General features: G+C 45.8%; 3 protein-coding genes across 3 annotated transcripts; 2 read left to right on the forward strand and 1 right to left on the reverse strand.

The window, feature by feature from the left end:
* Positions 1-1,606: 1,606 nt before the first annotated feature.
* On the reverse strand, positions 1,607-11,020 carry LOC117040815 (zinc finger protein 397-like). Its single transcript, XM_033138841.1, is given in 5 exon segments — positions 1,607-4,281; positions 4,284-4,832; positions 5,963-6,089; positions 7,175-8,171; positions 10,732-11,020. Coding segments are annotated over 4 exon segments (1,818 nt in total). The 5' UTR covers positions 7,868-8,171; positions 10,732-11,020; the 3' UTR covers positions 1,607-3,832.
* Positions 11,021-16,098: 5,078 nt separating this feature from the next.
* On the forward strand, positions 16,099-19,841 carry RPS26 (ribosomal protein S26). Its single transcript, XM_033138842.1, has 4 exons — positions 16,099-16,222; positions 18,425-18,602; positions 18,966-19,096; positions 19,744-19,841. The coding sequence occupies exons 1-4, from the start codon at positions 16,220-16,222 to the stop codon at positions 19,777-19,779; spliced, it is 348 nt and encodes a 115-aa protein (XP_032994733.1). The 5' UTR covers positions 16,099-16,219; the 3' UTR covers positions 19,780-19,841.
* Positions 19,842-33,738: 13,897 nt separating this feature from the next.
* On the forward strand, positions 33,739-118,137 carry ERBB3 (erb-b2 receptor tyrosine kinase 3). Its single transcript, XM_033138843.1, has 28 exons — positions 33,739-34,166; positions 73,436-73,587; positions 78,398-78,593; positions 87,497-87,622; positions 88,890-88,955; positions 89,988-90,106; positions 90,855-90,996; positions 91,856-91,969; positions 93,160-93,280; positions 94,312-94,385; positions 96,657-96,747; positions 97,142-97,341; positions 98,218-98,350; positions 98,450-98,540; positions 99,796-99,950; positions 102,298-102,351; positions 104,485-104,626; positions 105,189-105,308; positions 105,690-105,788; positions 106,757-106,942; positions 108,706-108,861; positions 109,351-109,426; positions 110,686-110,832; positions 111,229-111,326; positions 112,247-112,396; positions 113,017-113,088; positions 113,824-114,091; positions 115,836-118,137. The coding sequence occupies exons 1-28, from the start codon at positions 33,992-33,994 to the stop codon at positions 116,375-116,377; spliced, it is 4,065 nt and encodes a 1,354-aa protein (XP_032994734.1). The 5' UTR covers positions 33,739-33,991; the 3' UTR covers positions 116,378-118,137.
* Positions 118,138-121,896: the final 3,759 nt, after the last annotated feature.

Genomic DNA, 121,896 nt, shown 5'->3' on the forward strand with positions numbered 1-121,896 from the left:
AAGGTGAATTCAAAGTGACCCTGAGATGCAATCTCATGCTCTCCGCAAACACGACTGTGGCTGCATCTACACAGCTATAAATAAAAATGTTCGGGGGGGGGGGGAACGTTTTAAAGCTCACAGTGGTAAATTTCATAAGAGTTCCGATTTCAGCTCTACAGCTTCAACTAGTGCCAAAGTGTTGTAACGCATTTATAATTTGTTTTTACTAATGTAGCTGAGTCCTGTAAGTATTTGCTCAGCATTGAATATTATTCAACATTATATTATTATTTTATTTATACCCTGCCCATCTGGCTGGGTTTCCAACTCAGGTGTCTGATACAGTAGGGCAGGGGCTGAAAACCCAAGTGCTGGGTGTGACTGACAGTCAAAATGGTACTACTCTAAACGTGGTCAGAAAAATGTGTGAGGCATTAAGTGTGTGGGATATTGAAATAGAGCCCATCTTAGAATTCACACATCTTAGACCAATTCATAGGGTGCAAGTCTATTTACACCCCCAACTTAGAGGAGTCTGACACAGGGAGCTTTCTTCCCAACTCCCTGTGGTAGTTGTGTATTATGGTGAGGATCAAGGTGCTAACTGCACCATGTCAGCTTCCCAATGACTTCATAGCCTAGATGGCATTTTCCTTAAGTGAAGAAAGATAAGCTGTGTTTTTTTCTGGAAAACAGATTTGAAAACGAACTAACGCTCAAAGCATCCAAATACCCTCCAACAGAGAAGTTATGTGCAATTCTGAGCTTATCCTAATACAGTGGTACCTCAGGTTAAGAACTTAATTCGTTCTGGAGGTCCGTTCTTAACCTGAAACTGTTCTTAACCTGAGGTACCACTTTAGCTAATGGGGCCTCCCGTTGCCGCCATGCCGCTGCCCCACAATTTCTGTTCGCATCCTGAAGCAAAGTTAGTAACCCGAGGTATTATTTCTGGGTTAGCGGAGTCTGTAACCTAAAGCGTCTGTAACCCGAGGTACCACTGTATACCAAATTCTTTAAATCAAGTATCCTGTTAAGACTGGGCAAAAAGCCTTTCAAGCTATCCCTTTCTGTGAACTCTCCATCTTATAGCTGGGGGGCGCTTCCATGGCTGCCCACCCTCTTGTGAGTCTGTTCTTGAATGCCCAAGACAGGGCAAACAATCAAATTCTCAGAACTGAGCAAACTTAACGTTTTAATAATAGAAACCAATGCATCAAAGGAAGAATCTCTCTCTCTCTCTCTGCTTCCCACCTTTTATCTTTTATTCCTTCTCTCCAGTCATGTTCAATTAGGTCAAGGCCACAGGTTCCCTATGTGATGCACTAGCGTTGAGGAAGAAGATCCCTGGAAGTAATCAGTTACATCCCTAACACTGACTTCTTATTCATGAAGAGCGCTACTATCTAATTAATGAAGAAAGAAGCTGTAAAAACATTCTTGACTGGAATGGTGGGTTTTTTTTTTTTAAATCCAAACACTTCAAACTATTTATATGTCAGTGCCTTGGGACACCGAAAAAAGGAGCAGAGGTTCCCAAGATGCCGAATATGAGTGAGACACACGATTTACAACTGCCATGCGTGAGCACAAACTCAATGTTTTAAAAATGGGTCGGAGTAATTTTTTAGGATTCTATTTATTAAAATCATCCGCATTTGAAAGTGTTTCTAAATATCAGAAGTTCCATAAAAGTAGGGCTGTGGGAACTGTACTGGGGAAACCCAACTCCCATGCCAAGAAAACATAAACTGGCATACATTTTCACTGTTCTGCTTGTTCAACCATGGGGAGAGTAGGTTGCAATCCTAAACCCACTTACCTAGGAGTAAGTCCAATTGAATTCAGTAGGATTTACTCCTGAGTAGACACGGTTCGGATTGTTCTCTTAAGGCACCAGTTATTTGTCTCCTGGTGACTACGCATTTGGCTCAGAGCTCTCCCTCCTATCTGCATACTTTTCAAGCTTATTTTCTCAACTACAAAAGTCAAAAACCTTTCAAATTAAAAGGTGAGGCCCACCACATGTTTATTCCCAAACCTCTGCAGAATCATAAAGTACACACAGTCCCTGCCTAAAGTTCTTTTAACATACATATTTTTGCCGATTCCATTCCGAGGTTTTGGGTGAATTCATTCTAAAAATACCTTGCAGCTTTGGAACAACAAACAGTTACTCTAACCTAATCTCTATCCTGCTCTCGGGAGAAACCCAAATAGTTCCATTCAAATGGTGATGCTAATAAGAATAGTTTTAAGAGGCCAACCACTTGAATAAAGCAGGTTGCTAACTTTTTCTCCTGGTGGGGCTCTGAGGCCTTCAATTTCTCAGGACACACTTTCCCCATCACCGAATCTCCAAATTTAAAGCTTCAGGGTGAATGAACAGAAGCCAAGCAAATCCTATTGCTCTGTTTGCTCCAGAATCTCAGTGTTCACAAGCCAAGTTCAGTTATTGCAGGCCCTGCCCCTCTCCTCCAGTGTACAGCCCCATGCATTCCTTCTCCTTCTATAACACTGAGATGGGGAGGTATATATTAATCTGTTGCCTACTTCAGATTTGCCGATCTGCTAATGAGCCGGGTAGCAGAGGGCAATGCGTATATTTTATTTGTATTTATTTAGAGCATTTGTACACCGCTCTACAGCCAAAGAGGCGCCCAAAGTGGCTTATACAAAATCAATTAAAACAATAGATTTTGGCAATTGATCTGGGACTGCTGCCTGTTTGCCACAGGGCATTTTTTTTTTTTAAGGGGGTCTCGGGTCTAATCTGTAGCCAGCAGAGCTCAGAGCCCATAAATCGGTGGCAGAGCCCCATGACTTGCGTGGAATAAAGTCCTGGGTTCAATCCCTACCATCTGCGATTTCAGGTAGCAAGTTTGAGAATGACTCCTGTCTGAGAGCTTGAGGAGCTGTGGCCAGCCAGACTGGGCATTACCAATGACCAAAGTTTTGTTTTTTTTAAGCAACTTATTATATCATTAACTGAGCAGGACCAGATCATATTGTCTGGGTGTGATCAGGGGGAGGGGTGTGTGGCAAGAGCAGGAATGAAAAGCAGGTGACTGTTGGCAGTCCTGTCTTATTTGACGGCCCATTGGGTTTTGCACAAATGCCTAGAGATGTGGAGAAGATGGAGCCACCATTGCTCCAATGCAAGGAAGCTTACCTGTCTGTGCCATTATTATTGCTGTGCACCTCACACATACACTTCCCGCCCCCCACAACCATTGGTCTTATGGTGTCCTGACTCCTTTCCCCAGCCCCTGGCTTCATTTTTTCCTTGGCAGCTGCATTCACTTCCAGTCCAGCCCTGCAACAATGTCTGGCGTTGAAGATGCCATTGTCCCATCTATGCTTTGGAGACGTGCAAAGTAGACAACTGCATCCAGCTTCTCCCTCGAGGTAACAGAGAGGAAATCCTATTTTCCTGTCGTTCCTTTCGCATCCAGCCAAAACACGGACAGGCCAGCGACTTTGGAGAGGTGTATCTCAACTGCTGTACGCACAGAGCGTGCCGCCTCGCCTCCGCTTCTTCCAAAGGCCACCATGACAGCAGGCAATTCAGCCGTGTGAAGCGGGAGAGGGTGAGCCGGAGTCCTTGTGTCCTTTCTCTCCATCCACAAAATGCACACACTCCACCCCGGTTTCCAACATCCGTTAACAGGCCAAGCGGCGGACGGCAATGCATAGCTGCTCTCGGGACCAGTTTTAGCCAGCACCAAAAGAAGGGGAACTATTTTAACTAAAAAAATAAAGAAAAGCACAGTGAAAACCCCTCTGGGTAGCCTACGAGATCTTTGCTCCCTCTGGTGCAGCGACAGCGTTGAGAGAGTGATGATGAACATCAGGAGCTGGGAGAGGGGATCAAACCGGACTCTGCCAGGCTCTCCAGTTCTTCTTTCTCTTGCTTGATCTCGCGGAGTCTGAATTCGCTGCCGGGTGGAGACTCCGCCAACTCGCCTCCTCTCGGGTTCTCTTTTGAATGGCACTTCTGGTGTTTCACCAGCACCCCCCTCTGCCTGAACCTCCGCCCGCACTCCAGGCAGCGGTAGGGCTTCTCCCCCGTGTGGATCCGCTGGTGCGTAATCAGGTCCGAGAGCCTGGTGAACCGCCTCTCGCACTCGTCGCACGGGTAGGGCTTCTCTCCCGTGTGGATCTTTTGGTGCCTGGTGAGGTCGGAAGGGTAGGCGAACCTCCGGCCGCACACTTTGCAAGAGAAGGGCTTCTCCCCCGAGTGCGTTCGCTGGTGGGAGACGAGGTTCGAGTGCTGGATGAACCTCTTCCCACACGCTGCAGGCGTGGGGCTTCTCCCCCGTGTGGATCCTCCTGTGGGTGGTGAGGGAGGAAGAGGAGACGAAGCGTTTTCCGCAGTCGGCGCAGGCGTAGGGCTTCTGCCCCATGTGGTTGCGCTCGTGGATCTTCAGGGCCGACTGGTGGCTGAAGCATTTCTGGCAGTAGGCAGCGGTAGGGCTGCTCTCCCGAATGGCTTCTCTGGTGGCTGACAAGGTACGCCCGCTGGCTGAAGGTGTCTCCGCACTCGGAGCAGATGTGGGGCTTCTCTCCCGAGTGGATTTTCTGGTGTCTCGTAAGGTGCGAGAGCTGGCTGAAGCTCTTCCCGCACTCGACGCACAGGTAGGGCTTTTCTCCTGTGTGGACGTTCAAGTGCTTGGCCAGGTCCGAGGGTCGGGTGAAGCTCTTGCCACATTCGATGCAGAGGTGCGATTTCTCTTTCCTTTGGGTTCCCTCGGGGGCTGCGGGCGCTGCCGCCTCTTCCTCTGCTTCCTCCCTCCTCGATCCCTGATGTTCAAATTGCTCCTCAGTTCTGCTGGCTGTGTTGGTGGTGCCTGGAGGGTGAGGAGGCAAATGACAATGTTGGGCCGTGGGCCATTACAAAGGTGGGAGGAAGATGGGGCCAAAAAAACTAGGGCTGGATCTATACCGACCTTTTCAACGTTATTAGAATGATATTAGATATATCGTCCTAAAACGTCACAGGGCATACTTGTAAATCAAAAACGTTCCTTTCCTTGTTTTCTCTGTAAAAATGCTGCTTCCCTACTGCTGGTTCCTCGTTGCTCTGCAGCACTCATTTTAATAACACATTATGAATGTTAAAAGTAGAATGTAATGTATCCTCCGAAGTTATGAAAACCATTCCTTAACTCTTCCGCCAAGACCACATAACACCGGTCCTGAAAGACCTACATTGGCTCCCAGTACGTTCCTGGGCACAATTCAAAGTGTTGGTGCTGACCTTTAAAGCCCTAAATGGCCTCGGCCCAGTATACCTGTAGGAGCGTCTCCACCCCCATCGTTCTGCCCGGACACTGAGGTCCAGCTCTGAGGGCCTTCTGGTGGTTCCCTCACTGCAAGAAATGAGGTTACAGGGAACCAGGCAGAGGGCCTTCTCGGTAGTGGCACCCGCCCTGTGGAACGCCCTCCCACCAGATGTCAAAGAAATAAACAACTATCTGACTTTTAGAAGACTTCTGAAGGCGCCCTGTTTAGGGAAGCTTTTAATATTTGTTGAATTATTGTATTTTAATATTTTGCTGGAAGCTGCCCAGGGTGGCTTGGGAAACCCAGCAGGGAATGAATGAATGAATGAATGATTCCTTAACATTATAAACCATGAGTGAAGATCCACCCTAGGAGTGGGATACATCTAACCAGCCCCATCAGCAGCAGGACTTGCGCCTGTGCCATGGTGTCGCCTAATCTCCTTTCCCCCATGCGCCCCCTCTCCAAATTGGCTTAGGGAGGGTCCAGAGAACCTGCAGAACAGCATGGGGGGGGGGGAGGAAAGGGGGTATTGTTCTGTCTGGAGAGTTGAAGTGATTATGCAGACAGAACGAATGGAAGAGAGGAACATGGAATTCCACCCTAGGCAAATAAGCACATTTTCCGTGGGCACCAAAAGCATGTAAGACTCAACACCAATTGTACCAGAGGGAGTTCTGGAGAATACACTTACCCACTAGGCAGGCGCCACCGTTATCTTGCTTCCTGACCTCCCTGCTAAGCTGCCTCTGCCTGGCATCCAGCGGAGCTCTCTGTGCTTCAGAAAAATCCACAGCCACCTCTCGGAACGGCTCGTGCCCCTGAAACAGCATTGAAAGTTCAATGGACCTGGGACAGCAGAGTTAAAAGCAAGCTGTGTATGAGATCATGAAGAATGGGGTAGGAAACTTCCTGCCAGTCCAGATGGACGGGACTGGGTTAAATGCAGTAGGGCAGCAGTGGATTTTGAAGTGCAGGAACGCATCATGACAGCAGCCACAACCCTAACCACATGACACCCCAACAGTGGCATTTGGTTTCATGCAGAAAGAGAAAAAGAGAGAGGGGGAGAGAGAAAGAAACAGTGGTTCTCAAAGGCTGTGGCAAGAGAGGCTGGCAAGTGTGGTGGGAAGATTCAAGGACAATCTAAGAAACTTTTAAACATTTCAGTGTAGTACATAGTATAGTATCAAAATATTTTTTCCAGTATATGCACAGATATCTTTCCAAAAGCATCAAGCGATAGTGCAAGCATATGCCTCTCTTTGAGTTTACCTACTTAAGGTACATATGTAACAGGCTCATTTATAATTATATTTTGGGAATGATCCATGTTCTTATGTGACTGCATTGTTTTATACTTTCTGGATGTCCCATCATCTTACAAAGATCATCATCTTCATGTGCCTTCTCCTCAAGAGGTCCAGAGGGTGGCAACACGAGAACAGGCCTTCTCTGCAGTGGCTCCCCATCTGTGGAATGCTCTCCCCAGGGAAGTTTGCCTGGCTCCTTCACTATACACCTTTAGACACCAGGCAAAAACGTTCCTTTTTAACCAGGCCTTTGGTTGATCTGATTGACATCCTATGCCTTTTTCAAATGTTTTTTTTTTTTTTTTGAGGAGAAGCTATCGGGTTGTTGTTTTTATATGTATTTTGTGGTTTTATATCTTGATTTTATTCAGTGAACCCCCCTGAGACCCCCAGGTATAGGATGGTATATAAATTCAATGAATAATAATAGCTGTGTTCTATGTTATATATTGAGCGCTGCTAGGAGATCCTTTCTGTTTTCCAATCTGTAAAAAATCTGGTGTGGCACGAGCAAGTTTTTATTCTAAAAGTGTGGCCAGAGGACCACTGGCATGCACTTTTTACCCTGTTTCTGCCCTTGCTGCTACCCTCACCTGTTCTTCCTGCTGCTCGCCTTCCTGCTGCCTCAGAATGAAGCCTTCCGCCAGGGCCACTGCTTGGGCGCAGGTCTCTGGGTTTCGTTCCCGGACTTGACTTTGGATTTCCTGAGGCAGGATGGTCAGGAACTGCTCGAGGATCAGCAGCTCCACGATCTGCTCCTTCGTACGGCTCTCCGGCTCCAGCCAGCAGTGGCAGAGCTCCCTCAGCCGGCCGCAAACCTCCCGAGGCCCCTCAGCCTCTTGGTAGCAGAACTGCCGGAAACGCTGGCGATGGATCTCCGTGCCGGTGGAGTTCCCTTGCAGGAAGGCGGCCTTCACCTTCCCGTAGTCTATCTTGTCTCTGCTCAGCGTCTGGTGGGCTTCTGCGCTGAAGGCCGGCACCAGCCGGGTCAGAGCATCCGCTCTGGGCCATTGGCAGGCGCCAAACACCCTCTCGAAAGCAACCAGGTCGTCCCAGGAGGTCAGCTCTGGCAATGGCGGGTTCCCCCATCTTGTGTGAGGGGACTGCATCGTCTTCAGGAAATCCTGCCACTGGGTTTGCAGGTGCTGAGGTATGCTGCCCTCCTGGCGTGGCACTGCCCAGCAAGGTAACTCCCGGATGGCTCCCGGCTGGATGGCAAAGCTCTCTCTTCCTGCTCCGTCCAAGCTCTCTGCTGGCCTTGGGCCTGCCGGGCCCTGTTTCTCCATTTTCGCTACTGGCCTCGTCTTCTTGTCAAACCTTTCCTGAACCTGGAGACCCACGGCTGCCGCATCCCCCGACTATTCAGCCATTTCACCTTTCCGGAGACAGATTTATCCCCACCCTCTCAGCCGCCCACCCCTTCGACTACTCTCACACTTGGAATCCTCTCCTACTCTTATTTATTTTTTCCTGTTTTCTGCATCTAGTGCTTACGGGTGTGTACAATACCCTCCTGACAGTGCTTGTCGGTTTGAACAGCAGGGTCGCGGACAAGGCCCGAGTTCTTGTTCAGATGCTTGGAGCTTGTTCCTGAGGGAAAAAGAGAGAAAAATAATAAGTAAAATTAATCTGGGGGTTCCCTCATTGCAAGAAGTGAGGCAGTGGGCCCTTTTAGATAGTGCAACACCCTCCCAGCAGATGTCAAACAGATAAACAGCTATGTGATTTTTAAGACACATGAAGGTCGTCCTGTTCAGGAAAGGTTTTTGTGTGTGATATTGTATTGTGCTTTTACTGTTTTTTGTTGGGAGCCGCCCAGAGTGGCTGGAGCAACTCAGTAAATGGGTGGCATATTATTATTATTATTATTATTATTAACAATTGTGTCTCACACCTGTCCTCCAAGTTGCTTAGGACAGTGTACCTAGTGCTGTTTGTATCTGTCCTTGCCCTAAAAGAATCCTGCAATATGAAGTTAGCCTGAAAAATAACAACCAGTGGTTTCTCTTGACAAACTGACTGGCAGTTGGGGAGGATATTTTGAGCATAGCAGAACCGACGGCCTAAATCAGGGGCCATCCAGGTGTTGTTGGACTGCAACTTCCATCATCCCTCACCATGCCTGAAAGCCCTGCTCTGTCACAGCTCAGTGACACAGAGCATTTTGCTTGCGGAAGATCCCAGATTCAGTTGCCCGATAAAAGGATGATGGAGCAAGGCCATGAGAACAACTTGCTTCTGCCTGAGACCCTGGAGAGCTGCTGCCAGTCAGAGCAGGCAACACTGGGCTAGGTGGACAAATAGGCAGCTTCCTGCATTCCCACAGGTATTATTTAATAATTCTTTCACAGGTTAAGCAGAATTCTGGCACTTAAAACACATTTCAAGGCTGAAGTTGTGGTGTGTACTGTTCCAGGTTCATATGAAGCCTAACTTGGGTGTGAGGTAGGACATCCTTATTTTTATCAGAGAAATGTTGGAGGGTACAAGCTTTACCCCTCACAGAGTGACAATTTCCAGCATCCTTAACAAACTACAGTTCCCAGAGTTTGGGGTGTTGTTGCTAATGAGCTTTAAGTGGATAGTGTGTCTGCAGCCTGCCTGAGTCTTTGAAGGGGAAACTTGGGTAAAAAATGATATGGTAGCAGAAATCTTTTGATAAGACTTGACGCTCCCCCCCTTCCTTTCAGAATTTGGTTCATTGATGTTGGGAAATCAATTCTTAAAGAGGCTTGAATGTGCTAACTAATTGTTATAAGACAATCTGTTGGATTTATTTTTATATACAAAAAATACATGTTATTCTCTGGGAGCAACACATGGCATCAAGTGTCTGCCAAATTCATGCGCAGATGGCCATCTCTGCTACCCAGTTTATTACAACTACACACATGTGGTGAAATCATTCTTAATGTTTTCACTCAGCCTCCAAGAGTCACATTAGATATACCCAATTCCCTGGATGGCTGCGCTGAGACAGTTTATCCCTCTCCCATCCATGGATCATGGGGTGCTGCTGCCTGAATTATTTCTGTCGCAGGGCGGCTGTTTTTAGTTCTTATGAGACGCAGAGAGCAGAAGGGGGAAAACAGAGGTGTTATTGTCTAAGGGACCAAAAGCAGGCTCAGCATGCAGATTCCTTAATCGGCTCAGGAGTTAAATACGTTTCTGCAGAGCTCGCCCTCCCCACCACCATCAGGCAGCCGGATCCACTGGGGCTCCCCCTCCCCAATTCAAAAACAAAACCCACTCTCCACCTCAAGTCTTGCAAGCAGCTTGCCCTACAAGTGCGTGAGAATGGGGTGTGCATGGATCCTATTATCCCTTCCTCGCCCACCCCAATTAAACTAGCAAAGTCTGATGGGACTCTTCTCCGATCTTCAATGAGTGGCTGGAAATGGGGAGTCTTAAAGAACGGGGTGTTCCGTAAGCAAAGCGCGCGGGGGGGGGGGCGGATCTGGTGGAAGAAACCCCAGTTTGGGGGAATCCTGCCTTTCCCGCTGGAGGGAGTTTCCCCTGAATGCAACCATTCAGCAGAAAGAAGGCTCCTTCCGTTCACTCCCACTCGGCGAACAAGCGAGCAAAACACAAAACTCCGGATTGTCTCCTTTTGTCTTTTTTTTTTTTTACGGAATTAAGTTAACCCCACCATGGCTCCCCTTCCCCCCCCCCCCGCCCGCCCCGCCTTCCCTCCCCACTTTTTTATTAGTAGTAGCAGCAGCAGCAGCAACATTGCATTTAAGGCATGGCATCCATGAAGCCTGGCTGCCTGGGACTCGGTGCAGCCCGGTGGGGGAAGGACGGCTCGACGCTGGACAAAGGGAGAGAGAAGAGAGAAGCAGCTCCATGGAGGCCCCACAGAAGCGGGCTCCCCCCCCCCCATGCTTGCACAGACCAAGGCCGTCGTTTCCCAACTCCACAAAGAAGAGGCGAGACGAGTGTGTGCGTGTGTCCCCTCCCTCCCCTAGCTCCTCCAAAGATTTCCACGCAGATCTGCAGAGATCCGTGGAAAGGAATCAGCCCTCCCTCTTCTTTCCCCCGCACCCGGATTTTGCTCTTCGGCTCCGCCTGATTCGCCCCCCCCTTTTTTCTCCCTCCCCTGCAGCCGCATCAGCTCTTCCCCCTTTGCCCAGATGCCCCTGAAACTCACCGCTCCCCACAGCTCTTTCCTCCGCGCGGACCCCTGAGGATCTCGAGCCCTGCAGACACAATCCCACCCCCCCTTGCACACCCCTTAATAAAATTCAAATCCCGAGGTTTTTAATCCAGGGCGGAGCAGGATGGCGCCTGGGCTATTGCATACCCCCCCCCGCCTCTCTGCTTCCTGGGCCTCTCCAGGGCTTAGCTCTCACTCAATAGGACTAAGCCGGCTTAAATCCAAGGGCTCCTGTTTAACTGGTTTGAGGATCGGGCTGCCAGTCAATTTAACTCTTGACGCGTCTCAGTGTTTGCGTATGGTGTTTGGAGCAGTTGAGCTTGACTTTTCTCTCATGGCAAGGCGAAGTTCCCTGGCACTGCAGAGAGCGAGAGCCTGGAGCTTGCAAGGTTTAAACTCGTTTGGTTCCAATTCCGCCCTCCCCCCCCCAAAAAAAATCCCACCCCACCAATGTTCTATTTTTTGGTGCTACCTTAACGGAAAGAGGCGCCGTGTTCCCTTCCTGCACTGCACAGCGTTTCAGCAACAATAAATCACACACCGTGCCGTGCCTGTTTCCACAACCATTCCAAAACTAGCAAGAGTCAGTTGAGATTTACCAGTTGCTCTTCCGAGGTTGTTGAGCAACGGATTTTCAACGCAGTCGCATCTTCTGACATCTGTGGCTGAGCGTGCAGCTCTCGAGACCTGCTTTTCATTTCTCCACGTGGAAATGGGGATAGAGTAGCTGGAATAGAGTGTGTTTTCAACCTCCCCAGGACATTCTGTAAGTGGCCACAATCTTAAAAGGGCTTGCAATCTTAAAAGGGGTTTCAATACTGTCGCTTGTTTGATTGACCCAAAACCATAAATTTTAATCACACCATAAATCCTAACTTGTTTACCGACAGTCTGTTATGAACAATTGATGCTGCTCTGGAAATAATGTTTTAGGGAGTGATCAAACTTTATAGTTTTAGAGAGGACAAGGATGGCAAAGTAACTGAGTTATTGTGTGTAGAGGATGGAAATCAGTCGTTTTAGGGACATATCAGCATTGACTTTCTGTACTTTAAGAGGGGAATTCAGGGTCTGAATTTTGACCTGAAAACGCTCAAAGCTGCTTGGAATCCCCTCTTGTATACCTTAGCTAATCTCTCTTCTTTTCTTATAACACTACCCCTCAAGCTAGGGTCAACTGAAAATGCCTACTTAATAATTCTGTGTTGATGTGCAAAATCATTATCACAGGCACGGTAAGCTGTTCCCACCACCTCTGTTTGGCTGCTCCACAACTGTAGGATTTCCTTTCCTGAGAGACTCAACAAAGTTTGAACCAGTATATTTTGAGGGCAAAGTTTAAAACCTTAACTGGATTATGTTAAATATGGAGCACTAAAAACCAGGGATATGTGTAATTTTACTTTTGCTGGCCTTGTTCTATTGATATTTTAGAACTAGGTCTCTCAAACACATGCAGATGGTTTGGTTTATCATCAGTGACAATGTAATCTTAAACATGTCTGCTCAGAAGTAAGCCCCACTGAGGTACTGTATGTGAGACTGACTCCCAGTGAAGCATTTTCACACACACACACACACAAACAAACACACAAACACGTACCTGGGAGTTGGTCCCGTTGAACTCAATGGTGCTAGCTTATGAGTGGATATGAGTGGTGGACACATATAGGACTGAGTTGTTAACGTATTGATAATTTATGACTTGGAGCCAAACAAAGACATGAAATGAGTCTATTGAAAGTGTTGTATCAGAGGTGATGTGAGGCGATGCAATAGTTCTTTTATGGTGTTGGGCCTGTGAGGATTTCGCTCATTCAGGTTATCAAGTGATGAATATACATTTGTCAACTAGCCCTTACTTGAGTTGCTCACCTGAAAGCAAGATGGAATAGGTCAGAAACATAAATCATTACACATGAAACTAAATAACTAGTCATCACCAAGTATGCCCATGTTCTAAGTAATGCATCCTTGCCCTATAAAACAAATATAAAATCATACCCTTTCATGCGTAAAGCTACCACCTAAAAACTCAAGTTTATAGGCCATATTCTCAAATGCCCGTTGTTTTACTATGGGTACAGATTGTGTATACTGAATTTGTCCCTGATGCTGAACTAGTTCTTGTTTTACACCGTGCCATCTTTGGGACCAGGCGTATTCTGACTTTCCTTGCATATTCCGTTTCTGACACTCTGTAAATGTTGACATTTTGGGGTCAATAAATTTTGCAAAATAAAAACAAGTAGATGTGATAGTTACACGTGAAAACAAAACAAAAATTGTATGTGATATGTATGCATATTTTATGGGGCAAAAGAAAATATTTTTAAGCTAATTTCAGAAATGATTTGAGACATGCCACTGAGCCACAAATAAATTTTATTTAAAATTATTTTATTTATTTTATTTGTTCAGATATTGCGATAACTCTGAACCCTTCAGATGATCTTCTTGTGCATGTGACACAGAGCTAGTGTAACTATCCTCGTCTGCTAAATGATTATACTGTACCTGTAACTGTGTCTGACACATCTGCAGTGTCATCTAATGTCAGGAAGGCACATCCCATGATGTCGTCTATGTTAAATCTTATTGTGGTAACTTACAATCATATATAATGCAACGTAGGTTGTTCTAGGGATGTAGGTGGCGCTGACTCTAAACCACTGAGCCTAGGGCTTGCCGATCAGAAGGTTGGCGGTTTGAATCCCTGTGACGGGGTGAGCTCCCGTTGTTTGTTCCCAGCTCCTGTCCACCAAAAGCACATAAAAGTGCAGGTAGATAAATAGGTACCAGTACCACTCCAGCATGAAGGTAAACTGTGTTTCTTTTTTTAAAAAATATTTTTATTTATTTTATTAGATATAAAACATAAAACACAAATACAAAAACAAGCAAAACACAGACAACTCTTATATCAACTTCACATTTTTCCTTTAACATCTTAGGGGGACTTCCCCCGACCTCCCCTTCCTGGGTTTCATTACAGCTCTTCTTTTAGCAGTTTCATAATCATAAATTCATTATCATATTTAAATACCTATTAATTTATTATCCATTATATTTTCCTTTAATCATTTTTTAAAATCATAATTACCCAATTTTGTACCAGAAACCTCTATTTGCTTCCCTAGAGTTTCAAAAGATTCAAACATTACAATATTTTTTCAAATAAATTTTAATTTTTTTCCAATCTTCTTGCACCGTTTCCTCCCTCTGATCATGTAGTCTCGCTGTCAGCTCGGCAAGTTCCATAAAGTCTATCGTTTTCATTTGCCATTCTTCCAGTGTTGTTATCTCCTTGTTCTTCCAGTTCTTTGCAATTAGTAGTCTTGCTGCTGTCGTGGCATACAAAAAGAAAGTAATGTCCTTTTTGGGGATTTCCTCCCCTATAATTCCCAAAAGAAAGGATTCTGGTTTCTTCAGGTAAACAGCGTTCCCGTGCACTGCTCTGGTTCGCCAGAAGCGGCTTAGTCATGCTGGCCACATGACCTGGAAGCTGTCTGCGGACAAACACCAGCTCCTTCGGCCTATAGAGCGAGATGAGTGCCGCAACCCCAGAGTTGTCTGCGACAGGACCTAACAGTCAGGGGTACCTTTACCTTAGGTTGTTCTAGTCTAGGAACCACACAGCCATTAAATCTCTGAGTTGTCTTGTCTGCACTCACTCCCGGCAACCACATAACGTTGGTGCTACCATATATTTGTCAGAGATAGATTTTGCCACTGCAATACTGTTCACATATACTGTACTGTTGTTACCAGTACATGCTTTGGTGTAGCCAACAAGACTATCCTGCATGCTTGTAAACTAATGTCACCACTGCAGTTTGTACACCTAGATCCTATGCACTGATTTACTGAAGTCTAGTAAGTTTTTGAACAGTTTTCCTAGGAGGATGGGAAGACAGCTTCCCATCTTGTTCTGAAAGACAGCCTGTCTGCAAGAGCCACGTGTTCAAGCCCTGGACTGCCAACCATTAACCTGGAGTGGTTAAATTGGGGGGGGGGGGGGCAAGGGTTGCACTGACAGGGGCTGCATATCAAAGTGGGCATGGCCGAAGTGTAAAAATGGGTGCAGCAATAACGGCAGTTCTCAAGGCTGCCTTTCAGAAGACTTTCTGGTCAGTTGTTCTACGCTATTTTCAATCGTTTAAGTTTTGAAAAGGTTTTGTTGTTGCTGTTAAAGGACAAATTTCCAGGGGGTCTTCCAGGCTCTTAAATATTTTTGGCACTACAGTGGAGTGCCTATAGGAGCAGTCAGCAATCCCCCACCCCCAGCAATGATCAAGGATGATGGAAGTTGTAATGCAACATCTGGAGGGCATCATGTTGGCTATCCTTGTTTTAGACATACACCCAACAGGTCTAGCCTAGTAGTCTATGCCCATGGCCAAGTTTTGGTTTTTCAAATTCCAGCAGTGCCGTGTGAGGGCAAAATTCTGCGCTCCCTGCCTCTCGCCTTTTCTGCATGTGCATGTCATAGTTTCAGTGTCCTGCGGTGCCCCTCTTGACTTGGTGCACGGTGTGGGGGGAAACAGTCGTGCTGCCCTAAATCTGTCTCTGCCATGGCACACGCCTTAGAACTGTCTCCAAAATGCATACTGAGTGAACCATTTTCCTCAGCATAATTCTGGAGGATTGCAGTCAGCCTGGAAGAAGCACAGCCAGAGTGCTTGGCTAACAGGTAGCACCTTTGATTACAAAATTAGGTGGCTTCAGTCATGGGCATAGCCAGGATTTATGTTGGAATGGGGGGGGGGGCAGAAACAAGCTGTGCGTGATGTGATTGGTCAGTTAAATATTTTTATTTATTTACTTGATTTAGGGGAGGCAGCTGCAGCCCCCTGGCTACGCCCATGGTTTCAGAAAAAAAGAATACTGTACAGTAATATTGTTGCAATAAAGCCAGACTCTTATAAAACTAATAAAATCACTAAAGTAGCAGAAAACAAAACAAAAAAATTGGCTAGGCCCAGTTTTTCGCATGACGACATCATGACCATGTGCTTCGCGGAAGAGAGAAAACTGCTGCGTCTTCCTGCATGCGCTACCTTGCAAAACGAGAAAGGGGAAAGAACTACAACTCCCAGCATGCATCTTTGCAGCTGAAACAACGTTCGCCCATACACCTTCCGATGCATCCTGGGAAACATCCGGTCTTTGAACAAACCACTTCTTCCTTTTTAAAAAAATCATTCCGCAGAGGAGGGAAAGGGAATATAATCCCATTTTTTAAAAAGTTCCAGAGTCGGTACTGAGCGAGGGGAAGCCCTATATCATTGCTTTCTCTGTCCCTAGGACGAAACACACTCTGGCGGGTTACTCCCCCCCCCCTCTTAACCCGTTCTTTGAAAACCTATATTTTAACCGTGGGCGGAAATGAGGTGAAGCGCTTCCGCATCGCGGAGGGATAGCTATATAAGGATCGCAGGGCAGCCGCCGGATCCTCTTTCGCCTCTTCTTGAGCGCCGAAATGGTGGGTAGTGTTGCGCTTGTGGCTCCGCGGGGCCGGAGAAAGGGGAATGGAGGCCAAATGCCTGAGTTAGAAAGGGCGGGAGCGGGAAGAGCAAGATAACTAGGAATTTGAATGGGTTTGGTGGTGGGGCTGCCATCCTGTTCCCCTTTAACGGTTTGGAGTTAACGGCTGCGGGTCACCGTCTCGGCCCTCAAACACCCCCCACCTCAACATGCCTCAAATATCTCCCCTTTCGGACTTCAGTGGTACAGGTCCCTTCCCCCACCCCCTTTTCCCGCTCCCTTGGCGCGGGCTTCCCTTTCGTGACCCCTCGGGGCCTCGTGACGGGCCCGTCCTTCGTGCGCACGATTGCCTGCAGGGCAGCACGCCTCCCTCTAGGTTGCAGGGGGGAGCAGCTTGAATGAAATATTGGGTGGAGTGGGGGGCAGGTAAGCCCCGCCCCAGTTAATCGATCACATTGACGCAATGCACGCACACCTTTTGAATGGCAATGGCCATCAACTTGGGGGGCCCGGCCCCCTCAAGCTATTTTATTGGGGGAGCTGAAAAGCCCCCTAGGAGTTGGGTCCTGTGCTCGCTAGGGAGCTTCTGGGTTTATCGTGTTTTTAATATTCTGTTGGGAGCCACCTAGAGTGGCTGGAGAAACCCAGCTAGATGGGCAGGGTATAAATGATAGATCATTGTTATTATTATTAACGTTCCCCCAGGAACATGAGGATTCCCCTCCTTGCCATGAAGTGCGAGAGACAGGATTGGTGCTTGAAAACATTCACATTCTGCCATGGCCGCCTCTTGTTCAGATTTCTCACAGTTGGGCTTGCAAACTGCAAGATTTATTACTGAACTGAAAAGGCATGATTTAAAGAACGTAGTAAAAGGGGGCAGGAAATGTCACTGGCGCCTGGGAGAGCTCAAAAGACCCAAACACCTTGCAGACATACTGCAGGGTGCCATTGGCCCTCACTTAGAATGGAGTGTGTACCGTTTAGGATCCTAACATCACTTAAAGCAGCTTTCCCCCAATTTGGATCTCTGGAAGTTTTTCGGGCTACAACTCCTAAAAGTGGTCAGGGAAAGCGAAAGTTGTACTCCCAAACACCTGGAGGACAAAAGGTTGAAAAAAGTTGGCTTAGAGCACAGGTCTTCCACTGGTGGGTCATGGCTTGATCCAGGGTGGGTCACAAGAGGAACATGACCACTATGCAGATATATGATAAAAGATTCAGATATAGGTCTCCAAATTCATGTTTCAGCCAGCTGGATCAGTCCTACAGCTGTCCACTGTAGCCCATTCTGTTATCAGAAGCAGTTGGGCAGATGCTTCTGGGAAGCTTGTGAATGGGACACAAAAGCAACGGTGCTTTCTTACTATCGGCACCTGATGTTCATGGGTATAATCTGTATTAACATGGAAATCCTATTTAACTGCCATGAATGTCTCAACTATTTCTTCCCAAAATCATTTAAGCCATAGACCTAGCCAAGATTTATGTTAAGGCGGGGCTGGGTGAGCTACCTGTGACACAATGGGTCACTTCACAGAAGCCACACCTATCACTCAGCTGGGTTGCCAATTGCATTGCTAGAACATGCCACAACATCCAAGTGATCTCAGAGCATTTCAATTTCAAATATTCTGATTATTTTTGCTTTTAGTTAAGCCATTTTTATTTTCATTTATTGGGGGGTCAGCTGCCCCCTCTCCTGGCTATGCCCATGATTTAAGCTAGTAGCTGTCACCATATATCGTAATGAACCAGAAGCCAGTGCTGTTGAAGCTCTCAGATGAGGACATTATGGTACTTAAAGCCATTAGCTTTGTTTGACTGAACGTTCAGACATACTTGTTAGTTACGGTGTGAATTTGGGTGATTTTAGGGATCTCTGCTTTTATTTCAGGCATAGGCAAACTGCCCTCCAGATGTTTTGGGACTACAACTCCCATCATCCCTAACTAACAGGACCAGTGGGATGATGGGAATTGTAGTCCCAAAACATTGGATGGCTGAGCTTGCCTATGCCTGTTTTATTTGCTGCAAAGTTTCCTTGTCTATCTCTGGAGCTGATGCTTGCCAGCGATGCCCAAGTGAGAAGTATTTTGAATATACTGTCCGATATTGAGCAGTGCTTTTCCTGTGTTCTATAGTGCTATGTTGGTTCTCCAATACCTTAATATTTGTAAATTTCTGTCCCTTTAAACAGACTAAGAAGAGAAGGAATAATGGCCGTGCCAAGAAGGGCCGGGGACATGTCCAGCCTATTCGCTGTACCAACTGTGCCCGCTGCGTCCCAAAGGACAAGGCAATTAAGAAGTTCGTCATCCGAAACATAGTAGAAGCAGCTGCAGTCCGAGATATCTCAGAAGCAAGTGTGTTTGACTGTAAGTATCTTCTGTCTCCATACGCTACTACTGATTTACCAGTATTCATAAAATTTGAGAAGGGTGGAATAAAGACTGATTTCTATGTGTAAAAACAAATCAAATTCCATTATGACTCTTAATTGAAGTGTGTTGTATGCTTAGTCTGCTTTGTTCTGTCAGAATAAACATGAGACTTGCATCTCGTTTTCCTTTGGAAAATTCAGAGCCCATTAATGAGCTTAACCGCCAGTCCTCCATCCATTGGAAGACTTCTGAAGCTTTGCATGGGTGCTATATAAGAACTGGATTTTGCCTTTCTATAATGCAGAAGTTGCATGCCTGTGTACTTCACTCTGTTGTTGCTTCTTCCTTTCTCTCCAGCATACGTGCTGCCCAAACTCTATGTGAAGCTTCACTATTGTGTTAGCTGTGCCATCCACAGCAAGGTGGTGAGGAACCGTTCCCGTGAGGCCCGGAAGGACCGTACCCCTCCACCCCGGTTCAGGCCTGCTGTAAGTGTATTGTCTTAAAGCTGTTCTTAAAGTCATGCACTTCAAAACCTCCTATGCACCATCAGCATTGAAATGTCCCTTTGTACTAAGATACTGCATTATGATGTAACGGAATGTCCCGAGCATAAAAATGGAGCACTTTCCTTCCTGTGATACCCTGTTCTAAAAAAAAGCATAGGGTTATTGTGTGTGTGCTTTTTCTGAGGTTCTTGATCTAAGCCCGTTTATACCAGCCAGCATCCTTTCCCAGTATTTTTGTAGGAAGTCCTGTGTGTGGCTTACAGTAGAGATTTGCACACTTTGTATTGAGCACCAATGAAAAGCTACATGGGGAAGAGGTTGGAAATAATATGGGATACAGGCACCAGAATGTTGCAGGAATAATTGCATCACTGGGTTCTTACTGAACCTTATAGAGCCACAGTCTGCCCCAGGAGGCAGCTGCACTGCAGCTCATACAGTGCTACCTGTGTACATGGTGATGTATAGTGACATAAGCCAGGATTCATTAAAATGCCTAATCTCAAAGTTGAAGATTATGCCAAAAGGGCAAGGCTAGCTCTCCAGATTGCTTCCCTTGCATTGTTCATTTGTTGCAACTCACCTGTGACTGTCCCCTAACACAACCTTTCTTTCTTTTTTTCCAGGGTGCTGCACCAAGACCACCCCCTAAGCCTATGTAAAGAGATGGTTTGAATGATGCCAGTTTCTACTATTGACACAATAAAATTACAGCTGGTCTTTATGTGTTATTGGGCTAAAGTGTTGTTTTTAAAGGGTTGGACTTTTAAGGAGTGGGTGTCTTGTAGTTACCGGTAGCTGTTATTTAGACATACTGACTGTGGAACTTAGAAATCTGTATGAGTGCAATTTGTATTGGTAGTCCTCACGTTTGTGGGCAGGACTGAAGTACTGTAATGGGAAATGTGCTCAATGTTTAGAAGCCAAGAGTGCTATGTGATGTGTTTTCACTGGTAAGAACATTCCTTGTTCCCCCCTCCCCATCCTTTGTGGGTGACCATCTTGGGGAGTGAAGAATGAACCCTCTCAAGCTGCAGTTTGCAGGAAGATTCCCTCACTGCAAATTAAGGTTCAGAAAAATATAAAAAGCTTTTTTTTTCCAAACCTAATTGCTGGTGAGTGGAGAGAGACTGACTGCATGGCAGTGGGGCAGGGTGTGCTTGCCTATGTGAACAACAGCTGAATAAACTGAATAGGTTTGGTAGAGGGAAACAAAGATGCGGTCAGCTGTACTGGAAAACAAGTTGTATGAGGTATGGAACCATGTATGTTTAAGGAGTGTGTGTGTTCATCAGAAGCAGATAGTACTCATCAAGTACTTGAAGGACTGTCATAGAAGCTAGCAAAGACTTGTTGCCTTGTGCTCCAGAGAGCAAGGCTAAATTAAGTGGTAAGGTTTTAGTTGAACTAAAGGATAAAACTGATTGAAGGTCAAGAGCTCAGCAGTGGAACAAGTACCTAGAGTAGTGGTGGGTTCTCCCACATTGTATATCTTTAAGCAGAGGCTGGCCAGATGTGTATTGTGGATGCTTTAGTTTCAGATTTCATTGATCAAGTGGTGGATTGGATCAGTTGATGCACAAAGCACCTCCAACTTTGTTTCTACTCAGTTCACACTGGAAATGAACTCTTGACATGTCTTCACACTGACCAGTAGCTACTTCTGGAACCTTGTTCCATTTTTTTATATACCTGTATTATAACAATTTTTGGAGGATTCAAACTTCCCCACCTCAGATACAAAAAGTTTACTTGAACACATTCATACTTGGGCTGAGTGGAATTCCATTCATGTAACACTCAACTGGAGTTAAGCAGGGTTTTTCCTTCTTTTGACAGTTCCTTAAAAAGCTGCTCTGGCTCTGGGGGGTTGAGGGACCCTTCTGAACAGCATGTGAGGTATAGAGGAAAGGAATACAGCAAAAAAACAACAACCCTATTGCTTCCTCCAGCAGAAGTCTCCCCTTGATCAAAGCTCTTTCAACAAATAGAATGAGCCCTTTTTAGCAGAAGGAAGAGTCTGAATCCAATCCAATATATATAAAAAAGAACATTTAGGATGCAAACCTAAACCCACCTACCCGGGAGTAAGCTTCATTGAACTTGAAGGCTTTCCTAGACATGAATTATTTTGCTAGTTTTTTATGTGCTTTACAAAGTCACCATAGTCCTTAAGTGGAAGAGCAAGTACTACTTCTAATTGGATGTTTGTCAAACTAATGCCTGGTGCAAATGTACTATATGTGAGTCATACCTGCCCATGGCAGTCTGGAGCAAGGCCTCTTACCTTGCACTTCAGCATCACTTGTTTACATCATGAATCTAATTGAAGATTTCCCTTGGAAGACCAATTTGCCTTGCAAAAATAGGGGTGGACACGGTCTGGGTTGCATTCTTTGTTTATGATGTGGCTTGTATATATTACATGACAACATGATGATTCAATCTGGGTCATAATTCTTGTGTTTGGCCTTAACCCCCTCTGTATTCATTGAGCATAGCAGAACCTTGGTTTAATCCACAACCACTAGAATGTGGATCTCTAGGTAAGAACTCTCACTATGACTGGTGAAAGTACTGCAAGGTAGTACTGTGTTTAAGATGGTTTAGAAACCATTCTCCAAGCCACACAGATGTACTTCCTGGTTTATGATAACTCGTTCAAAAGATTAACTCCCAACCCCTGGCACTGATGGGGGATGGGGCTGAAGGAGACAGGAGATGAAGAGGAAGAGCTGTTGCATGCATACAAGTCTGATGTGCCAGTGGAGCTTTGTTGGATGCAGCCCAAAAGAAAATGCCTCTATATAAAAGTAAGTAACCCCCATACACTTTGGTGAACTCTGGGGAGAGCCCCCAGTGGCACAATGAGTTGGTGTGTCTTGCTGTTAACCAGAAGGTTGGTGGTTCGAGCCCACTCCAGGATGGCTGTGCTTCAGGTACTGGGGTCCTTGGCTGTTCTGCAGCTTTATAGGTTAAAATGAGCGCGTTGAATGGGGCCTTTGGATGCACTGGCGAACAAGGCAAAAGAGCAAGGGCCAGCGTACTACGTTTGAAATGCCTGGTCCCTTTTAGCCACCTCACTGCAGAGTTCTACATCGTTCTACATCTACTGTTGGACGACGCCTTGTACACCGACTTCGGCAACTCCTGCAGCCAAGCTCTGCCTTCCTGTGGAGCATAACAACGCAAAGAAGTTGTTTGACCCACTTAAAATTACGGCAGCCACATTCTGGACTAGTTGTAATATCTGCTCAATAGCAGCCATTATAGAGTCTGTTGCAGTCATCAAATTGAATATGAAGAAGGTGCAAATTTCCTGGTTTGGGTGATTTATTTCTCGTGTTGTTCCTGCTAGTAGGCACCGGGTGGCAGCAGAGGGCAGCTCTAGGTGCTTACCTCACCGTGCATCGTTCCATCCAAATCCATAACAATATGAAAGGGTGGTGTTTTTATTAATGTATCTCTGGCTTTCTAACTGCTTCATATCAGAACACATGGAGGAAGATTGAAGAAATAGGGGGGGATATTAGAAAAAAGATTGCAAACAGTTTAGGGAGGACAGGATTAAAGTAAAGGTCCTCTGAAGCCTATGAGATCAAGGCCCGGCAGAGTAACCAGGTAACAATTAGATGTTTTGATGTCAAAATAGTCAAGGTATATTTAATTGAACTGTTGTTTTATTATGTTTACGTGCTTCTCACTTTGGGATTGTGGGAACAACGAAGAGTTTATAATCAAACTCTTTTAACATTACAGTCCAAGAAATGACCTGAGGCCCTAATTAGATCAACAGTAACTCCCCCCTCCCTTTGGTGTCACCTATTTCCTGTGTTATTCACCCTCTGAGTTGGGTGGAGGGAAATTTGGGGCTAAAGTCCAGCAATGCCTAAAGGCAGGCTGAGTAGCCACCATGTTGAATTTCTCACCTGTGGCTCATCTGGGCAGGACTTTGAGCTGACTTGGATTGGAACTCGGCTCCACTTGAGAGACGTTCTAATTTCAGGGTAGGATTTGGGCATTTAAGAACTCAAGTTTTGAGCAGGTTGAAAGTCACTTGCGTGGTTCCTGTATATTTCCTCAACAACTCTGTTGGGGCAGTTTGGACCAGAGCAAGAGTAGAGGAGTGGGATGTTTTTAACAAGTGATGATAAACCTGAAGCCTTCCAGTTGTTTCTGGATTCCCAACTCTTGCCAGCCTTAACAGAGTTACGTGACAGTGGGCGGAGATCACACGTCACAGCTATATGTCCTGATCCAAATTGGGTAGTAGGGCACTTAAAGGTCAAATCTGATTGGATCCCGTGGTGATTTATATCCTTGCTTAAAATGAAAGAGTTACGGTCTCTAAAAACTGCTATATTTGATATATTCAGTAACGTTGCAAACAGTCATTATTACTTCTTTGTCCCAACAATCTCACAGGACGGCACATTCGCAACCTTCCACCAGACAAGAGACTAACCCAATTACCTCATCTTAACACCTTGCATACTCTCATTTCAAGACTGTTGCAAGTTGCAGACTTTAGGCTCCAGCATCACGCTTCCTCTTCAATACACATGCGCATGTGCACACACACAGCTCGCTCACTTTTTTGTGATGTTCTAGTGAAGGTGCACACTGGCACCTGCGACTGAACACCAAAGGGGTTTTGTTGATTACGGAATACTGTTGCTTCAGAAGGGTAATATTTTGCCATTTTTAAAAAATTAACTTTGAAGATCACATGAAGCATAATGGGAATTCAATCAGCAAAAGGGCTGCATGGGGGAACTGCTGCTTGCTTGGTGCCCCTTCCGTGCCTCATATCCTTGGCCTATGGCCCATCCTTCCATAGGGCCTGCTTGACGCAGAAGCTGCCAAGAGACAAATCCTGCTCCAGGACTGCTGCCTTCAGCACATCAGCCCCCATCAGTTGTTGTTTTTAAAAAAACTGAGGCTGGGAGGCCCTGTTTGCAGCGAGCGCCCATGAATTCTGCTTTCTTCTGACACTTATCTCTGATCTCATTTCCTCCCACTCCTCTCCTGACTGCAACCATTGTTCTGAGCGCCCACTCCTGAATCTCTGCCATCCTCTCCCTCCCTCCATGCCATGCGCTGTGACAAGGTGACCTTGCCGGTGGCTGCCTGTGGTGATGCTCCTGCCATCCTTTACCACCAAAGGCCCAGGCAGGGAATAAGGATGATGCCACAACAGTAATAGCCCAGCACTTCCTTTCTCTGCCAGGCTCTTTCTCTCTCTCTCTCTCCACTTGGATTGGCAGCCATCTGAATGGATGGATATATAACAGAGGCCGCTTTTGTTTCCCATAGGCTCTTTCTATAATTTTGCAGCAGAGACAGCAGTGGGACTCAAAAATTATTGCAAAAGGGCGGCCGAAGAGGACGCCGTGGCAGAATGCAAAAGAGAAACGGATGCTCTCATGCTCAGCAGACCCTTGCTGGCTTGTCTTGAAACAAGTATTCCCCTTTATGTGGATCCAGTCTTAATTCTACATGCTTTGAGGGGAGAGAGAAGCACTGTGTGGCATTAAGGTGCTGGTGGTTCTGCATCCTACAGAGCATCCTAAATGGGAAATGTGTATACAGAGGGTGGGCCTGGGGAAAGGCTTTGGGCCTAAAAGCCCAAATGAGCCTCCCAGGCCTCTCTCAGCTCTCTTCCCTGAGCCACAACCCTGTTTTGTACTCTGCTCGGGTGTTTTTACCTGTCTGGAACCGTTGCTTAAAATTCTGCTCATGCTTCTTGCACGCCTGGAAAGAGAGGAACGTGTGAGGGTGTTGAAGCTAGCCTAGTGTACAAAGGTAACACACCCATTTGTTGCAAGGCCCACTTTTGCCCTCTGGCCTCACCCAGTTCCGGCATGCGGCCCCTCCAACGGAAAAAGTGGCCTTCAGGCTCAGTTTAAGGTTCCCCACCCATTGTTATTTTATTTGAGAGCCTGCCGAGGCCTCCCAGAAATGACACCTCTCTGTGGTAGTTGACAGAACTCCATTTACCAAGCACCACTAAGCCTTGGGCCTATGCCAGGGATGGAGAAAGCCCCATTGTAACAACTCTCCTTATCAGAGTATCTGCCAGTCTCAGCCCCCCACTTGATAATATGATAATCGTGACGATACAGGATAGCGGTAACAGACCCTCCAAATGTCCCTATTTTCCAGGGCCAGTCCCAGATTTATAGAAGCCATTCCAGTTTCCTGATTTCATCCCACTTTTCCATAGGACGTCCCCAGTACTTTTTTTTTTTTTTAATTGTTATGGGGTACTCTCATTTTGACTCAATAAAATCACCATTTTATAGTTCAAATTGGGGGAAATAAGTACAGTAAATGGACAAAAGTACAAAGATTCACAAAATGCTTAGGGGTATGCATACCCCCAGAAAAAAAGCACTGGACACCCCTATTTTCATCAAAGAAATGTTGGAGGGTACGGAGTTTTGCGACCCCTGAGCCAAGGAGATAAGCAACTATACAACCTTTAGAAGGCATCTGAAGGCACCCTGTATAGGGAAGTTTTTTATGTTTAATGTTTTACTATGTTTTTATATACGTTGGAAGCTACCCAGAGCTTCCAACGTATATAAAATTAAATTATTATTATTATTATTATTTATTTAGATAGGGCGTTCCTATTTTAACGGGAGAAAAGTGGAGGATATGCTGTAAACTCCTGCCCCCAACATCAAGTGTGGAGACAATAACACAGGTGTCCATGGCAGGACTGTTATAATCTGCACTTCCTCTCTGTTTCCAACCTGCAGTATTGAAATGATGATGATAGGTTATGTTTATTGCAATTGCAGTGTTGGTGCTTTTTAAAAAATGATAATGATGAAGCTGGCCATCTTCACTGCAATGTGAGCATCAGGATATACACTTCTGTGACCAGAAGTGAAGTTCATGGTCATAAAGCATTAAAAGCAGCACTGCTGATATATAGCCTACTGAACAAAGGTAAGAATCACATGCATCTGTTTCTCTGTCCATTTTCCCTCTGCCTCTGCCCACTGTTGGCATATGGCCCCCCCAAACAGGAATTGAGATGAAAAGTTTCCCTTGGCATATCAACATTATTGAGCTAGGTGGACCAATGGTTTCAGTGGTGCCAACTCAAATAAAATATTGGGGGGAGCAGGTAATCCCTGCCCCACATAATCACATATTGTGGTGCATGCACACCATTTGAATGGCAATACCTATTAACTTGGGTCAACTCCCTCAAATATTTTATTGGGGGGCCTGAAGGTACCTCGGCCCCTAGGAATTGGCTCCTATGGGTCTGACTCACTTCCTGTGTTCTCATGTTTACTAAATGTTCAGAAACAAAAAAAAAAGGGCCACATCATGGCGGTTTCCTTACTCATAAATATCAGATCTGTTTCTGAGCCCCAGCTAAAAATCCTTGTTCAGAAACCCAAATGTTGTTAGTAGGAAGTATTTACTATACAGTTACAGAATTTGAGCTGCGATTGCGGAATGCAGAATGACTCTGAGACTTAACTTTCTTGAATTGAGATGCTATGCTGTTCTCAGTTTTGCATGCTTGTGGATGTACATTGATACTGACTCAAGTTGAGCTTCCAGAAGTTAACTGGCACCAGGGAGGAGCATGTGCATATCCTGTTCCACTTTCTGATGCTAACAAGCCCTTGATATAAAGAAAAACCAGTTCTGTTAATCTTTTAAGCAATTTTCAATGTACTGAAACACTGGCCATAGTCCCTAAGTGGAAGAGCAAGTACTACTTCTAATTGGATGTTTGTCAAACTAATGCCTGGTGCAAATGTGCTATATGTGAGTCATGGCTGCCCATGGCAGTCTGGAGCAAGGCCTCTTACCTTGCACTTCAGCATCACTTGTTTACATCATGAATCCAATTGAAGATTTCCCTTGGAAGACTAATTTGCATTGCAAAAATAGGGGTGGACATGGTCTGGGTTGCATTCTTTGCTTATGATCTGGCTTGTAGAAACATGACAACTTGACATGTTGATCAAGTCCGGGTTATCATTTCTGTCCCTGGTTCTTACGTAAGCTGCTGCTACTGGGCCCTCTGTAAATACAGCAACTAGACGAACATCTGCTGTATTATTTGATCCCAGCAGAACATTGGGTTTTATATGTGATGACCAGCTGCAGAATATGGATGTCTGAACCAGAATTACCACTGGCAATATTTACTGTGTAATATTTCAGCTTTCAAAAGGTTTTACAGTTCAGTGTCCTTCTGACCAAAGTGCAGTCTCCTTTTGCAGAAAACATCCCTAATGGGATGTTGACTGTTTTTAGTCACAGAATCAGGTGGGGTCTATCTTCTTCCTTTTCACAGTTGAATAAAGAAGCACCCCTGCTGTCATGTTGTACATGTATTAATTTAATACATTCTTATTTTATATTCTGAGCTGATAGATCTGAAGGGCAAGTAATAAAAACCTGCAGTTAAAAACTACAAAAAAACCCCAACAAATCAAGCTGCACAAATATTAAAACAGTATGTGCAGCAAGGAAAATCAGGAGAGAAAATAATGTCAAGTTGAATCAGATAAAAGTGATCAATAAGCCCCAAAACCCTTCGCGGGGAGGGGGAACACACATCCTTATCAGTTCCCTAACAGCCAGAAAAGTGGAAGCATGGTCAATTTCCCTACAAAGAGAATGCCAAGGTCTCAATGCCCTGTTTGGCTAACCACCCACCCACCAAAGGCTTACAGTAAGGTTTCTCAGGAAGTTTTTATTAATGAATAGGTATGTTTTATAAGGGAGAAGTTGGTCCTTGAGCTATCCTAGCCGTACCCAATTAAACACCATAGAGGTTAAACATGTCCCTTTGAATTGGGCCTGGAAACCAACTGGGATCCAGTGAAGTTGTTTTGAAATCAACACTGTATGTTCCACTCTTGCCATCCCCAGTTAACATTCTGGAATTACCTTCTGGACCAGCGTAAGTGTCAACTCCCTGGGGCTCTGGGTGCCCAAGTACCCACAAATTTCAATGCCAGGGCCACGCTACTGCCCTGGGCACCCACAGTCGCGGAGCTAAGTTGGCATTCCTGTGGATCAGTGAACCTTTCAAAAGCAGCAAATGTGAAGTATGTTACAGTAATCCAGTAGTTTTCAGCCAGTGTGCCTTGAATGATGGTGCCTTGAATGATGGTCAAGGGTGCCGCAGGGCCTCTGTCCCTCTTTCCGTCCCTCCTTCCTCCGATACCCTCGTGTCTCTGTCTCCCGAAGGCTTGACCAGCTGTTTATTGCAGCAGCCCTGGCTATAAACTATAAGCTCCACAGGCGAATGGTGCCTCTGGCTGGCACCTCTCTTTGGGGCAGGGGGTAAAGCTCAGAGACCTGGGACAGTGGCTGCCCAGAGGACTCCCAAGGAGAGGGGAGAGGAGAGGAGGCTGAGGGGACACTCCACAAGGGAGGGTGTTCAAAAAAGGGAGAGAGGCTGCCAGCTCTGCAGACAATGGGTGACATAACTGGGCTCCTGAACCCCACAGGGGTGCTGCAAAAAGAATGTCGTTGGTTAAGGGAGCTGTGGACTCAAAAAGTTTGAAAACTTCTGCAGTAATCTGTTCACACTTATGCGTGTGGTCCCCCATGCACATCCAGCTAGGAGGCACAGGATGGCGCCAGAGGGCAGCGGCAGGTGCTTATTCCTGCTTTTGTACTTCATCTACATTCCAAGGCTGATTGGGGGGGGGGGAACCACCCAAAAAACAAAGAATGTCCCCTTTGTTTTCTGATTGCTCAGAACAAAGGGAAGTAAGAATGAAGAGAAAGGGGGGAGGAATAGTGAGACAGACTGCAAACTGTTTCTGGAGGACAGCATCAGAGTAGCGGTGGTGCCCTGAAGCATGTGAGATCAAGGCACTACAGAAATAGGGGGAAATAGGGGGGAAAGTAGATGCTCTCCTTCTCTCTCATGGCATGGTTTTAAGTTGAAACCTTGTCTCCATGTAATCTGCTATGAGGTTTGCAGAAGGCTAGTCTTGCATTCCAGGCCCGAGGTCCTATTTATGTCAGAAATCACCTTTTCCTCTTTGGTGTCACCTATTTTCTGTGTGACTCATCCTCTGAGCTGGGTGGAGGGAAATTTGGGGCTAAAGCTCAGCAATGCCTAAAGGACAGGCTGAGCAGCTACAGTGCTGAATGTCTCATCTGTGGCTCATCTGGACAGGATTTTGAGCTGACCTGAATTAGAACTCAGCTCCACCCGAGAGCTGCTTTAATCGAGGAGTAGGATCTGGACATTTAAGCAGATTTAAAGTCACTGGTATGGTGCCTGTATATTCCCCCGCCCCCCTCCACATGACTAATAAAAACTCTGGTTGGGGCTCTTTGGACCACAGCTGTGACTGAGAGGGGCATTAGACCAGGGACGATAATGTTATTGGGCTCCAACTCCTGCTAGCTTCAGTTAGCATGGTCAACGATCAGAGATTATGAGAAATGAGTAACTTCTGGAGAGTCATAGGATCCCCACTCCTGAGTTTGATGTTGCAGCAAATAATGATTTTTATATTGCTGTAAAGTGCTGTGATATATTTTTATGATACAGCAGTATATAAATATTTTTTATAAATAGATAAATAAAAGAACTAATATGCAAAATAAATAAATAAATAGTTGGGAGATCCGGTTACAGATTTCCTGCACTTTGTCCTTAGAGACTCTGCCACCTGCTAGGTGCAACTTCCACGCTTGGCCTGTGGTTAATCCTTCCATAGGGTCTGTTTGGTCCAGAAGCTGCCAATAGATAAATCCATCCCCAGGGCTGCTTCCTTCAGCACCTTGTCAGGTGAATCCTGCTACTTTCTGCAGAGGGTGGGAGGCCCCATCCCCAGTGCCCATGAACTCTGCTTTCTTCTGACACTTATCTCTGATCTCATTTCCTCCCACTCCTCTCCTGACTGCGGCCATTGTTCTGAGCACCCACTCCTGAATCTCTGCCATCCTCTCCCTCCCACCATGCCATGTGCTGTGACAGGGTGACCTTGCTGGTGGTGTGCTGCTCCTCATGTTGCTCTCTCCCGCCAAAGGCCCAGACAGAGAATAAGGATGATGACACGACAGTAACAGTCCATCCATCTCTCTCTCCTCTCTGCCAGGCTGTCTTCACTCTGAATGGCCAAAGAGAGCCATTGATATGGATGGATGGATATAGAGGCTGCTTTTGTTTCCCATTGGCTCTTTCCAGAAGATTGTGGCAGACACAGCAGCAGGACTCAAAAGGTATTAGAAAGGGCAGATGAGGAGGAAAGGGAACATTATAAGCAGAATGCAAGAGAGAAAGGAGGTTCTTATCAGTGCCAGATTTAAGGCAGTGTAGGCATGCAGAGCTGAGAGATAGCAAAATATTATAACAACAAACAACAACAACAACAACAACAACCTATAATTATATGAGTACCTACTGAGAAGATCCATAAAAAGTGACTGTACTGAAAGGAATTATAGTGAAAATAGGAAATATTTGGAGGGGGTTACAATATTTGTCCTCACTCAGGGTGCCACATTACCCCGTTCCGCCGTTGTTCTCATGTTCAGTAAACTCTCTTGCCGTCTTGAAACTATTTTTCTCTTTCCTGTTCTGTGACCCAGTCTAACTCTATGTACAACAGAACACAAACACAGCGTTGCATTAAGGTGCTGGTTCCTGGATCCTACTGACGATATTGAGAGGGAACTGTGATCTAGTGCTGTAGAGTAGAAGAACAAGGCTCTCGAGTCCAAACGTGGCTAGAATCCACACTTCTTTGCCCTTTAATAATTTCATCTAAACCCTAGAGGTGTTAGGTTGTTCTTAAACTTTACATATGCTCAAGGAGGTACTAGCCCCGTGTGCAAGGCTATGGTTCCAGGATATGGTCTGAAAGCAGCTGAGGCTACGACTTTGCCAAAGCCAAGGAGGTTCGGTCAGTGCCTGGATGGGAGACTGCAGATCCACACATATATTTAAAGCACATCTAGCACATATTTAAATCACATGACCTTCCCCCAAAGAATCTTGGGAATGACTATTCCCCACTCACAGAGATACTGTTCCAGGCAGCCTTAACAAACAAAGTTTCCAGGGATCTTTGGGGGAAGGTCATATGCTTTAAATGTGTGTTGGATGTGCTTTAAATGTGGACTTCTCTAAGACTGACATGTATGCTAACTTGGGTTTCATAGTGGAAGGAAGGAGGGGGATATAAATGTAAGGAAATACAATTAAAGAGGGTTGAACCCTGGCACAGCAAACATGTCAGGGGGCTTCTGAAATCAGGACCTGGGATTGAGTTGTTTTGCTAGATTTCTAAATACACGTAAACAAGGCTGGTGTGATGGAAGGATTCACTCAAATGTCCTTCCTTGGTTGAGTCATTATATTTGTTCTTAGGTTGTTAAGTCCTCCCATGTTACCTGGTAGTAGCCTTAAGGAAACATCCTCAAATTGTCTCTTCTTCAATCCAAATATTCCTATTTACCAGTACCTTTCTAGAAGCTTTTTCAGTGCTCTGCAGGTTGTATCTCATGTCTCCTTCCCAAGACCCGGCCTGAGGTTATGAACAAGATTCCCTCACTACCACCACTTCATTCCACATATAGAAGCCACATACAGAGAGCCAGTGTGGTGTAGTGGTTAGAGTATTGGACTAGATCCTGGGAGACCAGGGTTCAAATCCCCATTCGGCCATGAAGCTCACTGGGTGTCCTTGGGATAGCCACTACCTCTCAGCCTAACCTACCCCACAGGGTTGTTGTGAGGATTAAACGAGGAGGGAGAGAACCATACCCTGCTGCCTTTAACTCCTTGGAGAAAAAAGTGAGATATAAATGCAACAGAATAAAACTGGCAGGTGATTTTTTCTTCAGCAGTCGGGTCCTCCACCAGCTGGCTAATTTAGGGAGCCCAGGGGGCAGGCATCATGGCACTGTACAGTTCTGGCATCTTTCTACTGATCCTAGTCCCCCCAGCATTGGCTGTCTCAGATAGCCACCTCCCTCTGCCCAACAGTAGGGCTGGCTCTGCCTCCTTCTAGTAACATTGTGAGGTGGGTTGAATTAGGCTCAGACAAGGAACTGCAAACTATTTAGTGAACCCCGTGGCTAATCTGAGATTTGGACTCAGTTCTCCCAAAGCCAAATGTAGCTCTTCAGCCTCTACAACTAGCTGATTTAAGAAAAGGGAAACTTTACTGATTATTAGGTTTAGGAATTGTGACAGTATTAGAGGAAATATATCCTGCTTCCCAACCTGTGAAAAACCACATTCGTCTGTGAAGTGGCATGGCATGTTTAAAAATCTTACTTTAAGTGTTGTTTGTTTTTAAAGCATGTTCTGGACGGATGTGGCAAGAAGCTCCTTTGGGCACCTGACAGTGCATATATACTTGGAAGTAAGGCCCATTGAATGCAATGGGACTTACTCTCAGGTAAGCATGTATAGAATTACAACCTGAGAGTGAGCGGGATACAGCCTTTCTTCCCTGACACAGACCTTACATTAACCACATTTAAAACACTGTTATAATGCCCAAAGTTTCTAATGGACCACATTGGCCTCAGTGGAAGAGAGAGAATCCCCACCCCCACCCCACCCCACACAATGCTGTTCAGTCCTGATATTTTAGCTCCTCCCAAATATGCATGCAATCACAAGATGATAGATAAATGATGGATGGATAGATAGATAGATAGATAGATTCCAGCAACTGCAAAATGCACACACATTATCCCAAGGCAGACTTGTTTTACATGTTGTCAGTGCTTCATCTCAGGCAAATAAATAAATTCATCTATTCAGACACATTACACAGAATTAACATTACACAAGGAGAGAAAGTGGTGGACATCTCAACTTTTTCAATATCAGTTAAATCACAGCTAATTAAAAAAAAACTCAGCCCAGCTGCCCTTCTTCCTATAGCAGGATAGTCCTAAGGAATCAGGGTCTGCTTAATGGGAGAGAGAACCTTTTTAAGGATTTCTTAATTACTAAACCTGGAGGTGAAGGGGAAGCCTGGTCCAGCCAAGGGTATTTATGTATAGACACAGGAGTGAGATTGCAACGGGAGAAATGGCTCATCTACTTTTGATATAATCAGGGAAGTGGATTAAATCTGCGGAGCGTGGCTCGGTGGGATTTTTACTAACCAGAGTTGTATTTATTTATTTAATATAATTTATACATCGCTTGAGGGGGGGGGGAATCCCCACCCTCAAAGCAAAATGATCACTAACAAAAAAAAATCCACAATAGAGTCAGATAATGGATTATGCCGATATGGCATGGTTTCTCAAGTTTGTAGTTTCGTTGCTAGTTTGATCCATTGACTACGGCGGTGTGCGCGTTATTATGAACTCTATTTCATGAGAGTTTGAACAACAACAACAACAACAAACAAACAAACAAACAACAACAATGTGAAACACCCTTGCCTAGAACTCCTGGCTCCTGGCGATAAGGCTTTCTACCTCCACCCTTCTTTTTAAAAAAGTAATAATACAGTAATACAAATCTCCGCTTTTCACTCCTCTCTGCATGAGAGCTTCGACTGGCGTCCTCTGATTGGCCAGGCTAGAGCGCAGCCTCAACCAATGAGACGCGACTTAAGCTTCCCCTTGAATGAAGTGTGTGTAATTTGTGAGTTGTTGTGTGTAAGTGAAACTGATCAAAGGCGCCACGGCTGGTGTTCTTGGCTCTGGAGGAGAACTTGCCGCGTCGAGAGGCGGCGGGGACGGAGGCGACCAGCTCAATACACCCCCGCTGTGCCAGAGAACCGGAGAGCTTGGTGGGCATTTCGCTTGGGGATCAGGTGGCTCATCCTGTCGCCCTCTTCCTCATCCCAAATGCAGAATGCCATAGCCTGAAAAACGCGCCGCCGCATGCCAGGAGCAAGTGGTGGTGGGAGGAAGGGAGAGAAAGGAAGGAAGGAAAAAGTCCAAGCAAATACAAAAGTAACTCAAGATCTTTCAGCAATGAAGAGCAACTTGGTCAGAAGCTTCGTGCCTTGGCTGGTTCTTCTCCTGTGGAGCCTGAGGTCTGCAGCTTCTCAAGCAGGTAAGTGACCCCAAACAGCCTAAAAATGTGTTATCTGTCGTCTTTTATTTTTGGCTGCCTTGAGCGGAATCGCGAGGAAAAAACTGCCCTTTGCAATAACACAATTGAGTGTCTGTTTAGCCCTAAACAGGACCTTACACGGCGGCTGTGTTTATATCCAGCATGATAGTGGTGTGTAAACGCCCACCCCCCCGTTCCCCTGAAATCGGATCCGCGGCGTTTGATTATCTTTCTCTCGTTTTGTCAGCCGTAGGGAGGGGAACCGTGTACTAGTTTCACACCACGGAGCGACGCCTTTGAACCTGTGCCGCCGAGCTGTGGCAAAACCTATTTTTGTGTCTCGTCCTCCCCACACCCCAGCCTCTCAGCTCTTCCTCTCTCTAAAGGGAGAGGGACAACCCCCCTCCCCACTCAAACAATCACAACGATCTTTTATTTTCGCGATTTGTACGGGTCTGAGGAGCGCGATCCTGGCTCGCTGATTGTGGGGTTTGGAGGAAAGGCGTGTGTGTTTCTGCTAAAAGGGAGGGCAGAAACTTCAAGGCAAACTTTATGGAATCTGTAAAATGTTGTTTCGCTTGTTTGAAGGGTTGGGTCTTGGAATCAACTGTGGGGAAGACTTTTGTGTGTGTGGAGGGGTGCTTTAGGCTGAAATTACAGAACCAGGACTTGATCTTCAGCCCTCCGAACCTTTGAAATTGATTCCCTAGGTCTTGTTTAAACCTCAAAACCCTGGCGCACCTGAAGTAATGATAATAAACTAGTGACTGTGAGCATGTGCAAAGTGCATTTCCCTCTTCACTGAGTTTCCATAGCTCCTCCCCACTTACATACCTGGGATTTGGGGTTTACAGGATATATAGGTTAGAGAAGGTGTGGTTTTCAGGTAGGATTCAACTCTTTGTTTTTCCCCTTGAAGTTAAGTGCCATCTTGGAGGGAAAAATTATTATTGTGTTAGCCATTAGTGATGTATGAGACAAGTGGCTACTTCACACAACCCTTCCACAAAATTTTATTCAGTGCCATATAAGTTCTCCTCCTCCCTGAGGAGTCCCTCCACTCATGGTGTTCTTAAGGAGAAAGACTTACGTGTTTCTTTTTCCTTCTTTTTCTTTTGGTTGGGGTGGATACTTGGGTCAGAGTAACTTCCTCTTCATGGTTCCCTATCCAGGGCACATAAAACAACTGTAACCCTAACCCTACTTACCTGGGAGTAAGCTCAATTGAATACAGTAATGACTAACTTCTGTGTAGACATGGTTGTGACGTGCGGTTCATGTTGATCAGTTGCCCTCTAATAACCCTGCCTGTTGGTAGATTGAAATACTGTATGGCAGGCATGTCCAACAGGTAGATCGTGATCTACTGGTAGATCACTGGGTGTCTGTGGTAGATCACTGGTAGATCACTGGCTCCCCCCAAAGAAACTCAGCAACTTCGGCTCCCCTAAAAAAGCTCTACATCTTTGCCCTGAAGCTTTCCTTCCTGAACAAAGCTCAACTTTGACCCGAACCCCCCAAAACATGGATGGCTTTCCTTCCTAAAAAAAGCTCAACAACCCCTCAACCTGGAAACCCCCCCCCAAAAGGGGGTAGATCACTGCCAGTTTTTAACTCTGTGAGTAGATCGCAGTCTCTTGGAAGTTGGCCACCCCTGCTGTATGGCAAAGGAGTGGATTCATCCTGCCCTTTCAAAACAGGTTTATGGGGTTAAGTAGGGGATTCGGATCCATTGTAGTTACCGAGGCTGCGTGAGGGAGTGGCAGCTACTCCAGACTAATTAATGGAGTTTGGGGGCGTGAGCCTGTGTATCTGACATTCCAGTCACTAATATAGATTAGAATCCTGACTCCACCTATATTGAAAGAACATGTAAGGGGGGAGAGCTGGAAACAAGCTTGTCAACAGTTTAACTAATGGTGATCTTGAGTAGAAAAATCCAATGAAGTAACATATGCTCTTTCAACTCTTCTCTAGTGTGCTGTGCTTACACAAATTCTGAACCAACCATAATATTTCAAACTGCCAACTATTGGGAAAAGTTTGCCTTGCCCCAGTTATCCTGGGGGTGCAATGTAGGTGTTTTGATGTAGAGAATTCTGTGGGTTCTTGTTGCCCACTACCCAGAAAGAAGGGGGGCATTACATTGGTACTGATGCATTACTTTCTCCTGCTCTCGTATAATATTAGAACCCGGGTCCCGGGATCATTCAATGAGGCTGAATATTGGGGAGATTCAGGGCAGACAAAATCAAGTACGGCACATAACAACAGCTCCCACAAGAGGCAGGGATGACCACCTACTTGGATGCCGTTAAAAGGAGATTAGACAAGTTCGAGGAGGTTAAGGCTATATCAATGGCTACAAAGAGGGAAATGCACTCTGCACATGCAATAAGCCCCTGAATATTAGTTGCTGGGGAACACAAATGTAGGAAGGCTGCTGAAGTCATGTCCCTAGTTGGCCAGTGTAGCTAACAGGATGTTGGACATGTTTTGGGCTTGATCTTCTGCTCTGATTATGGAGAGGAGACTTCCACTATGTAGTTAAATTCTACTTAAGGAATGTCTGTGTATGTCTCTGTGTGGGACTTGCCATAGTCATTCCTGCCTTTCCATCTCCCATTGCTGAACTGTGTCATTGGGGGAGAAAGGGGAAAGGCCCTGTTGCCTTGCAGGTGGCATTCTTCCATTCCTGTCACATTCAACCCATACCTTGGGCAGGCAGGTTCCAAGTGCGAAGATTAAACACCACAAAGGGAGAAAAAGTTTTGATTTGAAAAGGCCCGTCCACTGTCCTATCGCGTTTTGTGGTTTCTTAAGCCAACAGACTGGTGGGGGGCGGGAATAAAAGGATTCCCTTAAATCGATGCTGTGTTTGAAAGGTTAACCTCTCCAGCTAGGCACTGTGGTGTGGAGGAATTTTTCTGCACAGTGTTTCCTTGGCTATCTGTTGTAAAAATAAAAAAATATTTGGGGAGGGGGTTGTGTGTGTGAAAGAACTATGGATGTCCTCCTCTCTTAGACTCTGGACACAGAGTCAAAACAAGTTAAGCATTCGTTCCGTTTTTCTGCCCGAAAATATGTTTGCAAATATTTTTGAGAACAAAGTCCTTTGGAATGCTTACCTTCCTCAGCAGGTTCCCTTTGCACCAGTGGGTTGGGGAACCACCTGCAACCTTTCAGGTGTTGTTGAGCTCCATCTCCTATCAGACCCACCGGCATGGCCAGTGGTCAAGGCTGATGGGAGATGTAACCCAACAACAGCGAGAGGGCCACAGGTTCCCCATCTTTGCTTTATTGTGTCCATGTTATCTGGAGTGCAGTTTTTTTTGGTGTATTCTAGGGAATGTTTAGGGGCTGGAGCATGCATGGGCAGGCTGCAAGGTGGTGGATGAAGGAGAAAGCCAGAGACATGGGAGTAACCTTTTAGCAAGGCTTTGTTGTCATAAGAACATAAGAAGATTCCATGCTGCTGGATTGGGCAAAAGTCCGCCCTGTCCAGGATCCTGATAGCAGCCAGCCAGGTGCCTCTGGGAAGCCAACAAGCAGGGCTAAGAGGCAATAGTTCTCTCTTGCTCTTGAACCCTGCAACTGGTACTTGGAGGCTAACTGCAACTGGCACTTGGAGGCTTCATTATGACTGTTCATGGATAGGCTATTTTTTTTCAATATGGGCGTTTAATCCTCCTTTAAAGCCAGAGGTCATTACTACATCTTGTGGCAGTGAATTCCACAAATAATTTATGCTGAAAATCAAGAAATTGTGCTCGAACTGCTAAGATGGGTTGTTGTTGTTTTAAAAACGATAGTAGCATGGAGGGCGTCCAAAAGCACAGGGCCCTCTGCAAAAAAAAAAAAAAAAAGGCGAATGTGTGGCCAAGCAGTGGCCCTCCAGATGCTGTTGGACAGCAAAGTCTAAAGTGCTGCAGGATTAATCTGATGGGCAATCTCCAACATTAGTAATAGCAGCAGACCTGTTTAAATGAATTGACCTAAACTCATTGACTTCAATACGCCTGCTCTGATGATTACTACCGGTAAATGTTGGGTCTACCCCTTAAACTAGACAGCATCTTAAAAAGCAGAGACATCACCTTGCCGGCAAAGGTCCGTATAGTTAAAGCTATGGTTTTCCCAGTAGTAATGTATGGAAGTGAGAGCTGGACCATAAAGAAGACTGATCGCCGAAGAATTGATGCTTTTGAATTATGGTGCTGGAGGAGACTCTTGAGAGTCCCATGGACTGCAAAAAGATCAAACCTATCCATTCTTAAGGAAATCAGCCCTGAGTGCTCACTAGAAGGACAGATCCTGAAGTTGAGGCTCCAGTATTTTGGCCACCTCATGAGAAGAGAAGACTCCCTGGAAAAGACCCTGATGTTGGGAAAGATGGAGGGCACAAGGAGAAGGGGACGACAGAGGACGAGGTGGTTGGACAGTGTTCTCGAAGCGACTGGCATGAGTTTGGCCAAACTGCGAGAGGCAGTGGAGGATAGGGGTGCCTGGCGTGCTCTGGTCCATGGGGTCACAAAGAGTCAGACATGACTGAACGACTGAACAACAACAACAACAACAAACCCCTTAAACATTGCACTAGAGGCTGCTTAAAAGAGCAGTAATGTCAGTTCATGCCAGTTAACATGGGAGCAATGTGCTTCGTTTTTGTAAGGCCTTATTTAACTGAAAAGCAACTAATCAATATGTTCAATTATAACAAGCAGATAGTCTTCCTCTGGAAAGGTGTTTATGTGAGGTGCCTGCAGCGATGTGTGGCCCTGGGTAGGGTTATGTACTTGCAGGGAAGTGTGGCCATGGCACACTTCCAGCCCGGTTACCCTACCAAGAACAACCCCTTCCCCTCTTTCCTAACTCTTGAGGCTGGTATATTTGCACTGGCACAAATGATGCACCTTTTCGCTTTATGTTGCATTTCTGCTGACAAGTATTCTGCCTTCTGTACTTTACACGGTGTTGCAAGGCACTTGTACTCTGCAGCTGTTCGCTAATGAACAACTCTTCTGTGGGGAGCTACCTCATGGGTGAAATCGCCCTCTGTGAAGTCAGATAGGTCATTGTCCTCTATGTTGTTGATGGGACTCTACAGAGAGATCACATCTCACAACCTTTTCTTGCTGCCAGCACCAAGGCAGCGCTAGCATGTTTCTAACCCTGGGGACTGCTACCTTATTGGAAGGTAGTGATCAGGCCAAATAGACACAATGAAACTGAAAAGGAAGGGAGACCTCCATAGGGAACCTTCGTGGGTTCCCCTACTGAAGCATTTCTGTGATTGCTTCATAGCTCAGCGGTAGAGCATCTGTTTTGCGTGTGGAAGATCCCAGGTTCAACCCCTTGTTTCTCCAGGTAGGGTTTGCAGAGGCTGCTGCCCTGGGACCCTGGCAAGCTTCTTCCTCTGTTCTCAGCCATCTTAATTTCCTCTGCCAAGAGGAGACAACCTTTATTTTTCTCCCTAGGTTGATGTGTTGGTACACAGCTGCTGGACAACCAAGTGCTGGGAACCTTGTTTACGTTTTTTTTATTTAATGAGCACTTGCTAATGAGCCCTCTCTTGCTCTCCTCCCTCAGTTAATAGAGGCCAGGTTTCCCCAGTTGCCCGAAACCAGTTTTGTGTCAACATTCTTGACCTCTGCTAATTGCTTTCCCCATGTATGCTGTAGCTTTTGTCAGTGGGAAGAAAATCAAACAGTGTCGGTCAGATAAACTAGAGGGAAAACCTTCCTTCTCTGCCCAGATCCCTAGTTCAAGACACACCTGCCTAAGCAATGCTGAGATTGGGAGGAAATCGTCTACTTCTTAAGAATCCATGGGTCAGAGGTCCTTTCCCACACATAAGCTGGCCTAAAAACAAGTCCTGATAGAAAAAAATTCAACCTTTTTTTGGTTGCATTTTTCTTCCATGTGAAAAGTATGTACAGTATGTATGTACCTGCACAGATTTTTCCTGGCCCTTTCCAATTGTGAAAAGACATGGGAAAGGACCCCTAGTAACTTCTAAATCAGGGGCCAGCAAACTTTTTCAGCAGGGGGCTGGTTCACTGTCCCTCAGACCTTGGGGGGGGGGGCGGACTATATCTTGGGGAAAAAATATGAACGAATTCCTATGCCCCACAAATAACCCAGAGATGCATTTTAAATAAAAGCACACATTCTACTCATGTAAAAACACCAGGCAGGCCCCACAAATAACCCAGAGATGCATTTTAAATAAAAGCACACATTCTACTCATTTAAAAACACGCTGATTGATTCCTGGACTGTCAGCGGGCTGGATTTAGAAGGTGATTGGGCTGGCCCTGGCCCCCAGGCCTTAGTTTGCCTTCCCCTATTCTAAATGGACCATATCTGTGAGATTACCGGTAGGTCTTTAATAATTCTAATGACAACGCTACGTCTGTAGAATCCTGATGTTACACAGAACTAGACTTGGCTTGGCTTGAAAAAAAATGAGATGGTAACATTTTGAGCAAGTATGGCAGGCCTCTTCCCCTTCCCCAAATTACTACAAACGTGCTACATGCATCTGGGACTGTGGGGAAGGTACCCCAGCCAGGCATGAGTTCCGTTCTCTCTCACCTTTAGGCATTAAACGCCAAGGGGAAGTTTGGCCTTACAGTCGTACCTCGGAAGTCAAACAGAATTTGTTCTGGAAGTCCCTTCGACTTCCGAAACGCTTGACTTCCAAAACGTGGCTTCCGAAGCTGCGGAAGCCCTGTCAGATGTTCAGCTTCCAAAATAGCATTTGAAAACCAGAACAGTCACTTCTGGTTTTCGATTGTTCGGGAGCCGGAACGTTCGACTCCCAAGGTATTTGGGAGCTGAGGTACAACTGTATATTGGACATACTGTATTGCTTAAGTGTATTGATTAGGTAGCCAGCATAGTGCCTTCCAGATGTTTTGGACTACAACTCCCATCATCCCTGGCTGCTGAGCATGCTGACTGGGGCTGCTGTGAGTTGTAACCCACAACAACTGGAGGGGTAGCACATTGGCTATACCTGGAATAGAGGAATTAATGCAATCGCCTGGTCTAGCCTTGGTCCAGGAATTCCTTTTGGTTGATGCCAGGATGAGCCCATTGTTATATTAGGTTTCAAGTGTAGTTTTTACAAGATCTGAAGGCGATGAGTTGATAAGAGGGAATCCATCTTGCTTACCCTAAGCATTGCCATAGTATCACCTCTCCCAACACCCCGGTCCTCACAATTCTGCTCTCATGTCAACAACACTGCAACACTGCCACACTGCTCATTGCCACAAATACTCTCCTCACTTTCTCCAGGCCTGCTCCCTTCCAGAAAGGGCCATTCAAATAATATGTACAAGAAATCTTCTAAAGGTTAAGAAGGCCTTGTCGACTTTCCAGTTCCTGGCCAATTCTCTGCTCTGTTGATAGATTTAGAACAACAACTACTACTTCTCTCTCTCTCTCTCTCTCTCTGTGTGTGTGTGTGTGTGTGTGTGTGTGTTTTCTAGGCTACAGACAAAATAATTGTATCTTAGGGTTGGGAGGGACTGGAACATCATCAGTCCAGGTCCACCCTTCCTTCATGTGGCATTAGCCACAAATTAGCCTCTCTGCAGATTAAGCTGGAATGAAAGTCAGACAGTAGGATGCCACAAAAAGGGTGCCAGAGCAAAGGAGGTGCCTTGTGCCAATGTGCCTGCAGAGTACCCAGCTCCTCCAGGAGACTGGATTAGTTGGGAGGGCACATGTCATAAAGGAAGGGAGGGCAAAAGTCTTAGAGCCACACCAGGGTTCGAAATTAGCCAGGTGCATTTTGCACCTAAAAGTTCTCCATTCTGCGAGCACCTCAAAAAGTCTGGTTGCCATTTTTTGTGCCTGACTGACACTCAAGGATTACTGAAATGTATGTGCTTTGAAGCCTCGAAGTATTTGTTAAGGATAGACAATATGTTAAGGAGTTTAACAGTAAAGAGTGTTTTGAAAACTGAAGTATGGTACCAATATTTTTATTGTGAATACAAAATTAAGCATGTATTAAATGTGATATGCAATTCACATAAGTGACACATTGTTAATATTAATTCATGCTTATCAAAATAATAAATAGTGTTGCTGACCCCACCCCCCGCCCCGTGGCGACTAGACATTATGTTTTGGCACCTACAACCCAGGTCCCAGAAGCCATTTGGCTCTTAGCTTTTCTATCCCAGTTTCTAACACTGAGCCACACCAAGACCATTATTTATTTGTCACATTTATCCACGATTGTAGGGTGGCTTACACTGAGCTATTTAATTTAAACTTTACAACAACCCTCCGAGGTAGGTTATGGCTAAGAGGCAGTGATGTCAGCAGCGAACTTCCTAGCTAAGCAGGGATTTGAGTCTCCGATTCTTGCATCTGCACTCGACAATCTACCCCTGTAGACTGTGATTGCTTTTATTGTCTACACCAGGGATGGGGAAACCCCCAACTCTCCAGTTGTTGAAGGTTTCCAACTCCCATCAGTCATAACCAGCATGGCAAATAGGTCAGGGATGTTGGGAATTGTAGTTCAGCATTATCTGGAGGGCTACAGGTTGCCCATCACTCACTGTACCTCAGATTGCATTTGCCTCACAAAAATCTGGGAGTTTGCTAAAAGGCCGTGTGAAAGAGAAACAAGTGTGTGAGTGTATCGTGACTATAGGGTTTCATGCATGCTATTTGTGTGTGTGCCTATGGATGGAAGAAGGACAGCCTTATTGTCAGGGGGATAAACATCAGTGGGGCTGAGATACAAATGATAACGGGGCAGTGACAAAACAATGGAGCCTATTTCTCTGATACATTTATTTCTGATTGGAATCCGTCCAGCCCTTGGTTCAGTCTCTGCCTCCCGCTCTTGAGATAAAAGAACTCTTTGTTGCTGGACCTTCGCTTCTGGTTTGACCAAACCCCTTAAGTCTCTTGCTCAATGATTATTAATTTGGAAAATGCGAAGTGCTAGGCAAATGGAGGGGATTCGGGAATCATGGCATTTCAGTCGGAACATGACTATGTAGGGAATCCATAGTAGATTAACTGTAATATAAGGTTTTGCCCCAGAACCAAGTTTTAGTGCCAAATTGGTTGTGGAGAGGGGAAGGTACTTTGTGCATGCTCAAAGACACTGAGTATCATGGCCGCGTCCATCTTGCAAATGCGTACGAAAATGGTCCCTGCTGACTGAAGCATGCTGTAGAATGAAGGTGGACAGAACGTGGATTGTGGTCTGCAAACTAATTCTGTTGGAGCACAGAGTGTTTTGCTGCTCGCTGGGGTTCTTGTGAAAAATGCTGGGCTTTTTCCAACAAGGCACTTCTTGTGCATACTCAGGGTCAGTCAACACAGGGTACTTACGTGCTCTTCAAAAAATCCCACGAGCTCTTGCTGGATGACCACAGAGTTTCTAGTTGTGAAAAAGAAAAAGGTGTCTGACTGGCACAAATCTAGAAGACTCTGGTTGCTGGCTTCATATGGAGCTCCTTGCGGGGGGGGGGGGAGGTGAAGTATCATTGTTATAAAAAGGGTACCCAAGAGAAGATTCAGAAAATGACTTATAGATGCTCCAGCTGGCTCGGGCGTTTGGGCCAAGCCACCTGATGCAGGGAAATGCAAATAAATCCTGCAAGGGTCCATAGCCAATTCAACCTGGTAGAAAAACGATCACTGTATTTAAGCAAGTGGTCCAAAATCGATGGGGGAGATTGTTCCACTTTAGCTAGAGATGCTCACAAAAAGGCACAGATGTTCTTCTGCGATGTTGAGGCCCACCTGGCACTGAAAATGTCATTCTGGATCTCCTCCTTGGAGGAGCTCCTCTTCACGCTCTCCTGTTTCCTAATGCAGGCAGCCATTTCCGTGTGGTGCAACTTTTAGGTCCAAGGGGCTGTGCCCTAATCTCTTCCATCTATGCACAGCTTATGCTTGCTGTCAGAGATTTGCATGGCCAGGGCTGGGCAAGATTGTCCCTCCCATCTGAATCACTCCAAAGGAGGGGGGGGGAAAGGACCTTTCGTAATAGGTAGTGCTTGCAGAGTAAATAGCCACAAGCGAAAAACCAGGTGTGCAGGGGAAGATCGGAAGGGTGGATGCCCAGCCATGAAGCAACTCTGAGCAGCAGCAAAGCAAGAGGGATGATGTATTGGAGGGGTGATCTACTTCAGGGATCATATCCAAACAAGGGGTGTTGAAAAACATCTTGGCCACAGCCTCCGCCCACACCTGGCGTGCATCCTCTCCTGCCAGATAGGCGCAGGGTGTCTTCACAAACAGAGCACTGAGTCAACTGAGAGAGAGAAAAACAATGTTGCTCATCCCCCGCAGTTTGAATGGGTGTTAGGGACAGACACCAGGATAGCTCTTGGAATCGCCACTTAAGCAATCCTATGGCAGATGTTGGTTTTAGGACAGGGAGCTTATCCACAGAAGAGGGTAATACCCCTCCCCACTCCCTCACTATATTTAAGGATCTGGTGACTTCTGTTTCAGTGTATCTGAAGAAGTGTGCATGCACACGAAAGCTCATACCAAGAACAAACTTAGTTGGTCTCTAAGGTGCTACTGTACTGGAAAGAAATTTTTATTTGGTTTGACAGAAGAGGGTTGTTGTTGTTGTTGTTTTTGAAGTGAGGGAAGGATACAGCTGCGTACATGCCATACATTTATGCTGGGAACTCTAGTTCACCCCTCACCATGGGTGTAGCCAGGATTTATGTTATGGGGTAGGGGGACAGGACACCCACTGTCGTCATCCTCTGTCTGGTTCTGTCTAGCACAGATTCGGAACAAAACGTCTCAACAGTTGTTTTAAATTACTTTCTTTTGGCCCCAAGTGCTCAGAAAAAAATCTGTCAAGATCTTTCTATGATTTCTACTTTTAGTTAAGTTTATTTTTAATCAACTGAAATGAGGAAGGCTCCTGGTGATAGGGAAACCCTGGAGGGACAGAATGATTGTTACTCCTCTCTTTCTTTAATACCAAGACCAGAGAGGAGGGAGGAGGAAGTGGGCAGAGAAGGAAAGCCACACAGAAGCACCTGTGGCTTCCAGTGCAGCTGCCTGCACTAATTTTAGGCTTTTCAACTTTGACATTGCCCCCCCTGTTTTAAAAAAAAAAAAAGCTTCTCAGAGTCTGCCTTCTTCTACATTCTTACGCCTCCTCCTGACAGAGGATACACTTTTGGAACAGTGGCTGTAGCAGCAGAGGCACAAATAAATCTCTGCTAGAGGCAGCTTCGTAGCATGCATTTTCCCTTGGAATCAGTCCAGTTCAGAAGTGCAGGGTCCCTTCAAGCCAAGCCCCCTTCTAAGATTATGCAAGATTATGCAGTCATGTTATAATTGTCGTCGCTGGCATCCGTCTGTCTCAAGAGACAATGGAGCGCGCCTCCGGGGGTGAACTCAAACTGCTGTATTAGATGCACCAAAAGTGACCTCTGTGGGGTGCAAGCCTGGGCAGTATGAATGGAGGTTTTGGGGATGCCCAGATAACAAGACCTCGCTGGTGTGGTCCAAAGGAAAGCAGAGCAATACGTTTGGCGCTAGCTTGACTGCTGGACTTGCTGGAGGGAGGTGTGCAAGGCGCCATCCAGCTGTCCTAGGGACTCCACTCCGGATTTGTGTAGAGTTTACTCCTTAGCCTTTTCTTCTCTCAAATATAATTTGATGATGATGATGTATGCATTGCGATGCTCAATGCAGATCTCTCTGTGTTGCCTTTCAGCTAGGTCTGCTATTTTGTCTGCATGTTTGTGGGCAAATGTTTTGGAATGCTCCAATAGCTTCTTTCTGAGTGACTTAAGTTGTGTTTACCTTGTTACACAACAGAACATGCACACCATTCTCTTGAAACTGAAACACCTTGTGTTTTAATTCTTCCTAAATGCTTAGCTATGGAGCATACAGAACAACTCCTTTCCCATGCCATGTGCCTCCTTCAGAGTGACCCTAGGAGCCAATCTTTACCCAACTTGCCTCCTTTCACTCTACTTGACTCCAATAAGCACAGAGGGTGCAAAGACTTCTTCTTAGTTGCTAAACAGCTTCCTTTTCATGTTGATTGGGTGGCTCTGGGATGCTGGATGTAGGGACCCTGCTAGGACTGTAGTAATGGGTCTTTGACCCCCTGCAACCCTGGACCACTGCACCTCTGCTTGGAATATGGTGGAAGTTCAGGAACGGCTTAGGACAAGACAGATTCCATCAGTCCACCGCCAGCACTATTATAGTTGCATCCTGCAGTTTTTCTGAGGAATAGGGTGACATAAGCCACTTTTTATAAAACAAACAAACCCTCACAACAACCCTGTGAGGTATAAATAGATTGTGGGATTTTGGCTGACCCAAGGTCATCTAGTAAGTTTTGTGGCTGAATTTGACCTCTGTTCTCCTGTCAATCACTGTGGCGCACTCTCTTGGAAGACAGTTTATGGGGACTCTTGTTTCAGACGCTTAAAGTCCATTCCAAAATAGTCTAATCAAAGCCCAACTTAACGTGAACAGCCTACAACGTTTTATGTTTATAACCCTCCTTGTGTGCAGGAAACAGGTGGATGAAAGGCACTTGCTGCCTCATCTCCCAGCTGAGTGGCCCGTTCAAAGGTACAGGAGGAAATACTGAGTTACCACCCAGCCACTCCTTTCTTTGTATTTTCTGTATGGGGAAAACCATAAAGCAGGAAGTGAGAGTCTACATCAGGCACCCCCAAACTCGGCCCTCCAGCTGTTTTGGGACTACAACTCCCAACATCCCTAGCTAACAGGACCAGTGGTCAGGGACGATGCGAATTGTAGTCCCAAAACAGCTGGAGGGCCGAGTTTGGGGATGCCTGGTCTACATCATAGAATCATGGAAGTGTAGAGTTGGAAGGGATCACAAGGCCCATCTAGTCCAACCCTCTGTTGTTGGACTACAGCTTCTATCAGTCCTAACCAATAAGGCCAATGACCAGGGATGATGGGTTTTGTAGTCCAGCGGCATCTGGAGGGCCCCAGATGTTGACCTTTCGCGTAAACCACAGCGACCCTAAAATGGAACCTTTCAATCTCCCCATGGTTGTGCCAGGGGAAGAGAGGAAGATAGGAGCATATGAGAGGGAGGTTCACTGGGCTTGTTCTCATAAAGCTAAACTGTGGCTTAGTATTACACCTGAATGCAGCCACTGTGAACTTTGAATTCTGTGTGGCAGGCAACCGTGTGCCAGGGTTGGTAGTATTACTGCTACTGTTTATGCAGCTCTTTTGAGTGTTCTTGATGCACATTATTCCGGTCATCTGTACAGCAGCCCTGTAATGTACCGGTAGCTCAGATGGAATATCCCTAAATTGCATGTAGGGAAGCGGTTATGGGAGCAAGATCTGAACTGTGAATTTCCAAGGTGCTGCATCTGAAACCCAGATCAGCCTCTTCTCCAGATATTTTTTTAAAGACTTCAACTCTTTATCAGCCCAAGCCAGCACAGCCAGTGATTAGGGAGGATGGAAGTTGTAGTCTAAAACATCTGGAGAGGACTAGGTTGGTGAAGGTTGAATTAATGGATCTGTGAAGCTCTGTTGAATGCATGTATGGCTCCCTCCACCACCATGGTTTCTCCATACACGGGACTAGTAGCATGCATACTGTCCGCACAGATAAGTGTGGCGATTGTCCTCCTTCCCCCTGATGTCATGATGGGCAAGGGCCCCAGTTGGCACCAGGAAGCAAAAGGGTGAATGGGGCTGACAAGGCTCCCCGGCAGTTGGAAATGGCTGGGGGCCAGGTATGAGAACACAATTGGCAGCCGATGATTTATAGAAACCTGAGCTTCAGCTTTTTAAGATGGGAAGTAGCTGGGCTTTAGTAAAAATCGGGGACTCTGTCCTCCCCTCTTTCTATAGAAGCCAACTTCCTCCTGGTTTTAATACACTCCTGATTGTTCTCGAGCTGTGAACTCAGCCTACACAAACCACAAGGACGCAGTGTGTAAGGAGGAGAATGGGTCATTTATGGTTGTGAATAATAATCTATATAAAAGTGCCTAAAACGAGGCAATCCCTGCACCCACAATCTAATAGGCACGGCACATGAGGAAAAAAGGGATGGGGAGGGAAGAGGAACACCCGCAGATGGTTGCGTGCTGAATGGTGAGCTTAAGGCGGCTAGGTTTTATTTTGTTTTCTGCCTGTCTTTCTAGGCTGGAAATGTGGAACTCAGGTTTATACTTGTTTAGGGCTCTGTGCTTTCGTTCCAGAAGAGCAGCAGTGAGAAGTATTTATAAACAGAAGAATGCAAAGAAGGATCAGAGGTCGGCCCTCTTTGTAGAGATGTGTTACTCTGCATGCTATCCTTCTCCCACGGCTGACTGCTGCTCCCAACTGCCACAGAGCTGTCAACCCTTCCTCTCTTTCCACCCATCCCTTTTGAAGGCATGTGATTCCTTTGAGCACTGCATCCGTACATTTCTTTCCACTCTCTGTCATAGTCACCCAAGTTCTGCCTATAGGAGAATAGTACGCTCCTAAGCAGTGGTCGAAACTCCCATTGTTCTAGGTGCATTTTGCGATAGGGAATTTCAGTAGCGCGAGCAGTTTCTGAGCACTGGGCGCAGTACTGCTCCTAAGATTTCAGATTAAAACTGCAGAGTGGAAGGAAAGGAGGACTTTTTAATGCCTCCCCACTTCAAGCTATTCTCTGAAGACTGGAGAAGAGACCCTCTTAAGAATATTAGGGGTGGGGGGTGGGCAGGGGGAGGACTAGACCATGTGAAAAATGAACATAAGATTTTAATTCCAGGTCGTTCATTTTCATCTTTGTATTCTTGTTATAAAAAAGCGCACCTAGACATTCTTGTTGTTGCACCCATATCCTAGGTTTAAGGTGCCATTTAGCTCCTAGCTTTCATATCTCAGTTTCTAACACTTCTCCTAAGAGTCCGCAGTGCAATGAGGGAATTTTGGACTCTGGACTTCATGGGCTGTAAAGCTGCGGGGAACATTCTGTCAAGGCAAGAATGCGCAATACTACATTCTCCCCCTCTGTTCTTCCTGTATACCCCCTAAATCTGGTGTGGGTTCCTCCTCAATGCTCCAGAGCAGATTTGGGTGTGGTATGGGGGGGGAAGGCTTATTCCCTAGATATGCCGCTGGACCTCTGTCCCCAAATCCTGCCTGATGGCAGCAGTGATGAAAGAGTTTGAATGGATTGGTTTGGTAGTGCTCTGCTGTGATGGCAACATTTTTCGATGAATTTTACAGAGCTGAACCTGAGCACCCCTTCATCGTTACGTAGCTGTTCGCACCCACCCCATGCCTTTAAAAGCACATGGAATTCCCCAGAGAATCCTGGGAACTGAAACTGCAGTTCCTGCCACCCTTAACAAACTACAGTTCCCAGGATTCTTTGTGCGGGGGGGGGGAAGCCACATGCTTTTAAATGTGAGTGAATCCCTTATCGGTTTCTAGTGCTGGTTGTGGACAGGAACGCCATTTCAGGCTTCAGCGGCAGGGTTGGCAGGTGGGGTTTGGTGGATGGGAGAACAAATGTAAGTGTGGGTGCATCAAGATTCATATAGCAAGGTTCAAAGGGCCTTCTTTTAGGTATATTCAAGCTCCGTTTGGAAGAAAAGAAAGCAATGCATTTAAGAGCATTTGTTGTTACAGTTTTATACATGATAATATTTTTTTTTCTGAGGGATAATTGCATGAGCTCTGAAACAAGGTGGGGTGAGTTGCTCACCCCTCCACTGAAGTGGCACCCCTGAGGTTGTTTTTTTTTGGGGGGGGGGTTCTGCAGCTTCATGGTTGAAGAAATCATTTTGCTAAGAAGTTCTTTGCAGTAGGGGGAAAGAAAACCCTACACACCTCCCTGTTAATTTGAATGAATTCAACTTCTTTACTTCCTTTACCCAGCAAATACTTTCTTTCTTTCTTTCTTTCTTTCTTTCTTTCTTTCTTTCTTTCTTTCTTTCTTCTGCCCTTTTTTTTTAGTCATGGCTTAGCCAAGCTTGACAGCTCATTTTGCTATCTCTGAGTCATGTTCTGTCTCACCTTTTTAGTTTTACAATAAGGTGGCCAGGGTGGTGGTGGTGGTCTGGGATGGGGGTGGGTGGGAGGGCTGAGGGACAAAGGCAAGGACATTTCCCAGAAGGAGAGAGATAAAAGGCTGGACAGCAAACCCCAAAATGGAAACAAGCCTGAGCAGCCGCCTGTAGCCAGCGGCAAGCATTGTTTATGCATGTTGTTGGGCGTGTAGGAATGTTGATGGTGGAGTGCTTGGTTTCACGGGGCAGATACCAGCTCTGCAAAGGAATGCATGCATATATATATATATATATCTTCTCGTGGGGGGACTTAGAATGGGGGGTGGGGGTTCATCCAGAAACTGCTAAGAGCAATTGGAATGTAGGAAATGTTTAACAGAGCTGCAGGTGTAGTTTGGAAAACATTACCAATACAAATATTTTTAAATGTGAAGTGGTTTCCAGTTTTTATATAACGTACAAAAACACATCAATGCTCTCTACTGATGTTATCAGGTAGCGTGTGCACTCTGGGCCATGTTTACTCAAGTTCTGGGCCATGACCTCTACTGCCTTTATAGATTACTGTAGACCGGCATATATTTGCATATTTTACTCTGCAAAATGTACTGTTTGCTTCTGCTAATCACGGGGAGGGGCGAGAGCTATGCAAGGTGCAGGTCCCCCGCTATCTTCCGAGATTTAGCCAGGAGTTACCTCTTCATTCTGAAGTCTGCCTTTACAGCCTTCAGAGGTTCAAATCTTGTTTTCCTTCATGAATTCCACAGGGTGCGATAGTGGCATAGATGCCGACTTGGCTGCTTATCCTTTCTAACATTTCCTTTGATGCTTGTCCCTTGTCCCTTGTCCCTTCCCTTCTTTAGGCAGGATCCTAAAGCGACTGGGTATGAAATGGATATTTTACCCAGGTTTTAAAACACACACACACACACACACACACAGAGAGAGAGAGAGAGAGAGAGAGAGAGAGAGAGAGAGAGAGAGTATTTGGCTATGTATTTATTGTGAGCTGCTTTTATGGAGCATCTTTTCAAAAAATGGGACGATAAATCCTTTGAAAGAAATAAGTGACACCGGGGGGGGGGAATATAGAGGCCTGTTTTGGTGCTGGAAACTGAATGAGTTTTCATATGTGCTGACCTCCAGGCAACAATTCACCTGGAAGATCTGCTGGTGTCCTCTGCCTGCCTGCCTTCTCGGCAGATTCTCAATCATAGGAGGGCTAAAAAGTAGGGGGGAGGCTGCCTTCCCTGCTGAGAACATGGATTTCTTTCTCTCTCTCCTTCCCCCCCCCCTTCTACTTTTTTTAAATCTTGGGACATGGTGCTTTCCGTCTCTGTAGCTCTTTTGTTTCAAGCTAGTCGCTGCTCTGACAAGCAAGCATTATAGTAAGGCCCCTAATGGGCTGCAGCCGAGGAATGAAAGCCAGCCCCAACGCCTTTTCCATGCAAGGGCATAAAGGCTCCCCATTGTGTAGCCATGACAGCCATTTAATTGGAGGGGGCTCTGGGTCGGGACCCTGGGGCAGCCTGTGACTCAAAAGCTCCTGCCCCCTTTGCTATGCACCCACCAGCAGCCTTCTCTAGCAGCGCAGGGGGAAGTCTGTGGGAATGGGAGGCAGCTCGCTTGAACACCTACCCATGGCGATGAGAGAAGTTGGATGCACCTCCTTTCTGTGGGAGGGGAGGCGGGGGTGTCCAGAAAGGATCAGAGGAAGGAGGGTTTTGTTCTGTGTCTGCCCATCATGGCGAGAAGCAAAGACCCAGGAATGTATTGCCCCTAAGGCAACCTGGTTTTACGCACTTTTCCATCTTCCAAGTCTCAGAATCGTACGATTTTACTTTCCATTCATCTTATTTATTGCATTAATAATGCAATGCCCCCGGGTGCATGGCAGGTAGCTACGCCACTGAGGTAGGTTACAGCATCCAGACGAGTGAAATGCTCTCTGGTGAGCATGCATATATCTCCTTGTGGCTCAAGCAAGGGAGGCAAGTTGCACAGGCTGCAGGGTTGCCAGCCAAGGGGCTGACCAGTCAAATTGTAATTTTGTCCAGTCGCCAGCATTTGGGTGTGAAAGGCTTTGAACGCATGGTTTTCTGGGTCGTGCCTGGCTCTGGCCTCAACTTGTTAAATCCTTCTGAGCTCTGCTGGCTCTCTGCCTTGAGTCCTCTAGGGTCCACAGGTGGGAGTCTTTTCCACAAATCAAAAACTGGCAATCTCAGGAAGAAACTGCTTATTGCCACCAACTGCCATATATAGCCCAGCTTGCAGTCACCATCAAATCTGATCTGGGTGTGCAAGAGAGGGCCAAACAAGGCAGTCAGTTGAGAAGAGACCCTGATGCAGCAAGGTTTCCCAGAGGAAAAACGTGTAGGGTGGAGGGGAGAGTGTGCAATTCCATCCCACTGATCTAATTGGAATTACAGCTGAAACGTTTGAATCGCAGACGTCTTGTAATGTTTCCTGTTGGTTTTTCTGCCCTCCCCTCCCCCAAGACATGTGCCCTTATCCACCTTTCAGAAAGGACACAAGCCTTCCTAGCCAGCTGCAATTCTCCTCCCCCCCCCCGCCCTCCGCCCGTTCTTCCTTGGTAAAATAAATCCTCCTCCTACCCCCGCCCAGGCAGGGCCTATCTGTGCGACATGCCTCAGATATCAGCTGTATTCCATACATGCCTTCGCTACCCCGTAGCAGAAGGATCCAATAGCTTCCATCTGATAATATGTGACAGCTTGAGCTACTGTTCCATCATTTGACACCAGGGGCTTTCAACAAACTTAGCCGACCACTGGGAAATTAAAACAGCTATAGACAGCTAGTGGGGAGCAGCAATATGGTAGAGTGCTGTTGGTTAAGAGCACCTGGGTGTTAACCAGAAGGTTGGTGGTTCGAGGCCACCCAGTGATGACTATAAGCAGGATTCCTGCATTGCAGAAGGTTGGACTTGATGACCTTCCAACCTTACAATTCTATCATTCTATGAAATGTGGCACCATGTACTCATGGAAGAACAAGCTACTCACAGCCCAACCTGATGAGGGACTGAACTGTTTCAAGGCTGGTTGAATTCCTGGTCTGTATTCCTATTCTTCTCCAGATTTGTCTCGGTTGTTTATTCATGAGAACTCAAGACAACTTTTATTCCTAACCATGACTTTATTATATTCTCACTGTTCTGCTTTTTAAAACATTGAATGAATCACTATTTTACTTTTTGGAAAAAGAACTTCTCCCATTGCAGCTCATTCCCTCTCCCCCCAAACTATGAGCAAACTATAGCACTACTGTCGGGTCTGGTGATTTCTGTTTCAGTGTATCTGAAGAAGTGTGCATGCACACGAAAGCTCATACCAAGAACAAACTTAGTTGGTCTTGAAGGTGCTACTGGAAGGAATTTTTTTATTTTATTTTGACTATGGCAGACCAACACGGCTACCTACCTGAAACTGGTGCAGAGGTGTGGTTTTTGAAGTGATTAGTGATGGTGGCATAACCCTGCCTTTCTGCTTTACTTACAGTGCTATATTTCATTCCTGTCAATCTTCTTCTAACCTGCTTTGCATTCTTCTCACTTTTCACTTCCTTATCAGTTTCTGGGTGATGGACCCTTTGAAAAGAACAACACACACAAACAAACACACAAAGCAGCAATGTTGGCTCCAAAGGAGATCTTTCAAAAAAGTTTAAATCACACTCATGTTATAATAAGCTGTTGTTGTTGTTCAGTCATTCAGTCATGTCCGACTCTTCATGACCCCATGGATCAGAGCACGCCAGGCACGCCTATCTTTCACTGCCTCCCGCACTTTGGCCAAACTCATGCCAGTCGCTTCGAGAACACTGTCCAACCATCTCATCCTCTGTCGCCCCCTTCTCCTTGTGCCCTCCATCTTTCCCAACATCAGGGTCTTTTCCAGGGAGTCTTCTCTTCTCATGAGGTGGCCAAAGTACTGGAGCCTCAACTTCATGTTATAAGCTACTCAGCAACAAAGGAGAGGAAGATTGAATCTAGCTTCCACCACTGTTTCCAGAAAGCAGCTGATCAGTAATTCCCGCCCCCTTTTGAAAATGTTCCAGTTCCTTAGCTGCTAAGTATAGGTGAAACAGAGAAAATAGGAGTTATGTGTGAGAAAATGTGTGTGTGTGTGGTGTACTCTTGAAATGTGAACAGAGGGACTTTAATTGGAAAGGTGCAATTAAACCCAGACAGTGATTAGTTAACCTCCCTCTTCCTTCTCTTGCTATTGTCAGTGCTGCCACCTAACTGACACTGAGTTCGTGGGTCATGTCCAATGTCAATATTTTATCATGTGGGTTAAGAAACTTGACCAACAGAGTCGATGGATAAGTTATAGAGCAGGCCAAGTTCTTGATCAGGCAACTGTGCGCTGTGAAGAACTTATTGAAACCAGTGTGGCAAGTTCCCATCATGATGACATTAGATCATGCCCAAAGTTTAGAAAGATAGGCTCTGAAAGCTGAGCATAATTTCCTGGGTATTCTTTCCAGAGATGGTCACTGTATTAGTTTGCAGGGAGCGGGTGGCCCTGTGGTCTAAACCACTGAGCCTCTTGGACTTGCTGACTGGAAGGTTGGCAGTTCAAATCTGTGTGACGGGGTGAGTTGCTCTGTCCCAGCTTCTGCCAACCTAGCAGTTCGAAAGCACACCAGTGCAAGTAGATAAACAGGTACTGCTGCAACGGGAGGATAAACGGCATTTCTATGCACTCTGGCATCATCACAGTCCTCCATGCGCCAGAATCGGTTTAAGTCATGTTGGCCACATGACCTGGAAAGCTGTCTGTGGACAAACGCCAGCTCCTCGGCCTGAAAAGCAAGATGAGCGCCGCACCCCATAGTCCCTACAACGACAACAACAAAGAGCCAGGTGGTGCCTTAAGAAGTAACATATTTCTTGCAGCAGGATTTTTTTTTTAATCGTTCATCTTGAAGACACAGCTAGAAACTTATTTATATAGGCAGGGACTATATACAATACATGCTACATTAGACATGTTTCTCTAAAGGTCCAGAATTAATGCAGATTAGTTACCTCATAATACATCTTAACCACCACATTAAATTCAGATAGGAGTCCTAAAGTGTCACCATAGGGTGGGCTTATCTCATATTCTTTTAAGACCCCCTTTCATTTTAGGTGCCCAGACAGAGGAAGCTGTCCTATACTGAGTCAAAGCATTGGCTCATCCATCGCAGTGTTGTCCTCACTGACTGGCAGCAACAGCTCTGGACGGTTAACCCTCGAAAGTACAGGAGTGTATCCAAGTTATACCTGTAGCTGCTGAGCTACAGCCAGCCATTTTATATACTGACCGCTGGAGGTGATTTTGGCTTAATTACAGGGATCCCATGCAGAAGTGGTGGCATATCTTATAGGTTTTGCCACTGTGTAACATAGATGTGTTGGTGCTTGCTGCTGGGCCTCTTCCTATTTCCATATTAATAGAAGCCTTTAAAGAGGAAGAAAACAGTTGAATTTACAACCATCTGCCTCTGTGGACTGTTAAGAGCAAATGGTTGAGTCATTTAGATGTTGATTGCCATAGACTTTTTACAATGCTGATGACTTAATCTTGGGGACTTTTCATCCCTTGGTTGGATATCTTCTTCCCTGTGGGAAACTGCTTCTGAATACTTAGCCCAAATGACATTCTTCTTCACACCTTTTGAAATGTTCAAAAGGAAGCTGAAAGGATTGACTTCCATTTTTCACCTCCATGTGGCCCTGGGGGAATAACTGCTTTCCTCACATTCAATGGACCCCATCAGCTTCTTTTTGAACATTTCAAAAGGTGTGAAGAAGAAAGTTTGAATCTTAGGCTCCAAATGTTCAAGGTCGATTTCCACCACCATTTCAACCCTTTTCTAAACTTAGGAAAACAAAAGGAAAAACTTGGTGGGGCAAAGCATAAAATTGTAGACTGTGCAACTTACACCTTCCAATATTTTCGCAAGCTTGGCGATTGTATAACCCATATGTACTGATATGTTGTAATTCCCTCCAGGTACTTCTGATATTATCAAATCTTTCATGAGTCACCTGCTGTGTGCCTGAATTTCATGTGCAATATGGCTGAGGTTCCAGACCTCATGGGGCCCAGGAGCCTCTTTGTAGTGAAATATGTGACACTCTGTTGGAATCTTGTCAAATGAAGAATCCATGTTGAAGAATCCATGTCGGCCAAATGGGTGGCAAAAACAATTCCCCCCAGCCTTCTGTTTCAATCTTTTGAACTAAAACAACAACACCAAAACAACAACCCACCCAATCAATTCCTTCAGGCCAGTGTACTTTGCCGTTCTTCCATTCTCCCAAGGTAGCACAAACATTTGGAAATAATGAAATGGCCTTCAGGCCATTGATCATAACATTTTATTGACCTCTTCCTATTTGCCTTTTAATTTTTAAACCTCAATGAATAGTCTCTTTCCCGAAGCTCTTCTTGTAATTCTGGTGTAAGGCTTTTCCTCCCTACATTAATATTCCTGGAGGTGGGCAACACCTGATTGGCTAGTCTGCAGAGTCCATCTGTGTATGGAAGACCCAGAAACCAGAGATATGAACGCCTGTGGCCCTCTGGTTGTTGTTGGACTCCAGCTCCCACCAGCCTCGGCAATATGACCAGTAGTCCAGGATGATGGGATCAGTAGTCCAAAAACGGACTTTTCTTGCCATAACCTTTTAGACCAGGGATAGGGCACCTGTGGTCCCCCAGGTGTATTGGATGATGACAAACCATTCCTGACCATTGGCCATTTTGCTGGGATTGATATGAGCAGAAGTCCAAAGCATTGGGAAGGCCACAACTCTCCCACTCTGTCTTAGACTCATAACATACTGTAGCTGAGTTCAAGGCTGCAATCATATGCACAGATTATATATGGGAATAAATCCCACTGAATACACTGGGACTTGCTTCTAAGCAGACATGAACTAGGCCTGTGATGTTAGGATAATTAAGTGAAATAAATGCATATTTGTCCCCTGTTGTGTCTCCTGTATAGAATGTAAACTCCTTGGGGCAAGGAGCTATCCCCTTAGACTTTTAAATCCTATTATGTGCAATGCACATTGGTGGTGCTGTATCCACAATAAGCACCTAGATTCCTCTTGCATGTTCCTGTTTCCTGTGAACATTGAGAGGAATTAACAGTGCACTGTTCTGATCATTTCATCAGTGCAAGCAAGTGCTGCTGCTTGCAAAATGGAACAATGCCTGCTTACACACACACACACACGCACACACACACACACACACACACACACACTGTTCTGGGGTTTTTCGCAAGCCTCTAGAGCATATTGAGGGGGACACAGGGGTTGTGGGGGGAGGGGAGCACAGTTGCACTAACAGGAGCCTCACATGCTAGCTTCTGCTAGTGTGCCAGAACAGTTGAATCCAGGCTATGGATTCTGAATCCCAGCATTTCCGCATATAGTCTCCCATCTAAATTTGTATTAAAATCAGCCCTCCGAAACTGTGGAAGCTAGGGATTAAAGTCACTTAAAGATGGAATACTAAACACATCTAACCAGAGAGCAAGCTACACTGAACAAAATGGATCTTACTTTTGAGTAGATGTTCATAGGAACGCATTACAAAACAAGGAAATGCTGTGCTCTGCGATATGCCAGTCAGCAGTGTTAAGTCTTGAACCACAGGATGGCATCTTTTTGGGGGCCTCCAGAGTGGAACAGGTTTAAACGCAGTTTGACCCTCCCAAGACTGCTGGGATTGTAAATAGGAAAATTGATTTCACAGTGCAGAATGGACCATGAAAGTGACATGCAGCTCCGTGGGTTTTACAACAAGCCCTTTTGTGGAATGACAGGTCCTTGAAGTCTTGGCACATTCCCCAGAAGTTTCCTAGTTTGGCTTTGATGAGCTTGCTGAAAACCTCCTTCCAGTTTCCATTGGATTGGTCAGAAACAGAAGCTGCAATTCAAGTTTTGTAAAAAAAAGAATGTCACAGTGACAGGTTAAAAATAACATTCAGGTCTTCCCTTATGTTTCAGGGAAGCCCTAAGGTGATCAAAATGGAAAGGAGTCAAATACTGGGTTTATTCCTTATCTTTGTTTTGCTCCCAGTTTGACCTTTTTCTTAAAAAAAAAAAAATCACTTGCAAGCTAAGGCTTGTTTGAAGAGTTTGCAGCTTTTATTCTCTGTATGAGACTGCCATGTTTCAGCAGTGTTCAGGGCTAAAAGATGCATGGCATATATTTTTTGATTATAATGCCTAATAAAGGTTTGGCGAGCAAATAGATTTTTTGAATTTATTATTGTGAAGTTGGATTTGGAATTTGTTTTCTGCTTTGCAAATTTCACAAACACTTCACAAGGAGACTGCCAGAGTTTCATAGAAGATATTATTTAAGTATTTGTTTACTTGATAGGGTTGAAACTTGTGTGTGTTCAAAAGGCCACATTATAGGTTATATTTTAAGTGAGGGTTGCTTCATTTGTTCCAGCAGAGCTCTTGTGCCATTAACAACAGCAAGCAGAAATCCAAGAGCTTAAAGTTTCTCCATCATCATTTTCTTTATGAAAGTTTCTATAACTGATAGCAGCTACAGATCTTGGACTAAAAATTCTATGAATGAATTCCTTCAGTTTTCTGTCCGGACAAATGAAGGACAGGCTCCTAACCAAATCGGTGCATGTGCTTGGGGCTATAATGTCTATAGCAGTTTCCTGATTTGGGTCTACTCCAAGATGGCTCAAAATGACCAGAATAGATGCACAACATTAACTGAATGATTCAAAGAAACGTCACACAGATAACATAGGGCAGATGAGGCATGATGTGCACAAAGGAAACCTTGTTTTTCAGATTTCCATCTACAGATTATAGAGTCCAGACTTTTTTCCATATGTGTATATAAGTATTACTCATTTAGCCTGCTTTGAGATGCACTAATGGTCTATTAAGTTATTAATAACATTCCTGTTGCAAGAATTTACCAAGCCCGTTCTCAGCCCATGACAGATCCATGCAAGTATCAACCTCAGCCTGCAGTCAGGTTGAAGAAATGTATTTGCATGTGGGGACATCAATACTTGGGGACATCAGTTCTGCCCCTGATAGCCACCTGTCAAGGGACCTAGGTTCATGAACATGCCATATGCAAAGACTCTGGATATGTGAGCTGTATGGGGCTAGCCCGTGATTAGGGAAGGAGAAGTAGCAGCCTCAGGCAGCAGATGATGGGCAGGGGAGGTGAGCAGCATGGCTAGCGATCTTTCTGTGGAAAAACATAGGGTGCAGAATGAACATTTGGGACTTAACCATGTTTCGCTTCATTTCATTTCACTTTTAAACTGTGCGCTGCCTTTCCATATTGCCGTACGCAAGGCGGTTTACAAACTGATGAAGCAACAAAATTAAGCAGCAGAGATCACACATCTTCCAACAGTGTTGCACAATAGGTCTTGTGTTGTGCAGTTGGCTCCTTCAAAGATGGAAAAACATATGCTGGGGGTTCTTGTTGTTGTTTGGGGGGGGGGATTCCAACAAGTGCAATCCTTTTTTAAAAAAAAATCCTTTTCTTTGTTTTTACAAATATAAAATTATAAAAATCCAAATACATATTCATATACTGAGATTGAATCTCACGACTTCCCCCCAAACCCCTCCATGGGGTCCTATTCTCAACATTTACAACTGCATATTATTCCATACTCTAAATTTTATATCAATCCATATTGCCCATGGTATATTACAAGTGAAATTAAAATCCTGCTGATGTTTCCATCTGCTTACAGTGGTCTCCTAGATAACTTATCATTTTCCCCCATTCTTTTTTGTTTGTCCTCTTGGTTCCTGAGTTTTTCAGTCAGCTTTGCCATTTCAGCATAGTCTATCAGCTTAATTTGCCATTCCTCTCTGGTAGGGACATTGTCTTCTTTCCATCTCTGGGCTAGTAACATCCGAGCGGCTGTTGTCCCATACATAAAAAGTTGTTTCTGCTCCTTTGGGATGTCAGTAACTATAATTCCTTTAAAAAAAAAAAAAAACCATTCCAACAAATGCAGTCCTGATGCACTTGCAACCAGTGGCGTAGGAAGGGTGGGGCGTAGGGGGCTCTGTGCCCCGTATTCCAGGGGAGGGGGGTGACACTCCCCGGGCCCTCCCCTGGCACCCCATCCGGATGGGGCAGCCCCACAAGCTGCCGCTTGCTCACCGGCTTGCCACGGGTCGTGGGGCTGCCCGACCCGCCACTCGCTCACCGGCTCGCAGCAGCGCCGGCCGGATCCACAATGCATGCCCGGAAATTCTGGGCATGTGCAGTGCATCTGACGCGTTGTGGCGTCACAGCGCATGCGCCGTGATGCCCCGCCCCCAGGGGGGGTGCCTCCATGCTGCCACCCCCAGGCGGCGAAAAGGCTTCCTACGCCGCTGCTTGCAACTAACTTTACAAGCTACTAACAATGAATATCTACAAGAGACTTATGTTTGTTCTTCTGTTGTAGGAAATTAGGGAGGTTGACTTTTGCTGCCCAACTCTCCAAGGGACTCTGAGTTCCCCTGAGTCCAGTGTAGAGCAGTGTGCCTGCATGATGACTGGGTGGAATTCAACATCCCTCTAGGATGAATGTCCCGTCTGCACAAGTATTTCAGCTTGCCAGGTGGTATGAACCCTCCCCCCCAGCATGTTCTCTTCTGGGGGGTTCTCCTATTCTGGGGGCAATAGGTGGGAAGAGAGAGGTGAAAGCCCCATTGTGCACATGGAAGTTCTAATGCAGGGCTTTGACTGACGGAGCTGGTTAGGTGAATCCCGCCTTGAGTTTTTAAGGGGAAACAGCAGAATTCGGAATGTTTTCAAATGAACATGCAGCAAGTCCCATAGTTCTAAAAGGATCTTGAACTTGTGGATCTTAAAAGCAGCAGGTTCCCCCACGACACACGTGACAAGCAGCTTTTGAAACTGGAGAATTTCAAATGCAGCTTGTGATACAGCAGGGCTGAGGAGCCGGGCAGTCTGCTGTTAAAAGCCTTTTTTGTTTTAAGCGTAAAAAAAAATCGCGCTGAGCATGCCCCCAGTCTTGGGTGTGCCTAAAGTAGTTTATTTAGATCCTATCCTCAGTTTAGTAGTGACATGATAAACTGAAGGAAGAGCATACACGGCACTCCTACACACAGAGAAGCAGAAGACGAAAAAGACATGCAGGGCAATTTTCATGTCTCAGATGAATTTATTTGAATTTCCAACAAAATAATATTCACAGGCAAGAGTATGTCTTGCACACCATGGCTACAGTACTTAATATTTACAGGCACAAATTAACGCCACTGTAAATCTCAGGGTTATCAAATTACATTTTCTGAGACAGCAATATATATTTCAAATTACAGATGGGCAGCAACTGTCTCAAGTTCTACAGCTGCAAGAAACCTAGTCCTTACTGCGCAACGTATTGTTGCACGCCACCCCAATCTCCGAGCGGTGCAAGATTCCAGGGTTCGGTTTCCTTTGGAATGAGGGACAGCAGAGACTGGTGTCTATGATATATGGCTTATTAGCACATATATACAACATCCCAAGTGGGTCTTGCTTTGCCCATAGCCACAGCCATGGATTCCAACAGAAATCAGGCATGGCTCTTTCTCTCTGGCTTTCTAGCCTGCTTCTAGCTTCTAGCTTCTAGCTCATATAACTCAACTCTTAACTCTGGCTGTTGTCTTTCTAATTACAGTGGTACCTCGACTTATGAATTTAATCCATTCCGAATGCACATTCGTAGGTCGAAAAATTCGTAAGTCGAAAAAAGCGATTTCCCCATAGGAATGCATTGGAAACGAAAAATTCGTAAGTCGAGTAAACTGCATCTAAAATTCGTAAGTCGAGTAAACCCCATCTAAAACCGCCAATGGATGTCCATTCGTAAGTCAAAAATTTCGTATGTCTAGTAATTCATAAGTCGAGGTACCACTGTACCAGCGAATTGAGGGAGAGGGGCCCACCCATTTGTTTTCTGGCACAGAGCCACTTCCTTTGTTACCTTAATGCCCATACTTAGAAGGCCGTTTCCTCACCAGGAAGCTACCCTGGCTGTCCCAGGAATTGAATCCATGCTGGATTCAGCAATTGGGAGGGAGGGTCAGGCATGCAGCCTGCCTCCCCCTCAAACTCATAATACTGGTAGTATCTTTGCGAGAGGCAGTTGTTGTAATGGTTAATAAAGGTAAAGGGACCCCTGACTGTTAGGTCCAGTCGCGGACGACTCTGGGGTTGCGGCGCTCATCTCGCTTTACTGGCCGAGGGAGCCGGCATACAGCTTCCAGGTCATGTGGCCAGCATGACTAAGCTGCTTCTGACAAACCAGAGCAGCACACAGAAACACCATTTACCTTCCCGCCGGAGCGGTACCTATTTATCTACTTGCACTCGATGTGCTTTCGAATTGCTAGGTGGGCAGGAGCTGGGACGGAGCAATGGGAGCTCACCCCGTTGTGGGGATTCGAACCGCCGACCTTCCGATCGGCAAGCCCTAGGCTCTGTGGTTTAACCCACAGAGCCGCCCACGTCCCTAATGGTTAATAGTACATAGTATTTTATTCACAATCAATTAAGAGGGCTTCTTCACATCCTTACAATAATCTGCTTAGCGCTTCTGCAAATATTATTATCCTCTTATATCTCATAGGGAAAGGGCTGGATGAGGAGGCTGAAGCTGCAACAAAATGGCTAGCCTAATGCTACCTTAGATGATTTCGTAGATTTTTTTAGCTGTAGACTTCCTGGCTCGTGAGTCTTGCTCTTAGCAACTACGCTACGCTGGTCAATAACAGGCATTTGAAGGGTTAGATGGGACTTGAAACAAAAACAGTGCTGGGACAACAAGTTATTAGTTGGAATGATGGACAAATTATGGGGCTGTGTAAATATCAGCTCTGTTTCAGGTCAGCGAGAACCAGGGCCATGTCTACTTATGTGTTAATCTGTAAAGGAATGTAGTAGGTGGGTAATTAATTACTCTGCAGAGCCCGTATCCAAGGGTACCACCACTCCCAAACGTTCACCTAGCAAAAACTGCATTGAAAGTTCTGAGCAAAGAACTCAGGAAGACCTAGGCCCTAGTATTTTATGCTAAAAAGCAATTTAGCCCTATTAGTTCCCACCCAAATCTAGGGTTAGGCAGCAGTCCTTACTTTTAGGTCTGGGGTCGGCAACCTGCGGCCCATGGGCCGGATGTGGCCCACGAAGACCATTTTACCGGTTCACGAGCCACCTGCAAACTGAGCCGCCTGCTTGGCAAGTCTTCCATGCAGTGCAGCGCAGCGCAGCACAAGGACTTGCCGAGTGGCGCTGGAAATGGCACCTGCGCACGAGCAGATACCAGAAACCATGTCTGTGCATGTTCAGACGCTGAAAATTGCTTATGCGCAGGCACGATTTTCGGCGTCTGGGCATGCGCAGAAGCAATTTCTGGTGCCGCGGACATGTGCAGACGCGATTTCCAGCATCGTGCTGCGCCAGTCCGGCCCACAGACAGCCTCCATGGAAGTGATCCGGCCCATGGTCGGTAAACCTTGCCAATCCCTGTTTTAGGTCATCTCCCCCCCCCCCCCCCAGCTCTCTAATGGTTAGCATGATTGGAGATGTCTGGGTTCAGCTCCCTGCTCAACTACAACAGACCCTCCAAGTGTCCTTACTTTCCAGGGACAGTCCCAGATTTACAGAAGCCATCCTAGCTCCTTCCCACCTAGCAGTTTGAAAGCATGTCAAAGTGCAAGTAGATAAATAGGTACTGCTCCGGCAGGAAGGTAAACGGTGTTTCCGTGCTCCGGCAGGAAGGTAAACGGTGTTTCTGCTGGCCACATGACCCGGAAGCTGTCTGTGGACAAACGCCGGCTCCCTTGGCCTACAGAGCGAGATGAGCGCGCAACCCCAGAGTCGTCCATGACTGGACCTAACGGTCAGGGGTACCTTTACCTTTAGAGCCCTGTTTGCAAACTCCATGCCCTTCAGAGGTTTTGGGCTACAACTTTCATGAGCCCTAGCCGACCTTGGAGGGCACCAACTTAGTGAAAGCTTCTACTACTTCCTTTGACTTATTTTTTTTTGTGAGGAAGGAGGGTTCATTTAGAGCCTTTAAAAGTGAAATAGAGAATTGTTGAAGATGATCAGCAATGCTGTCAAGCAGGACTTCAGGGCGAATGTCTAGGACTCCACTCAGTGGAATGAACAGAAGGGCCCCAAACTCAGCAATTTTGACTCATTTCGTTATGAATCAAAGAAGCACACGTTACCATTTGAGCAGGGGACCCTATAATTGCAAACTGCTACCCAACCACACCATTGAGACTAAGGGATGGTAGATTTTACTTTTGTTAGTTCCAGCCAGATGGTGTTTCCGTTTTCCATTTGTTAATGTTAAGAAATCATTTGCGGACCACCGAAGCTCTCTCTCTCTCTCTTTCTTCCATCAGTGAGATTTTGAGGTGTTTGTCCCCAAGTTACCCAATAATCTGTTTGCTGAACTAGGTTGGTTGGATGCTTGTTTGCTTGCTAAACTGAGGTTTCTTGTGCAGGCTTGTTTTGTTTTCTCTATTAAAGGTTTCTTTATCTCAAACCTCAGCTCTAATGTGATTTCATCCAGACTGGGACAACACTGACATCAGAGTAAGTCTGGTTCCCCCTCCTCACCTTGGATGGCATCTTTTGGCCTACTCTTGTTCCCAGGAAATGCAGAGAGACCTCAGATCCAAACAAATGGTTCAAGGGAACAGCCACACTCATTCTTTAGGAGCCAACAGTTGACAAGCATCCTCCTTTACATGCCCGGCCCAACCATGAGGTGGGGTGAAGCAGCCGCCTCGGGTGTTGGAAGCCCCCAGGCTGACAACCCTGCAGGGGCCCCACCCACCCTGTCACTGGCACCAGATTTCCAGTGAGATCTCGCAAGATTTTGGTGAGTTCTTGCTGGAAATTGGTGCTGATTCTGTGGAGGTGGCCGGTACTTCCTGTTTCACCTCAAGTGGCAAAACAAGATGTGCTGCCCCAGCTCTATTTCCTTTGTTTTTGTTTGTTTGTTACGGATTCCTATGTAAGTTCTGATTTCGGGTAGTGTTCTCATTTGGGGTTGGATTTCCTTCATCATTTATGTGACGGCCCTTGGAAGATGGTGATTGATTCTACTGCTGCTTAATTGTCTTCTCTAGGCTTGACATCCCCATCTCCATAAACTTTTCCTCATAGGGCTTGATCTCCTTGGCTCTGACCATCTTTGTCACCATCCTCTGGGGGAAGGGTCAGCTCTAAGCCAAGGGGCCACTTTCTCACTTCAGCAGGTCAAGGGGCTCCTGCCTTGAGCCCCCTACTGGGGTGTAGGCCCTTGGCAGATGCCTGACCAGGCCATACTTTGAGGCCTGTCTGGAGTGTCTGTGGTGGTTCAGCAACCATAGGGCACCCCTACCGTACTTCTGGTCCTACCCTATGGAGGCAAAGTGAAAGTAGGTAAAGGATGCCCTGAATCTCAGCCTATAGGCCAGTTCACAGTAAAAGCCAGAACCTGTTGGAGGGCAGTGTGAATCCTTCTCACCTTTCTTGGATCACCTACATATTTATGCAGTGAAGGTCTGGGACATAGGGTTCTAATGACAGACTGTCAGGTGTCCTTGCATATGTCAACTGCTCACCTTTGTAGTGCAGGGGGTCGGACTCATATGCGTTGTATATGCGATATAACACTATGACACCAGATGGCGCTGTGGAGCCCCGCCTTTCCCTGCCGGATTTCCCTGTATGAGTTTACAACGCGTTTAACTGAATCGGTTCTTTGACGTGTCTAGATCCAGCGCCCAAGAGAAGTGGCCACAGTTGGGGAGCACTTTTTGCATTGTATATACCACGAGGCCAATAACTTTACATATAAAGAATGAACCTCAGGTGTCCTAATCTAGGCGGACGGGTGAAGAGATTGTGGTTACGGCGGTGGGGAGTGGGTGGCACTGATTTTATTTCAGCCTAGCGAGAGGCAAAGCTGCTCTCCCCTCTCCCCATACCCAGCTGCTCAGCTCTGAGTCACGTCTGGCTCTTGAATAGCAACCCGGCAAATAACATGTCACTAGAAAAATGGGACAAAACCCAGTGGTCCTGGCTCCTAGCCCCTTCCTGCTTGCTACCCCATCCCGTTTGCCCCCTGCCAACCCACAACCCAAGTTCATCCCTCACCACGTTCTAATCTTTATTAATACTCATTAATCCCTTACAGCTGGCAGTAGAACCCAGGAGTCCTGGCTCCTAGCTTCTTGGGGCTGAAGGAAACTGAGAGGGGCACTTGTGTGTGGCACGTGTGTGTGTGTGTGTGTGTGTGTGTGTGTGTGTGTGTGTACACACACACACACACACACACACACTGAGTGTGTATGTATGTACACACACACACTGACAAGAGAAATGATTGAGAGGAGTTAAACACTTCCACCCCCTCCAACCCTTTCATGTTCCCCCCTCCAGTTATCTCTTCAGGAAGGGACTTGATATGTCTGGCTGTTGCTTGCCTCCCAGGCTGGAGCCACTGTCTGGACTGGGGAGAAGAGAGTGGGTAGCTGTTCATGCCAATTCTCCCTCTGCCTTTTTTGCCCATTGAGGAAAGAGGCTGCCAGGCCAGAGGCGGCAGAAGGATGGAGTATAGATTGCCTGGAAAGGAAGCATTGTTTTTGTCTGGAGGCAATAAATAGCTATGGACTCTCAAAGGCAGCCCTTGCTACCATCACTAAATGATTTAACAGAACATCTAAAAACAATTCCAGTACAGATGCAGACTGGGAAAGATTTCTACCTTAAGAAAAAGATTTCTACTTAAAAGGCTGGTTGGAAGAGGAAGGTCTTCTGTAAGTGCCGAAAAAAACGACAACAGAGGTGGTGTTTGCCTAACATTTAACAGGAGGGAAGCTATGTTGCTTTAGTCAATGAATCTGGATTAGGACCACACTGTAGATGACTCTGTGACTTCTATGAATTAAGAGAGGTGAGATAGATTTGTGCTGATTTTTTATAATGTGTTAATAAGTAAGAGATGGGGTTCACTGACATAGCAGTAAGGAGGTAATATTCCAGAGGTAAGGAAGGGGAGTGGGAGGATGAGCTTGGAAAGATCAGGGCTGGAGCCACCACCTCTTTGGGTGAAGTGGGGGGCTGATGGACATCTCTATTCCCTTCCCTTCAAGCAGTCTTGCGGCAGGATCCTTTAATGTCTCTGCTAGGGTGGAGCTGCAAATCGCTCTGCCTCCCCACGGATAATCACCCCATTGTTGTCCAGCCAGGACATTGCTTGGGGCTGTCCCTTCACAGAGGGGCCTGGGGAGCAAAGCAGTTCCATGAGGGGGACACACACACAATGAAGGCCCTGTGTCCAGGCTCTCCTCCCCTTCTACAGCTGGCAGGGGCTTCCGTTCCTGCACCCAGAAGGTCTACTTCTTCCATGGCTACTGGGACATTCGGAATGACTGGTGGAGTGAAAAGGCTCGAACTTTTACAGGATCTGCCAGGGACATTTATCTCTCTCCTTATCCCACTGGAAACACATAGCAGAAACCACAAATAACTTCTGCACTTGGGGAATCCTGTGTCCAGATTTCCAGCCCAGTTGGGCCCCAAATGCATCTTTTTGCCCTCGTTCTCTTCCCCTACCTCGGAAACATAAACTGGAGGTGTGGCTTTTGGCAGTGTGTATGTGTTTGGATTGCCAAAGTCCTGTTGTGTTCCAGGTACGACACGAACCTGCTGTGCGTCAATCACTTCGGGCTGTTGATTGGCTCAAACTGTTGGCCGATCAGGTTGTTTGTTTGTGTCATACTTGGCAAAATAAGTTGCCCAGCCAGTTTGGTGTGTGCGCGTCAGTTTTTGAGGCAACTGCAGAAGATTTATGGGCTCGTGCTTAACCCTCATGAACTTTACAGATATGAAGCAAATGTACACACCCAAACTGTAGGAAATAGCTACAGTTAAAGAGCTTGAAAGTAAATGGCTTCTTCTCTGTACCTCACCAGATTTCACATCATAATGTGGTCTTGTCCATAGGTCATGGATAAGTACAACATATTATCTTTTTTTAAATGTAAAGTAAAATGTCCAGAACTCATGCCTATATGGAAACCATGCTAGAGAGAGCTTGGGAGGTCTAGTGGCAGACAGCAGTGGGTTTATTCTGGGATGGGGAAGGGAGTTCAGATATCCTGGTTGGCTAAGAACAGGGGTAGGCAACCTAAGGCTCATGGGCCACAAGCAGCCCACGGGGGTCGTTTAACCAGCCCCCGAACTGATCTGCCCACTTAGCGAGTCCCCACGCACTGCACGAAAACCAGTGCAGCTCAGGGACTCACTTCTGTGCCGCCGGAAATTGCATCTGCGCAGACGCCGGAAATCAGGTGTACCGGTAGCAATCTCCTTCCTGCTGCATATATACATAGCTCTCTGCTGCCCTAAGTCAGCTGCGATGCTTCTGCAGGGGAGCATTCCTCCCTCACCTGTCTGTAGCAGCCAGCACTTCCCCCCCCCCCCATCAGTTACAACACTTTTATAACTATGGGACAAGCTGGGCAGTGCAGAGCTTAGTGATGGCATACCTAGCCTGAAATCAGCAAAGAATGATGGCAATTGTCTTTGCTCCTTTCTGCCTTCAATGTAGGTGTTTATACCAGTTCCAAGCCATGTGCCTAGTCAACCTAGGCCACCAGGTGACTGTGCTGCCAGAAGAGGAATGGCAAAACTTGTTCCTGTGTGCTCGTCACCAAAGAAACAGAAGTGGCAGGGAAGTGCCCATTCTTAGCCATGAAATTTTTTTGCTAGCCTGCTTTTTGTTCATAAGAGGGGCTAGCAGAGAAACAACAGAACGCTCTGTCTGTCCTTCTGTCTCTTTTAGAACATACCAAATAAAGTAGATGAGTTTTAGGGATCAATTTACAGAGCAGTAGTTTTGTTGTTGATGTTTTCCTTTAACAGTAGTACAATGGGCACAAATTCGTCAGATGCAGCTTTTCGTGGAATCTTCCCTGCCCAATGGTGTGGGGAAGGCGTACCTCTGACTCTCTCCCTCATGCACAGAAACAAAGCCTCTGTTGTGGGGTGGGATGAGGGCAGCAATAGGAGGAGGACAGAGTAAAGGCAGGGCAATTCCCTTGCTTAGCAGGAAATGCATCTAAGACATATCCTTTATAACCCTATGCGCTGGATGTGGATTCTGGGGCCGAATAAATTCAGATCATCTACAGTGCCTGGTTTGTTTACTATTCTGTTTGCTTACCGTACATTGTTTGAAGTTCTTATCGTAATAGCTGTTAAATCCACACCCTGAGGAATAAAAATGTTCTTGTGTGGTGCTTAGTCAACATTACTGCATCACAGTCTTACTGTTCTAAAAGCACTGTATAAGCCTGGGTTTTGGGGTAGCTGTTCCAACCTTTTAAGGGTGCAAGTCACTGGCAGATACCCAGGATGAGTTAAAAACAGACAAAAGAAGTGCTTCTTTTGGTCCCATCTGCATCATACATTTAAAGCACTGTGATACCGCTTTAAACAGTCATGGCTTCCCTCAGAGAATCCTGGACACTGTAGTTTGTTAAGGGCGCTGAGAGTTGTTGGGAGACTCCTATCAGAGGCGGATTTAGGGCAGTGTGACCAGTATTCAATGCTAGTCCTATTCAGAGTAAATCCATTGAAGTTAATGGGCACAACTCACTTAGGTCTACCCTATGTTCTTTGCAAACTGGACTGAAGAAGGTGGACTCCCCCTGTTCTTGAACTGCATGTTTTATGTATATCTTCTGCTTTTAGTACAAATCAGTGGTTTTGAATAAGGAACACAGGGGGGAGTGAGTGAGAGTTTATTTTCGATGATTTAATCCAAAATGAAAACCGAGCAGGGTAGTCTTGTTTATTCAGTGTTCGCTCTGTTACCCATTAACAACAAGTGTTTATGCATTCATGGATGATGGGACACAGTGTGCCTAACCTGTGATTTAGCAACAAAAGTTTACCTGCAAACACCAGATACTGGAGAGCACACCTGTCTCCATGGCTAATTGATCCAGAATAACTGCTACTGCCTGCTCTGCACACACACAACTGATAATTTAAGTAACATCCTCCCTTTACCTATAAACATGAAAGAATAAAAACCACCCTTTTGCCACTCATAATTCACTTGATTACATGATAAGGGTAAAGTCAGTGGTAACTACCGGTAACTAATCTATATTTCTTTTTTGTGAATGTGCCTGGAAAGAGGCCAACAGGTTGGCTGTTGTGAGCTTTCAGTACCTGCTTAAGCCCTGCCTGTTTGCCCAGGTCTTTGTTTGGTTCCTAATTTCCAGCTTTGAATAATATATATTGCTGGTGACAGTGAGTGGAATTCTACAGTTGTTTTCAATGTTTCAATACATTATTATTTTGTTTTATATTGTGAACCATTCAGGTATCACTAAGAGAGGGAGCAGTGTAGAAATATTTTAAAAAGAACAAATGAATATTAAAAATGAGGTTCTGGCGTGTTCGCCCAAAGAGAACAGAAAATAGTGAGCATCAACAAGCCTTGAAATAAAAAGAGAACTAGAAGCCAGGTGTTTTCCGCATCCTCACACCCTAAGCTTCCTTTCAAAGCTTCTGGGAGAAGCCTGCGTGATAATAGAGGTGCTGAAAGCTCTAACTAGCGCTTGGTCTATTTCACACACCCCATCCCACACCTGCTCTGTAGGGTTGAAATGAAGAGGGTAGCGCTTGCCTGGAAAGCAGGCCTGTGCAGGGGAGGGTGGGCAGCCGGGTACAGATGCCAGGGGCCTGCTGGACTTACGCTGCCATGCCAAGAACAAGACACTCACCCTGGGCCTCAGACAATATCTGCAGGAGCCTGCTGGAGAATCGGGGTATGGCTCTCGGTGGAGCCAGGGCATTGTGTACAACGATGGCACCCAGTGGGTCAGTGGAAGAGCCTGGTGTGTTGCGGGTGCAGCTTGATGAGTGTGTTGCATGACAAACAAACAAACAAACAAAACAAAACAAATGTACCGGTAAATGCACCCACACCAGAATGCACTCCTTGTCAAGGAGAATAGAAAACAAAAGAATCATGCTAGGGCAGATCCAGATCTTAACAAAGCTCTCTGATGCCTATCAAGTCAAGGAACCTGCTTCTCTGTGGTTTCTGCCCTGTTGCACACTTCCTCTTGTTACCTGCCACTTCAGCTGTGGGGGAGAAGCTGATTGCTTATTTACCTTCCAAGGGGTGGAGCTGGAATTGCCAGTGCTCATGGTTGCCAATCATTTCCCTGGCAAATTGCCTTCAGGGCCTGGGTGAGATTAGCCAATGGCAAGCTGCCAGGAAGTGGGCACCATGGTGACTGGTGTTTTTTTGTTGTATTCACTTCCTCTGTTCCAAAAGAAGTAAAACTGGTCAATAGTGCCCACTTGTTTTCCAAGCGGTGTGATATATCCGCACCCACCCAAACTTATATATACAGAACTTGACTTTTTGAAACTTTATTGTCTGGTTTTAAGGAAATTCAGAATTTGAAATTCTGAACTCTTACCATAAAACTGGAACTTATTCTTGTATTCAACAACCACTGCTAAAAGCAGGTTCTCCTTTCTTATGTTTGGCTGTTTTTCATATAGAACTATGTGATAAGTTGTGTGTGCCCAATACACTTTGGGCTTCAATCTCTTGATTAGGGGTTCCCCATTCTTCATGGCAAACCCCTTTTGAAACTGGAGTTCAAAAAACAGTTTGTAATGTGTCATTGGGGTCAGGTATTCTGAGGAAAACAAGCAACAAGCCCGCTGGACATGTCCAAGCCCTTGAGCACCACTGAAGTTGGATGATTGCCATCCTTGCCAGCGTGGTGTAGTGGTTAAGAGTGGTGGACTCGTAATCTGGTGAACCGGGTTCGCGTCTCTGCTCCTCCACATGCATTTGCTGGGTGACCTTGGGCTAGTCAGCCGCACTCACCTCATAGAGTGTTTGTTGTGGGAGAGGAAGGGAAAGGAGATTGTTAGCCACTTTGAGACTCCTTCGGGTAGTGATAAAGCGGGATATCAAATCCAAACTCTTCTTCTTCTTCTTCTTCTTCTTCTTCTTCTTCTTCTTCTTCTTCTTCTTCGGAACAATAAGCTATTTTACAGGTGGCTGCTTCTCCCTGGTGATGTTTGTGCCAGGCTGCAAGTCAAAGGATAGTTTTGAAAGTTATGGCATCTAACATGGTTGTTTGGCATTACCCTAACTGGTATCTACCACATCATCTGATCCAACTATATGTGAAGGAGTTTTTGTTTTGTTTTGTTACATATTTTGTGCTCTCATTTTATAATTTTATATTGTGAACCACCCTGATTTAATAAATACAGATTTATACAGTATACAGATTTAATAAATAATCCCATATGGATTGCAGATGTCGGTCACATTTGTTACTCACAAGAGTGCCTAGAGCAGGGTCTCCCAAACTTGGGTGTCCAGCTGTTTTGGGGCTACAATTCCCATCATCCCTGCTAGCTATGGATGATGGGAGTTGTAGTCCAAAAACAGCTGGACATCCAAGTTTGGGAAACCCTGCTCTAGAGGCATCCTAAGCGAGCCCATAGAGCAAGGGTGGTTAACCCGTGTTCTTTCAAATGTTGTTGGACTCAAACTTCCATCAGCCCCAGCTACCATGGGGAATGGTCAGTGATGATGGGAGCTGTAGTTCAGCAAAACCTGGAAGGGACCACAGGTTCTCTATCTCTCCCATTAAGAAGATCTATCCATACCACAGACTTAAAAAATAAATAAAAATTCATAGCAGTTCCCTGTCCCAAAGAAACCCCGAGGACTGCAATTTTTTTTAGGAGGGGACTGGGGATTCTTAGTTCCTTCATCAAACTACTACCAGGATTTGGGGGGAAAGAAATCATGATAGTTAAACTGGCATAAAAGTTCTGTAAGTTCATGGTGTGGTTATATCCTTAGTGTCAGGGGGCTTGAGTGAAGTACCTTGAGTGATGTGTTCCAGAGGAAGGTTGTTGTGGCCCTGGGCAGCTAACTTGGTTCACACCTAATCTTTACCTGCGGCATGCTCTGGCCAGGATCGTGGATCAAATTGTGAAGCGCTGGTGTGTGGGCAGCCCTGCTTATGATGGGGGGGGGGGTGGTCGACCTTGATCTTTCTTGTCGCCAAGTTTCAGCTACGGTGCTTTGCTCCTGACTTATGCATCTCTCCTCCTCCTTTTGTTGCAGTCTGTGCAGGCACCCTGAATGGTCTCAGTGTCACGGGAGATTCCCACCAGACATACCAGACACTACAGAAAATGTACAACAACTGTGAGATCGTCATGGGCAACCTTGAGATTGTGCTCATTGAAAGAAATTCGGACCTCTCATTCTTGCAGGTAACGAGGAGATGGGAAGGAGATTACTTGCTGAGCGTGTGTGTTGCGGTAAAGACCTTTGTGTGTTGACATCAGCCCAGTGAAGTAGTCTGTACACAAGGGCCAATAAAGATCTAGGAGGAGGAGCGTGGTGCTTCAAAACAAAGAAGGCAGGAAGAGATGTTGACACCCCATAGCTCCCATGCCCATAGGGGGCCAAAGGGTCTTCACTCCCCCAATAAATATTTGAGGGGGCTGCCACCCCACCCCACCCCATTGATGGGGGCTTCCATTCAAATGGTGTGTGTACATCGCATCATGTGATCGATTATGGGGGGCTTATCTGGCCTCCCCAATATTTTGTTCAAGTTGGCACCCCAGCCCATGCCCTGCTACAGGGGTCAGCAAACCTTTTCAGCAGGGGGCCGGTCCACTGTCCATCAGACCTTGTGGGGGGCCGGACTATATTTTGAAAAAAATAATAAAAATGAACAAATTCCTGTGCCCCACAAATAACCCAGAGATGCATTTTAAATAAAAGAACACATTCTACTCATGTAAAAACACACTGATTCCCGGACCATCTGTGGGCCGGATTTAGAAGGCGATTGGGCCAGATCCAGCTCCCGGGCCTCAGTTTGCCTGCCCATGCCCTGCTTTAACAGCCTGTCATGAAGCTTAAGCATGTGTACAATCCCCTTGGGACTTCCCTTCCCTTCATTTTAAAAATAACATAATCGAAAATAATTTTAGTTTATACTTACAGGTGGGTAGCCGTGTCGGTCTGCCATAGTCGAAACAAAAAAAAAAAATTCTTTCCAGTAGCACCTTAGAGGCCAACTGAGTTTGTTCTTGGTATGAGCTTTCGTGTGCATGCACACTTCTTCAGCTACACAACTTCTGTTTCAGTGTATCTGAAGAAGTGTGCATGCACACGAAAGCTCATACCAAGAACAAACTCAGTTGGCCTCTAAGGTGCTACTGGAAAGAATTTTTTTTATTTAGTTTATACTGTAAGCTCTTTGGGGCAGGGGTTTGTCATTTTATACTCTTTAAAGCACCATGCACACTGCTGGCCCTATAGGAGTACAGGTATTGCTGGTGCAGATAAAATAATAAATCCCATGCACACATTTGTTTGCAGACTAGGAGCCAACCTTGTGCATGTACATTCCTTTCTCTCCCTCTTCCCTTGTTTGCAGCTATTTCCTGCCCTACTCTTCCCTTTCCACAGATAAACATGATATTGTGTGAATATGTTCATTGATATAAGTCATGGTTTCCTCACAACCACTGATTTCAAGTCGATTTGCAAAACCAAGGTTAGAAAAGAATATAGTCTGCTGTTAACACACACATAAAATGAAAACATGGTTACTGTCAGGAAGGGAGGGGAGGAAGCATGCTGGAGTGGGGAAGGGGGAGAGTTCAATCCTGAATCTGAATCCCAACTGCAAACCATGATTTGCAAAAAGCCCGTGTTACGAGTGCACCAGGCCTAAGTTTATTCCTGTTGTCAGCAGATTTGTGAAGCTAGCACGGAATCTTCTGCAAGGCACCCTGGGAATATTGGCTGTCAGCAGTTTAAGCAATACCCTTGTTACCGTCTTAGGATTTAAATTAACTTCTGTGTCTTTCCTCCTTGGTCCTTACCCCATTTCACTAGCGTGGAGAACTGTCTTGTTAGCTCTCCCCCCTCTTCCTGCTCCCACTTGCTCCCACATTTCCTGCCAGACAGGGCCGTGCCCTGACTTGCCTTCTATGGGCACCAGACAGGTAGGCAGCACTTATGACACCTAGACTCTGCCTTGATAAAGAGCCAAGGTTCTGGGTTTTTGCTGTGTTGGGTTCCTGCATCTTAAAGTGGGGAGTCATAGCTAAGTGCCAAGACAGAGGAGGGATTGAACGATGCCTGCTCATCATATGCTGGTGTCAGTGAGGTTTGCACTTTGAGGGTGAGCAGAAGCCTGGGCATCCCTGCTTCTGATCTATGCTGCAGGTGGCTAAAGATTTCAATACTGGGGTAATTTCCTTCAGCTCACAGTTGAGGCAGTAAGAGTTTCTGGATTGTCCACCTTCCCAGAGTAGCTGGGAGGCTGAGATATCCAGTGTTCAATCTGAACAGCCGTATAATATGTTAAATCTAGGTTGAGCCTGCCTGTGGTATGTGGGAACCACAGCATGATGAGTGGGAAAGATTCTTCATAATGTGATTGTGCAAATGGGGCCAACTCATCACTGCAGGAATTAACTTTCCTGCTTCCAGTGGCAGGGTGAGCTGTCAACAACAACTGGCCTATTGAATGTTTTCTGAAGTCACAGTGGTCCTTTCCCTGACTAATGCACTCTCCCACAGGGAAAGAGCCTTCCCCTCCCCAACCCACCCCTCCATTTAATTTGAGAGAGCATGAAATGTACCTTATGTGGGTGGCCACCAAAGGCAGTCACTAACACAAGACAACAGTTCCCCAGCAAAGATGATGATTATCATAGTCTCGGGGGATTTCACATGCTTTAATGCTTTGTGATCCCTATGGAAAAACTAAGAACATCTTGCCTAAAAAGATTGTGGGGTAACCAGCAGGCCTCTGCCATGACCTTCCTGATGCAAAGTAGCCGTAATCTGGTTTGCTGGAGAATCACTTACATCCTTGGGGATGTAAAATCCTTCGGGGAAATGAGCATAATTACAGTTGGGCATATTGGTAAATCTAGATGATATAACTTTGCCCCCCTCAGCTCAAAGGGGAGAAAATATTATCCTGTGACACACACACACACACACACACACACACACAGGCTGAAACTCAAGATAAATTATTTCTGCTCTAGTGTCTGAAACATGGAGATGTGGAAGGTGTCTCGTTGCAAGTATGGTCCAACAAAAGAGAAAGGGAAAATGAAACATGGCAACGGTTGCAGCTGCAAACTTGATAAGTAATTCAAACAATAGTTTGGGGGTGTGCAATAAATGAATTCCGTTTGAACTCTGCAACTCCTGAAGTCGCAGGTCTGTTGCCAGACCATTTAGTTTCACTCTTGAAACAATATCAAACGGCTCCTCTGCTCTAGCTTTCTGATCCTCGGATTATTTCAAAATTGCATCGCTCATACAACCACTTTTGGAAAACTTTGGGGGCGGCAGATTCACACAATCCCCTTCACATGTTGATATAAGGGACCCATTGATGTAGCCTTTCCCACCACAGTTGCATGGGCTAGCCCCGTCCACTGTCACAGTGAAAGCTAGCCACATCCACTTCTGCCACCATGCTCCTGTGACATCCAACACGCCCAGTGGATTTTGGAAAGCAGTTGGGGTCCTTCTCACTTGGAGAAGCCCTACACGTGCATATCTGTATTGGACATAGACTTGCTTCCAGCGCCGGATTTAGGTTTGATGAGGCCCTAAGCTACTGAAGGGACCTTTATATGTCCAGCTGCCTTTTGTCAACAACAAATTGTCACTGGTTTTTTGTGTGTTGAATATATGCTACAGTCATACCTCGTGTTGCGTTCCACTCTTGTTACGGAATTTCAGATTACAAATGTGGCAAACCCGGAAGTGTTTACTTCCAGGTTCACTGCCCACGCATGTGCGGAAGCGATCTGCGCGCTTCGTGCATGCACAGAAAGGCTCAATCGCACCACGCACATGTGCAGAAGAGGCGCTCTAGTTGCAGACTTTTTGGGGTGCGAACAGCACACTGAAACGGATTAACTCCGCAACTAGAGGTACCACTGTATATGGTAATTTATGGACCTAATAGGTATCTTAAGCCATTTATACATGCAGAATGTAGGCACCCTATATATAGAAATTAGCAAACCAGTGATATTTTAGGGAGCAGGCTAGCAGGCGAAGCACATTACTTACATCATAGGAGCCCACACAACACAAAACACTGTTGCTGTATGTAGGTTTTATTTTATTTGTTTTTTATCTTATATTTTGGAAATGTAGATCCAGTTTTTTCCCTTTAATTTTTTTGGGCCCCCCCAAGAGAGTGGGGCCCTAAGCCCAGGGGTCAGCAACCTTTTTCAGCCGTGGGCTGGTCCACCACCCCTCAGACCATGCGGTGGGCCGGACTATATATATATATATATATATATATATATATATATATATATATATATATATATTGGGGGGGGGGATGAATGACTTCCTATGCCTCACAAATAACCCAGAGATGCATTTTAAATAAAAGCACACATTCTACTCATGTAAAAACACCAGGAAGGCCGCACAAATAATCCAGAGATGCATTTTAAATGAAAGGGCACATTCTACTCATGTAAAAACATGCTGATTCCCGGACCATCCGTGGGTCGGATTTAGAAGGTGATTGGGCCGCATCCGGTCCACGGGCCTTAGGTTGCCTACCCCTGCCCTAACCTATAGCCTGTTTAGCTTATACTGTACGTAAATCTGGCACTGCTTGTTTCTGATGTTTGTTGTACATGTGCATATCTGGTGGTTCACAGGGGTGGTCCATGCAGCACTGGCAGTGGGCGGGGCTTGCCACGAGGTCATGTGACACCCACCCCACACATTTTGGCAACACATGGGAGGGGTTTATGTGAATCTCCCCTTTGGTTCCTCCTTTTCCATCACTGCCATTACAAATGCTATTAAACGAAGAAGAGACTGGGGCAGACCAATGACAGGGAAGGAGCAGAGGTCACCCTCTCCCATCAAGCTCTGCAGTCCCAATACGTAGCCTGTTTTGAGTGGCGGCGCGATCTGTTAGCAAAATTGATAGCTGCTCGATTCGATAATGAATGGGTGGGTGTTATGGTGCCCTTTAAATTTCGCTCTGACTTTCCCCAGGCTATCCGAGAAGTGACTGGCTACGTTCTGATCGCCATGAACATCTTCACGTACCTGCCACTGCAGAACCTGCGCATAATACGAGGGATACAGCAGTATGACGACTCTGGTGACAAGTATGCCCTCTACATCCTCCTCAACTATGGAAAAAATGCCACACATGGGCTACAGCAGTTGGGCTTCAATCAACTCACAGGTGAGCTTTGAGGCTTATGCTATGCAGCCAGAGATTCTGCACTGCTGCTTACTGACTCCTTTTCTGTCTTTGTGGAGGCTAGTGAGCAGATTGTAGCATTCCATGGCCCTGATGAAAACAGTCCCTGGACTGGAAAAGACCAATATAATTGAAGGTGCTTTGCTCTCCTCTGCCAGGGCATGTCTTAAGCCAGGGGTAATGGAACCCACACCCCCTCCCTTCGTAGACTCCCAAATCCAACCGGCACCAGCCAGAATGACAAATGCTCAGGAATGGTGATGGGAGTTGTAGTCTAGCAGCATGCGGAAGGCCACCAGTTCCCCTCCTTAAACACTTGAGCATCTGAGAGTACTTTTCCATCCCTGCCCCCCGCCCAAGACTAACTGTGCCACAGCTTCTCTCCACTTCTTCCTGCCACCAGAGGTGTAGCGTAGGTGGGTGGGGGCTAGGGGGCCATTGCCTGGGTGCACATTTTTGAGGGGGTGCAATCAGGTGCCCCCATGACAGGCATGGAGCCCTTGCAGCTGAAGTGCGGTGACAGGCGGGTTGGTCTAGTGGGCAGGCAGATGGAGGCAGCGGGAGAGGAGCCTGTTGGAGTTGGGCTTCATTCACCCCAACCCCCGCATGCACGCTTCACATGAGCCCCCACCCCAGCTGCCCAGTCCACCAGGGGGGGCGCAACATTTGCCTCACCCCGGGCACTGGCAAACCATGCTACGCTACTGCATGCCACGCGTCTCTCTCCCCAGTAGTGCATTCACAGATGTCTTGCTCAGTGCCAGGGTTCGGCCTTGTATATACGCAGTAATAGCAAAGAGAGATCCCTTTCAGCATGCACAGGGTGCTTAAGTTCAGCAGTGAATGACTACAACTACTGCAATCGGGATCTGAAGAGAAGGGTGATCAGATAGGAGAGTATGACTTTTAGGTAGGGTTGAGCACCTTGCATTTTCTGTGTGTTTGTGTTTGTGTGTGTGTTGTGTTACACTTGCTGGGAAGCAACAAATGATTTGAGATTTGGCACAGTTTCTATGTGCCTCGAAGAATCCACATCTGGGCATCTAAGCTTCAGTTATTTCCCTCAACCGCTTGAAGCAATCCTGAAAATAGAGTGCTTTTTTATAATGTGGAAAGTGCCCTTCCCTCCCTGCTTAGTAGCCACTATCTGGCTCTTTCTACTGGGGATTAGGGTCATGGGCACCCCGCTTTAAGTAGCCTTTTCCAGATTGCCATTCACACTTTGCACTGCTAAAGCTGAGAGTGGATGGGAGGAAATGGAATGCTTGGTTTCCTTTGCAATTATAAGCTGCTTCAGGCACCCAGTGAAAAAGTATATGGGGCAGACATTGCATATCTATCCCCACAGTTGCTCCCTGCAAGCAAGGCTAGGGCGTATGTGGGGCACTGGGTGGAGCATGATTGCTCAGTGGATAAATGATTTCAGCATCTGTCACCTTTTACCTTCCCCACTGAGGAGGAAAGCACATTCCACAGTTCAGATCTTACACCATTGGCTCAGGCAATCGCACGCTACGCCTGGACTCTGTCCTTGTGCAGAACACAATCTCAGTCTAAATGTTTGTTTCAAGAAAAATACATGGGCACCTACCCATCCAGCAGCTGCTTTTGAAATGTTAACTAATGTCCACTTAATGTCCATTTAAAGTACTCTTTCCAATAGGCATGAGATACCTGGAGACTGTAGTTCGTTAAGGGAATTGCAGGTCTGCAAAGTCATAACCCGTAGCAAACTACAGTCCCCAGGTTTCTTTGAGGGAAGCCATGGTTGTTAAAAGAGATGCGGGTGGCACTGTGGTCTAAACCACAGAGCCTAGGGCTTGCTGATCAGAAGGTCGGCGGTTCGAATCCCCGCGATAGGGTGAGCTCCCGTTGCTCAGTCCCAGCTCCTGCCAACCTAGAAGTTCGAAAGCACATCAAAGTGCAAGTAGATAAATAGGTACCTACCGCTCTGGCGGGAAGGTAAATGGTGTTTCCGTGCACTGCTCTGGTTCGCCAGAAGCGGCTTAGTCATGCTGGCCACATGACCCGGAAGCTGTATGCCAGATCCCTTGGCGAGTAACGCAAGATGAGCGCTGCAACCCCAGAGTCCTCTGCGACTGGACCTAACGGTCAGGAGTACCTTTACCTTTACCTTTGTGGTTGTTAAAAGTGGTATAAGAGTGCTTTAAATGTATGGTGTCGGCAGTCATCCTGGTATGTTTGCAGAAAGTTTGTGAGGAGCCTGGCTTGACAGTGTTTTGTCAAGCCATGGTTATCCCACTCTTTCCGTCGCATTTCCCCTTCATTTTGCCTATCACGGGTTTTCTGCGCAAGAGCACTGATCGACTTAATTGCACAACTTGCATTTGCCAGCGTGTGATCGAATCCCATCCGAAACTGGCAACTGTGCTCGTAGTTTTGTAATGAGAGTATGACTCTCCCTCAGAGAACATGTAGCACTTTCACCTACAGTTCATAGAATTAGCTGAACTTGTTTGTAGAGTAATCAATCACAAAAGATTAATTTGCAGTGCAGACATGCCCTTACTTGTGACTTTTGGGTACTTGTCTTGGCATCTGTTGCTAGCCCTCACTGTAGCATGGTGTTGGGAAGGGGAACTGAAGACAGAAAGGAACTGTAATTAGACCCATAGGGCTTGCATCAGTAGTGTGATAGGCAGTGTTTGTGGTTAAATCAGCGTACTAGTAAACATACTAGTAATCTCTTTTGAGCGACACTGAAAGAGTCTAGGAGTTTGAGATCATGTGCACAGAATCCCATTCTTGATCAAGGGGTTGTTACCTCTCCTTTCAACAGCAAAATTCAGCCACTGGTTGAAACCAGATATTGAATGGTGCTATACTGAACGACAGCCAGATCTTTTAGGAGCTTCCAGACAGGATTAACTATTATTATTATTTATTGAATTTATATTACTGCCGTATACTTGGAGGTTTCAGGGCGGTTCACAGAAAAAATGACAATATATAACAGGCATAGGCAAACTCGGACCTCCAGATGTTTTGGGACTACAACTCCCATCATCCCTAGCTAGCAGGACTAGTGGTCAGGGATGATGGGAGTTGTAGTCCCAAAACATCTGGAGGGCTGTTTGCCTATGCCCGATATATAAAATCAAAATAAAAACAACCACCCAATAACATACACCCAAAAAAGAGCCACATTTTAAAAAGGTATAGGATGTCCACCAGGTCAGCCAAAGGCCTGGTGCCTAAAGGTGTATAATGAAGGCGCCAGGCGAACTTCCCTGGGGAAAGCATTCCACAGACGGGGAGCCACTGCAGAGAAGGCCCTGTTCTCATGTTGCCACCCTCTGGACCTCTTGAGGAGGAGGCACACAAAGGAGGGCCTCAGAAGATGATCTCAGGGTCTGGGTAGGTTCATATGGAAAGAGGCGGTCCTTGAAGTATTGCGGTCCTGAGCCGTTTAAGGCTTTGTCTTAAACTATTTGGACAAAGCATCTAGGATGAATTGTGTCATCTTGGAAGTTACATCTAACATAAAATCCAGTTGTTCTAAAGCACTTATTTTTTTATTTTTTTAAATTAATCTAGTTTTTTAAGATACAAAAGAGAACCATAAAACAAATCAAAAACATCAGAAACAAAAGCAATTACCGTAGCAACAGTAAAAATGCAAAGAGCAGTAGATATAAAATCATGTCTAAAATGTGGCTCTCCGGGCAACCCAGTCAGGCGGTGGCATATAAATAATATAAATAATAGTAATTATTATTAAGAAAGTATACAGAGCAGCAGGGATATGTAGAGAAGGACCTCTGGTGCCAGAAAAACCTATACACACCCAGCACAATGTACGGCATCTCAGAAGTTGGTGAGGCCAGTCTGTGCTGGAGGCTCTAATGAAATGATGGCTTCAGGATGAGGGTAGAAAACATGTTTATCTCCCAGGAGCTATGGATCCTAAATGTCAATCTGCGGCTCTGCCCCCCTATTGCTTAACTCTCTGAACTTCTGAGTGTATCGGATAGAACATCTTTACAATTTGAGCTGGAGATAAGCAGGTGAAAGTCCAATCTACAAGAAAGAATTTATGGGTCCACTTAGCCAGTTAGCTGGCAGGATTTGACTAGCTGCCAAAGAAGCAGGTTTGTGGGCCACCCTTAACACCCTGCCCCTTTAATTGACCACACCCGGTGTTGTACAACACAGTAAAGCCCTGTAAACAACCTGGGGTAGAGTCCCAATACAAGGTCAACTCCAGCTACAATAGAGATAATGGAATTAGTTGAGGAAGAGGGGTGGAGTGGGGGACTATGGAACTTTGAGGGAAACTGAATCAATTGTGAGGGACAACGCCACTGCTTGTCCTGCTTCTCACCAAGAAACTTTATAAAGAATTTGCATTACAAAAGTCCCCTGGGGTTATCCTGCATGAGAAGGAATGTCAACTGTTTTGCAGCCTGGGCAGGTGACACCTGGCTAAGCAGAGTCTAGATTCCTAAATGGACCCCATTCACGCTGTTTCATCTACGGATGTGAACCTTTCCTTCATTCCTGGGATAGTCCTTGTGTCACACCCAAGTAGCAGCTGCATTTGGGGAGAAGGAGGGCAGAAAGGAAAGGACAGTTAGCAACTGGTAAATGTGGGTTTGTTTCTTTGCTCTTTCTCCTTGATTGGGGTTTGGAAGAGCAGCTCCGAGTGCTGTAATGTTGCTTCGCTACGATTTGCAAGCCAGCCCTCTTAGTTAGGGCTGCCATGCAACCTGAATTTCCCAGGCGTAGCCGGGATTCGTCGGCTGGAAAGAGCGTCCGGGTGGAATTCGGCCAAAATGAGCATATGGCAACAACTTTGCCCTCCAAAAAGCTCAACAACGTTTGTGTCCGGATTTTCACTTTTTGAAATGTGGCAATCCTATCTTAGTGTCTGGCCAAGGGCAGGCCTGCACAGCAGTTGCCTCCAGGTTTTGTTTAGCTCTAGCGCACAATCAGAATGCCATGGATTGTTCCTGGAAAAGGCATGCAGGGAGCTTTACACCCAGGATGCCTCACCAATGGCATTGAGAACCCAGCTGTGCTGCATCTGATACAGCCCTTGAAAGGTGACCTATAAATCTAAGAAGAAGAAGAAGAAGAAGAGGAGTTTAGATTTGATATCCCGCTTTTCACTACCTGAAGGAGTCTCAAAGTGGCTAACATTCTCCTTTCCCTTCCTCCCCCACAACAAACACTCTGTGAGGTGAGTGGGGCTGAGAGACTTCAAAGAAGTGTGGCTAGCCCAAGGTCACCCAGCAGCTGCATGTGGAGGAGCGGAGACACGAACCCAGTTCCCCAGATTACGAGTCTACCACTCTTAACCACTACACCACACTGTAATAATGATAGTTAATTTATGATTATGCGGGGGCTTAAATTCAAGTTTCAGTTTCATCTCTCTGTTCACAGCCAATGGATGTTGCCTCAGAAATTGTCTATATTTAATCTGAATGCAGACGGATGCATGTGCAAACATAGATTAGAGAAGCATGGAGTCCCCAACTTAGATTTTAGCATGGAGCTACTATATCAGCCATGGGGAATCTACGGCACTCCAGATGTTGTTGTCCAACAACTCCCATCATCCCTGCCCCATTGGCCATGTTGCTTGGGGTTGATGGATGTTAGAGTCCAGCAATGTTTGGAGGGCCACAAGTTCCCCACCCCTGACGTATGTCCTTCCATTGAGCACTACTGGTTGGTTGAGTATGAAGTCTTCCATAACCACTGGAAGTGGCTGTTTGTGAAATCTGAATTCTTGGCTATCGTTTCAGCAGAGCTAAGAGGAAGACAGACAGCCCAGAACAGGCCTCTGCATGTTTTAGGTACCTGCCCCAACCAGTCTGTTGGGTTGATGTTGATGTTGTTGTTGTTCAGCTAGTGTGGCACCAAAAAAAAGACAACACCTATCTATCAGCTTTCCCATCGCTTGATCTTTCTGTTGGCTGACAGAACAACCCTTGGCAGAGGAGACATGGCTTTTCAGAATTACCTGGGCAACATTCCCTGCTGTATGGAAGTGCCGGCAGCATTTAATGGATACTATAAGTATTTCACATCACTATTATTTAGCGCTTAAATACTTAATTGCAGGCGTGTACTGTGTTCCTTGTAAGGGAAAAGAAGGTCGATGTCTCAGCCTAAAGTAGGCTGGGAAGAATTGTGGAATTGTGGAATTGACAAGGAGCAGGAGGCAAGGGAAGAGCTTTGTGGCAGTGGAGCAATGTGAAAGGCGATATTGCAATGCTGATTTAGGAAACATTTGGTCAGATGTACCCCCTACAAAAATCCATGTGCATACCGTCCAATATTTCTCCGATGAAAATAGAGAGGTCCTATATTATTATTATTATTATTATTATTATTATTATTATTATTATTTACTATTCATACCCCAACTGGGTTGTCCCAGCCACTCTGGGTGGCTTCCAACTTACATAAAAACATAATAAAACATTCAGCATTACAGGGCTGCCTTCAGATGGCTTGGGGGGGGTCACATAACTCCATACCTCCAATGAAAACGTTGAAAGGAAAAAGCGGTACATTCTGGGATCAAATCAGAAACCAGGAGGCTTCTGTAAATCCAGGACTGTCCCTTAGAGGGTCTGCATGTGTGGTGCATTGATTGGAGTATGAGATCAGGGTTCGAATCCTCACTGAGCCATGAAGCTCACTAGGTGTCCTTCAGCCAGCCACTGGATCTCAGCCCAGTGTTGTTATGAGGATAATATTGGGGGAACCATGTTTACTACCTTGAGCGCCTTTAACACATGACACCTCCAAATGGGTAACCAAGGCCCATAAGCCTTGGTTGTGGAGATGAGAGCCGGAAAAAAAGGAAACAGAAGTCAGGGTGAGGTATGGTGGTATTTCTGCTTGCAAACGCTTCTGGCTACAAACGTTTCGGGTTATGAACTCCGCTAACCCGGAAGTAGCTGCTCCTGGTTGCGAACTTTGCCCCAGGATGCGAACGGAAATCGCGCGCTGGAAGCCCCGTTAGCGAAAGCGCGCCTCAGGATAAGAATGGTTTCAGCTTAAGAATGGACCTCTGGAACGAATTAAGTTCATAACCAGAGGTGCCACTGTACTGTGAAAGCACCAGTTTCATCAAGCCAGCAAGTGCAAATTTAATAAATAGTATTTATACCCAGCCTGGCTTAGGTATAAATGGCCTGCCAGCCACTTACAGGGCTGATATACCTATATCAGCTTATATAGTTGTACCTTGGATCCTGAACGCCTTGGTACTCGGGTGATTTGGCTCCTGAACGCCGCAAACCCGGAAGTGAGTTTTGCAAACCTTCTTTGGAACCCGAACGTCCAGTGGGCCTTCCGTGGCTTCTGATTGGCTGCAGGAACTTTCTGCAACCAATCAGAAGCTGCACTTTGGTTTCTGAATGTTTTGGAAGTCGAACGGACTTCCGGAACGGATTCCAAGGTACGACTGTATATCCGAAGAATACTTCGGAAGTCTGAAAAACACACTGATAGCTCCCAGCCCACTGCTGCTAAGGACTCATTAAGTCTCCAGAACTCGGTTGGTTAAGCAGCTTGCTGTTAAGGGACAAATGTGCTGCTTCAAAACACATACACTCCTTTTGCTGAAGGATGGCAAGGAAGCAAGAGAGACTGTGGCCGCAGTCGTATAGGCATTTGCTTGGGAGCAAGCCCCACTGAACTCCTGAATAGACATGTATAGGATTGTACTGTAAGTGTGGGCAATGAGTTGCTCCACAAAAATGGCTGGAGGGAAAGTAGTAATGACAGCAACTTTGTTTTTAGTGCCAGATCAAGACTCAGCGATTTGCTCAGGCCTTTGTAAGGTAGCTTGTTTAATTTAGCGAACACATACGCTGGAAGGACGAAGTATGCTTTGCTGTTTTTAAAGACTGCCTTTTTAATTACGCTTTTATCTTGTTCTTGTTCGCTCTGTGAATCGAAATGGATTTGTGTATTGTTTTAATTTGTTCAGTGTTATGGTTGTGCCCTGCCCTGGGTTGGTAGTGATGAAAGGCTAGGCTATAAATATATTCAAATAGAATAATGCATAAATAAGAAGTTGGTGGAGAGGAGGTCTGAAGGGGAAAAGGAGACGGCTCAGCAAAGCCATAGAAATGAGAGTGAGGCAGTGATCATAACAGTGGAGAGAATTATCATAATAGTGGAGAGAATTCAGAGAGTGGGGAAACCTCTTTGGGAGTCCATCCTAGCCCATTTCAGATTTTATATGATTCTGTGCAGCTAGTGGAAGTGGGACTGCACATGCTTGTCTTCCACAGGTTCATAATCTGTTCTGGAAAGAGTTCTGAAAAGGGTTGCTTTCATTTTCAATACAGTGGTACCTTGGTTCTCAAATTTAATCTGTTCCAGAAGTCGGTTCCAAAACCAAGGCGCGATGCAAAATGGATTAATCCGTTCCAGACTTTTAAAAACAAACCCTAAAGCAGCCATTTAACATGAATTTTACTATCTAAAGAGACCATCGATCCATAAAATGAAATCACAATCAATCAGTAGCTGAACTGGGTTCCACACAGTCACGAAAAAAGAGCTGCAAAAACAAAACGCAAAATAAGTAGCAAAAACAGGCATACCTCAGTGTAACACTCAAAACGGAAGTGTGGCATTCAAATCAGAAGCGTAACACTCAAAACAGAGCATGTTTGGCTTCTGAAAAAAGTTTGCAAACTGGAACACTTCGTGGTTTGCAGTGTTTGGGTTCCAAATTGTTTGAGTACCAAGGCGTTTGAGAACCAAGGTACCACTGTATATGGAAGCTGGATGTGCACAGTGTACATGCTGGCTATTTCTCACACAGATATTTTGGTGTCTCACATCTCCAGGAAGGAAAGTGGTCACAGCTGCCTCTTACTGTTTTTCAGAAATCCTGTCTGGGGGTGTCTACATTGGGAGGAACCAGCAGTTGTGTCATGTGGATACTATCAATTGGGGAGACATCATCCGGGATCCAAGCTACCCTGCAGTGATCCAAAAGAATGCAGACAAGTGTGAGTATTGGCTAAAAGTAGGGTGAGGCGTGTGCTTGCACTCGTATTCCCCTGTCTGGCCTGCCAATGTTTTCTGTTTGCATAGGAGGCTTTCTTCCCCGTGCTACCATTTCCTCTCTTCTCTTTTCCCTGCTACATTTGTGCCCCGTTTTCTTTCTGCAATGCGAGAACTCAAGGTGGTGGTCCCAAGAAATCTCCCACCCAGGCCCTTACCAGACGTAAGCCGAGTTTCAACAAGGTGACTCCATCACATGCTTCCTAGTCAAAGTCCACCACCACTGAATCTTTATTGCGCTCGTTCTTTGTTGGGGCTTTTATACTAGTTGTCTTTTAAGTTTATTGTGTCTTTACTGCAATACGATTTTATTATGTTTTTAGCCTTTGTTTTGTGTGTGTGCCACCTAGAGAATTAATTCTACTGAAAACATGTACAGTATCAAATAAATCCAAACTGGCTCAGACCATAACAATTCTAAAATGATCTTTAAATAGAGCACCTGTTTGCTTGCAGAAGGTCCCAGGGTCAAACTCTGGCATTTCCAGGTAGGGCTATGTGTATCCTTGGTATGAAACCATGGAGGGAGGAAAATACATACCCAGTATATTTATATTCCTTCGAAATAGCCGCTTTTGACCTCTAAATTGAATCTAGAGAATGTTAAGTGAAACCTTATCTTTCTAGCTGTCTCACTATTTCATAATATACTGTATAACTGGAAATAATAAAAAAAAACAAATATACAGTGGACATTCGGGTTGTGAACGTGATCCGTGCGGGAGGCACGTTCACAACCTGCAGCGTTCGCAACCCGCAGTGCTGCGCATGCGCTGGTTGCGATTTGGCGCTTCTGCGCATCACGATTTAGTGCTTCTGCGCATGTGCGAGTGCCGAAATCTGGAAGTAACCCGTTCCGGTACTTCTGGGTTCGGTGTGGTGCGCAACCTGAAAACGCACAACACAAAGTGTCTGTAACCCGAGGTATGACTGTATATGAAAGAAACCATGGAGGACCACTGCCAGTCAATGCAGACAATTTGTCTGACTCTGCATAGGACAGCTTCCATTGTGACTGTGCCAAGCTTCTCTGGAAGCCCTTTCAGGTAAAGAGTGGGGTTAAAACACTTTAAATCAGGTTCCATGCACATCAAGCAAATCGCATGTGAAGCAGGCCTTTGGACATAATGTGATTCTTATAAGCTTATTGGCCCATCATACTCAATACCTCTGGTTTAGATGGCTGATGTTGCGTTTTGTCTCCCTGGATAGGTTCTCCATGTCATGAGAGCTGCAATGGTCACTGCTGGGGTCCTGGTCCTAATAACTGTCAAACATGTAAGTATTACAGTACCTGGGACCCAGTCTCTCCCCCCCCCCCAAACCAGGGACCTTCCAGATGTTTTGGACTGCAACTCCCACCATGCCCAGCCAGTTTTGGAGGGCAGGTTGGAGGAGACTAACCCCTAATCCCAGGTTTGGTCCTTGAGTGAGCAACCAGGACTCGATTCTTCTCATGGCTGCTTTAAATGTGGTTTCTGTCATCTTAAACTTGGCATGGTGGTGGACAGATTCCAAATTTGGAAAGGAAAGCTATGGCAGCACCTGCTTTAAGCAATCTGCCTGCATATAATAGGTGATCCGTAACTTTTAACAACTGAACTGCTACTGAAGAGGCCAGATGGCAGAAAATGCTCATATGAGGGGGAACACGGTAAACAGATTTCATGACGATTTAACTCTGACAGCAATGGCATACATTTAAAGCACTTGCATACCACTTTTACAGTCATGGACTCCCCCAGAGAATCCTGGGAATTGTAGTTTATTAAAAAGATGCTGCAACCTTTCTTCATAGGGGACTTGCTCCATCCCCTCAATTGTTTTGGCTGCCCTTTTCTGAACCTTTCCCCAATTCTACGATGTTCCTTAACTGGGCAAATTTGGTGCAAAAGCACTCATAGAGCCCTCCTTAGCAAAAATGGTAGTAAATCACAGAGTTGTAGAGTTGGAAGGCACCACAAAGGTCACCTTGTCCAACCCTCTGCAATGCAGGAATCTTTCACACAACACGACCCTGAGATTAAGAGTCTCATGCTCTACCAACCAAGGTATCCCTCAACTCCCAACCCTCCATTAATTGGGAAGGCAATATACTGACTTTTGGATCAGGGATTCCAAGTGCATCATGCTATGGGAAATTCCTGTGTTGAGGGGTAGTAACTGTACCTTAAGTAATTTTTTTCTGTGTCCACCTCCCAGGTTCTTGGGAAGGTCAGCAGAAGATGGGAGGAGCCGACTGTTAGAGTGGAGGATGGGGCGATGGCATTGACTGCTTCTCACCCAAACCTTTTTCTCCTCCTGCCATAGTGACCAAGACCATCTGTGCCCCCCAGTGCAATGAGCGCTGCTTTGGCCCCAACCCCAATGAATGCTGCCATGACGAATGTGCAGGAGGCTGCACTGGCCCACTGAAGACAGAGTGTTTTGTACGTAAGCAGTCTCTGTGTCCGGCTTTCCTTGGGTGTGCTTTGTGTGACTGGTCTGTGTTGAGGAAGGGAGACGATTGTGAGAATGGGAACAATTTGGATTTGAGTGTACATATCTGCCCCCCTTTTCATTTTGTCCCCGCAACCTGCCTGCCAGCACAACCCTCCAGTCTTTTGAGCTCAGCTCCTGGTCTTTAGCTTTTGCCAGAGCCTGTTTCCTTTGTTTCCTGTGCTGCCTTGGCTTCTTTCCATGTTCAGCTACAATGATCATCTTTTTGCAATCACAGTTTTTAACGGAATATTGGGGGAAATGTGGGTTATCCGTTCTCACCAAGTTCCCTATGGTGTCTCCATGGAGTTAGTTCCAAGTTTTGTGTGTGCTTTCAGGACCGGGGGAAGAATCTAGCATGAAGTGGGTGGAAATCAGCATTGCACTAATACAATTGATCAACCAGCACAAGCATTTCTGCTTCTCTGATGGAATGGCCTCCCCTCTCCTCTCCCCTCCCTGCATGCTGTTTTGGGAGGTCCTCTTGCCCTTCCAGAGCACATTTGAGGGAGGTGTGGGAGAGGCATGGAGGAGGAGAGGGAGAAGCCCATTGCACTAGCGAGAGTCCGAGTGCTGGCTTTCACTAGCGCACTGGTTTAGTTGAATCTGGCTCAATGTTTCAGCTTTCGGCCTGGAATGATGGTGGTTGGGTGGGCATGGTCTTACTCAGCTTTTTGTCACATGCTTTTTCAACCCTAGGCCTGCCGGCAGGTAAATGACAATGGGGCCTGTGAAACACGCTGCCCTCTTCCGTTGATCTACAACAAGCTCACCTTCCAACTGGAGCCAAACCCAGATGCCAAATACCAGTATGGTGGCGTATGCGTCAAAAACTGCCCCCGTAAGTCCTAGGTTGTGGCTATAGGGGAGAAGGGGGTGGTTGTCTTCTCTGTGTGTGTGTGATGGGTGTTCCTTTAGATTGGAGCACCACTTGCTTCAGGGCCAGTTCAGGCATTATAACCCCCCCCCCCAACCTGCAATGCATCTGGGAAAATTGCCACAGATGTGGCAGAACTCCATTGAGGGGCCTTGATGTACAAAGGCCTCTTAAGCTTTTATGCTGGCCCACACATTGTTTTCTTGTGAACCACTTTGAGCACAGATGTACTGGGGGGAAATGCAGCATAGATATAAATTGACAGTGTCAATGACTAAATAAATAAATAAATAAATAAATAAATAAATAAAGTCTAAATAAAATAATGTCTAATAAGACGTTTAATATCACTACAACAAAACACTAACAATTTGAGTATTATATTTTAATTTTAACCTGACTGTTCCCAGATCAAGAATGAGAGAGAAGTCACAGTAGCTGAAATTACTGCTTTTTTTTCAAGTTTGAAAGCCTTTTGGGGTCCCCCCTTGTTTGTTTATGTATTATCTGTTTTTTATCTTGTATTTTTATGCTGTGAACTACAAGGGCGGTATACAAATTTAGTAAATATTAGTAATAATAATAATAATAATAGTAACAATAATAATAATCCTATGTTGTTCCTTTTCTCATATTAAAATAGAAGGAGACCAGATTATTCAGTGAAAAACTAGGAGCCCCAACTCCCCATCTCTCTCCTCACATTTACTTATGAGGTCCCTCTTTAGCCCCAAACATCCCTAAGGGGTTTCCAGTGACAAGTTGCTCACATTTCTTTAATCTTTCCCCTGTTCTCTCTCGCCTCCTTCCCATTATTTTGCAGATAATTTTGTGGTGGATCAGAGTTTGTGCATCCGGACCTGCCCTAATCACAAAATGGAAGTGGAAAAAGGCGGCCGGAAGATATGTGAGCCTTGCGTGGGGCTGTGCCCAAAAGGTAACACGAAGCCATAGCTTCTTCTGGCTACTGGAACAGGAAACTAAATAGGAAGGCATAACTGAGGCTCCCAGCTCTTCTTCTCTGTGGGGCATATCCACCTTTCAAGTGTGAAGGTTGTGTACATGCCACGTGAACTGCATATTTCTTCAAAGAACTTGGACTTCCTCTTCTGGACTTCTTTAAGAAATCAATGTGTCATTCTATACTCATGTGGCATTTGCCCTTAATGAGTGTGCGCAGTTAGTCCTTGGGGTACCTTGATTTAAAAAGTAAAGTGATAATTGGCCTTGATTTGTATTTGTTTTCCATTTCTGACTTTTATTAATTCCAAATCTGAAGATTTAAAGACCTCAGCTGCATATGAGAGCCAGTGTGGTGTAGTGGTTAAGAGTGGTAGACTCGTTATCTGGGGGACCGGGTTCGCATCTCCACTCCTCCACATGCAGCTGCTGGGTGACCTTGGGCTACTCACACTTCTCTGAAGTCTCTCAGCCCCACTCACCTCACAGAGTGTTTGTTGTGGGGGAGGAAGGGAAAGGAGAATGTTAGCCGCTTTGAGACTCCTTTGGGTAGTGAAAAGCGGGATATCAAATCCAAACTCTTCTTCTTCTTCTTCTTCTGTTGAAGAGACTCTGTGAATAGACATGACTGGTTCTTGGGATTTTCTTTTACATATTCTGTCTATGTACAGAATAGGCTTTGTACCCTCTTCCTGTAGCTTGTTCCACAGGAAATATAATATGATATTTGTTCAATTGTACTTTATTGATCTCTCCGCCCCCCTTTCTTTTTCCTGCTGTACAACCTCATTGGAAGTTTTTTAAAAATACATATACTGTGGTACCTCCGATTGCGGATGGGATCTGTTCCAGAGGTCTGGCTGGATCCCGAGGTTTTCGCAACCGGAGGACCACTTTTGCGTGTGCATGCGTGGCGGTAGATCGCTTCTGCGCATTCCAAAACCTGTTAAAATACTTCTGGGTTTCCTGCTTTTTCATCCCGAAGTTTACGTAACCAGAGGGGTATGTGAACGGAGGTACTACTGTATAAACTCGGGACTGATCCCAGTTACCAAGTCATTTTTGCCTATTCCATCAGCTCTGTTAGGGAGCTGTGTGGAGAGATGTTAAGCTGGTAGCTTTCACCTCTTTGAAACATTCGACCCTGACACCCTGCCTTGTTTCCAGCTTGTGAAGGGACTGGAATTGGAAGCAAGTATCAGACAGTGGATTCCAGCAATATTGACAGCTTTATCAACTGCACGAAAATCTTGGGCAACCTGGACTTCCTTATCACTGGTCTTGTAGGGTAAGTATGCACGGATTGTTCTCTACACTAGGATATAACAGAGTGGCTTGGTAACAGCAATGCAGCATTAGCACAACTCAGTCTACCAAATTGATTGGTGCTTGTTCAGCATATATAATGGATTGGTTACTATCCCATTCTTGGATTTTATTTAATAAATATTGTGAGTATAATTTGGAGTCCATATCTAAGAGGCTAGCAGGTCTATAGTTGTAACAATAATAATTTTATTATTTATACCCCACACATCTGGCTGGGTTTCCCCACAGCCACTCTGGGTGGCTTACAACATGTCTAAAAACACCAGTCCTTAAAAAAATTCCCTAAACAGGGTTGCCTTCAGATGTCTTCTGAAAGTCAGATACCGGTAGTTGTTTATTTCCTTGACATCTGAAGGGAGGGTGTTCCAGAAGAAGAGCACCACTACCGAGAAGGCCCTCTACCTGGTTCCCTGTAACTTTGCTTCTTGCAGTGAGGGAACCAGCAGAAGACCCTCGGGAGAGGACCTCAGTGTCTGGGGCTGAGCAATGGGGGTGGAGATGCTCCTTCGGGTATACTGGGCTGAGGCCGTTTAGGGCTTTAAAGGTCAGAACCAACACTTTGAATTGTGCTCGGAAACGTACTGGGAGCCATTGAAGAACCTTTAGGACCAGTGTTATATGGTCCCGGTGGCCACTCTCAGTCACCAGACTAGTTGCAGACATCACATCTCTTTTATTGCAGAGGTGATAAATATGCCATATCAGCTCCACCTTTGGCAGGTACTGACTTGGGCACCTTTTCCTTTAATGGGCTAACTGACAACCAGGATGAGGAATGAGCCCTTGATTAGCTGGGGGTTCTTTTTGTGGCTTGTAACCTCAGCACAGTCTTGCAATGTTCTCACAGCCATGTAAATAACATCAGCGTTGCGAGTGCAGGGATTACCATCCTCTGGTAAGTCCCCATGCATAGCGGCTCTTGTAGAAAAAGGCTGGTTTCCACTTTGAGGTTGTCCACTAGTTCTGACCGTTTCTGCTCTTGTTCTGCAGAGACCGCTGGCACAACATAGCTCCCCTGGACCCAGATAAACTCAACATCTTCCAGACTGTGCGAGAGATCACAGGTGAACTGGGGTGCAGGGAACTCTCTGTGTCATGAGCAATGTGGGTTGTAAGAAAGGACTCTGTCCCTTTTGATCACTGTGGGTGAGTGTCTCCCGTGTCTGAGAAACTGGTCAAATTGCCTGCCTTCGATGGGGTTGCAATCCCCACAAAAGTGGAGTTTTCGCAGGTGCATCTGGGTCCAGCTTTGTCACTGGAAGCCCAGGTAGGCTCAGTGGTCAGAAGCACCCCTTTACCAACCGAAACTTCTACAACAGCTATGACCATTCCTGGACCAGGAAAACTTGCCCACAGTAGTTCACGCACTTGTTACTTCATATTCAGATGACCACAGTGTGCTTTACATTGGGCTTTTCTCATGCTTGATCTGGAAGCCGCAGTTGGTGCAGAATGCTGCAGCATGATTGCTGACAGGGGCGAGACACCTGACATTTGGTCAGAATAATCCTACACCCCACATGCACGCGCACACACACACACACACACACACATGCATGCATTGAATTATCTGAAATATCTAATGGCCTTCATTGCTATGCATATTCTTTACCCTATTAGCTCACTAGATACCATTCGCCCTTCACTGTGCCTCTGCAGTACACATGGCATTAAATAAACAACCCTTTGCCCATCACTGCATCAGCATATGGTCAAGAGTAAACAGGCTTTGTCCTGGGCAAGGTGAATCCATTGCTTCTATTTCACGATTATACCATTTCAGGGGTTTTAGGGTGACTTGAGGGATGCAAGAGCAGGGGGTAAAGCATTTTATCTTTCACACAAATGGATTGCCATTTGCTCCAATTCAGCGGTAAAGGAGGTTTTCGAAAGGAAAGCACAGGACTGGGGAAAAAACAACATAGCATTGTAGAGTTGGAAGGGACCCTGAGGATCATCAAGTCCAACCCCCTGCATCTCAGGACTATGCAACTGCCCCATGCAGGGATCGAACCTGCAACCTTGGCATTATCAGCACCTCACTCTAACCAACTGAGCTATGCAGTTTGAACATGGCACTCTAATTTGTGGACCTGTGTCTAGAAACGCAGCATGGAAGGAAGTCTGGATGAGCCCTTATATTTTGGAGCTCCCTGCCTATTAACACCAGACAGGTGCCTTCACTGTACCCTTTTCGGTGCCCACTAAAAACATTTTTTATTTAGGCAAGCCTATCTTGACACCTAGAATGTCGATGTGCATTTTAATCTGGTTTTTAGCTTACCGTTGGTTTTAATTTTTTTTTAATGTATTAAATAGTTGGGTGTGTGTTTCTTTACTGCTAATGTTCATTCTTTTTTTGGAAAGCAATTTGAGGGTTTTTTTGTTTTGTTTTTGACAATCAAGACCTATATAAATAATAAAAGGTTTGATACGGTACCCAGTGTGATTTTAGTATATAAGCAGGAAGAGTAGATAGAAATTTAGAGAGTGGTAATATGGCGGGTGGCGTTGTGGGGACGCGGGTGGCGCTGTGGGTTAAACCACAGAGCCTAGGGCTTGCTGATCAGAAGGTCGGCGGTTCGAATCCCCGCGATGGGGTGAGCTCCCGTTGCTCGGTCCCTGCTCCTGCCTGCCTAGCAGTTCGAAAGCACATCAAAGTGCAAGTAGATAAATAGGTACCACTCCGGCGGGAAGGTAAACGGTGTTTCCGTGCGCTGCTCTGGTTTGCCAGAAGCGGCTTAGTCATGCTGGCCACATGACCCAGAAGCTGTACGCCGGCTCCCTTGGCCAATAAAGCGAGATGAGCGCCGCAACCCCAGAGTCGTCTGTGACTGGACCTAACGGTCAGGGGTCCCTTTACCTTTACCTTTAATATGGCTTAGGGATGCATGTGAGTTGAGAAGGGACTGTGGATTGCTGGGGAAAGTCCAAGCTATCCTATCCTTGTTCCTTGTTCACCAGGGGAAGCTGCTGGGTTCATAATCTTTTACATGCCTGCCTGGGACTGGGCTGGGATTGACCCAGTGCAGGGTGTGCTTGACCCCAGCCTGCATGGGAAGTCTCAGATCAATGTAGATCCCACAGTGCACCGCAAGAAGAAATAGCCAGGTGACCTGCTAGAAAGGGGAGTTTGCAAAAAAAGCAGTACAGCACTCCTTGAGAGTGGCATCCGCTCTATGCTTATGTGGAAGGTGGAGGAAACAGTGGCATTTGTATACGTTTGAGCCCAGAAGGTGGCATAGAGACCAGATAGCTAAGGACTCTTGAGATGATGGGAGAATGCTTAGGGAAAGTTGCACCAGCGATCACTGACCTTGTATCCTTGATCCTAGGTTACCTGAACATCCAGTCGTGGCCCAAACACATGCACAACTTCAGCGTCTTTTCCAACTTGGAAATCATTGGAGGACGCAGCTTGTATAAGTAAGAATTGCTCTCTTGGTCAACCCTCCTTCACCTTGCTTGCGAGTTGCAGAAGGAGCCTTAGGGCTTCATTGTTCTGGTGATGCCTAAGGCTACCTGTGGAACAGCTGCTGTTTTAATGCCATTCTGAAAAGTCACAGCATTAAGAGCGGCTGAATCTGGAAACTAGCCACCTCCCCACCTAAATCCATGCTTCTATATATGTTGTGCAGGGCTTGGTGGACAGCAGGGCCGGATTTGGACCTCGGTCTGCCAGTTGCTCATGCTTGCTGTACAGGCAGACCGCTCCCCAGGGTTGCAAACCATAGAAACTAGCTGTTCCTTCCCAGCCACAAAACATAGTCCCCATTCCTCCTCTTCCTGAGGCTGACACTTTGGTTTGTGCTTTTCCTAGCCGTGGCTTTTCATTGCTGATCATGAAGAACATGAATGTGACATCTTTGGACTTCCGCTCGCTTAGGGAGATCAGTGCCGGCAAGGTCTACATTGCCGAGAACCGGCAGCTTTGCTATTACAACACGGTCAACTGGGAACGTTTCTCCCGCCGGCGTTCGGACCTTGACATCAAGAGCAACAAACCTGCCAGGAAATGCAGTGAGTGGGCAAGCTGCAGATAAGGGAGCCTGGAGTTAGGAGACTTGGTGCTTGTTCCACTAGGCCGCATTGCCATCAACAAAGCCAAACAACTCCTTCAAAGGAGTTTCAACATTCTCTTATCCTTGTAGAGGACTCAGTCACTCTCACTGTGTAGAAGATTCCACTGACAAGGTGTATGAACTCTCGTAGGGTGCAAACTGTACTTATGGAGAGGAATTCAAGGCAGCGGTGTGGCAAGTGTTCCTTGAGCACAAGCATTTCACCTTGCCAGGTGGAACAATTCCCCTATCCTTCCCTGCATAGTGTGCTGGGGGTTCTATCGACCGCCCCCCTCCCTGCCAGCTGATTTCAGGACATGGGAGGTGGGGAAACCCCATGCACTAGTGGAAGTCCTTGTGTGGGTTTCCACTAGCAGGATCCAAATTATTTGAATCCCACCCATATGTTCCAGTGGCAGAACAATTGTGCATTCTCCATTGCGCTCTGTTTCCTTGGCCTATGCTACCTGCTCATCTGAGCAACTCAGTGCATGGGAGCCAGTGTCTTGCCCACTGCAACATCAGAGCAGATGCTTTGCTTGCTGCTGGATGCCACTTTGACCTGTGAGCATGCTAGTTAGTCTTAACTGGAATAAAGTTGTGTCTGTGGACAGACATCAAGAGAATCGTACCCCTGCTATAGCCAAATGATGTTGGGTTTAAAATAGTAAATCTGTGACTTCCCCCCTTTTGTTGGTTTGTCCGCAGATGGGTCAGGGAGGTGGGAAAAGGGACTTGAAGCATTTTCCTTCTAGGGAGCACATGCCCCTCCCCACAACTTAAAATGGGGCCCTGGTCCCAGATGTGTGATCCAGGCACTCTGTTTCTTTCCCAGCCCAAGAGGGGAAGGTCTGTCATCCTCTTTGCTCCACTGATGGCTGTTGGGGTCCTGACCCGGATCAGTGTGTCTCCTGCCTTAACTACAGCCGTGACGGAACCTGTGTTGACTCATGCAGCTTCTATGAGGGGTAAGAAATAGCCAGCCATGGACACTTGCTTCCCTTTTTGCCTTCTCGTTCCACCCTGGCCCCAAGTGTATAACTTCTCTCCTCTCCTGCTCTGCGTAGGGATGTTCGAGAATTTGCACAAGACGGGGCGTGCTTCCCATGCCACCCACAGTGCCAGAAGATTGAAGGAAGCCTAACCTGCAATGGATCGGTATGACAATGCTGTCACTTGGCTTCTCTGGAGTGGTGGGAAAGGGTTGGTGGGGTGGCAAAGATCTGTGTGCGTTTTATAGCCAACCTTTGCAGATGTTCGAGGCAGCTTGGAACACATAAAATATTGTGAAAGAGCTGCAGTTAAGCTATATGCTTTTCCTAAACAGATCCTGCCTTTCCTGGAAGCCAGGAAACTATTGCTCAAATGAACCACTTCTGGGAGGTTATTTCATAGCTCTGAGGGACACAGCAACAAAGGCCCTGCTCCTCTCTTAGTGATAATACTTGGAGCAGTGTCTGTGTTCCAATATCTTATCAGATATTATCAGGTACTCCTATGGAAAGTAATGGCCTTTGAGGTATAGGTTTCAGGCTGTGGGATCAGGGCCTACTCCAGTACACCTTGCCTGCCTCCTTGTTACGTTGCTTTCTTTTTAAGCACTGGGCCATCTGTGCAAGCGTTGCAAGCAATTGTTTTGGGGGTAATGACATACTTTTAGGATTGTGCTTACTCTACAGTATAAAGGGCCGAGGAAAGTGGATGCAGAGAGGCATGCCCACACCCATTGTTTCATTTTATATATTTATAAGCTCAAAACCAGTGAACAGATCGTAACAAAAACATACAGCATTGTGAAACAGTAATACACAAAACACACAAGAAATTACAAAGTATCTGCATAACAAAACAAATTGAGGCAAATTCCTGCTGAAAAAGAGACGTTTTGCAGCGGCTTCCAAAACCCAACAAAGATGCAGATTGTTATTCCTCATCAGGAAGAAGTTTCCAAAGTCACGAAGTCCCTGCTTCTGGCTGCCGCCGCCTTTATTTAATGAATGGAGCAGCTTTCAGGGCCAGATGACCCAGATCTCAACCGGATTAAATGAAGGGAAGGGTACCCAGTTCCCTCTGTCACTTTGCAAGGCAATATTAGGGCTTATATTTCAGGCCACAGGCTGCAGATGCTTGGGTGGCCGAACACCTTGGGATATTCCTAGTTGTCCTGCTAGTTACGGAAAGTTCAGACCATGCAGAGATCTGTGGAGGGAATGCTAGAGATTACTTTTACTGAAAGCTTTATTTACAGTTTCAGAAAGAATAGGGAATGATGCAGGCACTGCTAAGCCCAAGGTCACATTCAGTATGTTCTCCTCAGACGCCAGGGATTGAACCCGGGATCTTCTGCATGCAAAGCAGTTGCTCTATCACTGAGCTGTCTCTTCAATGAATTTCACCTCCTCTTGCTCCTCAGGGTGCTGATGCCTGTATGAATTGTGCTAACTACCAGGATGGGCCGCACTGTGTAGAAAACTGCCCTGCAGGCATCGTAGGGGTAAAGGGGCTCATCTTCAAGTTCCCCTATGCCAACAGTGAGTGTCGGCCATGCCATGAGAACTGCACGCAGGGGTAAGTGAGAAATCAGGAGTTTTCGGCTGGCATGCATATTTATACTATGGCAAAACTAAAGTACACAGAGGCTTTACCAATCACATAATAAGGAATGCAATCTATAACGTCTGGAACAAATATAAGAGATATTTCGAAGCGAAAACTCCTAGATGGATTTCCCCCTTGGAGGCTATAGCATTCAAAAGGAAAAACAACGAAATGGGTCAGTGGATTACATATAACATATTGCTAAAGGAGAGAGAAGGGAACCTGGAGTTGAAAAGTTATGAGGAAATCAAAACATACCTCCCAACTTGGTTGGATTACTTCCAGATTAAAGAAAGGTTCAAACAAGACAGGACCACGGGGTTTAGTAAAGAAAGCTCAAGATTTGAAAAAGAAGTCTTAAACAATAAGAACAAGTTGATTTCAAGTTTGTATAAGATATTGTTGAACTGTGAAGTGATGGACGAAATGATAACAGATTCCATGACTAAATGGGCGCAGGATCTGGGGTATCCAATTAACATAGAAGAGTGGGAAAAACTATGGCAGGTTACTCTAAAATTCACGGTAAATTATAACATCAGAGAGAATATGTTAAAGATGGCCCATAGGTGGTACCTCACACCGGCCAGACTTTCTAAAATGTACAAAAGTCTTGCAAACGTGTGCTGGAGGTGTGGAGCAGAGAATGGAGATCTGATGCACATGTGGTGGAGGTGTGCAAAGATTAAAGTCTTTTGGGGACAGGTTTATGAAGAAATTAAAAAGATGATGGCAGTCTCTTTTGTTAAAAAACCAGAAATATTTCTACTCAGTATGGTTGGCAAGGAGATACCGAATAAGTACAAAGAAGTTTTTCTGTATGCGATCGCAGCGGCCAGGATGGTAGTGGCAAGGGGTTGGAAGGATCAAGAAGCACCTAAAGTCACTGACTGGCAGGTCAAACTACAAGAATTTGCGGAGTTGGCTTTACTAACACATAACCTAAGAGATAACACCAAGCAGGAATTTGCAGGCAAATGGGAGGTCTACAAAAGATATATGTTGAAATATAATAAGAGTCTTTCTACCATGCCAGCATTCGAGGGATGAAGGGTACAGAAAGAGGTCGTTGAAAGAATGAGGAGCAAGGATATATTTAAGAATGTAGTTGAGAAGTGGTATAAGGGATAGTAAGGGTTTGTAAGCATTCATATTAACCTTTGTTTAAGCTAAAGGGTTTGTCAGGAAGTCGGAAATCATGTCTGGAAAGTTTTTTAGTTTTTTAGGTTTTTTTTTTTTTGGAATTTTTAATTTTGTATTAACTTTTTCCTTTTTTCCTTTTTTTTTCTTTTCTTTTCTTTTTTTTCCCTTATCTCTCAATATCAATATTAATATCGTTATTATTAATATTGTTGTTATTACAACTCAGATTATGTATTACTTTACGATCTTGGTAGTGTTTAATAGGCGATATACCAATAAGATATAGTGTAAAAATAAGACATGGACAAATATAACTTCATTGTAAATAACTTTATTTTTATTGAAGGGTCGGGGTCTTTCTTTTTTCTTTTCTTCTTTCTCTTTGACTGTTGTTTGTCGTATTTGAGTTGTTGGAATTGTGTGTGGAAACCTTAAAGTATGCAAATAAAAATCATTATTGAAAAAAAAAAAAAAAGAGAAATCAGGAGTTTTAGCAATAATGCCTAATTTATTTTCATAGTATGTCGCATGCAGATAGAGCCTCATCATGAAGTGCAGCCGAGTGACTTGTGTTTTTGAAAAGAAAGTAAATGATCAGGGAAGGAAAAGAGATAAGCGAAGAAGAACCAACAGCACCTGTTCTGTCAAAGCACACGTGGGCTATTAAAAACAACAACATTGCAGTCAAATGAAATCATGGGCTGGATTTGAGATAAAGGCAGTGGAATAAAAGTAACAAAATAATTGTAGAGAAATGTTCTGCAATAGATAAAGAGATATAATGCAGTGCAAAAAGGTTTGAGTAAAAACACCGTGGAGGTGATGGTGGGAAGCCACCTTACGAGACAATGTATTAGATTTGAAGGTGATTGTGAAAACGTTTGAAAAATTACACACACACATGAATTGTTAGTGAATGTGTTGCATCAATATGACCAGCTACAGTTGAAATGCTATTGCAGCTAAGGGAGCAAAACAAACACTTTTAAATTATGCCTGTCAGCCTAAATAATAGTTAGTCGTCAACTGGGGGTGAGTGGCGTGTTATATAGTCTTCTGTCTATTGCAGACGGAAACTGGGGTTTGTGGTTTTTACTTTCCTGCTAGAGGCTGTTCCCCTAGATTCTTGGATTCTCTGTCTCCCGGGATAATTATTGGATTTCATTCCTTACAGGTGTGATGGACCACAGCTTGAAGATTGCTTCATGGAGGAACTGCCTGTTCACAGGTACCTATCAACACCCCTTCACCTAGTGAGGGTGTGGGGACAGCTTTATAAATTGCCTGCCCCCTGGTGTGCTTACTCTTACAGATTACAAATACCAAGAAGAGATTTTATTGCCCTGATGCTCAATGGCAGAGCAGCATATTTGTATTCAAGTTCCTAGGTTCCATCCCTTACCTACCTTAAAAGGTAGCCGCGAGGATGGTTGAAATAATGTGCATGGAGCACTTTGAACACTTAAAAGTTGTTGTATAAAAGCTAAACAATATTGCTATTGTTGTGTTAACATAGACTAAACCCACTGGAGAACATATAAAGTCTTTTTCCCGAGGATTTGCCCCCGGCACCTGGTAGTTAAGCTCAACAGCTTCTGTGCACTGCTTAATAGCCATTAGCCCATAGCATAACTTCTACTGTCTAGTTAAGATATTCCTGCTTGAAGCTACCAAATTGCAGAGTTTGGCCTTTTTTCAAATTATGTCAAAGGCTTTTTGTCAAATTATGTCCCTCCTTGTCCCCCCCCCATCCCTTTCTGCCTCCTTCTGATTTCTCAGCCGGGGGGGGGGGCCACCTGTTTTTTAAGTTGCTTTTCGAAACTGAAACATGAATCCTCTCAACAAACTCACCCTGTTTCAGACGCCGGTGCTTTAAGGAGTTGCCATCTTAGGCCTGCCAAGACTTCAGCGGGCCAAGGCAGGGAAACTGGCCAAGATCACAGCCTTTCTCTCTCTCGCTGCCATTTGTTGCCACCTTTTTATGGTCCTTCCACTGAGGAGGCAGGCTCTTGTGTCAACAAAGGGGTCTCACACACTCAGGCTTGTCAGAAAGAACACAAAAAAGAACTCGCAGGCTATTGATTGTAGAGGGAGAACAAAAAAAGAAGAAGAAGTTATCTTCCTCACCCAATGGATGCTTGAAAGGTCTATTCCCTTCAACCATACTCCCACCTTTCTTTTCCGTTCACAATCACACCCCTGCTCTCTCCCACCAATGCCAGTTTGCCTGGAGGCCTTTGTGGGCGGCATGAAAGGAGGGCAGGGCTGTGGCAGGCCTCTGCCTGTCGCTGGAGGGAGTGGATCCTTGCGCTTTGATCTCCTTCCCGCACCTCTTTTCCTCCCTTACGAGGTGGAGGAAGCTCCCACCACCACGTCAACGTTCCTTTTGCTGCCCCTCTTCCAATGTCCTCTGTGCAAATTGCCCTGTGAATATGGGACATGACTAGGAAAAAGCATTTCTGGGTCGCATCGCATTGTGCTGCAATACGGGCTCCCTTGGGGAAACAAGCCCCTATGATATGGAGCTTTGTTTGGCCAAGGAAAGGACTTGCCTTTCATGACATTGTAGCTTTAGCGCGCTTGTATACTCCTTGGGTTTTGTTTGCATCTTGCAACTTGTATTGAGCCTCTGGGACGTGGGGTGGGGTGGGCGGAATAATGAAGATTGGCACGGGGCCAGCTCTGGGGTGAAAGGACTGCCGGTTGCAAAGGTTGTGCAGAAGGACAGGCAGAACCATTGCCAATTCCTTCAATGTTGGGGATGTTTAGGACACTGAGAAACACTGAAGAGAATTTACCTCTGGTAGCTGCACCTCTGCTTCATGTGCCAGACACATGGTTCTTGTTGTACTGATGCATCTTGCTGTCACCAGGACTTGCTGTCACCCGTCTTTAGTATGCACTGCATGAAAAATGATTATGAGTATTATTATTCTGTGCCATTCAACCAGATTTTGCACCAAGGGGGAATTTTTTTTTGGATACTTAGTATACATCTCTGTGCATTTCACATTTATTATTCTCAATGACCCTTGTAAGGTCGATTAGATTTATCCCCCTCCAAATCAAGTTAAGCCCATTTCCCTCTATTTGCCCATTTATTCTGCCTCTTCTAGTCACCGGAGGGGCAAGGAACTATGGAAAAATTCTCTTCTGGGATTTTTCTCTCATTCATGCCTTCAAACAACTGTTTTGCAGCCATGAGGGCCAGTGTGTGTGTGTGTGTAAAATGTAAAGGTGGGATTCTCAGATGGCTGAACTTCATGCTTGCTACTAGTTCTTGTGCTTTCACTATGCTCGTGCAGAACTGTGACATGTGCACAGACTTCACTATTAATAATGCCTGGCATCTGCATTCCAGGGTAGCTCCGACAGTGATTGCTTTGACGGTTGTGGGCTGCCTCTTTGCCATGTGTTCCTGCATCTTACTCACCTTTCTGTATTGCCGTGGCAAGAAGATTCAGAAGAAGCGAGCCATGCGCAGATACCTGGAGAGAGGAGAGGTGAGACAGTAAACTTGTGTCACCCCACACACCCTGGGACACTTGGGTTTTGGGGGCCGTTGGTCTGACCCAGCTTTGAACATATGGCAGTAAGTGGGTGAGCTGTTATCCAGGAGTCTGAATGTGGGCTCTTTCCAATGAGGGACACTGGGCATGAAGGAGGAAAAGGGGCAATGAAGTGACACTTTATTTGTAGCTTGGCATCTTCTGGAATTAAGAGTGCCTGTTCAATGGGTCTTTTATAGAATTAGAAAATCCTCTCCATTGCTTCTATGAACTCCAGTAGAAAGTAAGCGTTAGCTTAAGTGTTTGAAAGGATTTCACAGATGGGTTTGTTTGGCACCACGGTTTTATCCAGCAGCTGTGCTAGACGTAGCTGCAGACAGACAGCCCCCTACCCCGCCAAAAAAAGAACAGGAACACATGTTTAAAAACCCAGGAATGCTGCAAAGTCAATTAGGAGCAAAGTGACGGTGAATTGTGATGTCCTTTTCAAACAGGGATTCTCGAAGACTATGGATTAAATTGTTTGCTTGTCTCTGGGTCTCTTTCTTCTCTGTAGAGTTTGGAGCCCCTGGATCCCAGCGAGAAAGCCAATAAAGTCCTGGCTCGAATCTTCAAGGAGACAGAATTAAAGAAGCTGAAGGTTTTAGGATCCGGAGTCTTTGGGACAGTGCACAAAGTAAGCCAGAGACTTGGGAGGAACAGCTTATGCTTCTGACTGGTTTAAGCAGAGGCAGAGAACAGTGTGCTGCCTTTGAAGTGGGGTTCAGTGCTAGAAGATTGCTTCAGAGATGGACCTGGGGTAGGACACAGCTTGGAGGCAGGCATTATCCCTGGGGGGTGGGGGTGGGGAGTTGCCCTCCAGTATTTTGTGCAGGTCATTTAGAGTGGGAGAGGAGCTACCTTTTCCTGCTTCAAGAAAATGAGAACGGAAATGGAGGGTGAGATCCTAATGAGAGTTGAGGTCTTGGAAGAGTCCTCAGCAGTTACTAGTTTGTTAATAAATAGATCCTCAGATCAACAATATGGTTTATCTTCTCTGCCCCCCCCCCTGCATCAGGGTGTCTGGATTCCAGAAGGAGACTCCATCAAGATCCCTGTGAGCATCAAAGTAATCCAAGACCCAAGTGGCCGGCAGACATTTCATGCTGTCACGGATGTAAGTGCTACAATGGCATGCAAGGAGGAGATGGGACTGGCCTCCCCAGATCCCATGTCACTTTGGAAAGTTTACTGAACATGGCCTTCACTGTTTCGTGCTTGTTTTTGTAGTCCCCTTGAGAAACATGCCAGACATAGGGGAAGCGTGCATTAAATTAGATATGCCACGGAAGATCCAGAACTTTATATCCCAATACCTCTCTTTCTTTGCTTAGAAGCATTCATAGGGAGTAATTTGGATTGAGGGCACGGTGCTGTGGGCAGTGTGTGTTTAACCATTTCCCCAGTTCAAATACTTTTCCAGAAGTTGCTATTAGCAGCAAAGGATTAAAAGGCAGGTACAATACGGGTATCCTGGCTCTGTGGCTAGGAATTTGGGGGTGGGGTGGGGGTGGCAGGTAGGGAGGATTATCTAAATTGGGGAAAGCGTGGATGGAAAGAGCTGACCCAACTCACCCCAGTTTCTGGGTGACTTTTAAACAGAGTTGGGGTACAATTTGGGTGGCAAATTTGGGCAGCTGATATCTAGAAATACGAGCATCAAAAGTCACTTGCTCTCTAGTGGCGGAGGGAAAGCCCCTTCAAGGTGATGTGCATTGCAAACAGGCTTTTGAGATGATTCCTCTTGGATGATGCCATCCATCTGACCTTGGAAACCGGTGTGCAAGGCATGTGCCTGGCATCATCTTGGAAGCCTTTCTGCATCACTGCTGGAGAAGGAAGGTGACCAGCTGTGCATGCACAGGCAAGCTAGCTTGCTCATCTTGGGCAGTGAGCTGTCCATGGTGAACCTTGTCTAACTGGTATCATTGTTGGCCCTGCCTACACTTAGCACTACCCTGTAATTTTTCTTGCAGTTCTGCGAGTTCTTTCTGTTTAGGGTGTAACTTGGCGTTTTGGTACTTCTGCTCCGATGCTGTGATTTCATTTTTGTGTGTGTTTCGTTTCTGCTTTTACTATGTACAGCACATGATGGCGATAGGTAGCCTGGACCATGCTTATATTGTCCGTCTCTTGGGTATCTGTACTGGCACCCAACTGCAACTGGTCACCCAGTTCCTCGACCTCGGCTCGCTGCTGGAGTATGTCCGCAAAAACAAAGATGCCATTGGCCCACAGCTGATGCTCAACTGGTGTGTGCAGATTGCCAAGGTATGTATGGGTTTTGCAGAGGAAATTTGGGGGGGGGGGTTAATTAAAGGACCTTTCCCGGGGCAATTAAGGCTGGGGGGTAATCTATCCCAGAATATTGGATTATTATTTTTTTAGAACCACTTGCATTCAAAATATTGAGGGAGTATCCCAAGCATTATTGAAGGCAATGGATAGTGTCATAAGACAGCTTAAACACTAGGTGGCATTGGGCTAAGGTGTATCTGGGTGGAGCCATGAGTTTCCTGGTGCTGTTCTGGTTTGTTTAATAGAGGCAACCTTCTGTTTTGTCCAGTACAGACGACCAAGTTCTGGTTTAGCTCTCTGATTGCTGCATCCTGTAAGCCAGGGGTAGGGAACCTTAACGGCCCCTGTATCCCAAGCTTTCTCACTTAGAGTCTTGCTGCTTTTCCCCAGTGGATTCTGGCACTGGACCAGGACAGTTCCTAAGAAATAAGAATGGCACAGGACAGGGCACCAGGGGTTTCAGTGGGATGAAAGAACTGCCAGAATTCAGAGGGAGAAGCTGCCTTCCTTCTGTTTTCCGGAGAGAACTTCCAGCAAATACATACTGAACCTTAAACATGGGCAACATATAAATACAAAACAGAAATGGAGACAAATCAGGCAAGTCCCATTGCTGGTGTCTTCAGTGGTGTGAGAGGTTGGGATGAAGGATGGAGTGAAACAGAACCCAAAAGCCTGTAGGAGTCAGTGAAACAGGGCAGGAGACAGGGGAGGCAAGGTGGTGCTGAGGTCAGCACAGTGCTACACACTGCCGCATTTGCACTGTGCTGGGCTCGCCCCCCGCTCCCAGTAAGTCATAGTAGCGATGGAGATAGAGTCCATGCCCTGCTGCACGGACTGCTACCATGAGAAGAGTCTGTGGTCACTGAGGATGGTCAGCAGTTGGGATTGGGCACTTGATTGGAAGTGGTGACTGGAGACAGCAGTCAAACTCCATTATTAGGATAAGCAATTGGCTAGGGTTAGTGTAAATTGTGTAATTAGCACAGTTTTGATCTGCTAGTTTAATATGCAATACATCATTGTGGCTCGTTGCAGAATGCCAACAAGCACCTAAGGTCTCAGTAGAAGCATGCGGAGTGTTTGCCACACCATCCAAACCTAGTGGCTTTCCGATAATGTTCCGGGAGCCTTGCAGGCCCTTGAAAGGTTATCAGGGAGTTGCTCGGTGAGATCGGTAATACCGGAAAAACTTCTCAGAAAAGTCCATTTGTCTTCAGTTAATCAAACTTCCCCTGCCACATGCAGGTGTGTTGGGTGCGTTCTAGATTGCGTGAATTGAGAGAGCAGTGCACCAACATGCCTCGGCAGGCCTAGCGTGAACGCAGGGCATGCCCCTTGAACAAGTTCCAGAGTTTTCTATCATGTGCTGGAATTCCATCTCAGATATTCTGGGGGTTGGTTCCTCAGCAGATGAGTCAGTGTGGAAATGTGGAAATGCTACTACTCAGCAGAAATCCACAAAATGTATTTTAAATTAACTTCTAGATCCTTACTTTCCTGCCCAGCACATCTTCTTGCTCCACCACTGGCAATGGTCTTTAGAAACACAGAATATGCATCAATTTCAGGACTTGTGACCTCCTCCTTTTGTGTGAAATACTTGATTTTCATTATGGTGGGAAGGGCCTAAATATATAGGTTGGGCCTGGGGAGACTATAGCTCCTGTGAATCAGATGTTCAAACCCAAAACAAATCCAGGCACATTCATCTGTTTCTCCTTCCTTATGTTAAGGGCATGTATTACCTGGAGGAACACCGCATGGTCCATCGCAACCTTGCTGCTCGCAACGTTTTGGTAAAATCCCCTAGCCAGGTACAGGTGGCAGATTTTGGCATTGCCGACTTGCTGTATCCAGATGACAAGAAATACTTCTACAATGAGATCAAGGTTGGTATCTACTAGACTAGAGTGAGATACAGTGCAGGCAGCAGAGAGGATGATTCTTGTAACTTTATCATTTCTAAATTGGTGTGTGTGTGAGAGAGAGAGAGATTCAATTTCTGCATTTGGGTCTCTGTCATGTTCAGAATGACAACCGCCAGACTATGGAGTGGGGAACTGCATACCCTACCCCATGTAGCCAATAGAACTAGAAAAATCCAAGAAGAAAGAAAATTATTACAAAAGAAACTGCTTGAATACCTGAAAAGGTTTCAGAAGAGGAGGGAAACAAGGTGAAAAATGAGATTTTCAAAATGGGTTTTGATAGGTAATTAGGAGTAAAAGTTTAGTTTTGGAATCTCATGGGAAATGAATCCAGTTTAGCATGGTTCTTCTGACTTCGGAGTTGCATTCAGATTGGAAAGCAATCTTACAAATGTGGTGTGCGTGTTCAGCTTAATTATAATTTATGTCATTCTGCCTTATGTTTTTCAGACACCGATAAAATGGATGGCTTTGGAGAGCATACATTTTGGAAAATATACACATCAAAGTGACGTGTGGAGTTACGGTAGGTATATCACACCAGCCAATTCCTACTATGGTTGCCTTCAGGAAATCTGTCATAATAGCATGTCTCTGGAAGTCAAGAATACTGTTCAAGTGCATACTGTCTGACTCTTAAGTTATGTGCAGTTCCCAACCAAGGTTGAAAAGTGATCTGCAGAGGTGATCATTGGAGCCTTTGAGCTTGTTCACAAGCCTCCCTAAGTGTGCCACCGCAGCATGATGTTCCAAGAGACTTTCTCCTCTAGGTTAGCCATTGTTGCCAATGAAAGGCATGCCTAGTTCAGTTTGACTGTTTGACCAAATATTTATGAAACATTGCCCTCTGGTGCTCCCTGTTCTTCGCCTGTGCTTACGCTTCAAGGAGTTACACTGCCTCCTATTGGGAGAGGCTGGAACCCACGTTTGAGTCTTCTAATGCCCACTATGCTGGGACTTGTGCAGCCAGGTCATCTTGGTGCAATTCCTACCTAGTTTGCCATAGCTGGGACACATTAGCCCATTCCCTTGCACTGGGCTTTTGTGCACTACAGGTGAAACTCGAAAAATTGGACTATCATGGAAAAGTCCATTTATGTAAGCAATTGTTTTCATTAGCTACTGGAGTTTAATATATGAGATAGACTCATGACATGCAAAGTGAGATATGTCAAACCTTTATTTGTTATAATTGTGATGATTATGGCGTACAGCTGATGAAAACCCCAAAGTTGAAATTGTTAATTTGGGGTTCTCATCAGCTGTACGCCATAATCATCACAATTATAATAAAGGCTTGACATATCTCGCTTTGCATGTCATGAGTCTATCTCATATATTAGTTTCACCTTTTAAGTTGAATTACTGAAAGAAATGAAACTTTCCATGATATTCTAACTTTTCGAGTTTCACCTGTATATCCCTGGATCTGTAACAGCCACCTGTACCACATCTACTGGGAGGAATTCAGCATAGTGCTATGCAGATTGCTCTGTCAGTGCAAGCATTTCTGTTTGTCTGATGGAATGATCTACCCTCTCCCAGTCCACACACCCCCTCCCAATGTGGTGTTCTGCAGGTTCTCCGAATACATACACTCCTCTGCCAGTTTGGGTGGTTGTGTGTGTGTGTGTGTGTGTGTGTGTGTGTGTGTGTGGTGGAGGGAAAGCCCTGTTGTGTTAGTGGAAGCCCTGTTGCACAGATGTATGCTGGCAGGGACAGTTAGTAGAATCTGGCCCACTGCATTCAGTTGATGAGCATTTTCTGTCCCTTCACCTGCTCCAGGAGTGACATTGTGGGAGATGATGACCTTTGGAAATGAGCCTTATGCCGGAATCCACCTTTCAGAAGTACCTGACCTTTTGGAGAAAGGGGAGCGTCTCTCGCAGCCCCAGATCTGCACCATTGATGTCTACATGGTGATGGTAAAATGTACGTGACCAGAGTACACTTTCCCCTCCCCTGGGGAGAAATGTCACTCAGTAGTTCCTTGGATGCACTTTGACCGATCGATTATGGCACTGGCTGGGATTATGGCACTTACCCACACTTCCTTGCCTTGAAAGCGCGGGTCTGAGTGGTTTTCCACTTGTCCTTGGGAAAACCCACTTTTTAGTGCTGAATCAGAGTAAATGTCAATCCATTGAAAACCCAATTGATGTTTCCCCCCGATTCAGTGGTAAAAAATGGGTTTTCCTGGAGGAAAACAGCAGGACAAGTGGAAGCCCTAAGCCAGAATCCACAGGCTGATGGTCTTGCCCTGGCCACAGAAGCTGTCATGGCTGGTATCTGCCTGAACGATGCTCACAATCTCGTCTAACCCCACAGGCTGGATGATTGACGAGAACATCCGCCCCACCTTCAAAGAGCTAGCCAATGAGTTCACACGTATGGCTCGTGACCCCCCTCGCTACCTGGTGATTAAGGTTAGTCCTGGCTTGCTTCCAATGTCCTTCCTATTGTCTAGTCTACAAATCAAACCAGGGGAAACTTGTGGCCCTCCATATATTGTTGGGCTCCAGCTCTCATCAACCCCCCCCCACCTACCCAGCATGGCCAATAGCTAAGAGATGATGAGAGCTGTAATCCAGCAACATTGGGTCACAGGTTCCCCCACACCTGCTGTAGAGACTCTGCAGTTGGTAAGCACTCAGTGAGTCTGGCTGTTTTTAAAAATGTTCCATCAATACCATGAGTCCTAGTTGTGCTGCTCTCCCTCAGTCCTGCACAGTTAATTGCACTTGCTAGGTCCTGCTCATGTTTCATCTTGTTAATTTCCGAACAAAATAAAAAATTTAAAAACCCAGTCTGCCTTTTTAAAAAAAGAATTTCCTCCCTTAAATTTGTTGTCAGCTTCAGAGCATTAGATGTTTTCATTCAGAAAAAAATAGGAAGTTGTTTGAAAATGTGAAAATCTCCCCACGTTGTTGCTGAGCTGCTGCCTACCTGAGCCACTTTTCAACACAACAGCTTTTACGCCAGAGCATGTGATTTTGGATATTATGAGACATATGTCAGCAAGGATTACTTTTGTGAATTTATAGGCAGTTCGGAGGAAGCGGGGAGGAGGCCTCTGAGCATGTGGCAAAGGGCTCTTCTCTCGCCCTAGCCAGGCTTCATGCATCTAGGCCTGCAGGGTTGGGCTTCCAGGAAGACCTGAGGCTGGGTGCCTCTCCTTTTATAAACCCAGATGCTGGCCAAAGAATCTTCATAGATCGGGATGTTCTGCTCTCATTTAGACACTCCCAAGGGAGCTTTAAGTGCCGGTGCTCAGCAGCCATTGGTAGGGCATGGAAATATGTCCATAAGTGTTACGAGGGTAATAACTTTTCCTTCTTCCCCTCAGAGAGAGAGTGGGCCACTTCCCCAAGTTGAGCCACCCACACTCAGTGAAAAGGAGCTAGACGAGATGGAGACACTGGAAGTGGAGACAGAGTTGGAGGAGGAGGAGCTTAATAACCTTTTTGCATCCAGGCAGTGGATTGACTCCATGCGGGTAAGAGACCTTCCCTTCCCCTTACCCACTTGATACTTTGTGGGGGAGAGACTCCTACCTCCTCAAGCAAACAATTAAGAAATCCTCCCGAACCTTGCCTATGATGCTTAATAATAATAATAACAATAATAATAGTTGTTGTTGTTGTTTGTTGTTATTAATTGAATTTATATACCACTCCATACCTGGGAGTTTCAGGGCGGTTCACAGAATAAAATCAAGATATAAAACCACAAAATACCTAATAAAAGTAAAAACAACAACTCAATAGCCCCCCCCCCCCCCCAAAAAAACACATTTTAAAAGGGCATAGTATTATTATTTATTCCCCTTATGGTTCCACCAATTGACTCTATCCTTTAAAGTAATAAGGGGAAATGGGAGGAAGGAGGCAGATGGTAAAACCATACTGGAAATTTAAGAACTAATGTGCTTTTTATCTTTTTATATGTATTAATTTTTGCCCTATTTTGCTGTGTCAACTGCTTTGAGAACTTTTTGCTGAACAAATATTCTAAACAGACTGAATTAATAAATCCAATTCTGGCCCTGCCCTGGCTCATTGCTATATACTCTTCTTTGTTGTTGTTTTATTTTAAAAAAAAAACAAAAACATCCAGAGCCCAACTCTTCTGAATCCTTCCGCTGGATACATCCCCATGAATCAGAGCAGCCTCAGTGGAAATCGTCAGGTATTTGATTTTTCTCCAAATCTGTATGGGAATCAGAGCTGGTGTACAGAAGGAGGGGTTGCATGTCCAGTGAGAAGAGCATCAGATACGGGGAGTGTGTGTGTGTGTGTGTGTGTGTGTGTGTGTGATTTGTGTGTTTGTTAGGAGGCTGTAAACTTGGGTAGAATAGAAGGGTTGAGTGCCAGATCATGTGTTTTGCACAATTTGATCCCTGGCAACTCCTATTAGACAGCATTGCTGGAACAGGCCTCTACCAGAGACTTTGCTGTGCTCATGCCAATCGGCCCTAGAGCAGGCCCGCCGGCACAGCTTGTCACCCACCAAATCAAATGCGGCCTGCCAGCCATGTTATTGCGGCTTGCCGAGCTCTTGACAACTTTTCTGTTTTCCAGCCTTGGCAGGCAACAAAACTGGGAAGGTTATTGAGTCCCTGGTGCGCTGCCAAGCATGGCCATCGGGTCGCAAGTTGTGTTGGCATGCAACAGACAGTGACCAAATTACTATCGTTCCACCTCCTCTTTGGTAAGACTGCAGCTCTGCTTAGCTGAGAGTAGCCCCCACTGAATTCAACAGGACTTACTTCTGAGTAGCCAGACTCTGGAGAGTTTAGTTGAATGTTTTATAGGCTCCCATGGGCGAGCAATTGGTGTTTCCAGTAGGCAGGGGGAAATAGGAGCCTGTGGGGTCTCATCAGACCGCTGATCATATGCCCATTTCTAATTCTTTGCAACCCAGAGCACTGGACTGGGCTCCCGGCAGACCTTGAGGATAAGGCAGGAGTCGATGGGCCGCACAGTGTCGGAGTCCTCAGAGGGACGGGGCACAACCTCTGAATATGACCTCAATGAGGACCTGTCGTTGTCCGGGAGCCTGTGCCGCAGCTTGCAATCTCGGGGAGACAGCGCCTACCTGTCTCAGCGAGAGAGCTTGATGCTCCCAGTGGGGAGTGCTGATGGAGAGGAAGATGCCAATGGCTACGTCATGCCAGATCAAAATGGCAGAGGTAAGTACACCATCACGGAGGGGGTCTGTAGGGTACTGAGATGCACCCCACAGTATCCTAGGTGGACTGGAGTGGACCGCACCAATACCAAGGTGGAAAGGGTAGGGTAGAAATGAATCGGACTTGCAGGGGCAGCTCATTGGTTCTGGCTTTCTCTGAGCCATGGCCTTCTCCAACATTTGGTCTTCTCGGTGAGCAGCTTGCCTGTTCTTTATCAAGTGGGCAGTGCAATTCTGCTGCACAGGAGGGGATTAGGGTGCACCAGAAGTTTACCTCTGACTGGCTCCACTCAGTTCTGCTGAGCTTCACTGGCTCGAAGCTTTAGCTGCCAAGGAGGTTCCCATTGGCAGTAGCTAAGCAAGCCCCCCAAACAGGACATTTCAAGAGGAGGGAGGAGATGGAAGTGGCCTAGTCAAGGATCTGGTCTAGCTACCGGCAATGGACCCAAGCATGACCATGGACCAGGTGTTGGAGGAAAAAAGCAGCAGTTATGATGTGCCCGGCTCCCGCTTCTGCCCTGGCTGGTACAAGGGGCAGGGCTATGGCCACTTTGCTGCTCCCAGCCAAGAGTTAGGATTACAGCCTGAGATATCTGATGACTTGGAGCTGAATCCAGCTCAACTAGTTAGAATGAAGGGGAGCTAGGAAGCCCCGTAGGAAGATGTATTGGCATCTCAGTTGATGTCAGGGCAGCCCCAAGCAAAGGACTCTTTGTGGAGCTGGCTAGGGAGCAGGAAGGGCCCCAGTGAAAAGCTGTCTAGGGTGGGGCGGGTAGATCAAGGGGCCAAGCTGCAACAACCTCTGCTTCCTCTCACGGGAGGCCATTCCCCTCTGGCTTCCAAGGACAGATTTGATTAGATTGTTCCCGATAACTCTTAGAAGTTGGGGGCCAAGTAGCAAAGTAAAAATGCTACCCACCCAGACTGTTTTCAACCTGATTGTGTCTATTGCTCATGGAATCAAAGGAGCAGCAAATCAGAGGTTACCGTAAGTGGCCTGCTCTTTCTTTGTCCTCACGTCTAGCCTCTCCTCCCACCTTGAGAGTTTGAAACGTACTTGAGCAAAGAAAGCTGACATTTGACTCTAATAAATATAGCAAAAGCAGCTTGAAGGCCACATTGGATGCAATGACCAGAGCTCGCCCCTCCTTGCTTTCTGAAAAAGGGAAGTGGGATCATTGAATCTAGCAGTGAAAAATGGTTCTTGCCAAACAATTATTTGGGGGTTGTTTTCCTCCATGCTGCTTGCTGCCGCTGCCATTTACCCTCCCTCCTGCTATGGGGTTATTATCCCCAGTGCCTGGGATTGGGAACGGCAACAGAATAGAGCCACGGACACAGCTTCCACGGTGTTGTCCCAAGTTAAAGAAGGCAGTGCTGTGGAGGCTGCACACAGAACTGCCTTTGTCTGCCTTCTAGCCTTAGAACAAATGGGTTTTTTATACTAGAATGGAGAATGAGCTAGCTGTGCATGTGCATCTTTCATAATGCTCCCCCCCCCCGCAGCACTATAAAAGTAGTACACGCTGTTCCTTCCCCATTCTGGCCCAAAAGCCACTAGCTCTAAGGCTAGAAGCAGGAATGAGAGCGCCAACCTCCACATTCTGCTGTGGCAGATGAAGATATGACTCTATCCTAGCCTCAGTGGGGAATGTTACCCGTTTACCTGGAAAATGACTGTTAGTCGCCCCAGGCGAGTGCAAAATTACAAGGCTGTAAGAATCTTTGTGTTCTCTCCTGTGCAGAGCGTGCTGCTTGTATTGCTGCCTCCTTGGTCCGTGGCTCAATCCCGGTGTACGAAGTGGATGAAGAGTACGAGTACATGAACCGGAGAGCTCCACAGGCCCCAAAGGCCCGGCCAGCCTCTCTGGAGGAGCTTGGCTATGAGTACATGGATCTGGGCTCTGAGCTGAGCACATCTTTGGGCAGCGTGCCAAGCTCCCAGCTCACCACGCCTTGCCGGGACGAGGACGAGGACGAGGAAGACTATGAGTACATGAACAAACAGCCCAAGCTCAGCAAGTCCCTGAGTAGCATCCGCAGTTCTCGGGGGGACTATACGGATATGGACTCCGGCATCACACAGGGCTCCCCAGACGAACAGGGCTATGAGGAAATGGATGCTGTCTTGCCCCCAGTGCAGTGCCCTGGCTGCCAGAGTCCGCCCTGCCCCAAGAACGGATTCGTGAAGCCCTTGCGCACTCTGGAGGCCTCGGACTGTGCTTTCGACAACCCAGATTACTGGCACAGCCGGCTGTTCAGTCAGGCAGATGTTCAGAGGACTTAGCGAGCGTTGGACTGGTGGTTTCATTCGTCCTTTTGCTTGGGAGTAAAAACCCGAGCCCTTACTCTTTATCGCTGCAAACACCATTGTTGTGATGGTGGGCTGAAAAAAAGGGGAAACACCCATTAAGCCCCTGTGACATTGACCCTGTAATGGGCAAGTGTAGCGAGACCAACCGACGACGGGCTTCTCAAGTGTTGGATGGCAGCTCCCCCCGCCTTGCACTGTGTTTTGACTGATTACAAGTCAGGTCTCTTCTGTTCAAATGCTCTGGACTTAAGAGGGCAAACGGAACCCTCTGATCGGGCACAACCTAAACTCTGGGAGCCATTCCTGTGCAAAGAGAGAGGGCTTATTCTGCGATAAGAGGACAGATAACTGTAGGAAGCGACTGCTTCTGTGGACACAAAGGCCTCTGCGCTCAGGTGCATATGACACAGTCTCTTCAGGAAGCAGCTCTGTTCTAGAAAGCTGGGTAGAGTCTTCTGGGCTGACCCACCAAAGTGCTGAGTGCCCTACTGTACAGGGTCCTCAGTAACAGCCAAAGCCTTTGGGGGCCTGTCTCGGCCTTCATCATGACAACCCTCTGCCCACCAATAGCAGGGGGGCGTTAAGCATGAGGCATGCGTGCTGAGCCTTGTAGGAGGCTGCAAAGACTGAAGGGAAGGCCTTGTCAAGGAAGAAGTCTTGCTTATGTCTCTTCCCAACAAAATATGCAATAAGGGTGTATATGAAGGATAATGGTGTGTCCCCCCCCCCCGGCACGAGCCTGACAACTTCATTTAGGAAGACAGTGTACCCAAGTGTGGGTCTGAGATAAAGACTTGTGGGCTGCAATCCTACCTCTCAGTAAGACAAGGTGTAGAAAATGTGTGTTAGAACCCAGAACTCCTGGGTTTTGTTTTCAGCTGTGTCACTGGTTATTCAGCGTTCCGTTAGCAACCCTTGTTGTGCCTTATCAGTTCCCATATCAGGATGGGAGACCCTTGAGGAGGGAGGAGTGGAAAGGGAATGAACATGCTAGAGACCCAGACTTCCACCTCTAGCATTAGATGCTCGTTACTGCAGGCCAACCTAAATTTTCTCCAGCCTGTGGAAGATCTACTATGGATCTCGAGCATCCCAGAACGAAAAGCAGGAGAGAGCAATGGAACGGAATGCAGCAGAGCGGCCTTTTCAAAGGCAGCCTTCTCCGCATTCCCTCCCTCCGGTAAATGGATTATGGGGTGCTTCTCAGGATAGGTGCCAGGCAGACTTGCAAGCTGCTCCTGCCGAACTTTCCTCTTCTACACAACTGTGGAAGGTACAGGGTCCCTGCCCTCTTCTCCCTCTGGCCACCTAGGGCTCAGTAAAGAGGACAGCAGCAGCAACTCACGGTGCAACCCTACACGTCTACTCAGAGGCAAGTTCCACTGAGTTCAATGGGGCTTATGTCCAAGTAAGTGGGTATAGGACTGCAGGCTGAAATCGGTGAGCAAAACCATGGAAATGAGTTTTAGTGCTGAAGCTCAGGAGTGCTGTGCGAAAGGCTGAAAAGTTGCACTAGGTGCCTTAATGATGTTGCTCTTAATTCTTTTGAACCAGACTTACTTACATTAGAGTATTATTTGGGAACAAACTTCTCTCTTCCATCACCCCACCCTACCCTGAGGGCCAGTCGTATTGTGCATAACCTTGACTTTGTTCCCACAAGTTTTAGATTGCATCATATAAAGGGATATTTACAACAACAAAAAAGGGAACATCAAACCTGATGAAGAAAAGAAGAAGTTTGCAAGGGAAGCTCTGCAACTGATCTCAATGCATTGTTTGAGTCCTGTAAGGTTCCTAAACTGTAGTTTCAACAGCAGATTCCTCCTTTATGTAGTTGGCCTGCATTGTGGATAGGCTCCTAAATTGCACCACAGAGCACTTTTTTATTGACAAAAATTATCCAGAAGGTTCTGAGGCCTCCTGCTTGGCCTCCAGGCTTTTCATATGAATTGCAAATATGTGACTGAACTTCAAGTGGAGTTTATTTTTAATTGTAATGAATATTTTGTATTGTATATGTAACCAATGCGCTGATGAATTCCATTGCAAAAAGCAAGGTTTGTATGGATTGTAGCTGCCTTTCCATCCTTCTTTAATCTTATTTGGTCCGAACAAATGAGAATGTGTGACAGATGGGAGCAAATTCCACTCTCTGCCTACATCAGACCAGTACCACACATTTCCATGTTTTCCTCAAACTAAAAAAGCCTAGAAGATTGCTGTGCATTTAAACTGAACGCCGAAATTGACTGAGTGGATTCTGAGGGAGCAATCTGATTCTGACTTGCAAGTTCTTAGACTTTGTGCTTACAAGGTTCTCTATCCACTGAGAGTTGCTTCTCTCCTGCTTATTGTGGGAAACACCAGGAACCGATTGAACAAATTTAAGTCTCTGTCTGGATTATAACTCTACAGGGTGTGGTGATATCTTCAGAGCTGACTAGCAGCCAAATATACGTGGGTCCTGCCAACAGCACTGGTACCTGAGCAGAGTGAAATCCCAAACAGAGATTGTACAGTATTGGTTAATACCAGAGAAGGGCACTAGAGATGCTATTAGACTGCCCTCTACAGGAAAAAATAAAAAATAAAACAATCCTTCCAGTAGCACATTAGAGACGAACTAAGTTTGTTCTTGGTACAGTATGAGCTTTCGTGTGCATGCATGCACACAAAAGCTCATACCAAGAACAAACTTAGTTGGTCTCTAAGGTGCTACTGGAAGGATTATTTTATTTTTAATTTTATTTTGACTATGGCAGACCAACATGGCCACCTACCTGTAACTCTACAGGGGGGGGGGGAATCTTGCTATTTAACATGCTTACCATAGGGACAAATTCACTGAAATGAAATCTTTCTCAAGAGTTGTTGTTGCCTTTCAACATAAATATATGTTGATAGATAAGTTGAAAGAGCTGGAACATTTTTAATGCAGTAGTAAATACCGGTAAACCTTGTGTACTCTGCAATCCTATGCACACATACCTGGCAGTAAGCTTCGTCGAACATTGGAGGGGACTTACTTCTGAGCAAAGACGCATAGGATTGTGGTGTCAGGTTCCAAAACCAGAGTCAAACCAGAATTCTGTGATACAATGGAAGATCTCTTGGTTTAATTCTAGAACCAAGAAACTTTATCCAATGCAACTCGGAGACTAGAAACCTGCTACTCAGTAGAATCCTTTGTTGTGGTGGGGCTTAGTGTTTAATTTTAAGATAACCCATCCCGCCTTGCAGCAGCAGCAGCAACAAAATGCTAGCAATTTATGATGAAACAACACTTTGGAACAAAACTGAAGTTAGTTTGGCAGGAGTTCTGCAGCGGAGCTTGATTGTTAATAGTAGCAGTGAAACCAGTTTTGGATTAAATTTCAGACAGATCTGTATCTGTTTAGATTTGGACACCTGAAAATACAAAGAGACAAAAGTTCAGTGCTGCCTTGATGCTTACGCCACCACAATATTTGTTCAAGGTGTTTAAAAAATGTTGGTGAGAACCATGGGCTTATTCCAGAGAAAGTTAAGTGTGCTGGAACGCAACAGCTGGACTTTGGCAAGCTTAACAATACTTTGGTTTTGCATATTGAGTCTCAGAACATTGCAATCCATAATCTTTTGCTCCCGAATAGTCTTGGTTAGGGCTACCAAGTGGCCAGTGAAAAAACGGGCTGGCCTGCACCTGTGCATTTTAATTGACGTTCATATGCAGGAACTAGAACATGAAGCTTTTCATGGCATAGAGATAAACATCATTTGTTAATTAATGCAAATCAAACTACTTTTTAACAGGTCCAGTTTAAAGCCTGGTAACTGTTCATCAGCTTCAGACTTGAGAGGTCTCTTGAACCTGTAAGAGTCATGTGGAAGGGACTAATTCATCAGCTTCTGCCTTCATGACATGTATGTGCAAGGAACAGTCACGCTTTGTCAAACTTCTCTGTGCATTTTTATTTGAAATAATGGGCCTTATTTAATAATAAATCATGCATAAGACTGCAGACTTAGAAGTACAAGAGCCTAATGGGAGCTGGGCCTGGGTACGCTTGCCAAAAAACAGGTACACAATGATGTGACGAGGGGACACATTTCCCTTTCCATCTCCATGTTTTGAATGTGGAAGAGACATATTTTGTCAGAGTTTTGTTCTAATGGGCTCAGCCCTGAGAAAGGTTTGAACCATAGTCACACAGAGGAGGTGGAAAAATCAGAGTTAAAGCACAACAAACTCTGTGGGCAAGGTTATAAGATTGAGATTTGAGCTCCATTATTTACCTCAATTTTTGTTGCTCTTCTCATCAGTGAGACATCTGTGATATGAATTGATTGAGGATAACAGCCAAACTAAGGAACACTGGGACAATTAAACTAACAAATGCCAATTGTTACACGCGATGATGCACAAGAAACAAAAAGCATTGACTCAACCCCATTGGACTGACTTAGCTTAAGTGTTTTTTGTTTGTGTCTTTGTATTTGTAGAGTAAAAGTGTCACATTATTTTTTTTTGCCCCCAAATCTTGATGTGTATATTGTCTGTCATAAATGTCATGTTGGGTTGTTTTGGTTTTATGCCATGCTTTGAAACTGGTGACATGAAGGCTTTTTTTCTCTCTCTCTCTCTAAAAAAACAACAACAAAAAACTGGAAGGAATTCAGATGTTTACACACTTTAAATTGCTTTCTGCAATGCCCCAGCTATCATTTAACAAGCAGTAATAGCAGTGTTTTTAAAAAACAAACAAATCGAGACACCACTATTGCCATTAGCTAGGCCACCGGAGAACTCCTGTTCCCAGGATGTAAGCAAATTGGAAGGAAGGTGATGGGCCTTGATCACGGTCATAAGGAGAGATGTCTCAGATGGGTTTATTTGATACTGCTTTCTGTGCCCAAATTGAATGTTTACTAAGAAACCTGAATCTAGCAGGCAACAGATGCTCATGGAAACGGCATAAGGTTTCCACGTCTTTTCCTGGCCCCATTCTTTAGCAGCGGCTTCAGACACTGAAAGTGAGTAGAAGCAGCATTTTCTGCCATGGAGAAATAAGCCTTATCTGAGTTAAATAAGACTTCCTATCAGGAAAGGATAGTATGGCAGCCAATGTGATACAGAAAAGATGCTTAGTTTGTGTACATCATGCTGCTGTAGGAGCAAGGCCATTTAAAAAAAAATCTGGCAAACCTAAGTGATAGAAAATTCTATAATAAGATATTCTGGCATCAGTTGTAACATAAAAACCTTCCTCGGGCCAATTTTTTTTCATTAAAAAAAAAAACCTTAGCTTGCTAATATGCAGAGTAAAGTTGGCTCCATAACAAACCATTTTTAGTTATTTCAAACGTAACCTGTTTGGAGGCAGTGCTTTCAGCGCTTTCATTTTTTTTAAAAAAAAGCTCAGTGTGGTTGCCTGTCAGGGCATAAGGCAAATTTTTTATTTTATTTTATTTACTTTAATGCCTGACACACACAGTCCACACTGACGTTC

This window comes from Lacerta agilis, chromosome 2 (assembly GCF_009819535.1).
Source record: "Lacerta agilis isolate rLacAgi1 chromosome 2, rLacAgi1.pri, whole genome shotgun sequence".
NCBI lineage: Eukaryota > Metazoa > Chordata > Lepidosauria > Squamata > Lacertidae > Lacerta > Lacerta agilis.

Excerpts from the sequence above, each read along its gene's own strand:
- ERBB3 (XM_033138843.1), top strand. The coding sequence starts at position 33,992 with ATGCCAGGAGCAAGTGGTGGTGGGAGGAAGGGAGAGAAAGGAAGGAAG. Across the intron at positions 94,386-96,656 it reads GACTGTGCGAGAGATCACAG|GTTACCTGAACATCCAGTCG; the intron begins GTGAACTGGGGT and ends CCTTGATCCTAG. Across the intron at positions 112,397-113,016 it reads AGTGGATTGACTCCATGCGG|AGCCCAACTCTTCTGAATCC; the intron begins GTAAGAGACCTT and ends AAAAACATCCAG.
- RPS26 (XM_033138842.1), top strand. Across the intron at positions 18,603-18,965 it reads AGAAGCAAGTGTGTTTGACT|CATACGTGCTGCCCAAACTC; the intron begins GTAAGTATCTTC and ends CTTTCTCTCCAG. Across the intron at positions 19,097-19,743 it reads CACCCCGGTTCAGGCCTGCT|GGTGCTGCACCAAGACCACC; the intron begins GTAAGTGTATTG and ends CTTTTTTTCCAG.